At 37.4% G+C, this 129,014-nt stretch overlaps 1 protein-coding gene across 1 annotated transcript; it reads right to left on the reverse strand.

Annotated features, from left to right (window-relative positions):
* Nucleotides 1–676: 676 nt before the first annotated feature.
* On the reverse strand, nucleotides 677–104,959 carry VCAN (versican). Its single transcript, XM_070935777.1, has 15 exons — nucleotides 104,867–104,959; nucleotides 89,068–89,134; nucleotides 76,523–76,900; nucleotides 70,059–70,233; nucleotides 69,831–69,958; nucleotides 63,238–63,531; nucleotides 53,204–55,390; nucleotides 40,406–45,532; nucleotides 38,699–38,812; nucleotides 37,216–37,329; nucleotides 26,887–27,045; nucleotides 25,198–25,280; nucleotides 3,584–3,728; nucleotides 2,044–2,226; nucleotides 677–1,650 (listed from the first exon to the last, which is right to left on the reverse strand). The coding sequence occupies exons 1-15, from the start codon at nucleotides 104,957–104,959 to the stop codon at nucleotides 1,520–1,522; spliced, it is 9,378 nt and encodes a 3,125-aa protein (XP_070791878.1). The 3' UTR covers nucleotides 677–1,519.
* Between the last annotated feature and the right edge of the window lie 24,055 nt (nucleotides 104,960–129,014).

Raw genomic sequence — 129,014 nt, forward strand, 5'->3', positions numbered from 1 at the left:
AGGAAATATTTCCTACATAAAACTAATGAATAAAGTTGATCCAAGTCCAGTTTCTTGAATACCTATGGAATCTACTCTTAACCTTTATGACCATTTTGGAAGCTGCAAAGGCAAACTAGATGAGTAAATGTGCAGTCTTATATTGAATAGATTTAACAATAAATATCATCACAGACTTTAAAATTATCCTCTTCTATAGCTAATTTTTCTAGTAGATTGTGTGAGGTTGAGTACTGAAGAAAAGATAATTCCTGTGTTCCACATTTGAAGAAAAACATACAATATATTTATGGGCATATAACATATTTTTCAGAGGCAAATATTGTGATTGTCACACAACTATCATTCATTTTACCATAAATAAATGATCTGATTTATTAGATTTTATTTTCCCTTTAAGCAGAAAAACATTTGAAACCAACTCTTGCTCTTCCTAATGCATCAGTTGAGTTTTGACAGATGTCAGGATAGAAAGAACATCCAATAAATTATATCTGTATGGCTTACTTCATTTATTTATGTACGCTTCACAGCTGCAGCATTCATACACAAACATTCATTACTTTATAAAAAGATTAAAAATGGTTATATATATTTTATATACAAAATTATTTACTTTTTTAAATTTTATTTTACAAAAAAGTAGGTCTATATATCTCCATCTTAAAATGCAGAGAGCTGTAAAATAGACCCATGATTAGTGTTGGAAAAGTTGATATTTTTAAAAAATGGCCCTGGTTGAAAATTAAACTATTAGCCTTTATTACTATTATTATTATTGTTGTTATTGATCCTACAGGCCCTCCTTGTCAATTTTTTTAAAGAGTCCTCAAGTCCTTTGTGATCAGTGCCAAGGTTGGAAAGGACAAAAGTCAAGTTCCATATTGGAGTCACTTCTTCCAAGTTGCTCTTATTTTCATATTCCTTGTGAAAGCTTTTCATTCCATTAATTGTACAGCTCTTCATTAGAAAATAGCTGTTTCTTGACCGAGAAACTACTTTCACAGTTCATCTTCAGCTTGTAATAGCTGCGTCTCCCATGTTTACAAAATGATTGCTGATAACAATTTAAAATTATTTCCAGCCTAGTAAAGTACCTCCAAGACAAGCAACATAAATGATTAAAGATCTCTGAGGCCAAATGGTCATAAATAAGCCTGAACTTAGTTTGACATCTTATTGTATATACAGGTTTTTTTTAAAAATACAACACACTTAAACACTATTAAATCATCTTATTTACATTATCATTGGTGCTAAAATGGAAGAGTTTAATTACTACAGGTACTGGGGTAAAGAATCAAATAATCCCTCACCAATGACATATAGAAATTAACATACTAGATAGGCTGGAAATTGTTCCCTTTTCAATATTTTCATTTGTAGCCATCATTGATATGTGTTGTAAGTACTCAGGTCCATATGTATTCCAAAATGCTGGGTAATCCTTTATTTTTTTAAGGCACCATAAGTTAGGGCATTCTGGCACAGCAAATGTCCCACTTTTACCAGAGTGGGTTCAACGCTTTGAATCTTGCCATGTCCTGATCCAACGATGAAAATGTTTTGATGAATTAAATGAGTTTACCTTTCCTGGTGAAGAATTTTTATAATAATATTTTTTAGAATAAGTCCTTTGGAATGAAGATGCTGAAAATAAAAGAAAAAAGAAGGAAAGATTTACAACTGTGCTAACAGAAATATAAGTAGGATCGATGAATGCAATGTGTAATATATACAGTATAATCAGATTCAGACATTGGCTAGTGTGCTATAGTCTCTTTCACGAGTCATCATTTTTCCATTCTTCTGGTAAACATCAAATCACTCCATTGCCCTATTCACCCAATTCTTTCAATTCATAGAACAAAGAGATTGAATAAAGTAAATTCAGTGGTCAGATAGATATGTAGAGTAATGACTGAAGATACATTAAGTGAAAGAAAAGTTGTTTTTCTTTCATCTTGTAGAAGTTTTCACCAGGATGGCAAATGTCTGATTTAAGCATAAGCAATCATATTTTCCTCCACATAATCTACTCACGATTCATGCAGGTAATTTTAGGTAAATCCCATCGGCCATTTCCTTGGCATCTGATTATTGGAACATGCCGCTGGATGAAGCCATCTTTACAATGATATCTGATCAATGAGTTAATTTCATAACGGGGCTTCATCTTTCCAAAGGTATTTGCATTTTCTACCACCGGTGGCTGACCACAAGCAACTGAAAGTACAAATTAAAATTTTTATAAACTGTAATTTTTTATGTATCAGTCAATCTCAACCTTCACTACAACACCATCTACTCATCCATCCATGGATTTTCAGACCACAGATTCTAATGAGCCTAATCACACACACACACAAATCTATAAAACTTAAACCAGTCAAAATAAAAAATAGAAAACATGGGAAAATATATTATCAGATTTAAGAGCATTCTTTTGAACAATTCCTGTATATATTATTTGAAAAAGTTTTTGTCCATTTTTCCAGTAAAAAACTACAAGTTTATAAAAAGCTGTGTTGTGTTATTATACTGCATCATATTACCTACTTGGTTATAGCACTTCCTTGTGCTATAAAAATGGTTGTTTGCCACATTATACAAATGACTAATCAGTCATACAACTCTATACTCCACTATGAATGAAGATTCCACTATTAGCCCAATGATACCATTAATTCATGAATAAAACAACATTTTACTTAATGGTGGTAATATTGCATCTAAGTGGCCAGAATATATGAATATTGTATTGGTTCCAAGTTTTGTTAGGGAGCCTAAAATAATTTGCTCAATATGTATCACATATCCTTATATCAAACTTCACATATCATTTCAATTAATATTCCTTCAAGTTATAAAAATAATATTAGAGTCTTTGATATTTCTTTATGTTGTAAGCACACTAAATAATTTGGTGTCATCAGCAAATCCAGCTATCAGCTTGTCAGCTTTAAATGATTTATAAAGACATAGCATTCATTGATCAGACTTGAATTCTCTTATATAACTCAGTTGCAAACATGGACCACTCCCTTTCTGTTTTTTGTTCTTTAAGCATAAGAGTCATAAAATATTCCCATGATTACTATGGCACAGATTGGTAAATAACTTTGTTTAAAATCTTTTGAAATTTCAATGTTCACAAAAACTTACATGTTCACATGCTTACTCAACTCTAAGAATTTGAAAAGTCTTAGTTTTATAGTACCCAGACTGATTCTTTAGATCTTCTAAAGATCTTTTTATCTTTAATCATGCTTTTCATTAATTTAATTAGAATGAAAATTTACCTAGCTATTAATTTCTTTGTTCCTTCTTAGCTACATTCTAATCTTCTGGTACAGAAACCAACTACATTCCTTTCTTTAAGACAAGCAAGTAACTTCATATTTATATTATTTAAGAGCTCCTAAGTGTATAATTTCTTATATCCATTTTTTTTTTGCCCTAGCTCAACTTGTAATGAGGTGCCCACTTTTCAAAGCACCAAATCTTGCACGCACAAGTTTGTTGAAGTTTTAAAAGCGACAGTACAGTGTTTATTGCATAGGTCTAAATTGGACTTATTTACCCGTTCCTTTCTTGCATGTGTAAGTGAGGTGATAATTGCATGGAACATCATTCCATTGACCATTTTCATGCCAAATTATAACAACACAATCTTCTCCAGAAGAAAAGAAACTATCTGGTTGTTTTGGTCTCCAGTTTTCATATTGCTGCAGAAGACAAAACACAAATAATCAGAATGTGAAACCTGCCAAAGTTGTATTTGAATAAAATAAACTGAGCACAAAATGACAAATTGCAAATGTTGTCATCAGAAGAAAAAAAAATCAGAATAGAATATTTTGGTCCACTACAGATATAAAGTTTACCATTTAAAAATGTCCCTAATAGGAGAGGCTGAAAAATCACTTTTACCACAGCAGGAGAATGCAAATCTTTCTATTCCTATGAAATCAAAATTGTGGTAGCATCATCTAACCAAACACTGCTGCTACTGCAAAGGACATGCAAAGAAATTCAGCAGGTTCTGACAGGTTCTGGAGAGCAGGTAGCAGAAATTTTGAGTAATTCGGAGAACCGGCAAATACCACCTCTGGCTAGCCCAAGAGTGGGATGGGAATGGAGATTTGGCAATATCCTTCCCCCAAGAGTGGGGAGGGAATGGGGGTTTTGCAGTATCCTTCCCCTGGAGTTGGGTGGGAATGGAGATTTTGCAGTATCTTTCCTCTGCCATGCCCACCAAGCCATGCCCACAGAACCGGTAGTAAAAGAATTTGAATTCCACCACTGGATTATTCCCATTTGCTATGAATCCATATGATGACACTTTTCCTAAAATAGGTAGTAGCTATCCACCTATTTTAAAAAGTTCTTAAAGTTAAATACAAATATTATGTCTTTAAGTTAAGGAAGTTTTCAAATCAGCACTTTTTAGATTTTATTTATTAGATTTCTAATTTTTAAGTGTTTGACTTTTTTGCCTTCACCTTTTCAGATCTTTTCTATAAAATAATAATAAACTGAATAAAATAATTCAGTTACTATGAAGTATATTTAGATGCTTTGGAGGTTCTTCTCAAGATAAATCTGCTATGGATGTCTACAACGTTATCTTGTTTATAATACTAAAATATTGAATCCAGTCTTACCCTACTCTGTCCACAAAAAAGAGTTTGCCTTTCAAAAGTAATCCCGGTTGGGTGTGTATTTCCTGAAAACGTTCTTGACTTACTCTAAAGGTTATCAAGCGTCTTTCTTAATGGCACAGTGAGAACTGCAGTACAGATAGTCCTTGACTTACAACCACAACAGAGCCCAAAATTTCTGTTGCTAAGCAAGACATTTGTTAAGAAAATGTTGTTGCATTTACAACCTGCTACACTTGGTTAAGTGAAGTCAAGCCATTCAGTTAGTAACCTGGTTGTTAATGAATCTGACTTCCCCATTGACTTTCTTTGTCAGAAGATCGCAACAGGTGATTATACCCTAGGACTTTGCAACCGTCATAAATATGAGTCAGTTGCCAAGTATCTGAATTTTGCCCACATGACCATGGGGATGCTGCAAGGGTCATAAGTGTGAAAAATGGTCATATGTTACTTTTTTCAGTCCTGTTGTAACTTTGAATGGTCACTAAATGAACCGTTATTAGTCAAGGACTATCTGTATATTATTTTTGCCTTGGTTGTTCTTTTAAGAAAAATAATAAGGAAAGGGAATAAAGAAAAGGAATGCTACAAGAAATCTACCTCGCTGTTCTTTAGGATGTTATTTCTTTTTCTTTACTGCTAGAAATTAATGGAGATAAAAAAAATAACCATGTCTATAAATGCTATGCACTTAGCAACCAATCCATCCCATAAATGGGTAAAAGACAGGGATTTCAAGTGCTTTTTTTTTCTTTTTCATTTCAGCACTTGGAGTTGTTCCATATGCGCACTTGTAAAAGGTTCGAATTGTTTTGTTTTAACCTTTATAAAGTAATCCAAACACAGTATTTTAAGTATCTTTTTAATAACGTTAATGAACTAAATGTGTTGTTTACTTACTGGAACCATTAAATATCTTTATAGATATATAATACATATTTTTACCTTTTTTCCAACACTAAATTTGCTTATCAATTACGACGTTTTAATTATTTAAGTAAGTTTATTGCAAGATTCTAATTTGGGACACGTTAAGCCTCTTGCCAATGCCAGGTAATAAAACATGTTTTTGTTGTAAAAAGATGAAGTGGTTTTCTCCAAGACTTGATCAAACCACAGCATGCCTGGACTTTGAAGTTGCAGCTGTCAATTGATTTGGAAAGGCTGGTTTACAGTTGTATCTGTTTCTTACTTATGTGGTTCTTTGAGTACATAGCATTTAATGACACATTATTTCATATTGCCAATTGTTCAAGATTTAGTTCTAGTTGTTTCTTTTAAATGAAAGTACTCATTTAATTTTCAGATTCATTGTTTGACTTGCATTCTCTATAATTTAGAGCCTCAACCTCAGGTTTGGTTCAAGAGAGCTAAATAATTGTCTCCTGCAGAGTATTTTAGAATAACAGAGTTGGAAAGGACTTTGGAGGTCTTTTACTTCTGCTATGCTCGAGCAGGAGACCCTATACTATTCCAGACAAATAATTGCCCAATCTCTTTTTGAAAACTTCCAATGATGAACCACCCACAACTTCTGGAGACAAGTCCTTCCACAGATTAATTGTTCTCACTGTTAGAAATTTCTTGACATTTTGTGTCAGTAAGTAGGGGCATTTGCATCATTTTTTCATTTTCTTTCTGCTTTCCTAATATAATATCAATAACAATTTAGTGGCATGAGTAATTATATGTATCAATATAATACAATTACTTCACAAGCTACCCTCACTTCCTACAGGCATCCAAGTTCAATTCACGTGCTTATGATCACATATACAGGAAGGAAAATATCAACTTATTTATTTATTTGTCAACAAGTACAAGGAAACAACACATGAAAAAATACAACAAATAAAACAAATAAAAGGAAACAAATAAGCAAAACATAGCCATAAACACATAAAATGAGTACATATAAATGGGAACAGTAGGGCAGGGACGGTAGGCACGCTGGTGCGCTTATGCACGCCCCCTTAGGGACCTCTTAAAAAACATGAAGGGTCCACGGTAGACAGTTAAGGTAAAAGGTATGGAGATTAGAGAGACTAACTTGGGTTTGGCTAGAGTAGACGAGAGGTCCAATTGCTCTTGTCTATTGTTTTGTTTGACTGCCAATTCCATATTTTCAGAATGCAGCATTTTGTAGTTTACTACCAATAGGAACAATACCAGCAGATGTTAGTGCACAAATTGCTTTCATTGTGAAGCTGTTGACTGTATTTATGAAGTGGGGTTGGTACAAAAGCCAGAAATGTAGCATTTAAGTTCTAGGCAAGTCTTGGAAATTTGCAGTCTTGCTACAGAACAACAAGTATAATGAAACTGGCAAATTTTTGCAAAAAAAAAAAAAAAAAAGTCTCATACTGGACACCATCACTATGCACATTTGCTTTGGCATTATAATTCTCACACTGCTTTTACCAATGCCAGACTCACTTAATACAGACCCTTTAACTGCTTTCTTAACTCTTCATACAAACCAATTTTTTATTACCTTATTTGGGCATATTAGCTTCAGGAATATTTATTTCAGCTTTAATTAGAGCATGGTGTAACACAAATTCATTCAACATTTTAACATAGGAGCCAAGTCTTTGTGAGACAATTAGATTTTGTTTTCTTTTTCTAAGTAAAAAATGAAAACCAAATTTGGTGGCAGATGCCGATTTGTTGAGGAAACTGAGCATACCAGGTGGGAAGATTGTAAGCAATAGTAACAATCCATATACAGCTCATGTGGAAACACAGCCTTTAAATTCTCCCACTGTCTGAGAAATAGATCACACAAATTAATGTGAAGTGTAATGTAATGTGAAGACAATGAAGAAAGGTGAATGGCCTTCTTTCATGACAAGATATCATTTAAACTCCAGAGCTGTAATCTTGCCCCATGCAAATCTGGATTTGATTAAAGAAAAAAAAAATACAAGTGCAATATAAAGCTTATGGAGTAGTCCTCATGGAGCTGTTAGAAGACAGCTTGCATTTAATTAGGGTTGTTCCAAGCAACGTAAGAAGCAAAAATCCTATATTCATAACTCTGTTCTTTCTGCTCTTAAGTATTTCTGAAGTCATAGATATTATGATAAGAGTTGGCACAGTAGAAACTGATTAAGAGTTTCCAGGAACTGTTCAAAACAAAGTAACAATGAATGCCCCACAATCTGTTAAGTAATTACTTCATTCAAATAGTCAGAATATCTATAGATACAGTAGTGGCCAAAATTGTGGAAACCTTTTGAGAAAAATGTATTTTTGAGGTTTCATGGCTAATAATACCACTTTTTTGGGAGGGGGGAGTTTCAAAATAATCACTGCTGGAATGGCTTGGGAATAGCCCAAATTTTAACCCAATTGAAAATCTATGGAGCCGACTAAAGATACTTGTTAGTTGGAAGTGACCCAGCAATAAAACCCAGTTAATAGAAATAATCATTCAATCTTGGTTTCACATTATAACAGCTGCAGAACTAAAGACTTGGTTCACTCCATGGGAAGACGTTGTAAGGCTGTAATTCATGCTAAAGGTTACCCAGCTAAATATTAACTGACGTGATAATTTTTGTATATCTCATTTTTTCTATGGTGATAATTTTTGTATATCTCGTTTTTTCTACATTTCACTTTTCTTCTTTATACTGTAACTGCTATTCTAATAGTAAATCCTTCATAAAAGTTATTGCATTACATTCTTGATTAAATTTTCTTTCCATTGATATATAATTTTATGGTACTACTACAAAAAAAAGTGGTGCTAATAGCTAGTTTTAGAAAATACGTTTTTCTCAAAAGGTTTCCACAATTTTGGCCACTACTGTATGTGGAAGCTGAAATCAGCTACATTTGGATTCAGTGTTTCTGAACCCTGACATTCTGATTCCTATCACTGATCTTTTTCTTTTCTTACTGCATGGTAACAGCCCCAATTAAATGACAAAAGATATAGGCCAGGGAAGCCTAGAGGCTGGAGAAGGGTTGGGCATTCTTTCAGAAGAGAGTGTAAATAATTTCCTTTTCATGTTTCAAATACAGGAAAATATGCCCCACAAAGAACAAATAATAAACGGAAATTGGAAATGTTTAGGGTTAATTATATTTTCCCAGATTACTCCTTTTCAATGGTGTGCATGTTTCTTTCCCCATTTCATCAACCCCAAATGATAAATTATGCTGAGAAACCTTGACTAGTTTAAGATACTCGATAAATTATATGCTTTAGTAGAGTTAATTATATGACTGCAGTCCTATTTTTATCCATTTGCATTCAGTTAACACACATTTCATGCCAAAAGAGGTAAGCTTGCCTTCTTAACAGCTTAGTGATTTGATAATTAATAAGTAATCCTCATACTTCTTCAAACTTTGAATATTGCTCAAGTCACAATTGGTATCTAAACAATTATCTGCTGCGTAAATTAAAACTAAGCAATTGTTAAATAGAGTTTATTTGTAACAAGTTTAAAACATGGCACCGAAACCTTAATTATATGGTGCCACTAACTAGTGTTTCCTTTTCCATAATCCTCTCTATATCCTGAAAAACATTCTTCCATTGTAACAGAAAATTGTCTGGAACTGGTTATCTAAACAGTGTATTTCCTATGCTAATCAATGTGCTCTATATTTTAGTAACAATTTCTTTCCATGCCCATATTCCATCTATTAGACAAGTGACCTGCTGGGATTATCACAAACAAATTCAACCTAAGATCTTTCTTAAGTTTGTTCTCTTGTTGAAATAATTCATTTGAATGTATACTTTTAAAAATGAATAGGTGTTTCAATATCAAACTGCATAGGTTACAGTGATGCTTGAATATTCAGCAGCTGAATTTGCTAATAAAACTGCAAAATTCAATACATCCAGTGGTGGGCTGCTGCCAATTCGGGCGAACCGGTAGTTCCGATGATTAGATGGCCCTGCCCACCCACTCCCACCCTATCTTGTCCTATATTTCCTTCTTTCTGGCTCAGCTGATTTGCACAGCAGAGCTGATTTCCATGCCTCCGCTGTTCTACTTACCAGGGCTGCCTTAGAAGATAAGCAGCTGAGCTTCAAATTGCTGTATTTTGAATGGTGCATGCAAGTGCATTAGGCACACACATGTGAAGTCCGCATGTGCACGTAAAGAACTGGTTGTTAAACCGGTTGCAGCCCACCACTGAATACATCCTGCTCTATTGCTGCATAATGCATTAAGTCATGATATTCTAATTTTTTTAAGTAATTGCTTTCAAAATTCTTCAAGCTCAGGAATTGTGTAATAAAAACACTGCAAGGGTTCTAGTTACATGTTTTATTAACTCAATATCAGATCCAGAAAAGCATGTCCATTTAAATCTAGTGTTTTACCTTTATTCCACTTTTAAATTTCCCATAATGCCCTGGATTTAGCTTCATGTACCTGCCGTAGTCAAGAAGATCACTAGAGCCACCTGAATATGGACATTTACAAAAATTGCCTGAATACCTTGGGGAACAGTTTCTCTGAACCTAAATCTCTATTACCATTCATATTTTTCTCTTTCCACTCTACAGTCTTCCTTGCAGTGCCCTACTTGGTCTGTTATGTGGATGTTTGGGTGGTTTGGGGGTGGGGAATTGTGGTGGGTGGGAGTGAGTTTGTTATGTGTGTTGGACCTGATCTTTGGGTGTTAAGTGAATTTCGTTGTATGGGTATACTGTGTATACACGTACAATGACAATAAAGTTATTATTATTATAGCATGGTGTCATTGAAGCATCCTAGGTTTCTTCTCTGATATACTCATTTTAATCAATATTATTATTTTTTTATTTATTAAATTTATTAAATTTTATTAAATATATGAAGCTGGTGCAGAGATACAGATTTGTAAAGCAGAACTGAGTCAAAGAGTATTCTGACTAAACACATAATGCTTGTTCAGAAAACTATGCAGTAGCTTTTTCTTTTTCTTGGGCTTGTGTGGCTGCTGTCAACAGCTGAAGCACAATCTCAGGAAAAAAAAACATCTTTGTTTGATTAGTTGCTGATGGACAGCAGAATCTTTAAACATCCTCCAATACCTTTCTGAGAATTTTTATTGTTATGCTGTATTGAAAATATAATATGTAGGGCGTGGTGTGGATACTTTGTTGGTGGGGCACGTAACCTATCCAGATATGGAAACCATTACTTACAAGACTTGAATACAATACAATTACTTACAAGACTTGAATACAGAGACAATGTCTCTGTGCTATTCCTTAAAATAACAAGTCCTCTCTACTAAATTTCACTGGGTTGACAGATTCAATTTTGGAAATATAAAGGCCCTAGCCATTTAAGCATTCCCAACAGAAGCTATATGCATGCCCTTGTACCCCCAAATCCTATATTAGGCTTTCCAACTGTATCTTTGTATAACATACATCTTGGCCTTCTCTTCTCTTGGATCAATATGTCTTTCATTATCTTTAAATATTTTTGCACTACTTAGGCCTTCCACTTCTATTTTATTCTTTATTCTCTTCAATGACTGTCCATCCAAATATATATGCTATATATATTTTAAGGGCCACTTACACACTGCACAGTAGCCAATACAGGTTTACACCAAAAGTATTACTTGCTTTAGCTTGCTTTAGTCTCTAATGGAAAATCGTCTTCTCTGAAACTAGAGCCATTACTTTTAGGTAAGTGCATATTGTATACATCTTCAACCTTTTGAGAGCAGCTGTCTATAGAAACAGGAAGGGGCATTATGTAAAAAGGTTAAGCAGACTTAGTATTGTGCATCTGAAAATCAGTTTGAAAATTAAAGAATCCTCTTCAATGCAATGGATATTTAATCAGGACCACTAAAATTAGCCAGTAGATGGTGCTGTCTAATCATTACTCTTGTAGGCTAATCAATGTCCTTGATTAAATTGTTAAAAACTTCATTATACTGAAAATATACCATTCCTTTGCTGCTCAATATAAAAGTCCATAGAAATTAACTCTATGATACTTTGTGCCTTAGGTGAATGTTTTTATCTTAATGGTAAATTTTGCTACATTTGCTGATAGTTAATAAGCAAACAAAGATTTGACTAGCAAATTGTACAAGTTTTAACAATTTTTCATTGTTGGACTAATGGTTCGACCAAAATATTTAGAACATAGTCTTAGAATTCTCACTTCCATTATTTCCCACCTTATAAGTGTGAAGAACAAATGGAGACTTCATTTTTCTGTATAATGTAATAATAAAGATGCTCATATGTCAAGCTCGAATTCTGGAGACTACATGGGCACACTCATACAACTTTCTTGGCAACTATACAAAACGTGGTTGCCATTGCCTTCTATATTTTTTCCCCACTTAGATTCTAAATCCAGATGTCAGCAAATTGCAGAAGCAGTTCATGCTATTTGAGACTCCTAACAAGAATACCAGAATATTTTGCCACCTTTCCAAACAAGTTTTTCCAGTAGAAAAAAAAAAAAAAAGGCAACCGGCTACATAATTGACGTAAAGGCTAGGTTCACACAACATGTTAACCTTATATCTGAGCTAGCAAAACCCAGTCACTATCCTCAACCACTGTTTCTAAAACAAAGAAACCCTGGAGATTTTCAAGAAGAGATTGGACGGCCATATGTCCGGAACGGTATAGGGGGTCTCCTGCTTGAGCACAGGGGGTTGGACTAGAAGACCTTCAAGGTACCTTCCAACTCTGTTATTCTGCCTAACCAAAAGCAATTTGCAAAGTAGAAGAAAGTATATTACTCCAAACATGAAAAACCAAGCCCATAAAATTAATTAAAAGGAACACCATTAAAACATTACGTAATATATATATATTTAAAGAGAATAGTAAATAGAATATTTTCATTGTCAAAATACAACCAAGGTAGTATTAAGCCAACAGGAATTTCATTGGTTATTTTTACTGAGAAAATCTGTGTGTCTCTGTCTGTTTTACATTTAGATTTTGCAAAAACCAAAAATGCTTATAGATTATATTTTTCTCCATGCAATCTTTAAACTTCTGTCTGTGGCATAATATGCCCTATGTGTAATATTAATAGTAATATGAATAAATAGTATTGATAAATAAATAGTATAAATAGTAATATGAATAAAAGCAATGGTAATTATTAATACAAGCACAATAAATAAAAATTCTAGTCCCAGCATAACTAATCAATTCAAATATAAAATACACAGGAAAAGAGAAATGAGATATACTTTTGCATAGCATGGCTTGATTTGGCAGTCAATTTAAAATAGGAACTCAGAAATAATGAAAAAATGTAATTGGTATGTATCAGGCAAAAGGTGTCTATGCTACCCATTATTAATTAAGAGGCATACAGTACCACTTTCTATGATTTCTGAATTAAATTCAATCCAGTATGACATGGAATACAGTATAAAAATCAAGAAAAATGTATAAAAACATGGATCAAAATGGCACACTCAGAATCTTGATGGATTTGAAGTATTAATTTATTAATCTATTCTTTATTGTCCATGCAAACAGCTGAAATATAGTTAATATATATTTTAGATCACTGTTAGGCAACAAAATATCCTAATTTAGGAATTATAGAACTATAGCTATATGATTTTAGATTTTGATTTCTAAAACTAAGCCCAAGCCATGTTCCATGCTAGGGAAAAATACTGATTTCCTTTATAGTATTATGGGGGATTACAACTGTATAATACTACAATCTACAAATATTTATTTATTTATTTATTTATTATTATTTCAATTTGTATACCGCCCTACTTCCGAAGGACTCAGGGCGGTGAACAGCCATAGAATAAAACATATGAATACAAAATTTAAAATAAAATAAAACGAATTAAATAATTTGGCTGAAAATTTAAAACCCCAATAATTTAAGACTGAATTTAAAATTCCCATTTAAAAAGGAGAGAAACTTAGGTCAGGCCAGCTTGGTGAAATAAAAACGTCTTGAGCGCGCGATGGAAGGTACGCAGATCCGGGATCCTCCGTATCTCCGGGGGGAGCTCATTCCAGAGAGTAGGTGCTCCCACAGAGAAGGCTCTCCCCCTGGGGGCCGCCAGTCAACATTGTTTGGCCGACGGCACCCGGAGGAGCCCCTCTCTATGGGAGCGTACTGGTCGGTGGGAGGCTATTGGTGGTAGCAGGCAGTCCCGCAAATAACCAGGTCCTAAGCCATGGAGCGCTCTAAAGGTGATAACCAAAACCTTGAAGCGCACTCGGAAGACCACCGGGAGCCAGTGCAGCTCGCGCAGGAGAGGTGTTACATGGGACCGCCACGTCGCTCCCATTACCACCCGCGCGGCCGCATTCTGCGCCAGTTGGAGCCTCCGAGTGCTCCTCAAGGGGAGCCCCATGTAGAGAGTGTTACAATAGTCCAGACGGGAGGTGACGAGGGCATGAGTGACCGTGCGTAGGGAGTCCTGATCTAGACGCAACTGGCGGATCAGGCGAACCTGATGAAAAATCCTCCCGGTCACGGCCGTCAAGTGCTCTTCTAAAGACAGCCGTGAATCCAGGAGGACACCCAAGTTGCGAGCCCTTTCCGTGGGGGCCAATGATTCGCCCCCAATAGTCAGCGATGGCACCAGCTGACTATATCGGGACGTCGGAAACCACAGCCACTCGGTCTTGGATGGGTTGAGTCTGAGCCTGTTTCTCCCCATCCAGATCCATACGGCCTCCAGGCACCGGGACATCACTTCAAGGGCATCGTTGGCGTGGTCTGGGGTGGAGATGTACAGCTGGGTGTCGTCAGCGTACTGATGGTACTCTACCCCAAAACCACGGATGATCTCGCCCAGCGGTTTTACATAAATGTTGAACAAAAGGGGCGAGAGGACCGATCCTTGTGGCACCCCACATACAAGGGGCCTCGGGGTCGACCTCTGCCCCCCTGTCAACACAGACTGCGACTGGTCGGAGAGAAAGGAGGAGAACCACCGTAGTACGGTGCCTCCCACCCCCAACTCTTCCAACCGGTGCAGCATGATACCATGGTCGATGGTATCAAAAGCCGCTGAGAGATCTAACAGGACCAGGACAGAGGAGCACCCCCTGTCCCGAGCCCTCCAGAGATCATCCACCAACGCGACCAATGCCATTTCCGTGCTGTACCCAGGCCTGAAACCCGACTGGAACGGATCTAGATACGTCGTTTCATCCAGGTTCTGGGGAAGCTGTCGCGCAACCACGCTCTCAACAACCTTCGCCACAAAGCGAAGGTTGGAGACTGGACGATAATTAGCCAATACTGCCGGGTCCAGGGAAGGCTTCTTGAGGAGAGGTCTCACCACCGCTTCTTTCAAGGCAGCGGGAAAGACACCCTCACCCAATGAAGCATTTATAATCCCCTGGAGCCAGGCTCGCGTCACCTCCCGGGAAGCCAGCACTAACCAGGAGGGGCACGGGTCCAACAAACATGTGGTTGCGTTCAGTCTACCCAGAGTCCTGTCCACGTCCTCAGGGGTCACAGGATCAAACTCATCCCAGATAACATTCACAGGACCTGCCTCCGTCATCTCCACTGGATCTATCCAGTCGGAGTCCAAATCTTCCCGAATCTGAGTGATTTTGTCATACAGATACTGAACAAAATCCTCGGCTCTTCCCTCCAAGGGGTCCTCCCGCGCTTCCTGATGGAGCAGGGAGCGGGTCACCCTAAATAGGGCGGCTGGGCGATTATCTGATGACGCAATAAGAGCAGCGAAATGAGTACATTTTGCTGCTTTTATCGCCACTAGGTAATTCTTAATATGAGATCTTACCAGTGTCCGGTCAGATTCAGCACGACTGGCCCTCCAACTACTCTCTAGGCGTCTTTTCCGGCGCTTCATCTCCCTCAGCTCCTTGGTGAACCAAGGAGCCAGGTGAGATCGGCGCCGGGTCAGAGGCCGCAAAGGCACAACTCGATCCAGAGCTCCAGCAGGCGCCCTATCACAGGCGGCCACTAGGTCTCCAGTCGAGGCGTGAGCCAGAACCTCAGGGATTGGCCCCAGCTCCACCCGGAACCTATCAGGTTCCATCAGGCACCTGGGGCGGTACCATCTTATCGGTTCCGCCTCCCTGCGGCGGGGTGCAGCGGTTCGAAGGTCAAGGCGAAGGAGAGAGTGATCCGACCATGACAAGGGCTCGATGACTATATCCCCTATCTCAAGATCACTCAACCACTGTCCAGAGACAAAAACCAAGTCCAGTGTGTTTCCCCCCCATGTGCGTAGGGCCATGAATTAGCTGGGTCAGGTCCATAGCCGTCATGGAAGCCATGAACTCCCGAGCCACCTCAGACGCCTCACCCAAGGACGGCAGGTTAAAATCCCCCATGACCATAAGTCTGGGGGTATCAACCGCCACCGCGGCGATAACGTTGAGTAGCTCGGGCAGGGCCGCTGCCACGTGGCAGGGAGCCAGGTACGTGATCAGCAAACCCATCTGAACCCCATGACCCCACTTCACAAGGAGGGTCTCACAACCGGCCGTCTGAGGAACAGTGGCCTCCCTCGGCCTAAAACCTTCTCTAATAATAATCCTTTGCATTAACATGCATTTCAGCCTTCACTATAAAACTACATTGTATGTTTAAAATCAATACTAGTCAATATCTAGATATGCCCTCCAAAAGTCTCCAGCCAGCATAACAATTGTGGAGAATTCTGGGAGTTACTGTAAGAACACAGGTTGGGAAATATTGTTTTACACAAATTCTTGGATCCCACACATTGCTTTCTCCTTGCATCTTCCTCATTTTTTGCACTGTTGCAGAAAACAAAGCTCAGGGAACCAGCAGACAAAATGCACCTTTCTTGATTCTCATTCCTAATTCTCATTATTCTATCCCACTTCTATTTTTTTCTCATTGGTGCAAGATAAAGATTTGGCACTGTTGGAATTCTTTTTATTTTTGCTGCCCTGCCTTGAGATTCCTTTGAGATTAAGATGGGAGCCTGAAAACATTGGATCATCTAAAAGACAGAAATCCTGGCCCCTCTTACCAAATCATTCTAAAGAGTAAATAAATATCAACATTACATCATTTCAAATTGTTAAGGTATTATATTACATATTTGAAAAGTATTGGTCATACATAATAAAACTCATAAATGAATCTGTTTTCTGTAGAGGATAATATTGAGATGGTTGTCAAAACAACAGATGTAATATGAGAATTTCATTTAAAAGGTTGGTAAAAAAACCCCTGCTGTTTAAAAATAATAAAGTGAAATCCCTGATACGGGTGATCTTTGCTTAATAGCCACACATTCAGAAACTCTTGTAAATTATGATGGTGCTGAATAAGGAGTCCTAATTATGGTTCCTTGTATTTGCAGCCACCAGAGAATCCCTGCACCCATATGATCACAACCCAGGTGCTTGGCAAGGAGCTCACAATCACAATATTGCAGCATCCCATAGGGATTTGCATTTGTGACCTTCACTGCCAGCATCCAAAAGCAACATCAATGGAGAAGACAGCAGGAGGTAGCAAATGGCAACCATGTGACATCCTGCTTAATGGCAGCGTAAGATTTGTTTAACAATGACAACAGGAAGTGCTGGAACTGCTATTGCTAAGGGTTACAGTCACATGATATCACGCTTTGCAACTGCATTGCTTAGCAATGGAAATTCCAGTCCCAACTACAACAGTTTGTTTAATGAGAGTTCTAAGTTACAACGGCACTGAAAAAAAGTAATTTATGACCATTTTTCACACTTATGACTGTTGCAGTATCCCCACAGGGACATGATTTACATTTGGATGCTTGGCAACTAACTCATATTTATGATGGTTGCAGTATCCCAGGATCACATGGTCCCCTTTTGCAACTTTCTGACAAGTCCATGGGGAAGCCAGATTCACTTAACAACCGCGTTGGTGATTCACTTAACAACTGTGGCAAGAAAAGTTGTAAAATGGGATAAAACCTACTTAACAAATTTCTCACTGAACAACCTAAATTTTGGGCTCAACTGTGGTCGGAAGTTGAGGACTACTTGAACACACATAAATATATTTTTAAAATTGCTCAAAATTGCTCATTTTTTAAATTTCTTCTCATAGCTATAGCAGTTTTTTTTTAAATAATGATCTCCAGGCCAAATCTACATTTAATGTATCTTGGAGATAAGAGCTTACTTTGTCAAACTAAGCAAAAATACAGACCAAAGCCTATCTGAAAGGCCTTTATACTAGTCTGAGGCAGGATATGATTTTTGATATTAAGTAATATATTTTAAGTAACTAGAGCAACAGTCTTTCTCCCTCTTTAGATGAAACCAAATGTGTTATTTTAAATACCTCTATATTTTGAAGACCAAACTTTCTGTTCAGTTTTCAAAATCCCTTTATTACAGGATTCCAAGAATCTCTGGCACAAAAGGCCTTTTGTGTGCAATCTGTCCACAGTTCTCTCAAGCTCGTTTATTTGTTTTATTTAATTCTCATGGGCAACTTTCCTCTACAGCAAGCTTAAAGGATTTTCTCAACTCCTCCTTTATGCTCTCTCTAAAAGAAACCCAGGCACTGATTTGCAGAGAGGGAGGGAGGGAGGGAGGGAGGGAGGGAGGGAAGGAAGGAAGGAAGGAAGGAAGGAAGGAAGGAAGGAAGGAAGGAAGGAAGGAAGGAAGGAAGGAAGGAAGGTAGGTAGGTAGGTCTTAAAAAAATTTTTTGGTTTCACATTGCCTTTTTCCCCTGACACACTGGAGTCCCATGCTACAAATATGTGAAATGTGTCTATATTGAAAAGGAAGTCAAATGAGCAGAGGTCTCTGGGCAGCTTTAAGGTGGAACTCGCCTGTTTAGACGCTGCCAGCAAGCCAGAAGCGAGACACAATCTGGCTGCAGAAGCCGCCCTGTTCAGTTAATAAAGCCCTAATCTTGTGTAATGGGAATGAGCTCACCACCATACAAAGTACTAATTATCAGCAGTATTTTCCAGAGGATGTGAATAACTCCCCCTTGTGAGAAAGAGGCCCAAAGCACCACTCTGGGTCACTCTGCTTAATCTGAAACACGAATGGCTCCATAAGACTGCCATGCTTGTTTGCAAAGGTCCTGAATAGTGAAACAAGTTCAGTAGGAAATGAGTCAAAAACAATACCTGTGGTTGGGGGGAAAGTTCCCCCTCTTTATACATAGTTAGGCTTTGATGGTATCAAAGTTGGCAATCAGGAATCCTATTGCATTATTTGAAATTCAGTTTCTCAACAAAGTGTTTGAATACATTCTAATGATGACTGAAGGACTGCATTGATTCATGGCATACATATATCATTTTGCTTTTTATGAGGCCTGAGCCACTGGAAACCAACTGCAGGAAAACTATAGGATACTTTAGGCTGTCTTTAATCATCACTTCCCTACCTCCACCCTCACCCTTGTATGCTCATGTATAGGTGGAATTCTCCTGGTTTTGGCATAAATCCAAGTTTCTCAACCTTTGAAGCATAGTTTTTTTCCTACACTTCTAATGAAGCAGTAAGAAACTCAGCAAAAAAAAAGGTAGCAGCTCATTAGGTTGCTCGTAAATCTGAAGAGATTTTATGTATTTAGATGTAATAGAAACTCATAACAGCATTTCTAATGGCCTGTTTTTGAATTAGAATTTAGACTACATCCATAATCTCAGATGAGCCGTCTGAAATATTAATATTTTCTTCTCACTGTCTGGAATCCTAAGGTTTCTATTGAACTTAGTTTCAGTTTTCAGGAAAGTTTCCGTTGTTATCTTAAAATCAAATATAGTTGTCTAAATTAAACAGTAAACAAATGGACCAAAAAGGTAACTTCCCAATCTGAGAATTTAAATATAACAAGCTGGCTTGGGTTAAAATCAAAATCAGTTTGGATGTTTCTTTTATTCAGAAGCATGACTTGATTTTATTTCAAATAGTTTCCTCCGAATATTAGAGACTCCTCTTTACAAACCTCAAGAGGTGGTTCATGCGTGTTTTCTTTATCTGGATAAATTTAAATATTTGCCTGACCTGCCCTTTGGGCGGCTTACTCAATTAAAAAAAATATTGAGACATTATTGGACAGATAGATATAAATAATCTTGTTTCACTCACAAAAAATCAGTGTGATGGCTTGTGGTTAGCTCTGGAATAACCTAATTTTTTATTTTTTAACTTCCAAAGCTTTGCTTGCCAAGTAGTCTTTACTGTACTTGCTGGGACTATTTTTGGTATGGTGCAGCATATTAAAAATGCATTGCAAACCACTATTTTTATTTTAATTCTGTTACCTTTACAGCAGCTGATTAATATCCCTGAGAAAATGTAACCAGTAAATTCTAAAAATGAAGAGTTACATTCTTAAATGTTATCTAACACATTGTTTTATGGGCCATTACTTTGAACATACTCTAGTCTTATATGTACAAAAGCATTTCAGATTGAATTTAATTGTGAGAGAAACGGATACTGTGTTAGTCAACCCTACTTTGGAGCATTCCAATGTGTCAGAGCTGTAACCTCTAGAATTCTCTGAAGAGTCACCAGCAATTATCAACAGTTTATTTAAGTAAAAGAATTGTAATGATTTGTTGTACAAATATATGTTGTTCAACATTTTACATTTTATTTAATTAAAATTTAATGACACTAGATATTATTTCCAGAAACAAATGATAAGATGAGGGGTCTTCCAATCAGTTAGAGTTACTGTTAGGCAGGGCCGGATTTTCATATAGGCTAACTAGGCATCAGCCTAGGGCCTCAAGATCAAGAGGGGCCTACACAGTGGTGGGATTCTGGGGGTTCTAGGGAGTTCAGCGGAACCCTTTGTTAAATTGCTGGCTCGCTCGCCCCCCGCCTCCCACCCGCACGGCGCCAGCCTACCGTAGCCAGGGGTAGGCAATTGTGGCTCTTTTACAACCTGTGGACTTCAACTTCCAGAATTCCTGAGACAGCTTGGCTGTCTCAGGAATTCTGGGAGTTGAAGGCCACAGGTTGTAAAAGAGCCACAATTGCCCACCCCTTCCCTAGCCTGAGTTCCGCTGCCTGGGATCCACGTGGGCTCCGGACGCAAGAGAGCAGGATGGAGAAAGCAGCTTCCACGCCTTCACTCACCCTCACTCTCTGCTCTGTTGGATCGCCGGCCGTTCGCTTACCCCGCCCACTCCCCATCTATTGCTGCCTCCGATGGCTAGAGGAAAAAAAACTTCAAATTCTTGCCGCGGGGCTTCAAAGGGCCGCCCTAGAGCCAGTGGTGCAGCCGAACCCTTTGTTAAATTGCTGGCTTGCCCCGCCCCTCCGCACCACTATTTATTGCCAATAAATAGTGGTGGGCGAGGGGCGGGGGAGCCAGCAATTTAACAAAGGGTTCTGTGTTTTTTTGTAATTTTATTGGCCCACGGAGCTTCAGCATAGGCTAATTGGCCTCCGGCTCTCAGCTGATTTGTCTCAGCTGTTTTGCTCAGGGCTCTTCTGCTTCCTTGCAAAGAGTGCTGATTTTTTTTCCCCTAGCTACGCTGAGAAACAAAACTGAAACTGCTTTGCTGTTGCTGCAAGGTTGGAAAATTAGGCAGGCAGAATTCTTTTCTTTTTCTTCACCAAAAAAGGTAGGTGCAAACAATGGGAAATTTAGGGAAAAAGAGGAGAGTTCAGGATTTTAAAACACAAAAGAAAAAAAGCTCTATTTAACTAGGGAATTGTAATAATTGAGATACTGTTAATTGTATATTTCTGAAAGCAGAAATGGTTAAGTTGTGGTTTGGAGGAATATATGGGGGAAATTATTTGGTTTATTATTATTGGTAAATATAATTAATGGATTTGTAACAAATTGGATTGCATGGAAATAATTGGAATATTCATGTTCATATTGATTAATATACAAAAAAGGTAGTTATATAACTAATTGATTTATATTAAAATGTTGAATTTATATTAAACAACTAATATTACATAATTAACCAATGTGAGGATGGATATAAAAATAGATGACAATGGGAAGGGGTATAATATAGAATAGAAGGGAAAAATTGAATTTGATTAAGATTAGAGATGAGGATGAAGGGTAATGTTAGTTTTTTACAAAAATAGATGAGGAATAAATATGGCAAAAAGGAAATATAGAAATTGTAAATTTAATTGAAATGACTAAACACTGTTTAAACTTGTGAACCGGCCAAATACTCTGTTCAAAGAAAATACATTGTATGTTTGTATGTGTGTTTCTAATTATTGTTATTTATTCATATTTGTTCTCTTTTATTCTTTAAAGTTTAACAATTCATTCTTTATCTTAATATCTTTATATTTGTTTGGGGTTGGCTTTCTTCCCTTTCATCTTTTTTATTGTACAGCAATCTTTCTCCTCAAACCTACCACCTCTCTCTTTTCTTTCCTTCTTACTTTCTCTTCCTCCCCCTCTTCTTCTCCTCCCTACTTCGTCTTCCTTTCTCCTTCTCCTCCTCTCTTCCTACCTCTCTTACCCTCACTCCTACTCTAATTTCCCTTCCCTTCCTTCATCCCTCTCTATTGCTGTATCCTTTTATGCATATGGACTATTCAGAGGGCTGAAAAAGTTATTTCTGACTGGTCCTCACACTTTTGACCAGTCCTCGAACTTACGACTGTCCTCACATTTTACGTTTTTGCCCTATCTTGTCACCATGATGAAGAGAAGCAGTTGTGAAATGAGTGACGTGGTTGTTAAGAAAGCTGCACAGGCATAAATGGGAGGATGGTCATAAGTGTGAGGACTGGTCAAAAGTGTGAGGCCCAGTCAGAAATGACTTTTTTCAGCCCTCTGAGTAGTCCCTATGCACATAGCCACGCCCACCCGGTCACATGACGAGCTACCCACGCCTACACAGTCACGTGACCAGCTAGCCACGCCCATGATTGCCAAGCCACACCCCCAACTAAGCCACGCCCACAGAACCTGTTGTTAAAAAAATTGAATCCCACCACTGGTGAAAGGGCCTCATAAGTGGAATAGCCTAGGGCCTCTTTTCATCTAAATCCGGCCCTGCTGTTAGGCTAGAATTTCCTAAGTGTAAATATTTTTGGTTTTCCCATTTTCCTTCCCTTTTTAAATAGGAATAAAAGCTTTAACTCAGGTTTAGAATATCTGACTTCTTAAGGTATTAATGAATTTACTAATACTGTAGTTTTTTTTTCTTTTTTAAAAAAGCCCTATGTAATAAAAAAGAAAAGAAAATGGTTTCTAATTACATCAGGAAAAAAAAATAATGCACTGAGCCCTCAGTGCTTATTGTTTAACTTGCTATTGTGATTTTCTAAGATCAAATTAAGCTTTTCTGAATATCTGAAAAACAGATAGAACAAGATCCATAAAGATCAACCACTTTCACACTGTAAAACTGAAAAAAAAAGATTATTCTGGATATAAACCTAATATATCAATGTTTTTCAATAATTAATTAAGATCTAGTAATAGTAGTAATAGTTCATTTTGATGCATATGGATACAAAGGATTGTCAAAAGACTGGAAAGAACTATTTACCATATGAAACGATTGAAAAATCATTACAAATGAAAATAGAAAGAAATTATTTAAAAAGCATGAAAAAGCGGGATTGAAATCAATCAGAAAAGTGTTAGTTGGCAGATAGCCATATCCTTTTGACAAAATGTTTTTTCTTCTTCATCTCAAGCTTAAACTAAAATTTAACACCCGAAATTTGCTACAAGCTTGAACTAACATTTCATTTCCTGGGGTCTGGAAGTTATTGTCATGTGGTTCTTGGCTGCCTAACACTGGGATTTATCACATGTTTAACACTGACTAGTCTAAAGACTAAATGATCTTCTGAATAAAATACTAAAGTGTGGCAAAGTACAGTATATTTGACCACGAAGGGGTGGGGAACAGCATGGGTGGAAAACAAGGTTAATTGAGTCCACAAGGATAGCGATAGAATGATGGAAGGGTATACTGGTTAGTAACAAACCTCCCTCTGCCACACTTCAAAAAAAACTGTGTCTGAGACATAATAAAGCATATTAGTTCCGGCCATAAAATATCCCAGCACATGCGAGAGTAAGCCAGACTTGCCTTTTTCATTTTCCACAGTCATCTACAACAAGTAGCAGCTCTTCAAAAAACATGAATAAAAGAACTTTTCCCATGAAAAAAAAGCCAACACAAATCAGCCCAAACTAAAATACATTACTCTTAGATTAATTCAGTGTTTCTTAAACTTGGTAATTTTAAGATGTGTGGATTTCAACTGGCTGGGGAATTCTGGAGCTGAAATCTACACATCTTAAACCTGTGGAAATCAATCAAACCAGATTTTTTTATAGTAACTTCTTTCTAATGCTGCTATATGTGATATGTGGAAGGGAGCCATTCTTATATGCCTGAAACACAAGAACCAGATGTTTCCTTCGATTCTTAATGAGAGAAGGGCAAATATCAAGCACAGTCTTGCAACAATACACATTCAGCTCCTATAAAGCATCTGTTTTATGTATGGAAGGGCGTATCCTAAATGGGATAAAAATGAGCCTATATATTAAAATAAAAAAGAACTGCTGAATGCATTGAAGTCTTGTTTTCTTTACTTTTATATTTTGTTTTATGTTCTGTAAAGCAAAGTAATGTTTTATTTCAAAGTCTTTGCATTTAAAGTAGTGGTGCATTTATTCAGTTCAAACAATGTATGCCATATACCACCTGAGCTGAACTAGAATTTTCTAAAGGAGAATCTGTGCAATACAGCTGTGATTGGATTACACAATAAATTCCTGTCCCTAGAACTACAGGCAGACAATTTTTATACAATGCAGTTTAATCCATGGCTGGATTTGTTCAAGACTGTCTACTGCTTCATCAGTGATCTCTTGCCCTGGAAAGCAACTTTTATTAAAAGCCCAGAATGTTGCAAAATAGCGCCCATCTAGAACCTGATTTCATCAGACTGCAAAAGAATGCGTTCAGGCTAGTTTTTGTGATAGAAAAATGTTGGATTAAGGTTTTTATTGAAATTGGAACGGATTGTGATATCTTAAATTCATTTACAGAAGACAAGACTGAAGTACATGACTATTTTAAAAAGGTGTACGGAAGACATCAATGAAACCATTTTAAATATTTTTAAAGAGTTCAAAAAAGATCTATTGTAATTATTCTTATTTGACATTATCATGTAAGTCAAAATTGTCCCTCGGGGCTACAGCATCAAGTTTTGGTTGGTAGGACTAGAGACAAGCAAGGTAAAAGAATGTGAAAAAGAGATGGATTTACCAGGACAGTTTTACATGTTCTTGCCATTTCATTTAACACAGGAATTATATTCCTATTTTAGGAAGGGGGAGCAAACTCCATTTAAATCAACAGAACTTGCACAGTTTAAGAGAAATATGTTCAGCTAGAATTTAAAGATGCAAAAATTTGAAATAACAGAATGAGGAAGGTTTTGCACAAACCCCTCAAACCCAAAATGATCTCTGTATTATTATTTGACATCATCAATTATAGTAAGAAGAAACAATAAAGTTATATCAGACTTCTACTACAGTCAGCAGTATCACAATCATTACAATATTTGCCAGAAGTGGTCTCTTACCAGCACGCTGCCATCTGTCCAGCGGAAGTCATTCTCATACATCTTATCATTTAGGCCAATCCACTGATAGTCATGTCCTATGCCTACAGTGAAAATATATATTTTAGTAAATTTTTACCATTAAAGTGAATTTTCTGAAAATGAAAGTGAAATGAAATCAGCCCTCTCATGATATCTGTAAAATCTATTTCTATTGTTTCTTGTATAAGAGTTCATTCTTTCTTCTAAGAGCTGTGAATATTTAGAAAAGATATTCTTACTAACAATACTTTAGCTGATCTTCTATTTTTTCTTGTTGACTGCTCTGAATGGCAAGATTGTTTCAAAGCGCAATACACTCCCTTGAAATGGAAGGGGGTAGCAATTACTAGGAAAAAAAGCTTGCTTTGGAAATATGTTATATTTAAATCTGCATCTTCAGCTGATAAACAAATGCATTAATATTTACAGTCTTGCTTTATATCTTTGCATATATGTATGATAAAAATTCCTTCTAAAAATAAAGCATCCACTAGCACAAATAAAAACACATGGATATCTAGGTTGATTTGCATGTTCAGCAAAAAAGTAGACTTCATAATGCTCCTAGTTTTACTGGTAGTTTTCCACTTACAGCAATTAATTTAGTGACCATTTGAAATTGCAATGGCACTGACAAATAGTCACTTATGATCGGTCCTCATATTTATGACCAACAGAGCTACCCCATGGTCCAATGATCAGAATTTAGGTGCTTAGTAACCTGCATGTATTTATGATGATTGCAGAATCCTAAAGTCATGTGATTGCCAATTGTGATTTTTCCACCTGGCTTCTAATAAGTAAGTCACTAGGAGAAACTACATGATTTGCTTAACAGCCATAAGATTGACTTAAAAACTGCAGTGGTTTGCTTAACAAAAATGTCCTAAAATTGGGTATGACTCACTTAACGACCACCTTGCTTAGCAGTAGAAATTCTTGTACCATGTGGTTGTAAGTCAAGGACTACCTATATTTCCTAATTAATTGCTGTTCTGCTATGGCGTGTACACTGCTCTTTTCAAGCACGTATTTTTCTTGCTAACATCAAGCACTTTCCAGGGATATGGATATGCCAAATGGCTTGGCAGAAAATCAGCAATTCATAGCTTCTCAAAAGAGAAGTCAAATTTGATATTGAGAACAAATACATCTTTTCTTTTAAGAAATATTTAGACTGAATATCATACCCAAACATTAACCCAGCTAATGTATTTGCAAACAAAACTGATGTGCTTTAGGTTTTCAAGCAGGATTGCAACTGCTGTAAATGCCAGCTATTTGTAACAGGATATAAAGAGCTTATTTGGCCTCTGAGGGTCAGTATTTTTTAAGTGTCTGATAATGAAACAGTCTAAGTGGCAAGATCAAAATAAACGTTTCATAATGAATTGTGTCAGTCTAATTGTATACTATTCTTCCCCCCACCCCGCCAAACTAAATTATTCAGTATTCAGAGTATTATTCATAATAAAGAATATCTCTCCAATACCAGCAAATATTGCAACCTCAGCTATTATAGAGCTGGAAATGAAAAGAGCAGATTAGCAATGAAGGATAAAATGAATATCTCAAGAATGAAAATGATAATGAAAATGTTTAGTGTCCTATGAGTTACTTATTTTACAGTAATTTACTCCTAGTTGCACTCCAACAGAAAGCACCTACGGTTTACAAACAGCTGTTCTTCATGAGACAAGATGCTTGTTAGATGGGCGCCCTGCAAGCGGCACTCTCTCTCAGCTGCATCCCACGTCCTGCGATGGGCAAAGTATTTGTAGCATTGCCCTTGAAACTTATGCCATCCATAATCACAGGTCTCAGTGTCTGCAATGAACGAACATAAAAATGTACACTGAACATGCATAGTCAATGACCAGGATTGCCCACTAACCATGTAAAATTGAAATAAATCAAACAGAAATATCCAATGACAAGTTCCATTTCAAGAAATATGAAAACGAATGGTAGCACATACTAATTTTGTAAGGCATGTGTGTCATTTATGTGTTTTATTTAACATCAGCGTGTACTATTTGATGCCTGGCTTTCAACAAGACATAACATGATGGAAAGAAGAGCATTCTGGAAAAGAAACTTTGATTCTGGCCTGGAAATTAAAAGGTACATTGTAGGAGATCATTGTGGTCTGGCAAATCATCTTACCATCTAGAACAGCCTTCTTCAACCTGATGCCCTCCAGATGTATTGGAATAATGGCAATTGAAATTCAGTATATATCTGCAGCTCACCAGGTTGAGGAAAACTGGCTTAGAAACTTCAAGTGATATATACAAAAGCATGTGGAGAACAAGATGTTTTTAGACAAGGAACTGCTATTTCTGGAGCCAAAACTATAAGCTCTCATTTTAGAAGCAGAAAGTTTTCCAGATGGAACAGGAAATGGATTGCCTTTTTAACAGAGGCTGGTGTTGCAATGAAACCTGTAAAAAAAAGCAGAAATCATGTATAGCTTTTTCCCTTTATATCTTCCAAGAGTGTATCCCTTAATCCCCTGTAATATAAATTTTTACACAGGTGCAATTTTATTTTGTGTATTATTGTTGGGTAGAGTAGAGGGGTACATAATCTAACCCAGCAAAATTTAAAAATAGGATCATGCAGGGATTTAAATTTTCATTGGTGGGCAGGAACGGAAATAAAACTGCAAACCTAAATTGTAGAGTGCTACTTTTAATTCCAATTAAACATATTTTTTCCATTAAGCATCATAAATTATTCTGTTTTAAGCACAGAAGATGGAATTAAACTCTCTGAATCAAATCTAGCAATAAGGCATCTAATATACTACCAGATTTAATGCCAGCAATGACCACAGAATGACATATTTTGTGAGAACATTAAAAAAAAAACCCTGATAAAAGCAACATGCATACAGATGGAAAAATATTACAATATACAATACATGTGGTTTGCTTAGGTGTGGTTTGTTTAATGAATGTTGCTGACTGCATCCTTACAGGACAATTGGAAGATTACTATTCTGCTGCCTTATTTTTTTTAAAAAAAGGAAAGTAGCAAGAATAACCCTAAACAACGAATTAATTGCTAAGAAGAAATAGAATTAATTGCACACCAGAAAGGTGTGACAAGTGAAAAAGAAATGAGCAAATATGTAGTGCAATTTTATGTTGAGTAAGGGACACCCAGACCAGCTTTTGTTCTTCAGCAAATCCCGAGGATGCACAAATAAATGTGCAAAAGAAAATCTGTTATGCTATATGCCACTGTTCATTGATTTAGGATAAATATATGGAATAGAGAATAGGTTTTATGTAAATATGTATGGAAAGTTAATTCTTAAATTCAGTAATATTAGTATATCCTAGAAGTAATGCATGCATGAGAATGGAATATTTATGGAATGATTCAACACTACAAGAAATAGGACAATGTTGTTAATATTGTTTCTTGTATTCATAAGTATAAGATGCAAATATATAAGAAATGTTTAGAAGTGTTTCAGTCAAGGATGTGAATATGTATGTACTTTTGTATGCAGATCGTGCTGTGTTGCTTCCAAGAACCCAAATGATTCTAAGTGATTGCTACTAGATACTATGAATGAGGAACAAGCAGCATCACTGTGAAAATAAGGTTCCTTTGACGGGGAAACTGATTCAACTATTCCAAATTACAAACAAATGGAGAAAAATTAGACCAAGTAAATTAATTTGTGTAACTTGACAGAATGTTTACTAAAGAGAAGAAGATAAATTAAGGCATGTTACGGAATTTAAACTAGGTCGGACATCAATATCAAAAAGAGCCTTGGTAGTACAGTGGTCTAAAGCATCCTGTTATTAAGAACAGCTGCCTGCAATTACTGCAGGTTCGAATCTCGCCAAGGCTCAAGGTTGACTCAGCCTTCCATCCTTTCTAAGGTAGGTAAAATGAGGACCCAGTTTGTGGGGGCAATAAACTGACTTTGTATAAATATACAAAAGAATGAAGGCTATTGCTTAACGCATTGTAAACCGCCCTGAGTCTCTGGAGAAGGGCAGCATATAAATCAAATTAAATATAAATATAAATATAAATATAAATATACATATACATATACATATATACATACATACATACATATATATATATATATATATGTGTGTGTGTGTGTGTGTGTGTGTGTGTGTGTGTATAGTTAATATTTCGGGTTTCTTCCCGTGTAATTGTGGATATATCCCTAAAAGGGTAGAAGCGACGTTTCGGCAGAATCCCATCTGCCATCATCAGGCTTATGCCAATAGTCATTTATATATATATGGGCTGCTCTATGTGTTCATAGACAATATGGATAGAGCAGCCCAAAGCACACATTCTGGTAGAAAGAAGTTCCCTGAGGATGGGCTCCAATACAAGTCCAAAAGTTCAGAAGACTAAACTTCTGGTGCCGGAGTCTGACCCAGATTATATCCTGCAACATTATCTTGGGACGTGTATATTTGCCTTCATTCATAAGATATTTTAATATATATAAATACTGATAGAAAGATACTGTATGGTACGAAGTCTGGTGAGTTTTGAGTACTGTATTTTTCGGAGTATAAGATGCACCAGAGTAAAAGACACAGCTTAGTTTTTGGGGAGGAAAATGGGGGGGAATTTGCCTATCAGGTATTCATCTGGCTAATGCCCTTAGTCTTGTCAGCTTCAGCACATTAGTTTTGTGCTGGTTTTGAGTGTGCACACACACTTTTTATCCCCTGCTTGGAGATAAAAAACAGCTTCTAAAGCACAGCTGAGAAGGCGCAGCAATGAGAAAAGCAGACAAAGCACGGAGATTGTTTCACTTGCTAGCTCCTCATTAGGACTGAAAAAAAGCTTCTAAAGCATATCTGAGAGTCGGAGGAAGCAGGCAAAGCTCAGAAGATGCTTCACTCACTAGTGCCTCGTTAGGGCTGAAAAAAGCTTCAAAAAAGCTACATTCAGCATATAAGATGCACCCAAATTTTCAGTCTCTTTTGGGCGGGGGGGCAAGTGCATCTTATACTCCCAAAAAAGTCAAGAAAGTGTTTATCTCTCCTATCGACGTGCTAGAGTCACAGAACTATTCAGATCAATTCACTGGTACATAATCAAAAAATGTTGCATTAAACACAGGAGGCATCCAGCTAGAGGAGGGGGCGGCTGTGGTCCAGGAACAATTCAAGGTCAGAGTTTTATATGTGAAGATGCAAAGTGGGATGAAAAGAACATTGACTCATAAAAATATCTCAGTCTCTAATACTACGTTACAAGGTATACAATAGGCAATCCTCTCAGGCTTGGTTGGCACTTATTTTGATTCTATTTTGAGGAGTGCATAGAACACAGATTGAAAACCACTGCTCTAATACTTTATTATACAGATAGTCCTTAACTTACAACTGGACGTTTAACAATAGTTCACAGTCATGAAGTCATCATAACAGATGCTTTACAGTCCTTAGAAAATGTCACACCAGCCCCCTTGGTCACATGAGTGCAGTTTAGTGACCTGTTTACATTTACGACCAGTTGCCAAGTGCACTGGAAACATTTTATTGCCATTTGAAACCTTCTCTGCTGGCTCCTAAGAAAGTCAATGGGAAGGTTGCTAGCAGAGGGGATGTTGGCTTTGAAGTTTAGCATGCCAAGGGATTTCTGCACACCATTGTTCTCAAGATTATAATGACCCACACTATCGCTTAATGACTGCCACTAAGAGAACCAGGATTGTAATCATTGAGCAAAGAAATCATGTGGCAACTGACTTTTTTTTTTTTTTTTTTGCTTTAATTTATATGCTGCCCTTCTCCGGAGACTCAGGGCAGCTTACAATGCGTTAAGCAATAGCCTTCATACTTTTGTATATTTGTATACAAAAGTCAGCTTATTGCCCCCACAATCTGGGTCCTCATTTTACCTACCTTTGAAAGGATGGAAGGCTAAGTCAACCTTGAGCCTGGTGAGATTTGAACTTGCAGTAATTGCAAGCAGCAGATGTTAATAACAGTGCTTTAGTCCACTGTACTACAGGCTCCTGTAAATGACTTAATGGCCATTTCTCTCAACAACCAAGATTCTGGGCTCAATAATGGCCATAGATGGATGGCCATATATACCATGCTGGCTTAAAAATTATTCATTTGTTTTAAATAGTAAAGAAGTGTCATCCTAGTTTTTTTCAATGGTGTGTATTCTGGAACTTTAAAAATTACTACACTCATTAGTGTATAGATATTTCAGGAGTACCTAGCTGACAACGAACAGTTAAATAGTATTGAATCTGGTTTGTACTTGGATAGGAGGCTACCAGGAATTTTAAGGATTTTACACACCAGCCTGAAAAGTTGAAAATCATCACAGGGAAAAACATTGGTAAAAGTTCTTCTTGACCTTCCCTCTCTGTTTGCCATAGGCAAACAAACAAACAAACAAACAAACAAACAAACAAACAGGAATCTCTCCATGAAGTCACTGGGAGTTGACCTTGACTTTGTGGAGGTGGATTTCACTTTCAGGCATTTAGAATTAAGAGGTGCAGTATAAGAAGTCAAGTTCTTCTTTATATATTTATAATGTTTTTAAAATGTTACACTAAACCTAGAAGTTATTCCAATGCAGAGGTTCGTTCTTATTTTTGGAAGTTTATTTATTTATTTATTAGTTCAATTTATATGCCGCTCTTCTCTGAAGACTCAGAGCGGCTTACAATGCACTTATAGCAATAGCCTTCATTCCTTTGTATATACCTGCTTATTCATTCCTTTGTATATACCTGCTTATTAGGGCTTATTAGGGCTCCCCCATAAGTGGTTTTTCTACAAAGTCAGTTTATTGCCCCCACAATCTGGGTCCTCAATTTACCTACCTCGGAAGGATGGAAGGCTGAGTCAACTTTGAACCTGGTGAGATTTGAACTCGCACTAATTGCAGGCAGCTGGCAGCTAAGTGCTACATAACAGCACTTAGTCCGCTGCACCACCAAGGCTCTAAATAGTTGAGTACAGTATATAAGCATCTTGACACAGATAGCATATTTTATACCTGCAGCATGATTAAATGGCTTTGCGAACCGGACTGCAGTTGAATGGCAGACAGAATTGTTGTTCTAACGCAGCTATTAGAGAAATGAAGCAGCTGTAATCATTGCAGCATGTCTTCAATAAAACTTTATCAGCAGCCAAAAATCGTAGCAACATTTATTGCAACATTTATGCTGTAAGTTCTTATAGCTCCTTTAAGAATCAGCATGGCTATCCCCCAACTTTCAAAATTAAACCTACAGGCAGAGACAGTACTTGCAAATATTTCAAAAGGTAACTCCTTAGATAAAAAATATTTTTAAATGAAGAACAGAAAAAGAAAAAATGAAATTAAATACATTATGCTTAGCTACACTGTAAGATTTGTCTTCTTGCAATTTCATCTGTGTAGTTGAACATAGCAGCTTCAGCTCCATATCTGTAGTCAATAAACACTATAAACTACGGTAAGCCCAGTTTTCTTAGACTGCCAGGAAAAAGTGACACATACAGAAAAATCAAACTATAGAAGCAAAGTGAAAAGAATGAAAAGAGAGAGAAAGAGACAGAGAGATTCTAAATTAAACTACATTTTCTGTTCTGGTTAAAAAATTCTTGAATAATTATACAGGGCATACTGCTTTCTTCAGAGTATGAAGTTACTTTTCCCAAAAAATACTATCTAAAGTTGAGCCCATACATTTAAAGCAGTAAAGAAGTAACAGTTGTAAACCAGATTATATGTTCCTTCATTTCTTATACTATTGGGGAAACTTAGTGACATTATCACTCTTGCCCTGGAGTTCTTGCTAGTTTGCACATGTTACAACAATTACACACAATGGAAGTATATGCAGAATAAAGACACTTATTAAAGTGTCTACTATACCTTTACTAGTAATATCTTTCTTTTTATTCCTTTGAAGAATATACTAGGGAAGGGCAAAATTCTAAGAGAAATTTAATCTCTTGACAAGAATGCTCTTAAAATTTTCCTAACACAAATAAGAATAATTTAATACATAATAAAACCATTATTGGTGCTCCAATAACTCTCCTTGATACAGAACTCAGTGCCTGCTAAGAAGCTGGAGCTACCACAATACATTGTAGCTGTCTTTCTCTGTGGAGCTTACTACACAAAAGGCCATAGTCATTCTAACACTTTTCAAGGGATTTAAGCAAAGCTATTATAGACACCACTCCCAATAGCTATAATTACTGTACTGCCAGGATTGGGGTAATTTCATTTTTAGAATTAGCTGCTGAAGAAAAAGAGGAAAATATTGGTGTGTATTATATCCTGCCTGAGAGTTTCTATGGTCCACAGGCTGATCACTATGGGATTGCAAGTGTGAGCAGCAACTCTGGACAGGCCTCTGATCTGATTGAATAATACCCTCAGCATGTTTTTAAGAGAAAGACAGCTGTTATTTCAGTGAGGTGATTTAATATGTGTCAATAGCATCAGCTACAAATGTCATTCTGACACATTCACATTCTGCCATGTGGAACTATTGGAAGCATTTAATGTTAATGTCTTATACTGACTGGAGATAATGAAAATGAGGAAAATGTGACACAATCCACATTAAAAAGGCACCTTTGGTAAAACTAATATAAGCATCAGCAAATATCTTAAAGATATCCATTGCATAGCCACTGACACTGAGGAGTAACTAAAGACTTAAAAGATCAAGTGGGATGGAATTGGACAAACAGCAAAAATTGCCATATAGTATTACAAATTGGAACACAAACAGGTTTAGGCACCACCAACTACTAATCACGAAGTTTACTTTCACAAATCTACTCTGCCAATACAATAATAATTCCTTTTACTAACTTAACTATGGATTTGGTCAGTTTCTATACCATGCTACCACCTGCTTGTAAAATTTGATACTTTGTGTGTGTGTCAAATCTGGCAAACGTGTGGAATTCAATTCCCAGAATTCCCCAGCTAGATGATGTCCACATATCTTAAAGGTACCAAGTTTGAGAAACATTGCTCTAAATGATAGGGACTAAATACAAAATTCTATTTTTTATTTTTTATTTTTATTTTTTGCACTTAACAACTCATTTTGCTGTATGGAAAGTACAGGGGTCATGATCCAGAAGATATGGGCAGGACTGGGATTTTAATTTTTATAAAGTTGTGGTTGCAAAAGTTTTCTGGAGTGTATAAAACTAGTCTTAAGCCTATTTTTGAGATAACACTGTTTACTGTTTTTCATTTCAGAATTATAGAAAAATATTAAATTTGAAGGCATAGCAATAGAAGCTAGAGGTCTGATTGGCCAAGTGTGAATATAGAGAATCCAGTGTTATTCATACTTAATATCCAATATTGCTTACTGCAATCGATGGGAAAAGTAAGTTTTGAAAAATACAATAAAGCGTAGAGTGTGAAATTACTTTGGGTCAGTTCTTTCCAACAGGGAAATGAGGATTAATTAAGGTGCTTTACATAGCATGAATTCTGGATAACATAGCAGTTCAAGTTGCAAAAAAAATTCACAGCAAGCTTCACTGTGCCCTTTCTCTAAAACAAGAGTTATATGTTCCGCCCTTTTTAATTTTAGATAATATGATACTAGGTTGAATGACATGACACTGGGACTGCTTGGTAAACAATGTATCCTTTAAATTCTTTTACGGAATGGAAAAGTTGAAAAATGTCCTCCAAAGCTTCCAGCCCACAGAGGAAAAACTAGATGAAGGAAAATATCCTAATATAGATCGCATAAATATACTTTCTAGATAACAAACAAGGAAATATGCTAAGTATCTCACTTGAATCCTTCAGTCGGTCATTATGAATGGAGTTCTTTGCCATCTAGTAGAACTCAGACATCACTAAAATGCACTCTCTTAGACAAATATCTCAACACACATCTACACAAGGGTTCCATGCTCTGAATCATAACAAAGACAGATTACCCAATTCTTCTATTTCTGCTAATTAGGAAAAGTTATTTTTAGTAACATCTTGCCTCGGCCTCAGATTTAAGCAGGAATTTACAGGTAAGAAACTGTATTCCAGGTGTCATCTAGTTTCTAGAAAAATGGGAAAACTTTATCTAAGATTTGTACTAAATTTGATTTCTAAGTTTGTTAGTCAATGCTTTATCATCTCCAGCTTCTTTTATCTTATACAAGTTTAGCCATTGCATTGGGGTGGAGGGGTGCCAACTTTTTTTTGTCCAAGTTGGAATCTCTTTGCATCAGACCTGCTTGTGGTCTGTCCCATCTTTATCTTTCCCTATATATTTTTCCATTGGCTGTTCTAAGATGCTTTCTATTATTTTTGAGCCTGATTCTGGGTGATTCAAAAACAAGACTGTGTAGGTTCCTTGGCAGCATTTTTCAAAGTGACCTGCCAGCATCTTTTTCATAGGGCTGAAGACAGCAACTAGCTTTCATGTCTAAGGCAGTAATCAAACTCACAGATTCCTGGGCTCTAAATCAGCATGTTAACCACCATACCAAACTGCCTTTTGTCTATAATTTTAGAAGCTCTATATTTTTACTTCCTCACCGCAGAATGTCTTGCATGTGACTATTTAAATATATATTTTTACCTTCTTTCTTTTCAGTTTTTGTTCTAGAACAAAGCTTTATTCTATGTATATCTTATGACACTGACTTAATTCCTAAAGTAGAGAAGGATGATCTCCCTAATCATGCACCTAATATCCCCAGGCCAAACTTTCAACTGTATGACACTGTAGTCATAAAGTAGAATTTAAAGCTATAGTGATTTGAAAACTTTTTGGAATTTATTAGGAGATGTATTTTCAAATTAACTGCTAAAAAAACATTTGTCATCTTATGCTCTTATGTTAAAGAGCTGAATTCTGAATTTTTTCCATTATTAATGAGACTATTAAAATTTAATTGCAATGAATCTAATATTTTGCCTTAGGTTTAAAAAATAATGCATCACAAAAGTACTTTTAGCCTCATGGATTTTTTTTCTCCAAAAGCACTTTTAAATTCAGAGCCTTTCACCCAGTAGGCTTAGGATAAAAAGACAAGCCTAGAACCTGCCAGTATTTCTGAAATTATATATTTTGTTCTAGTCAGAATAAATCTAGTCACAGTGAGATTCAAAACATTTTCCTACATCTGCTGTTATGACCAAAGAAATACAATTTACAGAAGAATAATTTTCACTCCCTTCTGTTCTTTTTGAACTTTCTTTATTACCTTTGGACAGGACTTCAACCTACGCTGAGAAACTTGTATTTATTCTTAATGCTGTTTTGCCAAAAGTAAATCAGAGATATTTCTTACAATTGAAGGAGTTCAGATTTAGAAAGAAAAGAAACATTGTATTAGCTCAGAAATGTTTTTGCTTTGTTCAGGATTCAATTCAGTGATAAATTTGCAGAGTAGAATTATTATACCATATGTATAGCATAGAAACATCACATAGTGTAACACTATCAAAATTTCACAAAGACTTTTATCGACTTCTTCTGAAAATTTAACATGGCATTTGGGTCAAAAAGGCACGATTATTTTGATCATGCTTTTTATGTTTAAATTTACATCAGCATTCTGTAAAAATTCCCCAAAGATACAAAAAACTTTCCAAATTCTCATTAAGACTTATTACTGTTCTTAACAAAATACAGTATCTTACAGCATTTAGTTTAGTTTTTGTAGCTGATTAAACTAAATGCTATAACTAAATTATTCTCTTCCTCTCTAATTATCAGCAACAATAAAAGCTTGAAGACAGGAAGAAAAAATAAAGCCTATATAAAGCATGAGTTACTTTTATTTATCCTGTTTTATGTAGGTGTGAAATATGATTCAAGAAAGGCACTATTAAATATTTAGAATAAATAATATAATACACAAAGAAATAAAATGCATTCATCCCATCCCCGTGGCAGATGATTCTTTTTGCCACTTTTCATAGATTATTTTAAAAGTAGGATTGAGTTAACTACTCATTTCAAAACTGGTCTCTCACCTTTTTCACAAAGTGCTCCAACATAGCTTGGAAGACAAAGACAAGTAAATGTACTGACACCATCAATGCATGTGGCACCATTTCTGCAAGGACTGGATTGACATTCATCTATATCTATTCAAGAAAATCACAAACAAATAATAATGTTTTACAACAACTATTCTCACTTTTACATTGTGTGTGTGTGTGTGTGTGTGTGTGTGTGTGTTTTATATCAAGTAGAAGAACTTATTAATCAGGCATCCCAATGTATAAACTTAACATTTTTTTCAACATTTGAATATACTTCCCACAGAGAGAACTTTTCTAAATGCAGCATATCAACCTGCCCTTGTTAAAAATCATCCTAGATCTCTAACCTGCACCTTCAGTTTACCTGTCACTACTTGAACTGCTAGGGGGGAATATATTGCAGCAATTCCTTTTTCAAAAGGAAAATCTGGGTAATTATTGCTGCCAAGTGTCCAACTTGTTCTAACCTGTCAACATGAAACACTGAACTTCTGTATCTCTTAATGGCTGTAGGCATTATCATTCATGCTGTTTATTTTATCTTTATCTTGCTGCCCATTCAAAATAAATAATGTATGAAGTAATACGTTACAATTCTTCAAAAAGTAGAAATCCAGGTCGTATGGAATAATTAAATAACAGGATATGAGCTACATACCCCATCAGTATAAGGAAATCTATTATTACTAAAATTGCTTCATGCCTTTGGCTGAACGAATCCAGCAAACAAAAAGACCCTTTCTTTCATTAATTTAATAAGCATTTTCATGTCTTCAAAAACTCTTTGAGTTTTTAATAGATTTTATTAAATAAGGATGACATAGAATATTTCTAATTAGATGTGGGAAGGTATGGGCATTTTTGAAATATGCTTTCTCCTTTGGTACCCTTTAAATATATTTGATTAAAAATTCAGACTATCTACCTAGTATATATTCCAATATATGTGCAGAGCACCAGCTGGAGAAGATTATTTTTAAAAACATGTCTTCCTGTTTCCAAGGCCCTGCTAAACTGATGCTATGTCTGGAAGCAAATTGGATGCAGCTATTAATGGACACATACATTTGAAATAGGTCAGTATTTTTTCCTTATAGCACCCATTTATCAAAACCAGATATTAATATTATCGTTTGCTTTTCTATTATTATTTACACCTGGTATAGTCTTTTATTTATTGAAGGAAAAAGGAAAACAGCAACATATAGATAAAATGTCTTACTAGGCAACACCATTATGTAGAACATGAATAGAGAAGTATAGCCAATAATGCATGTTTCATAACCCTCATGATACCTATTTTTAGATATTCCATTTGTATGAACATGGATTGCATTTGCTGAATAGCTAGGTAAGTCTCCATCAAGTTGATGATATAAATCTCAGTATTGCCTGAACTTTAATGTTCATTACTGAATTTCTTCTCCATATTGAAAAAAAAAAGTTAGACAGTCAAAAATTTGTTTCTTACCTACTTCACACCGATCACCACTGAAACCTGGCATACAAGTGCAGATATAGAAAGAGTCACGTGGGTAACAAGTGCCCCCATGCAAGCATGGATTACTTTTACATAGATCTTGGCCTGTAAAAATGAGTTCATTGAAAATAGCTGTATTTTTAAAAACAACAACATTCGTTTGTTTCTATGCAGAAAACTTTTCTGAATTTATCCCAAGTGTCACAATCTGCTACATTACCAGATTAAACACTGTAAACATGCAAGCAAATAATTAAGCACACTATGTGGCAGTAACAATAAATCATGCTTTCATAATAGAAACAAAACTATACTACATCAGGAAAAAAATATTTTTAACAATATTTTGTTTACTTCAATGATGCCTTGTTTTGATTTTGGCAGTCTTAATATTTTGTTGAGGATTTAGCTGATATGATATGACAATTAATTATAGCCAAAATAGTTAAACATGTACACAGTGAATGAAACATGTATTATCTGAACAAAGTTAGTTTATGTGCAATGACTGGGTAGACAGAACAACAATTCTTACAGCATACATTTTGTTTGTTATCTTCTCAGTGTGACTTGTGAACTTGGATAAACACAACCTTTCAATTCACATTATATTTAATCAATTTATAAGACATTCTATTTTAAAAAAATATCACTCAGACGTCAAATCATTTTTTGAATCTATTGTCTTGTCAAATAAAAAACTTCTAAGGTTTAATTCAGGTTGCTTTTGTATTTTTAAGTGAAGGTTACATATATGTAAAACTATCACTTATTACTAGAATGACACCCACATATTAAGTAATTATGTGAATCTGTTGTGTCCGAAAGAAGTACATCAGGCCCAAATTGCATGTTTTTAAATATAATTACTGAGCAGATATTCTATGCCTTGACTACTTATTTTGTGCAAAACCTTCAATAGAAAACTATGAGAAACCTTCTCAAATCCTTACCACTGGGAAAAATAATCTAAACTAAATATGATGGATGTCCACAGATACAAAGCTAAATAAATAAATAAATAAATTTCACATAGTTTAAATGTCTTACATAGCTAGCTATCCAATTCATGAACCCCTTATCTATAGGAATACCTTATCCATAGTAATACTGATTTCACATATTGAATCACACTGCACGTGAAATAATAAAGCTATTGCAAATTCCAGGGAAGAAAGCAGACAAGGGAGAAATGGTATTCAGTCTGCTGTCCGGTATGAATAGCTTTCATTTCAAGATCTGGATACAAAAGTGAATTCCACTTTTTCCCACCAAAACAACTATTTCTCTTTCATATTTAGCCACATATGTATTGCTGCATCTCTCAATAACATTACAATTCAGTGAATTCAAAAAGTGTGCTAACATTATTGTATTAGTAATATTTTTTCTATTCCAAACTATTGACAAATCACATTCACATTTAAATCATGCAATATCTTTTTTTCCCCTTCATGCAACCAGTTTTCGGGGTACACATTTGAATGCACAAATGTACCAGGTGAACTAGTTCTAGCTATCATAATAGAAACTGCTGTCACTATTCCAATGATCGTCCAGTTCACATACTACAGTTGTTCATATAATGTGTGACATATGTTATATTCAGTTTATCTTCAGGCAAGCATTTTCTGATAAATGATAAAAATAAATAATTGTGGCAGAGGAAAGGATGCACTTAAATAGCTTCTCCCTTACCTGGGATCTGAATTGCTGAGCCTTCAACTGACCCTTCACCTTGACCAATCAGGAAATCTGATCCATTGGTAACATCCAGAAGTAAAAATGGTGGAGTTACAAGTTCATTTGCATTTACATCCTCTGTATTTATTGTTTGTTTGTTATAATCAGAAATGCTTTCAGGACCTGAATATTCATTTACAAGGTTAGAAGAAATAGTTGTTGACTCTGGTTGGGCTGTTTGAAGTTTCACAATTGTATCTGCAGGTGGTGGTGGCGAAATTGGCCAAACACTGGCTTCCCCATCAGCACCAAAAACTCCACCTGTTTTACTTTCATGTGGAATTGAAGAAGGTATGCTATGTATCCATAACAAACTTCCATCAGCACTATTTCCATCTAACTGATTTAGTTCCTTTAGCTTCTCAGGAGTTTCTTCTTCTAACAGGTCTTCAGTGTCAGAATGAACAAAGCTTGATGGTACCACACCTTTTGAAAGAAATTCTTCAAAAACAGTTGTTTTTTCTGTAGCATCTTTTGGCATTTCTTTTGTTTCCTGTACATGCCCATCAGATGTAGTTATATTTTCAAGGAAACTGTTCTCCAGTTCCACATTAGGAAATGCTGTATTATTGGACAAATCTTTCAGAACAGGTTTGTAAGTTACTGCTGTGTCAGCACTTACTTCTCTAAAAGTTTCTCGTGCTGGCAAACCATGTTTGCTAGAATCAGTTGATGATGAAGAACTTCGCATGATTTCTTCTGGGTGTTCAGAAACACCATTGAGTAAATGCACGGTCACAGGCAGTTTGGGTATTTGCGTTGTGAGAACCAAGTTCTTCATAACTGTTTCTATTGAATTTGTGAGTTCAGTTTTCATTCCTTCATACACCTTGTAGCTCGTTTCTTTAGATTTTGTTACATTTTGTGAAACAAGCTGATTTGAAGCAGTATTTTCTTCGGGTTGATGTGTGGTCAAAGTTTGTCCTGTTTTTAGGGGCATGTATGCTAGAGTTGAAGGAAGAACCACAGGTTTCTGTTTATCCAACTGTACTTGTCCCTCTCCTGACATGGTGATAATTTCACTTTCATCAGCAACTACTTGATTGTCTGATGGTGTTGGTGGTTCAGATTTGGACTGTATCATTTCTTCAGATTCTTTATGTTCAATGCCATATCCTACATCAGTGGTATTTTCGTTAGAACTAATTGGAGATGATATGGTAGAACTGACAAGAAGAGGTAGTGTTGGAAGCAGAATGGATGTTTTAAGTGGATCCTGAGAAATTGCACTTTCTGTTGTGAAAAACGCAATATCTCCTGAACCCGCCTCTAATGTTGGGGTATGAGCAGATAACATAGATTCACTGTGTATGAACTTATTACCTACAGAACTTCTTTGATTATCTGTAATTTTATCATCAATTAACATTTCAGGTGTTGTATTTTGAATTTTCATTGCTGATGTATAAATATTATATGTTGAGTGTCTTCCAGGCCTTTCAGTTGTATGATCTATAATGTCTTCAATATTTGCATTTGTTTTCAAATTATCAACATCAATAATTGTTGTTTCATCAAGTATTACTCCATGCCCTGTTCCAATAATATCAATGAAGCTAGAAATATCATCAGAATAATTTCTTTTGAAACCAGCTACAGGGATAAGATCTTCATAGTCTTTTATGTTGTTTGTGGAGCTCTCATATGAAAAACTCTCTGAGATGTCACTATCAGATGTTGCTGTCTTTTCATGCTTCTCTGTATAAGTGTGTGGTCCTTTTTTGGATGCATCCATTGTGGCGCCTGTACTCTCAATGTCTGAATAATGAGGAAGATGAGTTAGAAGTGGTAGTTCCCAGTTTGGCAACTGGGTAAATGATTCAGGTTTTTTCTCTATTACGCCTTGCCAGCCAGATCCTTCCCCAGAACCATCACTCAACACTTTGGATAATAAAGTGGTATCTGGTGTTTCTATTGTTCCAGTAGTAGGGGGTTCGATAAATAATTTTGAAGCAGAAGTTTTATTTTCATGCTTTACAAACATCCAGGCTTTCCCTTGAGAAGTTCCATCTGTTACAGCTAGTACATTTTGTTCTCCCTGGTAAGATTTTTCTTTATTCTGATCATCTTCAGAAATGAACCAATTTATAGTAGATGCCTCAGTATGTACAACAGGTAACACAGGAAAGGTTTCATCACTGGCTGAAGACAAATCGTCTTCTAGCATGGATTTGGAATCATCAGTATGCTTCTCAAATTCTTCATGTTGTTCCTCTGAAAAAAGTTCTTCTGAACTTTTAGGAAGAAGAGTGTCAAGTTTTAATGCATTAGAACTTTCTTTTAATGTAGCAGAATTCCCAGGTGCAGTAGTATGAACCATAAAGAATTCATTTTCTGAGCCTTGTTTTGACACAAATGGAACATTAGTTGCTGTGGTTATCGGTCTATACATTGTAGATGGGGGTGGAAGTGTGTGACTGTCTTTGGCAGGATTAGTCTTTTCTTCCAACCATTCTTCTTTCTCTGCATTTATTAATAAAGTGCTTGCAGTTTTATCATATGAAGTGGGATATTTCTGTAATGAGTCAGTAACAGAATTAATATCAAATTGTAGTTCTTTTGCATGTGGATTAAATTTAGAAGTACCAGAAATTCCTGACTGTTGTGTTACGGATTCTGTTTCTATAATTTTTCTGTTTTCTTCATAATACATTTCTGCTTCCAAATGGGGGGTTTTATCAGAAGCTCTCGTTTCCAATACATTTGGCATTTCCTGTTCCATTTTTGATTTATTAACAAACTCTCCTGTAATACTTTGGTTCACTAATGTTACTATAGTGGTACTACTTATGTTTAATGTTGTAACCAGTGGATGCTGAAATATCATGCTAGGTTCTTCACTTTTGTTTTTTATTTGATTTTTAGATCCTTGTTCCAAAACTTCAGATGAAACTGGTTTTTTTGTAGAAGAGTATGTAATAGAATCTACCTCTCCAGAACCTAGTTCAATCAATGGTAATTTACTATTAATTTCTTTTTCTGTGGGAGTATAATTTTCTTGCATCATACTACTTGTGTCATTAACTGATTCCTCTCCAGATCCTATATCCACAAGATCAATTGTTTTGGGAAAGGTAGTTGGAGAAATGTTTTTTCTATCTTCTAACTGAAGAGAGTCCATTCCTTCATTTACTATGAATTCAGAACTTTCTTTCTGCAGAGTTATGTTATTTGTCACTACTATAGAATCCTCTGCGGTACTGCTGGAATGTTGTGCAGTCCTATCAGTTTCTCTTGATTCTGGTATTAACTTCATTCCTACACTGATGTCAGGAGAAATGTTTGTCATACTAGATGTTTCAAAGAAATTTGTTTGCTCTTGTACTGTTATAGTTGTTATCACTTCTTTATTTGTCTCCACAACAGACTTGTCACTAAATGGCAATAGCACACTTGCCTCTGATTTATCTGATCCTCTCATTTCATTTTCTGATACTTGATTTTCTATTCTAGTGTCTGTAGCCTCCCCATACAATTCAGCATCCAACACATCCATTGTATGATTACTGGTAGTATGAATTGCATGATTCAATGGTGGTTCACTTGAATTACTACCTATTTCTTTTCCTTTACTGCTTCCATATTCAGACCTCACTGGAAATGAAGTCTGTGTAGTGGCTTGAGTTATACTATCAATTCCTCCAAAACCTGCATCTAGAAATTGGGAGTCAATACTTACCATTTGGCTGGTAGGACCCCCCAAAAGTATTTCTCTATTAGGTTTGCTCCAAAATTCTCCATCACCAGATTCTTCATTAATGGACAATCTATTTTCTGTGATTTCTTTGGTTTTGAGAGGAGAGATTGTTTGAGTGACAGCTATGGATCCTTCACTCACAACTCTGATATTATCACTTAAGTATTCATTGTTATTAAACAGGTTTTCTGTGTTGACAGCAGTTGAATTCTCCATATTTAAAGACACAGAGCTTGTACTGTCTTCCTTATCCTCCTCCATATTAATTTGATTTTTAGTAGTGCTCAAAATTATTTTGGTAACAGAGTCAGTAGTAAAAGATTCTACAAGACTATGTTCAGAAATAAACATGGTCTCTTTATACAAAGAAGCAGAAGATTGTGAAGCAGAAGGCATAGGTTTAGGTGGAATAGGATTTCCATCACTTGAGAAAATATCCTGACTAGGATGTTTTTCTTGTCTTCCTGGTTTTATTAATACACTAGTTGATTTATAACCATCTTCTTGAACAGCTCCAGACCCTTCTGATATATTCAACAAATTAGTACTGGAAGTGGTTGTCAATAAATTTATATAAGAATTAAGTATATTATGTCCAACGTTTGTATTATAATTTCCTTGCAGAACAGAAGTGTCATGTTGAGCTATTATGTCATCTCCAGGGTCTAAGGATACAGTGGTAGTATGAGGTAACCAATCTTGAGTAGAAGCTGTTAGAATTAACTGTTCAGAGTCTTCTTTTAGCTCCATGTTTGTTGTGTGGGGAGAAGCAGAACTTATTGATTCAGGCTGGGCCATTAAATCTTCTAAGTGTTCTGTTTCAGACTGTATCAATTTCTCATTATTGTCTGATAAGGACTGGCCATGGAGATATATTATCTCATGAACTTTATGTGTAGTTTCTGAGTCTCCACTAAAGACTTCTTCCATCATATCATATTCTACTCTTAGCTTTTGTGTAGCAGTAGTATCACCAGTTGATTCATTTGGCTGTATTGTGGCCAAGAACTCATTATCAGACACCATATTAGTTTCATTGATATGCAAAAAATTTACGTTTTTGGAATGTGCTAAAATTTGATCACTTCTTGCTTCTTCAGCTTTTATATCTTTAGGTGCAGTGGTCACTTGCTGCTTTCCATTAATAAACTGCAGTGGTGGAGGGGTTGTGATAGCAGTAGTATTCTCACAGTCAACTTCTTCGCTCTCATCTTCATCCAGATGATATATTTCAGGATAGAAAGGGTCAATAATGAGGATATCTTCACCAACATCTTTGGGACTTGCTGTACAGGGTTCCTCAGTGGTTGATTCATCTAGTGGGTGTTCATCTAGTTCATGAGGGATGTGGTAACCAAACAAATCCCAAAGTCCAGGCAATGAATCTGTAAAACAAAGAGCCTTTAATAATAATTTTAGCATTTCAATTTGTTATAAGGTAGTAATTAATATCATATAAACAACAATACTATGAAATACATTAAAAGGAAAAATGTATCAAATATTCCACGTTCATTCAATAAAATGTTATTGGCATCAGGAAGGGTCAATTACTACCTCTTAAGTTTTCATAGACATTTCACTTCTGAAAGACACACCACTGAGCACCTCTAGGCCTTGCAAATACTGCCAGCTGCAATGCTGCCATCATACTCCTAACCGTTGAACATACCACAATTATTTTAAATTTGGTTCTCTATCAGTTTTGCAGACCTGGCCTAAACATTAATAGAGGACAATAAAAACTTTTGTTTTAGACATATGTAGAAGATGAAAAAATTTCAGTAGGTATCAAAGAGCTATCTACATCAAGTTGGCATTCATTTTTCTTAATCTTTATAATACTGAAATGAATTTTTCTGGGGTCACATTCCTTCTATTTTACACAAACTTGCAACCATGGTTTTTTTTTTTTTTTTTTTGTAATATTCAAACAATTCTTCTCCACAGCTCCCTTATAAAGAAATGTTGGCATGATTATAGTAACACCCTGGACACTTTTCACTCTGGAGCTTGCACATAAAAAAAGCCCCATAAATCTTTAGAATTCTAGTTGACATTACTAATGACTATCTGCTTCACAGTGCATTAGGTATTCTCAAACTTGAAATACCATGGTCCCTAAACTGATAAATATACTGGTATCTATGACCTTACTTGATGAAATATGATTTCTTACACTGCTGCTAACCAAAGAATTTTGTTGGTGAAGGGAAGGGACAAAACTGGTAATGAGATTTATATCCAGGCACTGTATGTAGATATAGTGTATTTTGACAGTGGCTATAAAATAAGGAAGTCAGGGTTCAGCATATTTTATATGGCATTAAGTCTTGACCTAAAATGTTCAGCAGAATTTCCAAAATACTATATTATAGCTGGTGAGTGAGATAAATATAGGACTGCATTATCCATGGAAGCAGTAGTGCTATATAACAATAACACTTTAAGGATCAGTGAATTCAATAGCAAATCTGAATCTTTCAAAGCATGTTTTACTAAAGTCTATGAAATCTTTTACATTTAGCAATTTTAGTAAAAGTTTTTAAATATTTTCCTCTCTTACTGTAATTAATCATCTATCAAAGATATTTATGGTTTAAATAAAAATGACATTTAGGAATGTCAAACATCTAAGAAAGAAAGCAATGAATCAGTGAACACCTAGAAGCAAACAAAGTAATAACCAAAAGCCAACATGGATTTGTCAAAAACAAATCATGCCAGATTAATTTTATTGCATTCTTTGACAAAGTGATAAAATTAGTGGGCCAGAGGAATACTGTCGATATAATTTACTTGGACTTCAGTAAGCCATTTGATAAAGTAGACCATAACCTAGTACTAGATAAAGTAGAAAAATGTGGTTAGACAGCATCACGACCAGATGGATTCATAACTGGCTGACCAATCGCACTCAACGTGTAGTCTTCAATGGAATTGCATCTACATGGAGGGAAGTATGCAGTGGAATACTGGCCCAGTACTCTTCAACATCTTCATCACTGACTTGGATGAGGGGATAGATGGGGAACTCATCAAATTTGCAGATGACACCAAGCTGGCAGGAATAGCCAACACTCCAGAAGATAGACTTAAGATATAGAAGAATCTTGACAGACTCAAACATTGGGCGCTATCTAACAAAATGAAACTCAGTGATGAAAAAAGTAAGGTTCTACATTTAGGCAAGAAAAACAAAATGCACAGGTACAGTATATGTGGCGCCTCGCTCAATAGTAGTAATTGTGAGAGGGATCTTGGGAGCCCTAGTGGACAACCATTTAAATATGAGCCAGCAATGTGCAGCAGCTGCCAAAAAAGCCAACACAGTTCTAGGCTGCATAAACAGAGGGATAGAATCAAGATCACGTAAAGTGTTAGTACCACTTTATAATGCCTGATAAGGCCACACTTGGAATACCGCATTCAGTTTTGGTCACCATGATTTAAAAAAGATGTTGAGACTCTAGAAAGAGTGCAGAGAAGAGCAACAAAGATGATTAGGAGAGTGGAGGCTAAAACATATGAAGAACGGTTGCAAGAACTGGGTATGTCTAGTTTAATGAAAAGAAGGACTAGGGGAGACATGATAGCAGTGTTCCAATATCTCAGGGGCTGCCACAAAGAGGAGGGAGTCAAGCTATTCTCCAAAGCACCTGAGGGCAGGACAAGAAGCAATGAGTGGAAACTAATCAAGGATAGAAGCAATTTAGAACTAAGGAGAAATTTCCTGACAGTTAAAACAATTAATCAGTGGAACAACTTGCCTCCAGAAGTTGCAAAAACTGGAAGTTTTTAAGATATTGGATAACCATTTGTCTGAAGTGGTGTAGGGTTTCCTGCTTAGGCAGGGGATTGAACTAGAAGATTTCCAAGATCCCTTCCAACTCTGTTATTCTAATATCTAAGCATTTTTTATGCTTAGAATCACTAGTAGGATCAGTGTTCTTTCAATCTAAAGTAAAGTATATTTACTTTAGATTGAAAGTGGAAGGTCATTTAAAATTCTCAATGCTGGAAAATAAAAAAACTTAATGAGCTAGTCAGGTTAATAAAGAATCCTGAGCAGCCGGTTATCAGTTAATGTCACAGGAAAGAAATCCAAAACACATCTTTTCTTCAAAGAAGCTGATGTTCATGTATCACTGAAGTCAAGAATCTGGAAAATATTGATGAAAAAAAGTGTCTTCATCTCAAAAGCTGCAAATCTGGATCTGGATTTGTTTGGAAGTAACTCACTGAAATCAGTGGGACTTCCGTCTAAGAACACATACACCGAATTAAGTGATAGCTAATCTGGTAGTTTAAAATGATATAAAATATTGATTTACATTCTAATAATATAATAGTTATAACTTAATTTATGGTGGTCCAATAGTTATAACTTAACTTATGGTGGTCCTAGGGAATAGCACTGGGTCAAAATAAAGTATGAGGTGTTCTGTAGTGCTTCAGAACATAATGTAGCTCACCTCTGTAATTCTTTAAACTAAACTTTAAACTATTAATTATCCACAGATTAATATTTTATATGATTACAAGCAAGTCAGGTTTTACCCAAATCTTGTAACATTTGAATAAAAATAATCATGACACTTAAAATTAAAAATAATCGTGACACTTGGCAAACATATGAGAGTTTTGTCCTTAAGATAAAAATAAAAGTCAAGTTTTGGACTTCTACTTTAGGGGGTCCACTGCTTTACCTTAAGTTCTTAAAACCTTTCAGTGACTGTGTATTGCTTTATATAAGGAAAAGTTTTGAAACTGTTGATATGATGCAAAATTAAAAGTACAAAAACTAACTAGAACCATGAATATGGGAAATATATTTCTTATTTCGAACTATTGGCACAGTAATAACTTCAAAGAAAAACTAATGTTGGAAACCGTTCAGTGGCAAGTAAGAACATGTAACACATGCAATTAATAATAAATATGCACATTACAGGGTCCTATTTATTACTTAAGTTGAGTAAAAAATATTTGTTTACTGAGCATTACTTGTTGTTTAGTCAGGCTCAGCTTTTGTCTCAATTTCATCAAGTTATATCAAAGAAAAAATTGAGAAACAAATTCCTTCTGAATGGGATTTAAGAAGATTACTATATTATAATGAAATGATTCCTTCCACTATGAAAATTAGGAGGCATAGGCAACATTTCATATACTAAGACATTGCTGTAATGATCCTCATATTTTATCAGTAAAATAGCTTATCAATCTTAAACATCACATTGTAAAATTGTAAATTGAGAATACTAGTAAATTAAAAAGAAAAAAACAAATACAGATGTTGTGCCATATATAGTTCCTCTGTTCATCAATGATTTTGATTGCTCACTGTAAAGCCAGAAGTTTGCAAAGTTAATTATTTAATAAATGACTCTAAACTTTAAAATTAGCTCATTCAAATATGTTTGAAAAGTGTCATTGTTTAATAATCATTTAAATATTTCTATTGCATAAACCTATTTACATTTATAGTAGCACGCAAAACATTTGCTCTGACTTTAGTTTAATGTGCAATGACCCATATCTGTGCTGCCTCAGGATATTTCTTCAGAAATAATGATTAGTTTGCATTGTCTATGTCAGACTTCTTTTGGCTCACAAGACAAAATGCTGTAAGAATGCAGTCCCCGGACACAACAGTTCAGGTAGCAAGACTATGAACTCATCACAAAAGAATTCCAGGGACTGCTATTATTAAATGTTACAACTATTTATAATCATGTTCCTATTTCTTCTGCCTCCTTCTCTTTCAGATAAGGTTGGAAGATAGAGTTTGATAAATTCTTTGATTTGGTAACATCCTGTTCTAGTATCAGCTTGTTCACCTTTGACCATTGTGATCCAAATTTCACAATGTTTAAGAGCAACAAAACGTTTGTGTTTTAATAAAGTCTGAAAAGAGAAATGATTCGTTCCAGTTACATTTTTTTTTCTAACAGTGGAAATCTGTATTAAGAGTTTCATCCATGTGAAAGGCATGATTCTAAAAGTTGGTATGAATTGTTTTTTTAAAAAATAGAAGTGTGTTATACCACTAATTATATGTTTATGGTTTTGTAAGCTACCCACAATTATTTAGGTGGGGTACATCAAGTTGTAAAATAATCATAATGACTTATTGGGTTTGTAATACCTTAAAAACTACAAGGAAACCACTGGTATTTCTATGTAATAACCATGTTTTCTTGGCAACACTGCAAAATACAACACACATACACACGTCCCATTTTGGAATAGGCTGTTGCTCTATGTCTGTTATGGCCATTAGGGAAAAAATCCAATCAGATTCTTTAATATAGCTTTTTAAATCTCCCATATGCACTTCTAACACTCTTTCAGCCTCTAATTAGAACTGGGTTACCCAAAATTAAAGCAAACGTTTGGTTATTTTGACAGCTTGACTAAGACTTAGCCTGATACCAATTGGATAGCTTTTGTTAATATAATCTGACAAGTTTAGATTCCCGTGGTGAAGACCATCACAAGCAAATTACCTTCTGACAACTATCAGAAAAGCTTATGGAGGTTATTGAACAGAAGATTTAACACATAGAATTCAAAAATGATTTAAATTCTTTAGGTGTTTTTGATTGGCACTCTAATGTACTGTGTGTGTGTACAATCTTTTTCTTTTCTCAAGAAATATAATAAATATTAATTTTAATTGTTTTAGAATTTTGTTCATGATACCTAACAAGTATTTGAAAAACAAACAGTATTTGAAAATCTTTCTCATTAAATATGAACGAAACACAATACTCAACTGAATGTTAGATGAAATTCGATCTTTATAATAGTAATGAACTATCCAGGGATAGTTCTCAAAAGTAAATGAGGGCTCTTTCTTATTAAAAATGACTAAGAGGGTCTCTACTGATAACTAATGAAATTCTCCATATGCTTCTCACTATCTTTTTTAAAGAATTAGATAGTTCTGCATATAAGATTCACTACTTTTGTCTCAGTGAATAACTAAACAATTAATACTCTGACAAGAGAGAAAGATTTAACAATAAGTCACTGATCCAAATGTACTATCTTAAAATATATGCCCCAATCTTGCTACAAGACACCTTCCTACTTAAGTTATCCTTGATTTAGAAGACTATTGTCCACATTTTCTAGCTTCTGGAGTCTTCAAGTGATCTTTGAACATCCCGTGGCTGGATTTTCAAAAACACAATACTGTGAAAATCTGTGACATATAACTAAGTTGTTCACCACCTAGTCCTTGGATCAAAGGGCTTAATTTATTCAAATCAACAAAATGCCCAGTTTTAACCCACACATGCAGGTAATATCCAAAGTACAATAACACTCCAAAAAATAGGAAACTCTTTTCATAAAATAGTTTGTTAGTTTAAGATTGTTTGAAAGCATATATTTTAAAACAAAATTAAGACACAGCTGGTGTGAAATCAATCATTTATGTAAAGATGCTGACTTGTAAATTATTTGTAATACAACAAAAGTCATAGTCTCAGTACCTTCTAAACTGCTGTTAAATGACAGCCTCACTTTAAAAGCAATAGCACTTAGACTTATATACCGATTCATAGTGCTTTTACAGCCCTCTCTAAGTGGTTTACAGAGTCAGCCTATTGCCCCCAACAATCTGGGTCCTCATTTTACCCACCTCGGAAGGATGGAAGGCTGAGTCAACCTTGAGCCGCTGAGATTTGAACTATCGAACTGCAGTTAGCATTCAGCTAAAGTAGCCTGCAGTGATGCACTCTAACCACTGTACCACCTCGGCTCTTCTAATTCATGAACCTGTCATTTAATAGTTCTTAAATAGAAAATTTGCTAGGAAGGGGGGGTTGTTTCCTTGTGTACTCCCCAGATCTCCAATCCTTAACTTGAATTACTATTTCTTTTAAATCTAATGTTGTAGAGGTGCCGTGTCATTTACCATCTTCCAGGGTATTTTAAGTTCCTAGTATAGTTTACAACTACTGATAAAATTAGTACAATGCTAACTAGTGTACAAACCACTATAATTATATCATCTGCAAACTGGATACATTTTATATCATTGGGAAGAGATAAGAAAAGATTCATTTAACAATGGAAAGACACTTAAGGATTCCAGGGACAAGAAACTAATCCAATCAGTTGAGACTTTCAGATACAAACTTCCATGTTATACATCACCCAGAGTCACATTCTTGTGAGTAAGGCAGCTATGCAAATGTAGTAAATAAATAAATAGCACTTAAAGTAATTCTTGGTTAAGCCAATCTATTCATGTTCACTATGAAGATCAACAGATACAGGCAACAACATATATTCTATTTATGGAATAATCAAAAAGGAATATTCAGTGAAGTTTACAAGGGTAATGGGCTGCTTGGGGGAGGAAACTGAAAAGGGGATAATATATTATAATTCTACAAACAACACTATTAAGATTTTTTTTCTAGTATGATATATTCACCTTTCAGAAGAAATCATCATAATAATTCAGAATCTGATGACATCTCTGTTCTGAATACCCAGATTAAAGCTGCACAAACAGTGCCTTCAGCTAAAACTGAATAAATAAAAGGCTTGATTATAACCTTCCAATTTACATATTATTTTCTTTCCCCAAATTTCATAATGATTTGGATGTAAACAAACAAAATGAGCATATATTTTGTTTAGCTGATAGCACTGCAAATGCCATTGTTAATAGCTACATACTATGGAATGTTAATGCAATGCTACACTCAAGTAATAATGCATGGTGTGGAAGCCATGAAAAGTATAATGTCTTGTTCCGTAGGTAATGAATGTCAATCAAATGATATGGTAATATTAAGCAGTAAGCTCAATTAATATTGTATCAATGTCTAAATGGTAATAATTTCTATATCCACATAACCAGCAACTATTAGTAATATCCTATTACGAAGCATTTTCAATATCCAGATATAAAAGATGCATACAATAATTGAGGACTACTTTATATATATATATATATAAAATTTGTCATATATCTCTGAGCCAAATATCCTCATTAGTTTGAACATCCAGTCTCAGTATTAAAATCTTACCTGTATCATTTTCTGGAATAGCAACAACATATACATGTATGTTAGATTGGTTTTCTGTAGCAACCTCTGAAGTAGCTGGGGGCTCTTCTTGAGATTCTAAAACCTCTGTGGGTGGTCCTGTGGGCTGGGAAACTGCAGTGATAGTTGATGAGGTAAAATATTCAGTATCAATTTCTGGCTCTACCGTTTTGCCTGTAAAATCATCATCAGTAGTACTTTTAATGGGAGAAATAGATTCATCAATTATCAGCACATCTTTACTTGTATCCTCATCAGGCTCCCTATCAATCAGAGGTGGCTGTGTTTTGATAATTAAAGGTTTGGATGCTGAAGTTGTTGGGATTTTATCTACTGCAGTACCGACAGTGGTGGCAATGCCAGTTACCACCATTGGTTTACTTGTTGCACTAACTGAAAATGAAATGGGCTCCATTCCTACGTCCTCTTCTTTTATTCCTGATCCTTCTGGGCTATGAGTTGAAGTATCTACTTCCCCCATATCAAACTTTTTAGTGACAGGAGCAGCTTCTTCTCTAGAAAGGGGAACTACCAATTTGTCCAAGGAAGACCTATGTTCACTTTTGGTAGTGGATTCTATGGGAGGAACACCTGTTGCTATCAGCTTGGGATCAATGATTCCAGGAGACAATTCAGACTGTGTGACTGTGTCGTGATCTCTTATTTTTATACCAGGACTTGTATCTGTAGTAGTATAATTTATTTCATATGCAGATCCTTCAGCAGCTACGTCATGTTCAGGTAATGAATATAATACTGGAACAGTGGGGGAAGCTGGGTCAGTGACCAATGTTTGCATAATTAGGTCTCTGGTAACAGATTCCTGTTGAATCACTGGAATGACTTCTGTTATGGTTTCTTTGAGTGCTGAACGAGTAGTAACTATACCCGAACCTTTAGAAATCTCATTTTCTACGGTATCTGAAATCAAAGAACTGCTATAGTCTTTCTCTGAAATTGCAACAGGAGTTGCGGTCTTTGTGGTATCTCTAAAAATAAAAGGTTGTTTTATTTCAATACCTTCAGTGACCATTGCTGGGTCATCTTCTCTTGAAATATCGAAGATTGGTTGCTGTTCAGTTGTATTCTCCTCATTAGTCCAATCATATTTTACATCTGTTTCAATTGTTTCTTGTTGCAAATCTGGTGTTGGTGTTATTAGGTGATAACTTGACACTTCAGGTCCATAGCTGGTAAAGAACCCTTCTATTTCATTTACATTTGTGGCAACAGGCATGTGTCTTGTGGCAGACTCGGACCCAAACAGGTTTCCTTTACCTGTTGATACTTCTGATCCTGAAAATACATCTGAAGCTATGGGTGTTGGAATAAAAGTCACAGTATCTTTCATCTTCTCTGAAACCACAGGTGCTGCTGTGTGCTCTTCCTTCTCTACTAAATCTGTTGAGTGTACCACTCTAATTTTATCAGCTGTTGTAAGCACTGGTATTTCAAAGCTCGTTGAATAAGCTGGGGTAGATATTGTTTTGCTTTCAAATGAAGTTGCTACTGAATCTGGTGTATCTGTGGCATTTTCATCTAAGATCGCCGTAGAAGATGCAATTTTATCTATCTTAGAAATTGTACTAGATGTTATTAGCTTCTGATCTGGCAAAAGAACCTCTTTATCTTCTTTTTCTACAGATTCATAAATACTAGTGAGCAATTCTTTTGGAATGACAACAGTAGTGAGTTTATTATCACTTTTTGTTTCTACTGATATTTTGGTGGGTTGAGTGCCAATATGTGTTTCTTCCTTTGTTTCTAAAGGTACACTCAGGTTATTCCTTGCTACAACATCCACAGAAGTTCTTATTGGACTTACTTCTATTTGTTCAATTGGACTTTCAGAACTTGCCTCATGGAGATCAGAAATATCTTGGGTAGGTGTAATCTCCGCTAAGTCACTTAATACAGTTTCTGTTTGGGTCATTTTTGACAAATCAGAAATGTCTGTAACAGTTTGAGGTAGAAGGGTAGATAAATTAATGGTCCGAGGTGCCTTCTTTTCTTGTTTTACCATAACCATTTCTGAAGTGAGTGATGATACATAAGGATGAAGTGTAGTTTTTGGAGGAATTACATTTAGTTCATTTAACGATTTGGCAGATCCACTTTCCAAAGGAATATTCAGTTCAACCATTGAAGAATCTGTTACATTCTCTTTATCTAGCAAAACATAACGATAAACTAATTAGAAATATTTACACTACAGTTTTGTATTTTATCATTACAATAGCTTGAATCCAAAATGAATTTTAGATATACTGAATACACATTCTTTATCTTAGCCCATGACCATAAAACATTATTTGTTGAGCATGCTTTGAAAAGGGTAATTATAATTAAATGAATCAATTTACCCCAGATATAAATCAATAAAGTGACCTGTATCCTATTTAGTTAAAAGTTATGGAACCCTCTTAGGATCACAAAATCAGACTTGTATTAGTAATACTTTGTATCATCATCATCAACAATCATCCCTTCTTGTGGAAATTCAATGAAGCTTTTTTTATATTGCCTTAAATAGTATTTAATTGATATACGTTTTTTTAAAACTGGGTAAAAATGGGTCACAGGTTTCAGCAGAATTTATGAAACTTAAATTCAGTCATTTCAGCCATGAAACTCTTTGAGATGTTGATTTCATCTACACAACTGTTCTGAGAACAAAATTAAATTCACAATCATTGTCCTTTATTCTTTGGATGCAAATCTTATACAAAACTGATAAAATGGCTGCCCTTAAGTTCTCTGAACTGGTGATTACTTTAATCATCTGAAGTCACGAATTCTGCATTAATGAATAATTTGTGTTTTATACACAGAACAGTAACACTGTTATTTATAGGTACCACATTAAGAACTTGAAGGAAGGTTTGAAAGTTTCATGCTTTGCTGAATAAACAGTTTTGCTTCAAGGTTTTGGAAATTAATGTAATAAACCATTCTGCAATTGGTAGAAGCAGTTTACACAAGTTTATTATATTAGTAGTTCACTTTATTTCAAAGGAATGGCTCTCTTAACAATATCTTCCGTTATAAGGATCCACATAAGCAAGAACTTCATTGACTTTGGAGAATGTTCAGTTTCAGTGCAACAATAGGATCTTGTAACCAGCAGTAATTCTAATGGACAGTGCACCTTGCGCTGTCTTAATCATGATTTACAGAATAATTTCATGCAACAGCTATATAAAAACCATATAAACTATAGCATGTTGTATATAGGCAGTGCCCTCAAACCAAAGAAAGGAGCAAAGGTTATAAAGAAATAGGGTCAAATAATTTTCTTCCCTGACTACTTTGCAATTGTCTAAAGAAGGATCTTTACACAATTTCTCTGTGAAAAGGTAACAGATACAGTGTTATAATCCAAGTCCCACTCCTTTGTACATGGCACACCATATTAATGGAGCTTGGATTGCAACACTGAATCCACCATCTTGTCTATTTTGAACACTCTCCACATGGATGCTATAGACAATAAGAATATATAAAATGGATAATGCCCTATTCCAATATTTTTTCAATCTTGGTGGCTACAGAATTGTGGCATTTAAAATCCACATATATCTTAAAGTTGATAAGGTTGAGAAATACTGTCCTATTCTGTCAATAGCTTGTACTTTTTTCTTTATTTTTTTTCCTGCTAAATTTCTCACTACAGTACACTTATGTACACACCCCACAGGGACTTCATATTCTTGTTTATACTTAATATTCATGAAAAGGTTTAACAAAATCCAAAATTTCACATTACATGTCCATTAAGAAAAAAAGTTATTCCAGTTTAGCCAGATGCTTTGGTAGATTTCAGCTGATTTTTGCCAATTTGCAAAAATCAGGTTTATTTGACTATCATTACTGAGTACCAAATGATCATTACCAGCATCATTCAGGAAGCAGAATTTTATTTGTAAGCTAAAAAAAGGGGGGGGATTTAGGTTGAAGCTGTTTCTTCTCAAAGTAGACATTCACTACAATTAATCTGCCTTTTGTCTAAAAAAATGATTTAGACAGAGGCTTTTCTTTTTTAAGGCTTTACACTGGCTTTAACTAACTTGCTGTTGTGCAGATGTTTTGCATTACTGAATTCCTTAATTCAAGTGTTCTGGGGGATATCTTTTTGTGCTTCTTCTGATGCAATACATGAGACACTTGTTCCTAATAAAAAAAATCCAGATTGTTTAGAGCAAGAAATCAGATTATCTTACTAACCATTTGTTACATCAAAGACTGTCCTAATTTATGTACTTTTTTTTAACAACCTGAAAAAAAGCTGCTTTGAGATTCTGTAGAACTGGAAAAAGTGGTCCTGCATTTCCTTTAGGAACTTAATGTAGTACACAAAATGTGATATCTTCTCATTTTTCCCACAACAGAAACTTGATGATGTGGAAAGAGGATAATTGACCGAAAGCCACCTAGTAAGCTTCTATGGCTAAAGTTGGCCCTGAATTTGAGTCCTGCTAATATAATCCGATATCCTAAACATTCTGTCACACATGCTCTCTTTTACATTATATATTTTATGGAACTGGAGACCAGAACTCTTGAATATTTCCTAAGTTGACATTCTAAAAAAACTTTAATCAAAAGAAAGCAAGACCTCTTGTAGCAAAATAAAACATTGGATCGTTCCTAAATTTAACTTTATGAGCATCCTTACAAAACAAAAATAATGGATTGCTACAATCAGTGTCTGAAAAAGTGTTCCTTTCTCCACCAAAAACACAAAAATAAACTGTGATGGGTAGGAAGATTCCATGTGATATAAAGAGAACAGACATGTAGTAATCTTATCAGTTTGTCCTTTTATAAATATATATTTTGGGACTAGACAAGCCCACAATGGCAACCATTTTCTATACCAGCCAGTTCTACACCAAGATAATTATTTTGTGGGAACATCCACAACATATTCTTAAATTCTAAATGTGCTCCAGTCCCAAATGATTGCCTATTCTAATACCAACTAATCTGTTCTGGCACATATCCTATGCGACAGCTTCCAGATTTCACGATTCTTTTCCAATTGTCCTGTAAGTCATTGTGAAGTCAACCTGAGACCTTTCACATGTCAAACATGTATTTTGCCATTAGATCATGGCTTTTTCCTTGAATATTCTGAATGAGAAGCTAGAACTGTTTGTTATAATATGAAAAAGATTCATCTAAGGTACGCCTATTGTAGTCTGTTTTTAAAAGTTTTTATGATGTTTTATTATGTTTCCTCTAACACAGACAGTAAATCTCATAGCTGGATGATTAAGATTTAAAACACACACACACACACACACTAAATAATCCACATTTTAAAACTTTGTTTTAGTAAAGGTCAGGGAAATTTTGCAAACTCAATGAAAAGACTGGTTAATTTCACTGAATTACTCTTAAGAAAGAAAAAGGGAAATGTTTAAAGCAGGGCCCCTTAAAAATGTATTTTGTTCTAAAGTAGTATCTTGTTTTACAGTATTACAAATTAATGAGTAGCTCTGATAAGTTCTTATACAATTATTTCATTAATGCTTCATATTCACACATACACACAAAAACTTTTTAGGGATGCATATACATGTGAGATATTTTAAACTGCATAGGTTCAGCACAGCTTCAGAGCAGTTTGTTTTCAGTTAGGATGAGCTTAGCCTCATATATAACTTTTTTTCTGAAAATGGATATAGTTTTTATTGCAAGCCATAAATGGGTCAAGAGATGAACACAAGTTCATAGTTACCAATGCACGTTTCAAGATATTCTCATTATAATATTTTTATATATTATAATATTTTATAATATATTTGTCAGTGTGTGTATTTGTACATATGTGTACTCTTACTCCTTATTCCTATAACTCCAGCTAAGCTCATACCTTTCAAGAGGAAAGTAGGGCTATTGTTAACAGCCATTCTAATGTACTCTATAACTGATAGGGAGTCAAGCTATTCTCCAAAGCACTTGAAGGTAGGACAAGAAGCAATGGATGGAAACTAATCAAGGAGAGGAGCAACCTAGAACTAAGGAGAAATTTCCTGACAGTTAGAACAATCAATTAGTGGAACAACTTGTCCCCAGAAATTGTAGATGCTCCAACACTGGAAATGTTAAAGAAGAAATTGAACAACCATTTGTCTGAAATGGAATAGGGCAGTGGCCCCCAACCTTTTGGGCACCAGGGACCGGTTCCATGGAGAGGTTTTTCTGCAAACCGGAGGAGGCATGGTTTCATATGCTGCTTGCATTCCTTGGATGGGGCTTTGCTTGTTTGGGTGGCCCGGTTGCTGGCATGCCACGGACTGGTGCTGGTCCACAGATGGGGGTTTGGGGACCCCTGGTATAGGGTTTCTTGCCTGAACAGGGGGTTGGACTAAAAGACTTTCAAGGTCCTTTCCAACTCTGATCTTCTGTTACTCTGATCATAAACTCTCTCAGACAAAAACTAATAGCCACAACTACTGAATATGGCATGTATGGGCATTTGTGAGACTGTAGTGATTATGAAACATTTAATTGGTTGGATTGGGATAGACATGTGTAAAGGAAAACATAGACAGCAGAAAAGAGAAGAGACATGAACAAGCAAATGGGAAAGGATAGAGACAGTGGGAAGATGATGATGGCAACACTGATGTCTGGCAGCTAAATAATATCTTGCCAAAAAATTAATGGGGATCACTGACGACAGCTCTGAAAATGACTAGTACCTATATATTTCATTGTACCATATAGTATTCAGAAATCCTTCTTCTGGAACCATGCTGTTGGCTGGCCATCAAAAACAAAAATTTCCTCTAAACTTTAATAATCCAGTGAGTGGGATTTATGAAGTGAGTCAATAACCAACAATGAACATGAAATAAATACATTATTTAGAAACGATGTCGGTGGTTCTCAATCTCTTCCCCCCCCCCTTAAATACCTTTTGTGGCCACAGACAATGGCCCCAAGACTTAATTCAAGATTTAAATCGTAACATTTCTTCAAGACTTTGTGGTTATCTGTGACATCACAGTTCCCCAGGGGTCTGCGGACCACAGTTTGACAACTGTTGAACTATGTTATTTCAGTAGGAATAAATTCATTATCAAAATGATTATGGTCAGTGTTGTGGGCTTCTGTTTTAAATACGTGGGGTATTAAATAGCCAGAAAACCAAGTAATACCAACACATGTACTTGGACTTAATTGGCACAGCAGGTCTCAACTCACTATGTAAAATATATTTGTTTATTTGTTGATTAGTTTGGTTGGATACTAAATATTAGTTGAGTAATTTGGCCTGTCCATGAATTGGGATATTATTTTTGTCTGTATGCTCTGTACCATCTAGTCTTGTACAATTAGAACAGTATGCAAACATTATAAAATAAACTGCTTTCTATCAAAAATACTAAAGCAGATTTAGAGCCCTAAAAAATTAATCGAGAACCTTTACTGGTGAAGGTCTGCAAGGAAAACAAATGAGAGAAATAATATCACATATGACATGATTATGTAAATGATGTCATTATGCAAATTTTGATTTTAAGAAATTGCATCATTTGCACAATTATGACACTGGCAACATCATTGTTGCTATCAGGCAATAAATAAAAGCATAATCTAAGGGAAAAAGCTATCTGTTTATTAAAAAAAATCATTGGGATCATTAACTAACTACAAGCATCAATTAGGGGGAACATCGAAATTTTAGGATCTTTTACATGACAATTATTTTTATTGTCCAAAGCTTTCTTTTTCTATAAATAGAATCTATAGACTTCCTAAAAAGTTTCCTGATTTAACAGAAAGGGGGTCTTCTTTGCTGACATTGTATGTGTATCTTTATTTTAAAAAGATACCTTTCTGCTAAAGATTTGTTGCATGTCTCAGAGACATCACTATAATCTAGATCAGGGGTGTCAAACTCAATTTCATTGAGGGCCGCATCAGGGTTGACCTCGGGGGTGGGGTGGGTGGCCAGGGGGCGTAGTCAGCTCGACGTCACTTGTGGGGCGGTGCCTGTGGTGGCACAAATGCTTCGCCAGTGAAAATGGGCTCCTGAGCTCTGTTTTTGGCTGCCACAGCCTCCTGCAACCTCTGCCAGTGATAATGGAGCTCAGGAGGGCCACACACCCTCCCAAGCTCCGTTTTCACTGGCAGAGGGTTGTAGGAGGCCATGGCAGTCGAAATAGAGCTCAGGAGCCCATTTTCGCTGGCAGAAGCACCATAGTCAGACCTTCACTGTTTCCAGGGTGGCTCCACCGGGAAGTACCCTGATCTAAGTACCCTGTGGGCCAGATCCAGCCCATCCCCCCCGGCCTTGAGTTTGACACTCCTGATCTAGATAATTTCTTGGAGGTCTAATTCATTCCTGCTGCATCATCACTCTTCATCATTTCCTAACTCTGCTGATAGTGACACACATTCTATGAGTGAGGTGATTCCTGGTGTACTGAGTTAAAACTTGAGCTTTTCACATCATGCTACTTATGTAACACAAGTAGCTCAAGGGTTGAGTAAATAAAAATTTCTACTTCAAGATAACTGTTAAAGGGGGCCCAGTAAAAGGTTGATTTTTACTGTACAAACATGCACCCCTCATACTCCAGGCATTGCTTCTAGCAAGTTTTCTTAGCTAGATTTTCCCTTTCCTGCCACTGGAAGTACATCTCTGATCCCACCCTCACCCCACAATTAACCATTTCTAAATTACTATAATTATAAACTGTACTTTGTTTTGTACCCTAAATATATTCTTTACAACAGAAGAATCCAAATTTATTCTTTATAATAAGGAGTTTCTTTTTAAAAAATACTTGATGGGAACAAAGGTAACAGCAGCAACAAGAAAAGCTCTCTTAACCCATTTTCAAAGCCCCACTTCAGATGTCAAATACCATGCTGTCTTTGGATATTAGACCTTTGATCAAGCTGCTTCCTAACAATGTTTTATTCAGGTTCATGCACTCAAAATTATGACCCCACACCTCAAAAAGTCAAAAGATAGAAGGGTTGAAGTTGAATCAAGAACACAATTATACTATCCATATTTTAAATAGATGAGACATTGATGGCAGGTGCCAGTCCTGATGGTTTTGGCTATTCGCCATATGGCAGATAAGAAAAGAAGCAACAGAATAGGAAAACAAGATAGCAAAAAGTGGATTTAAATTCAAAATCACCATCAGTATAACTAGGTCTATTTCTGTGTTGACAAGAGAAAGTAATTAAGTTTGGACGATAAAATTGAATTTTTTGATTTAAGCTACCTTAATAGAATCTTGCTGATTGGGATGAAATGATGTGTTTTTGTAATGTGACTATTGATAAGGGAAGAGGTATGGGAAGAAGAGCTCTTTTTAATTGAAGTACTAGGGAAGGTGCTAAATTAACCCTTTTTTCCCCCCACTTGTCTGGAGGGAGAGGGAATCATATTTTATTTACCTTCTTTTTCATTTCTGATTTCTTTTCTTTTTTCCATTTCTTTTCACTTCTTTTTTTATTGGCTTTTTGTATCTTTGCTTGTATTAATTTTTTTTTTAATCTTTGTATTTGTAAGCTCTAATAAAATTATTGAAAAAACAGGAACAATTTGTATCCTTCTAAATGAACTCTCCCTTATCCATGGCCAAGTTCTGCTACACTTCAGTGAGAATTGTGTGGTTGAAATCCAACACATTTGGAGCATATTAGATTGGACAAGGCTATACAGTCATTGGAAACAGTTAAGATTTTTTTTGGATATGCAAAGACACAAGGTTCAGCTAAGCTACTATTCTGTAGTCTAATCATAGAAATTGTACATAATTTGTGGGGAAATGATGTTAAAAGTTTTTCCTAGAAATCAGGGAAGTAGAGATGAGCTTCCCCAAAGTTAGACAAAAAGTACAACAGTTCTTTTCCTTTGCATGCAACAATTCACGAGCTGCTTTTATTACAAGACAGAAAACTCAGTAAATTAGAATAAATATGACAATTAAAATGTGTTGTAGAAATGCATTCTTAAAATAAATATCAAATATGCTTACGTTTAAAACAATATGCATCAAATTTGCTATCTGGGTAAGGAAAGCCAGTTTGATTCTCAAAGCGATAAAGTGTTCGCACGCCAAGTAAACCTCCGCCACACTGGATTCTTGCCACAGAAGCAGGATAGCGCACACTGCCATCTGCCAGCCAACCGTAATCACATTGGTCAAAACCATTTCTCCAGGCAGCATGCAGATCACCAACTGAAGCAAGAACTGCCCCTTGTTCCTCACACAAAGTTTGGGCTTCTTCAAAGGTAACCTTGTTGGGAGAAGTTACATGAAAGACATCACCTATAAAAATAAAAACAGATTACGCTTTTCAAAGAGGAATGCAGTCCACAAATGATTTAAATGGGAAACTTATTTTTAACATTCTTGCTATAATAAAATGAAGCTATTTTTCTACTACTGCTCTGATTTGTTGGTTTTGATGAAATTTACCTTGAACAAAATGTGGCATAGTGGTATATAAACAGAAATCGAGTTTGAAGGAACAAATGCAGTATTAGAATGAGCTTCTGATTTGCTTCTGTATATAACAATTCTTGTTGAAATGGCACCAATAGACAAATCTAGATTTGGAACGGGCTCATTTAGATCACTGAGTCCAGTGACTGTAGAAATAAATATGAGCACTTTCCTAAGAAATTTTTAATTGATCCTTCTCCCTGAAAACCACTTCATTCCTTTACTATTTATTTATAAAAATGTCTGTATGGTTGCTCATCTTGTACAATTCTGGGCAGCTCACAACAAAAATAAAACCAAGAAATAATAAATGCCATAAAACACAAAAAAAATCTAAGAGACTTAGGGATCCTCTTTGGATGCCTCCAGCAAACCATCCCCCCTTATCCCAGGATGTGGTTTCCCCCTCACTCTAGCCCAGCCCCTGGGAGGAAAACTGAAGCTGAAGCTGAAGGCTGAAAGAATGAGAGCCTTCCAGATTCCAAGGACAAGGGTCCTCCACAGGAATTTAGATTCTTAGATGTAATCATATATAAAAGATGTTGGGATATGAAGCGAAAAGATGCTGTCCAGAGATTGGTCAGATATAAGACAGTATAGATTGTAACTGAATACTGGGCAGGGCAAGAGGTCAGAAGAGACCTTCTCTGGGTTTTTGGGTTGTAAAGGAGATGGTGGGAAAAACTGTACTTTCAAATACGTAAAATTCTGCTGATGTAGCTTCACATAAAGTAGAAATAGCTTATTTGGCCATGTTTCCCGTCTGGTCTAGTTGATGAGGTTGACACTAGATCCCATTAGATGTCAAAGTTTAAGGGAAGGAACCTGGAGCATGCCATTCTATGTGACCTGGTAGGGTGGGCAGATGTCCTCACTCCTGCAATCATCTTGAGTCATGCCATGTAGGATAAAAGTGATAACGAACATCTTGAAATGTATCTGGAAAGAATTGAAAACCAGTGCAGGTTGCACAAAGAGCAGTGTGATGTGAATAAACACTGTGTATATTGCTGCTGAATGAATTGAAACTTCTGGGTAGTGTTCAAGAGCAGCCCCAAAAAGAGCACATTATAATACTCTAATTGAGACATAACCAAGGCATAAGTAACCATGAGCAAGACTTCCCTGTCCCATGGAATAAAAGGGCACAATTGGCCCAAAGGATCTAGGCAAATCCCCCTCTGGTCATGGCTGCCACTCTGCTCCTTGAGCAGGCATTGACAGTCCTGGAATACTCCCAAATTATGCACTGTCTCTGTCTTGGGAAATGGGACACATTGAGGATCAAAGATAACATATTATGAGACCTTGGTGGGTCACAAAAATCTAAAGACACTCTGTCTTGCTTGGATTGAGTTGGAGCTGGTTCTTCCTATCTAGACTCTCATAGTTTCCAGGCATTGAGTCAGCACCTCAGTAAGTATCACTCATTCATCTTTCCTATGTCAAACTTCAAATACTGTATGCTTCTTGGTTTAGCAGTCTTTCATTTTTGCAAACCATGTTCTAATTCAGGCAACAGCATAAATCAGCAAAGGAACTCTATAAATATGATCATCATGTCCCTTGTTGTATTTAAAGGACAGGAAGAATTCCTAATAGTTCAGGATTATTAGGGATGAGTGTGCAAATTTAATGTTTAATGGTCCCTCATATAATATCTTCCATATAAAATAATTTCTATCATTTCCTGCTAGAGGGGGGAAATAAAACAATCTAGTTGAGATTCACAGTGAGATAAGTCTCAATCCTCAACACTGAGGTATTCAGTCTTCCCTAAAGACATCATTTCAAGGGAACACAATATTCCTCAGAGTCCTTGCAATTTAGAGTCTCTTCCTCTGAAAAATCTATTCATCGTGATGAATATTTTTCTATAATTGGAGATGAGTAAATGACTGGAGACATCTACTTCTTGTTAGAATGGCTGAATTTGGGGGATATACAATGCTTTCAAAAGGCATTGCATAGAACAGAGTTTATGTACTGTGAAGACAGAAGTGCTGGCTTTCCTCCCAGAACACCTGAGTATAAACTCAACATCTATGATAACAGGATACTATTTATGCAGATCACTAAACCACAGCAGAACCTTTCAATAAAACAATAAAAATGCCATGAACTTCAACACTATATTTAGTGTCGAGTATTTTGTGCTCATAAAGATTCTCCTGGGCACCTAATATGACCCACTAGTTCTCTCTTCGTTGTACTTTGGTTTTTTTAAAAAAAAAGTTAAATGTGAAGCTAGCATTCTACAAAGCAAAATGATCACTGTCAAGCTTTCTATTTCCAGAAATAAGAATGATGACAACAGGCTCTTCAAAATTCCAAATACAACCTGATTTGGAAAAGTTGGGAACTTTTACATCTATTCCATTGAATTCATCAAATTATAACAAATGTTATCAAAAATCAACCAAGGCATTCAGAGGATAAGCTTTCAGCTTAGATCTGTAAGTATTGCAATCCATAATGAGGTGGGGATTTGTTCTCTTTGTAGAATTGGAGATGCTGAATAATGTATCTGCAAGAGCCAAGGAAAGTTTCCCAAACAAAACAGCTTAGATGTGTTTTTCCCACATGTTCCAGGAAAACACAGAGAAAATCCATCTGGCAAACTTGTGAATGACACGGCCACAAACATTAGAGCAATGAAAAGTAGATAGAAAGAAGGGAGTGGGATTTGAGAGTTAAGTGTGATTCTCCAATGTTTTGATAGCTGGGATCCATGCTGAGAGTAACTCAGCAAAATTTTCAAGGCAAACAACAGCCAAGAGCAAGACAGTTTAGCTTTCCCTATGCCTTGCAATAACAACACTGACATGGAAACCAAGATACTCTTTGGAATATACATAGCAATGTGATTTCTGTTGGCTTGGCTCCTAATCAAGGTTAACTGCCTGTTCCCCAAAGTCAAAGCATTGTTAAGAAACTTCAAATTTTCTCGTTTGCATATTTGGACTATTCAACTTAAAAGGGCATCTGATTATTTTTTTTAATCAATAGCAGCTGCATGCGCCATCACCAAAACCATTGCCACTATTATTGTTCCTGTTCCAAAAAAAGCAGCAGACTGGCTAACAGTTTGCTTAAAGAACAACAAAGCAAAAAATTATGTTCCCAGTCATGCCAAAAAACCTGAACTCTAAATAGATGATTCATTAATTATTCTTTTTGTGACATACAATTCAATTATTCTGGTGTATGCAGAAAAACATGTTTATTTTATTAATAATAAAATGATTTGTAAATCTCTACTCAGACTAAACATAGTCCCAAAGTTGATATTAAAAATTAAAATACATAAATCATAAACAAATTAGCATAGTAAATGAAAAGAAGAGATTTAAGAACTAGACAACCTGTGACCCATTGTGTGATCATTTCAATTGTGCTATCATTTCATAGATATTTCCTTGCCTAAATAGATCGACAGAATGATCATAGGCAAGCAAAAAGCAATGGGCGTGGGAATGATTTCCAACTTCCTGATGACTTCCCTACTGATTGTTTGTGGGAAGCTTGCAGGGAGAAAGTCAATGGGGAAGCCAGCAGGGAAGGTCACAAGTTGCTTGGGTAGGTCTTCCTCAAATCCTTTTGTGCTTGCACTGCATCAGCCACTCATACACCCTGTGAACCCTCCCTGACCCCTGCAACATTCTCACACATCTTCCCTAATTTGCACTGCATCTTCAAGCATCTTCCATGACCACCACACCACTTGAGCACCCCTTCACACTCTTCTGCATCCTTCCTGACCCCACCATGCTTCTCACCCTGTCAACCCTCATTGCACTTCTTGCACACCTCCTTGCTCCCTGCCCATCCTAGGACCAGCTTACCTGCCCACTGGCTTGGCCTTGCAATTTCATGCTGGCTTCCCCACTGACTGCTTGGGCAAACCAGCAGAGAACAGAGTTTCCTGCTGGTTTTATCATCAACATGTGGGAAGCTGCCAATTGCATTGGAAATTACAGCACAGCAGCACAGCAGCACAGCAGCACAGCAGCGAAGTGGTTGCAACTTTTCCAAATTTCAATCAGAAAGGAGCAATGGGTTCTGGATTTGGGATGCATTCTGAGTTAATACATTTGAAGTACCTTTATTTAAAAATTGTTGCCCAATGATGTACTGTTTTGCTCAACTGAATGTTACCAAAGACATGAGATTTTTAAAAGTACATAGATAATTTAAGATTACTCATGTGTTAAGCCATGTCTAATTTTAAACAAGGAAAGAGACAACCTTTGAGAAGGAAATAGCACAAATGAAGTGCTGTCACAGACAAGCCCCTGTCACATGTCTCTTCCATGATGATCTCTTTTCTGGGTGGGACAAATTATAGAAATTCCAAAGTACACCTTAAGCTTATATGGGAGGAGGCAGCTCTTCAATAGCTATACTCTTATCTCAAAAAAACTTTAATGTGCCTTTTGCCACAGTGACTGAACATGATTAAACTTGAACCATATGGAACAGTGGTGGGTTCCTCCCGGTTCCGCTGAGCCAGTAGCGGTGATGATATGACATCACTGAACTGGTTCTGCCCCGCCGCCCCCTCACCCACCCCCCGCGTTATTCTTCCCTTTTATTTGGCCCCACCCCCAATCCATTGCTGCCTCTTGAGTCCCAGCTGATGGCTAGAGGAGAAAAAACTGTTTAAACTCTTGCCGCGGGGCTTCAAAGGGCCGCCCTACAGCTGATCAGTGTTAAAAGAAAACAAATGAGTAGACCGGTACCTGCAAAAATAAATGGGTAGACCAGTCCCTGCAAAAATAAATTGATAGACCAGTGCCTGCAAAAATACATGAGTAGACCAGTGCCTGCAAAAAAAAATGGGTAGTCCAGTGCCTGCAAAAATAAATGGGTAGATTGGTACAGCTCTGCAAGCAGTTAAAAGCCTGGTAGACCAGTACCTCTGCTAAATCCTAAATAATTGTCACATGACCATCAAGCCACACCCACAAAATAAGCCACGCCCACAGAACCAGTAGTAAAAAAATTTAGAAGCCACCCCTGATATGGAGGCATCAGTCAAAGGCATTCTGCTGCAGAGGCAGATCAGAATTATTTTAACACGTACACTTGAAACTTAATAGTACCCAATGCTGCCCAATTTACTGGGATCTAAAGCAGAAAATCCCAATAGCAGCTGTCTGCTCCAAGGAAAAACACAGTAGATAAAATATAACAAAAGCCTAAATTGGTTCCTGGGGCATTGTTCTCACTTTACTCAATGGATATGAACATTTTTTTCATTCCTGATTGATCATTTTTGCCAATATCAAGTATTCTATTTAATTTTAATATTCATGTAATAATACTCATCATCAACGTGAGTATTGTTGTAATGTAATTATTTGCAATGTAACATTCATTATCACTAGAGGGATTTATTCAATCTTTCTTGAGTGGTTTTTGTTATGAAGCAGTCTTATGGGACACTCATGTTATATTTATGTGTAGAAAGATGGCACTTATCCCCTAATGCAGAGGTCTTCAAACTTGGCAGCTTTAAGACTTGTGGACTTCAACTCCCAGAATTCTCCAGCCAGCAAAGCATAGCATAGCTGGCTGGAGAATTCTGGGAGTTGAAGTCCACAAGTCTTAAAGCTGCCAAGTTTGAAGACCTCTGCCCTAATGTTTGGAACAGCGTTTGGTATAATTCTTTTTACAAAGAGAAAGGTAACAAGAATTCATTCAAAAATTACCAAAGTTTATTAAGTATGCCTGGAAAGGTGGCTAGCAGAAACCTGACTGAAACGCCCAATATGAAAGGTAACCACTAATAATATCTATGAAAGGCAGTGCAACTTTGTGTCAGGCAGGGGGCACCCAGGCCACAGGCTAGGATTCCTGCCATGCAATTTCCAACATTGGTCACTTCAACTAGTAGGCTGAAACCCTTACTTAAATATCCTTAAGGGGAAGTGCAGCCCCATTCAACACAAGTTGTACGCCATTTCCTGGTCTTGGGAATCATCAACAGACAGTACTATCAAGGTTAATTTCAATTTAATTGTCCTTTAATGTATTCAGATAGTAATTCAGCACTTCCACAACTTGTTAGCCACAATGCACAGTGCTAAAAAGAAAAAAGAGATCAATGTGTTGCTTACCATTTATGCTTCCAACATAGCAATAGACATCATAAGTTTCATTAGAAAGGCGATATCCATAAGATCTAACACCTTCTTTTCCCATCATATCTCCATAACAGCCAACTCTAGGTTGCCTAATAGGATATCTGCAATACAGTAAATGAAATAAAGTGAAGTGAATGAAAGATACCATAAATGTAACCAAGCTATTAGATGCACCATCAAAAAGCCACTTGATCATCTCACCTAACAGATTGATCAGACAACCAGCCAGCATCACATTGCTCAAATCCATCTTCATACGCAGCTTTCAGTTGTTCAGGGTTTGCAATTACAGCACCATTCTTCAAACAGATCTCCTGCGCCTGTTTAAAATTCAGAGTGTACCTACTGGTAGACGAACGATAGTGAAACACAACACCTGCAAAGATAATAAACTTATATCACATCAACTTTTATTTAGCACTAAATTATTCTAGGCAGTAAGGTCAGAAAGAACATTTAAGGAAGGTTCTCAAATTGTATTCTATGCCCCTATTAACATTATAAAGATTTTTTTTATAGCTATCTTTTGCTCAGTTTACAAATCTGCAAGCTACAGAATCCATCATTGTTCATTTTTTGCATTGTACTTCTGTACTTTTCCAATAGCCTCTGGCAAATATGGAAATAAAACTGAACCAAATTAAAATATCTTCCTGAGATTTCATGAAAAATAAATTGTCAATCCTTTGCCTTCTATTCTATACTTGTAGATAAAAAGTCTTCAAAAGAAATGCATTAGTCATATAGAATTATAGAGATATATAAAAGTTTGACAACAACTATTTGGGTCCTTCGCCTGAAGGACAGTGAAGAGTAGACTGAATATTTTTCAGACCTATTTCTATTCTTGTTTTTTTTTTTTTAATATTACAAAAGGAACAGAAGTGGCTAAATTGCTTATATAGAGATTGTGGTTTTATTCAGAATTTTAAAATACGATCAGGCGTCCTAGTCTTTTCTTCTGCGTTTTTCATTATTATTTTGTGTGTCTTTTTAATGTATGAAGCATCAAGAGTTCTAAATCAAACATTTTCAACATCATTATGGTTATAACCCAAATCATATTGAAATCAACAGAACAAAAATGTTAATGGGAAGTTTAGCTCATGACATTTCATTTGTAATGAAAGAGGGTATCAAAAATGTTTGCAGAGGTGTATAATTAATCTACATTGCTATTAAGTCACCTAAGATTTTTAACAGCTTTTGGAGGAAGTCTAGATTCTGCCATGTTAATATTATGAGAAAAAGGCAAATATATTAGAAATGTATGTACTGCTATGAAATTTCCCACATATTATATAATGTAAACAGTTTTATTGTTTATTTTGTTGTTAACACAGTAACTCCTACACTTGCAAGAACAGAAGGTCACTGTTGATTTTGTATTGAAATATATATATATACACCTGCAACCATGTCATAACTCTTTCAAGGGACTTCTATGTAAGACTTCTTTGTAAGACCCAAACTTTGTGTCACTAAAGTTTGAAGGTTTAAGACTCAGTAGGTCCCAGATTCAATTGACTACCTCCAGCAATAAAAGAGCTTGATCCATTCTCACCAAGCCTAGCGTCAGTTACTTGGGCACAACAGACCATAACATTCCCTGTCTCAGTTAATGAACTGGAAAATAGTTTCAGATGTGCTTTAGTCATAAATAGATGAAGCTATTGATCTGCCCAGCATACTTCTTTATTTTTGTTAAAATGTAATAGCCTGATTTAGTTTCATGACTTATTTCTTCTCACAGATTCACAGGTTATTGCAATCTAATTTCAGAGATCTTCACAGCTGTATGGACAGAGTAATTAGAACAAACAATGCAGTGTTTTTCCTTCCTCAGTCATCACAACACAAGGTCATTTCAAAGGATCTATCTAGCATCTTTTTAAAATCAAAAACAAAGTTTAAAGCATCGCAGCAGGAAAATACATCAGAATTAATTATAAAAAATGGGAACAGTTTATCATGATAAATCATAAACAAATTTATTTAAGTATACACTTTTCTCATTTTAGAAATCTGATGAGTTTACTTTTAAATAACTGACAATCTACTGTTGAAATAGTCTTCTATGACTAGGAGGAATAAATGTGATGCTTTAAGCTATTCATATATCTATACCATTTAACAGGGTTTTTTTGATTAAGTAATAACATTCTGCAATAATTACTGAACTAATTCTATCACATTCAGTGGCTGAAGTGGTTAGAAAATTCTGCTTGAAGCTATAATGAGACTAAAGTCAAAGACTTCTATTATTTATAAGTGATGTGATTTAAAAAATAACATTTTCTTGTCCTCTTGTTTGTTGTTGTGATTTCAGAAGAGGTTATACTGATAAGAAAAACAAAAGCAAACAAGCAGTATAAGAGTTTTGCTATATTTTGGGCAAATAAAATATTTGAGAAAACTAAAAACAATTTTAAGGCAAATAGGCCTCAGAGTGCTAAATGTTTCAATAATGTATGGGGTTGCTTTATATTACATCAATGTGCAAATATAAAAAAACCTGAATCTTTGGGATATAACTGAAATTTGTATTATCTGATCTGAAAAGGGGCCCTCATTCTTTGATATGTGCCAGTGATAATTTATTTTGCTCTTTATGAAAGCTTTATAAACAAAGAAAGAGGCTCAGTAGAGAATTCACTGAACTGCTTTCCAACATCAAATAGTTATTTACAATAGCTTTTAAGTTGTGTACTGTGTTTTCCCGAAAATAAGACCCTGTCTTATATTATTTTGAACCCTGAAATAAGCGCATGGCCTTATTTTCGGGGAGGTCTTATTATTTTGGGGCACGTGGAACAAGATGGGGCTCCTCTTGCTGTCTTACCTGATTTCCAGCTCTGGGTTTAAATATTTTTGGGGAGGATTTATTTTCAGGGGGAGACTTATTTTAGCGCATGTGCTCAAAAGCCCAATTGGGCTTATTATTAGGAGATGTCTTATTTTTGGGAAAACAGGGTATGTAAAAATGGCTGGAGATAACTAGATAATAATAAGCTGTTACTCTATTATTTTAAGTGGTACATATTCTTTCTTTAATCATTTTAACTTATTTATTAAACTTTTGTGCTGCTCATCTCGCCACGGGTGACTCTAGGCGTCTTACAGAATGTGTTTAACTAGCTTAATGCCCAAAATGGCCTTCACTCTTTTTTTCCACTTAAATGCCCCCCAATAAACCACAATGAGAGATATTCAGCAACTTGATTTTGTGATAACAGAAGACAGTGATTTTAAAAAAGTCTTCAAGTTTGATTAAAACAACTGTCTTTATTCTATTGTCCAAGAATCCCTTGTGAAGGTACTTCAAGTAAATGGTGTCACCAAATGTTTTTAAAAACATTTGTTGAAACTTTATGAGGCTACTGAATCTTACTTTTAAATCTTCTTGCTCAAACTCTTGAAAGGAAGGCTTCAGAAAAAAAAATGCCTTCATATTTTTAGATTTGGCAATGTTGCCAAATATTAGAGTGCTACAGTCATCATTAACAGTGCCCAGTGCCACATCACCAGCATCTAGCTTATGTAGCAGTCCTCAAAACTTGCAATGATAATGTGGAGCAATCCAAAGTATGCTAATCACATTTAAAAGTGATTCAGCCTATTCCTGTCTTAATCCTATTAGATTTAGAACAGCCAAAGTACATTAAACTTATTTAGGTTAGATGTACAGTAGGTTAAATCCCATATGGATATAGGAAGAATTGTTGAAACAGTAACTAACAGTAACTAACTAACTAGTACTAGTTGTTATGGCCTAAAATTCCCTATTGGGTCAGGTGATTTAAAGACTTTATGATAGCCACTACCATGGGACAAGAGATTTAACATAAATACAAGAACGTGTGTCTTGGACTGTTTCCAGCTTTTGGAATTTCTGGACAAGTCATGCCAGCTTTTTCTTAGTTTCTCTTCATTATAAAGGGAGAAAAAATCCGGCAATCTTTTGATTGGTACACAAGTTAGTAACCTGAGTTTGGTTTTAATTGGTTGGAGGTCTCTTTTAATTATGCATTTTTAGCTTACAAATTTATAGCTCACAGGATAGCAAATATAATTTTCTGGTATGCAGTAATCAGATATTTGATTTCTCACTCACTATGGACTCACCTTAATCTTTTGCACTTTATGCTGAAGGCATAAAGTCTTAAACTGAATGCAATGGAAATTTGAGAATGGAATCCCAAATACAAAGCATATTTACAGCAGCACTAAAAGTTGGCAGATCTATAAAATCAAACAATTCTAATCTCTATATTGATGTCATTAAAGGACATAAATGTGAAAACATTCAAAAAACTTCTCTGTATTTATCCTTTCATAAGACCTCCCTTCCCCAAAGTTCAAAGTCTCCACCAAAAGTTGGCTTCACATGAAGTACAAGTATATCAAATTGGCACCATGAGTGCATAGAGCTTTTTCAGCTGTATTGCATTATTGGCTATTCATTTGATGTCTAAATGGCTTAGATCCTTTACACATCTTCCAAGCTCGATTTATAGTGTATACACATCTTTAATTTATTAATGAAAAGATAAAAAGGAGCGAGAGATGGGATGGATGTTTCACAGCAGAGAAAGTAGAGAATGCAAAGAACTCTGTGTGCTTGGGAAGCAATGAACTCTCTTCATTGTACAAAAATTCAATGTGTGAATCTTTTGCACTTATACAATAATGTGGTTCCAAAAGAAACATGATATGAATGCAGAAAAATCTAAGATAGTTCAAAGTGCAAAGAAGCGCTTAAAGAGAGATAAAATGAGACAGGAAAGCATGAAATAAAATAAATAGATGACTGCAACATATGCAAGAGATGGTCAGTACAGAGACGCGTATCATGGAATAATGAGATTCAAGTTTAGCAGACTTGGAATAAGAATGAAAAATGTAGTCTATTGAGAAAGGAAAGATAAAGTAAACATGGAATAAAGAAAATAAGAGATTAATTAGCAACAATAATTTGAATACAGTCTTCAGCACTATGCAGGTCTAAATTAAATTGTTCTCTGCATAAAAGTAGTTAAGAAATACACACTTCAAACTTTTGTCAGTAGCTTTAAAATGACACAGAATTTCTACATATTTGATCACATTTTAAAAATTCCCGTGGGCTAATTGCCCCTATTTTTAGCAGCACATAAAGAAAATAAACAAACTGCAACAAAGGAACTTTTTCCAAATTGAAAAAATGGAAGATGTTTGCTTTTTATCTTCTGTCTCCCTTTTCCAATATCCATTTTCTCTTTTTGCTACTTAATCCTTCCCATGTGCTGCTAATTCAAATACAAGAGGGAGGCAGATTTCCATGAAAACAGCCCATCTCCTTACATTTGTCAGGGAGACACGGAAAGGTTGATATATTGCTGACACTCTGACTTAATGAGGTTGTAAAAAAGAAAAGAAAAGCTACACATAAAGATGTCACCTGCCACCCCCTGGCAGTCTAGACCTGCACAAATCTTTTGAAGTTGTCCTGAAAGTCTTGACTTTCCAAAGGACAGTTATTTTAATGTTGTATTCTACTTGGCTTGAAGGACAGATTAACTGTTGGAACTCATGGGAGGGCATGGTTGATCTAACAAAAGCAACTGAAATTGACTCGGAAGCTGCTCTGCCAACTGGTGGTGATGGGAAAGAAACTACCTTTGAGATTCAATGCATCTAAACAGGAAACATAACAAGGGACAGACCTCATTTCAGGGAGGGAAGGCAGGATTTAGTGAATTTCCTAGTTCGGTAATATCTAAGTGAAACTGCACCAATGTTTCTCAACTAGGAATACTGGTATTGCTGGGGAGATGCTACATTCATCACAATTATTAAAGAACTTCTTTCTACAAGTCCCTCGTCAACCTATAAATGTGAAACCTGGAGAAGGTTCTTGGATGAGGAGGGAAAGGAAAACAAAGAAAGTCCAGTTGCCTTTTGAAAACCACCTTTGAGACAACCATGACATGGATGACTGAGAATTTTTCATAGACATCAACAATTTCTGGTTTCTCCATATGCTATACTTAAGATTCAGAAACTGAATGATGCAAGTATAAAATCTGTTATACCTCACTAACAATTGAACGCTACCTGTCTGATATGGATATCCTATCCTGTGCAATAAAGCTACCCTACTTAGGAAAGTGTTCCTTGTCTCAGGAGATCTGCCAGGTCTTTTGAATTCAGGGCGGGGGGGGATTATCAAAGTGAATACAAAGAGATAGAAAGAAAAAGCAAGACTACATAATCTGAAGAGTCTCTATGGCATTTACAATCAGTTGGAGATATTACAGTCATTCTTAATCCAATTATAAACTTCAGGTGCCTTCTCATTCGCTTGCCAGGCTAGAGAAATATCTTGTGAAGCCTTCTTCAGTCTGTTGCTTTCTACTTGCATTAGACTGATTTACATCCTGCAGGATGTCAGGTTGGGCAAGGCTGAACTACTGACTATGCCAGTTGAACTTAATGGGAGCCCTCAAAGACAACAGAGGAAAAGGTCTGATAAATCATATTCTTACTGACCCTAAGTAAAACCACAAGAAAGAAAGATGGCATAAAATATTGCTGCCAAATTAGTATTTGTCTGCGAAGAATATTAAAGACTGTAATTTAAATTTCACAAAGAAATGTAAGAGCATGGTAAATGGAATTCTCACCATCAACCGCCAGTGAAACAATATCTTGGGTATCTTCAATGCCATACATTACATCACAGCGATAAATCCCAGCATCACTTGCACGTAACTTCACCATAGTCAATGATGCATCGCCAATGTCTTCTGGATGGCTTGGAACCGACACTCTTCCTTTGTAGCCTTGTCCAATCTTGATATTCCCATTCTGGGCCACCAACACTGTGGTTTCTTTGAGATCTTTTCCACCTATGTCCTGTTCAATCTTTGACCACTTAATCCGGAGAAACTCACTTACGTTGTGATAGCTTGGAGGCAAAGTTGGCAAAGTTGAAAAAAAGCATGGGAGAGTGGCTCTTCCAGAGAGTGAGCCCTTCACTGGTGGACTTTTCTCCACTTTCACTGAAAGAAACAACAGTGTATGAGTGAAGTAGTAAAAGTTGATCTACATTCAATCCATAAGGCAGGGATAGTAGGATTTTCCCTTCTCTTTGCAACTCAAGCAGCAGCCAAAGTGAGAGGAAAATGATAGACAAAGAGGCATACTGATTTTACCATTGTAAACTTAAAATCATAAACAAATGCAAGATGATGAACATTTAAAGAAAATACAGATTTGACCCTAAGCACTGGCTCAAATCACGTTTCAAAATTTCTAGGACCTGGTGAAGTCAACATTCAACAAAGAATAATCAAACTGATAATGGAGATGACAAACAGAATATGTGCAGGTAGTCCTTGACTTGTAATTATTTAACGATAGCCTTGGAAAAAGTGACTTATGACCTGTAAAACACCTATAATCATCACACCACCCCTATAGTCACCTGATCACAGTTCAGGCACTTGGCACCTGGCTTGCATGTAGGACTGGTTGCATATGCCTGCAGTCACATGACTGTGATTTGCTACCCTCTTTTGCTGATTTCCAATTGAGAAAGTTGGCTGTGCTTAACAGCCGCTGTAAAAATTGTCATAAAATTGAATCTGACTTGGTTTACAACACAATAACTTATGACAGAAATTCTGGCCCTAATTGTAGTTGAGAATCTTGTACACCATACCGTTTTCTCTTTAAAAGCTGTACTGTGAGAAGAACCAACATTTAATTTAATATACGGGCTTCTAATGGAAAGTTTAGGTGTACACTTGGAACTAATCTGTGCAGGAGTCTAGTTCATACTTTAAACATGGCAAGATACTTTATCTGGATCTCCTTCAGGATTTCAACGGAAGAGAAGACCATTGAAATTCAATGATCCCAATAAAAATTTATGATCTGGCTTTTTCTCCACTCTGAACAGCTGGCTTGGTAAAAACAAATCCATTCCTTGCTTGTGTCCTGCTGATATCACATAAATCCAATATTTAAATGTAAGGCATGAAGGACATTTGCCAAAAGCAAGTGAAAAAAATTAGCCAGTAAGGTCTGTGGACCAAGGATATTATTGAGTTGGTTTACGTTACAGCAAAATAAATGATGGAGTAATTCTATGCAAGAGTTAATTCATATTTACCATATATCCTAAGAAAAAAGGAACATTTTCTTTCTTTTCAGAAAAATATTTCAGACAGCCAGTTGTTCCTGTTTAATTATTTCCTTTCCAACCTCAGGGCTTAACAGATCACTCAAATAAAATATTCCTCAGTAGTTTGGAGGGAGGGAGGGAGGGGAAAAATAAGAACTATGGGTGGTTCCTACATGATTAAAGAACTTTTACCATCATTTTATATCTCTCCAGCTGCAAACATTTTACAGCAGACTGTTTCCATCCAATATTAGTATATGGCTAAGGATAGCATTGGCTACTGTTCATACAACCTGCCTACTGTGCATCTGGAACAGGAACTACATATTTGCTACTTCTACCAATCCTTAACCCCTCATGAATTTATTCAATGTGGTTTGACAGATTAAGATATAAAAGCAGGCTCTGCCCTTATTTTCTTTTAATTTATTAAGAGTAATTGAGAAACAGACATATCTATAAATAAATAATGCCTATCTCTAGCACAAAATGAGCACTGCTTATTTGCAAAAATAACTTCTTTTCTTTTTTAAAATCTGTATGCTTAGAAATGCAGGATACACAAGGAGGGTGTGAGATTAATTATATATAGGTGAGAATTTAAAAAAAAAATAAGTTGAGAGAAGGAATTAAAGAAAAGTTACCATGAATCCTGCACACAATGAAAGAGCAAAGATACTGCTAAGGTTGTGCACATGACATCTACTGTTGGAGGGTGTCAAAAAATAATAATCAGAGTGATGGCTATGATCATGCAGTAGTAGTCACCTTTTTTTACTTTTTTGATATCCTGTCCCCCTATAGACATGCTAGCTTATGCTGTCCCAAAATACTTTGTTTAAGTGAACATACTGTCTTCTCCAAAAATAAGCAAAACATTAAAAACTGAGTCATACTTTAACACTGGCAACAGAACAGTACTCTCCACTGCATTTGAAAGTTGCAGGGTCATGTATGACTCATAACCTCTAATGATAACTGACATGATTAAACATAATGTGTCATAATAGTGAAATATTATTGCCTGTTACATAACATGGAGCTCTGACCCTTCTATTCTTCTTAGCAGCTGCCTCCTTCTGCCAAGGTACAATCTGCAAAAACAGCCCCATCACTTAGCAGCCAATGTTTTGTTGCAATGGCTGTCCAGTTTTGTAGTCCAGATCTATTAGCCCTAATATGACCAGTCTGTAATGTTAGTAATACGCACTATTCTAACATTGTAAGAGATGTTGGTCTGAGAAAAATGGAAGATCAATTCTGTAGAGCACTGGCAGAACAGGCATGGATGGATGAAAAGGGAGGGAGGGAGGGAGGGAGGAAGGATGGATGGATGGAAGGAAGGAAGGAAGGAAACAGGTTCTACTTCTCCCATCTTAGGTGACCATGATTATCCTGAGGTCTGATCTTAAAAACTTAAAAACTTAAGAACACTGTTACTAAATGTAACTCTTTGGAACAAAGGGGAACAATAGGAGCATAGTGTACAGACTATATGATTAAAAAAAGTATGTGGGAATCCAGAAGAGCTTCTCCTCATGATCATGGCCAAATTGTAATCTTAAATTATATCAGATTCTTAATTAAAGCCATTAAGCTCAAAATGAATCTGTATTAACTGTAAATGATATCTCTCCAAATGAAAGTGTCTTGAGGCAGCAAGGCAACATCAGAATAGTCCCTTTTTACCCAGAAAATGGTTGCATATCAGCATCACACCAAGACAGATGCCAAAGGAGATTCCCTGGCAGGCCATAGAGGAGAAAAGACAAAACTAAAGCTTGCAAAGTTACATTATGGGGAATCTAGAGGATATAAATTGTCCTCAAGTTATGACCACAATTGGAACTAGAATTTCAGTCACTACATGATAGTGTTATTAAACAAGTCATCACCAGATGACTGCAGCCAATGTATATCACCACAGTCTTAAAGAATCAAATGGCTGTTAAATGAATCATACAGTCTTTAAATGAATCCAATTGACTTTGCTTTTTTGGAAACCAGCTAGGAAGGTCACAAATCACAATTATGTCACCACAATATGCTGCAACCATGTGAACCGGTCACCAAGTACCAAAATCGCAATCACTGATTGTGGTGGCTAATGCATCTAAGAATGTCCTTTTTTCCTAAATCACTTTTTCTAAGACCATTGCAAAATTGAACTGCCATTAAACAACTGGTTGTAAGTCGAGGACTACTAGAGTAGGAAGTAAGAATATATGGAACAGAGTTCACTGAACCGCTTCTGTTCAACAGGAGCTGCTGACAGGTTAAGTGAATTGCTTTCTGATAGCCAGATTAAATGCATGCAGGCTACTATTTCAGTTATTTGCAATCATGCTAAAACAATAGCCAAGGCAAGTGAGAATACTGATAACAAAAGACTAAAAGCTGAAGAAGCAAAATCACCCTGACTGGTCTTAAAGATAACCTTGGAAAGCCAAACCACTTCAGAAAGCTCATTTAGCAGCAGGTCTGCAAGGAAATTGGTTCATCAGAGTGTGAATTAATAACTGAGGTTACTGAAAATGACTGTATGAGAGACAAGAGTTAGGTGCCTCAGTAGATTTTCCCTTGGATTATAAGGAGCATTTTTATAATATGTGAGTTTACTTATATCTGGACCACTGACATATAATCAATAGTTACAGGATCTGACTTTTTAACTTAGAAAGAGAACAAGAGAAAATACCAAATGAGGAAAAAAAAGGAAGGAAGAACAGCCCAGAAATCATTAGTGATGAAGATAAAGAAAAAAAATATTCATTGATTGTTGCTCAATATGATTCAGAATTAAAGAACTATCTGTCATCAGCATAATTTGGGTTGCTTGATCTGATTAACAACAAGGTCAAACAATCTTTCTTATTCAGCTACTCTGAGCAACATGCATTGATCTGAATTTTAAATAATCTAGCATTTCTAGTTTCAAATAATCTATTTGTGAGATTATGGAGTTCTACATTTTGAGACAACTGATACTGGGGAAAAATTGTGTTTTTTTTTAAAAAAGTAAGCAGAAAAGCATTGATAGGGGTTTTACAAAATAAGCAATGAAGGAGCAGCTTAATAGAAAGGTTTTTCTCTGTACTAGGAGTAGATGCTAGGATCAACCACAGATCTGAAAGGTTGCAGGTTCTGTTCATATAAAATTAAGCAACTTCTTTCCATGTAGATAAACTATAGAAACTATTGCCATGAAAAGAGCCTTGGTGGCGCAGCAGACTAAAATGCTGTTAAATAGCACCAGCTGCCTGCAATTACTGCAAGTTCAAATCTCACCAGGCTCAAGATTGACTCAGCCTTCCATCCTTTTGAGGTAGATAAAATGAGGACCCGGATTGTGGGAGCAATAAGCTGACTTTGTATAAAAAAGAATACCGCTTGAGGGAGGGCCCAAAGCCCTACTAAGCAGGTATATACAAAAGTATGAAGGCTACTGTTTAACACATTGTAAGACGTCCTGAGTCGGCATATAAAGGAGAAGGGCGGCATATAAATCGAACCAATAAATAAATCAAACCAATAAAAGATGACAACCAGACTGAATGGGCATTAGTTAAATTAATCCTTTCAGGCCATGGTAGCTATGAACTAATGTCAAGTCTAGAATCAGTAATATTTGTAAACTATTAGTTATTGGATCTGAAAGCAGAAAAATGATACTTCTCTTAAACCCTTTTGTGATCTAATATAGGAACAAGATGCTGAACCAAACAGATTGCTAAACTAATACAGCACTGTCAGCAGCAAGACCATAACATAAACATAGGGACAAATCCCATAAATGGAACAATTACATAATGATGTCTAATGCAACTATCTAAATCACATAATCTGCAGGCTAATGACATAATGCAGGGACACCATTTGCCCTGGTTGCCTTCCTATGGCTGACTCTGAACAGCGTCCTTTGTTTTAGTGCTCCATAGATTTTACATATAAACAGAGAGAAAAAAATTGTGTGTGTGTGTGTGTGTGTGTGTAATATAATCTTAGGAAGTCCCCACAATATTTATGAATGAACCTTATGGGAATCGTGATTAATTTTTCATCATGAATGACAGTCACTAAATAATAGCTGCTAGTAGTGTCTGATAGCTATCCACACTACTACTACAATTGTAATCTGTCAAACCACATTGAATAAATTCATCAGGAGTTAAAGATTGGTAGAACTAGCAAATATCCTATTTTTCAGACTATAAGACACAGCTTTTTCTCCCCCTAAAAGGGGGTGAAAATTTAGGTGCGTCTTATACACCGAATGTAGCCTCAGCTACAGCAAAGCCTAATTAGCACAAGTTGATTGGATCGGCCTCCAGACTCTCAGCTGATTTGCTCTCAGCTGTTTTGCGCAGGGCTCTGCTGCTTGCTGCAAAGAGGTATATTCCTGGAGCAGATTTTTTTTTCCTTGTGCTAATCAAACTATGCTGAAAACAAAAATGAAAGTAAAGCAGGCTGTTTGCTGTAAGAGGCAAAATTGCTCAGAGGCAAAAGGAGATTTCTTTTTCTTCTTTTCCTCACCAAAAAAGATAGGTCTGTCTTATACTCCGGTGCGTCTTATATTCCGAAAAATACGGTATGTCCTGAAAATCAGGAACAGAATTTTTATCACCATATTCCTTCTGATCTTAATCAGAATTCCAGCTTCCTTTTATAGGCAGTCTCAATCTCCTCCAAGACTGAGTGGCTGTGGCTTCCGGCGTCCCGGTATAGTCAGCTGGTACCATCACTGACAATAGGGGATGAGATCTTGCTCCCCACAGAGAGGGCCCGCAACTTGGGTGTCCTCCTGGATTCACGGTTATCTTTAGAAGATCATTTGACAGCCGTGGCCAGGGGTGCCTTTTATCAGGTTCGCCTGATCCGCCAGTTGCGTCCCTTTCTGGATTGGGACGCCTTGCGCACGGTCACTCATGCCCTAATTACCTCCCGTATGGACTACTGTAATGCTCTCTACATGGGGCTCCCCTTGAAAAGCACCCGGAGGCTCCAACTGGTCCAGAACGTAGCCGCGTGGGTGATTATGGGCGCAGCTCGTTACGCCCATGTAACACCTCTCCTACGCGAGCTGCACTGGCTCCCGGTGGTCTTCCGGGTGCGATTCAAGGTGTTAGTTATCACCTTTAAAGCGCTCCATGACTTAGGACCTGGGTACCTACGAGACCGTCTTTTGCCACCAATAGCCTCCCACCGACCAGTTCGTTCTCACAGGGAGGGACTACTCAGGGTACCGTCAGTCAAATTATGTCGACTGGCGACTCCCAGGGGGAGGGCCTTCTCTGTGGGGGCTCCAACCCTTTGGCATGAACTGCCCCCAGAGATACGGAATATCCCTGATCTCCGTGCTTTCCGCCGTGCCCTCAAGACCCTGATGTTCCAACAGGCGGGGCTAAACATACGAACATGTGAATGATTTTTTAAATGTTATCTAATTCTGGGTTTTATTTAATTGACCAAACTAAGTAATAATTTTAATTAGCAATTTTATGATGTTTGTGTGTCTATATTTTTCTTGACTGTACACCGCCTTGAGTCCTACGGGAGAAAGGGGGTATAGAAATATAATAAATAAATAAATAAATAAATAAATAAATAAATAAATAAATAAATAAATAAATAAATCTCTAGCCTTTATTATGCAAAATTTATCCTTTTAAGCATTGTATCTTCATTTCTAAAAACATGATATTTCTTTTTGAATTTTATACCAACACATTTTCTAAGGATTGAAAGGGGAAAAAAGAGCTTTCCCTAGAAAGTCTACCTTACGCTAAATTGTGACCTTAGTGTAGAAACAATCTATTGAATTCAGATGGAACAGGTGTCAGGTATGACCAACAGAGTGTTTATCATTACTTTGTTTAATCAGCCCACTATAGCAACATCAGATCTGACCATTAATTACATCAAATTGTATTAGTATAGCAATGCATGTTGCACGTAAGTCTATCTGTACTCAAAATTCAATTGTTTTAGATAACAGTTTAGGCAACTATGGCTCCTTTACAACCTATGGAATGAAATGTATGACAATTGAGAGGCACTTGTATTGTACGTCCTATGTAAGTACTATCTAAGCAGCCATACCATCAACACCATTATATAATTCTGGGAAAGATATACTAACACTATTCATATGATTTACAATTACAAAACCTCAACTTGTAATCCAACAGCCCCACATCTAAGGAAAGATAGGTCTTTCCTTGAGATTTCCTTTTATCTTCTTAAAGACAGTTTGCACATAACTACGAATCTTCTCTAACTAAAACAACTCCAATTCCCAAACCAAAGCTTTGTGAGTTGACAAAATGTGTTAAACATCCAGTAGAGGTGCATTAAAATAAAGGCCATTGACCTTAAAATAAACTGAAATGTTACTAACCAAAGTTAGCTACCTCAAATTTTTAAGAATCTTATTTCAAGATTACTATGGAGGCACAGTGGTTAGAATGCAGTATTGCAGACTAATTCTGCCGACTGCCAGCAGTTCAAATGTCATTGGCTCAAAGTTGACTCAATCTTCCATCCTTCCGAGGTCAGTAAAATGAGGACCCAGATTATTGAGGGCAATATGCTGACTCTGTAAACCGCTTAGAGTGTGAAGCGGTATATAAATCTACTGTATTTTTAGGAGTATAAGATGTATCTTTTTCCCCCAAAAGATAATGAAAATCTGGGTGCATCTTATACTCTGAATGTAGCCCAGCCCAGCCTCTCAAATGGAGGTTTCAGAGGCTGAAAAAAGCCTCAGAAATGAAGCTTCAGAAAAAAAACCTCCAAACAGAGCTTCAGAAAAAAAAGCCTCTGAAAGAAAGCTTCAGAAAAAAAGTCTCCAACAGAGCTTCAGGAAAAAAAGCCCTTTTTTTTGAAGCTCTGTTTTGGAGGCTTTCAGAGGCAGAAAAAAAGTTTTTTCTGAAACAGAGTTTCAGAGATTTCAGAGGCTAGAAAAAAAGCAAGGCACAGAGCTCACAACCAATGAATCTATTGCTAAAATTCACCTCTGGAAACAGCTGATTGCGGGTATCCCGGGAGGCCTATCCACTCCCAATCAGCTTTTTTTCTTATTTTCCTCCCCCAAAACTGAAGTGTGTCTTATACTCCGGTGCATCTTATACTCCGAAAAATACAGTAAGTGCTATTCCTATTGCTAATACACTTATAAAACAATTTTCTAGAATGATATACCAAGCCTTGGACTTTGTTTTCTACCCGCCTCTCAAAGACAAAACTGTTTTTTCTCAAAGAGAAACTTCAAAATGGAAGGAATAATTTCCAAGGTGGGATATTCAAACCAATCCATCAAAGTCTTAAATATCCTGTCAGGTAACTTCCAGATGATTCTTATGCTAATATTGCTTGTTTAGTTTAAAGCTATGTCATTTAAAAAAAAACAACCCATCATGGAATGTGGATTCAGTCTGCCTGTGTTTAGGCATGTCCCTTAACTAAAGGAATGATCTACCAAATGGTAGAGGAGGCCAGATCTGTCGTTGATTGTCCAAAAAACTTTAAAATAAATCAATCAGCAGGTCTTGTACTACCTCTTTGAAGTGCTGAATTGTTATCAAAATTCTCAATCCAATCTCAAAATATCTGCTATAAAAAACCCAAACTTAAAGTAGAAAAATATAAGAAGCACAAGGCATAGATAAGGTTCAAAATCTTCAAAATCAGCAGACCTTTTGGTGTCTACACAAATAGTTCTTTCTTGGCAAATACTGAAATGATACACGACCACTTCTTCCCAGATTTCTTTTTAAAAAAAACTGATTTATTTTACCAAGCTAGTCTACAGTTCTGGAATTTCATTGTGGTCACCCATCTGAGTGTTCCCCTGCTTAATTTTTTAAGATCAGCAATGCTGCCAATTTATGGCATATAAAAAATACACAACCTTTCAGCCTCTTTCTTATTTTGACATTCTGCCCAGTAAGCAATGCCAAATTATAATGAATAGCTTTAAAAAAAAAATCTTGGATTTTAAGGACTTGCTGCATGAATCTTTGTGAGTTATTAATATCATATATATATATATATATATATATATATATATATATATATATATATATATATATATATATATATATATGTTTTTCTTCTAGCCAGGTTTTCCCTACGTAACCTGGCTAGAAGAAAAACACACATAAACCCTACGAAGAAGTAAGAATATATATATATATATATATATATATATATATATATCAGCCAAATTTGACAATAGCAACCTAATGTGTATTGCGTGAACTGAAAATACAAACAAACTTCAAAGTTCTATGCTACTTTATTTTATTTACAAGGATCTAATAAAGTTCCAGCAATAATATTGATTGTAAATATATTGTTCAGAAAGGGCAAAGGGCATTTATTCACTTCAGCCCATTTATTGTTTATGAAATACCATTATTATTAAAAGCACCTACGTATATTATATTTCAACAGCCTGATAACACATGTTCCTAAAATAGTTGAGTTTTTAAAATATCATCTCATATATATTCAAATCCATTCAACTTTTTTGTGAATCATATTCTACCTTACACAGTGCAAAGAAATGCTCCCTACAAATGCACCCTGAAACATTGGGCACACCTCAAATGATACTATACTATCTAAATAGCCTGTATGGAATTCCCTTTATATGAAGTTGTAAGAATATTCTATTTGAGATCAACCTGTTTCTGTACAAATTGATAAAGTAGATATTCCATGTACTTGCAAAAACTTGCTCAGAGCTTGTCAGAGAAGGCAATAAATTTAATCTTAACAAAAACCTCTTTGTTCTAACAGATGGCTTACAATCTGAGTTACTGTATAAGAAAGGAGGGGAGGGTAAATCAGGCATAGTGATGGATCAGTTACTCTTTAAATTCTCACTGTAAATTATGGAAAGCTAGCCAAATGTACATTCCATCTGCAGCGATAGCATTTACAATAGCATATACGTCTAAATGTAGATGCATGAAATTACCCATTTACACACATACATGACTTGGAAAGCATTTCATTGCATTCTTTGGTTATTCATTAAAACTCACCAATCTTCTACAAACACACTTCAAAGAGCTACACAGTCTACAATTAAGACTTCTAGGATTCATCTAAAACTACTTTCCTTAAGTATGTACAGAAAAGGAAATAAAATTTCACCTAGTAGTTCTATCAACTCATCAATCAAACTAATTATGCACATAGATCTATTTACACAAAAGCTGATGTGTGTAGAATAAACATGGTATTTATATTGCTGAGTATCTCAATGTATTATTAAGAAACAATCAAACCCAATACTATTGAATGATTCGACTATATAAAGACATTATCCATCACAGCTTTGCCAATTCATAGGGCTGCTTAAATAATACAAATACTGTCATTTAAATATCAAGGTGGGTACATCTCCCAAAAATTCCTTTCAGCCAATCCAAGGGCCTTTTCAGACTGCCTATCTATGCATGGCATGCTCATACATAGAAGATGCTTCTGCAGTGAGTTGCCACAACACTTTGACAAGCAGAACTTGTGGTACTGAAAGAAATGAAGAATCTAAAGAAAACGATGTGTACAGCCTTATTATCAATAGACTTCCCTTTGGGTTATTGTCTTACATAATTCTTACCTTTCTATAGTTAACTATGTTGAGTCCATATAATCAGCTACACTTTGCTGTTAAAGCTTGGGAGTCAACTAAAAACTGCTCATAAACCTTAATAGCAAAACTCAGATGCAATAAGAAATTTTAAAAAGTTTAACTACAGCAAGCCTCAGAAAAGGAACCATCCACAGGGAAGGTCAAAAAAGTCAAGATAGTGAGTATAATTGCATGGCTGAAGCTCCACTCATTTGTACATGCATTTATAGATTTTACATGTATATGCAAAAGGAAAGGACTTTGATAATCAGTTGGTGATTACCATTATATCTTTCCTTTACCACATAGGCTCTGTTGTCTATAGAGTTTTTCAACTCTATCCTAGATACAAGTTTCTCTAAGTTTGATGATATTAAATCACAACAAATTGTTCTTTGTTGAGAACAATTGAAAATTGTTCAAGTGGGATTAAATCACTTAACTTTATGCTTTTATACAAAATTAGATTAAAATAAATAGCATGCCTTTTACTGATTTGGGCAAGTGGGCACATTTAGACTTTTGAGTGGGTCACATACAGCCAATGTTTATCATGGTTGCAAAATACTTTTTTCCTAGAAGCAAAAAAGCACTGAACTTTGAGGTCTGTTTTATTCTAAGGCACTGTTGGAAATAAAAGATTTTCTTGAAAGTAGTGCTTTAATGCACACTAAATTCCCAGTCATTTTTTCCCAGTCTTAAACTTGGGAGATACCAAAAATACTCCATTAAGCATATTGTCTCTCTGGGATACTTTGTGACTCTGGCTTTATTTAACCATGGAATAGACAAAGTATTCAAAAGTATCTGGAGATCAGCAAATGAATTAAATGGAATTTGAATTATAACTAGACCTTCTCACAAGTAAAACCAACCATTACCATAAACCTTCTATCAATCAATTCAGAGGGGGGGTAGCTCCAAACTATAATACATCAAGTAGAAATACTAGTAATATAAAATGGTAATAATAGTCATACAAGTACTGAAAAACAATCACACATTCACATCACTAAAGTTGTAACAATAGGCCTTCTACATGAGAAAACCTTCTGTAAAATAAGAATAAATTATGATTATAATTTTTTTTAAAAAGTTTTATTTTTACATTTCAGTAATTAAAGCAGACCTTTAGTGGTTAAGGCAACAGGCTAGAAACCAGGAGACAATGAGTTCTAGTCTCACTTTCACCATAAAGTTGACTAGGTGATGGATGGCATATAAATTTAACTAATAAATAAAATATATTGTTATATCTCTCCAATTAATAACTGCAGAATAACTGATACATTTTCACTACCAAAAATTATCAATTCTTTTTCAGAAGTCAGTTTCAATATGACAGCAATCTCTCTCTCTCCCTCCCTCCCTCCCTCCTCCTCTCTTTCTCTCCTTACCTTTGCGGAGAGCACATGTTATGGATAAGGTCCAATATATCCACAAGAAATGTTTAAACATTTTGACCTAAAAAATAGAACAGAAAATAATCACAATGTATATTTTCATAATCTTATAAAACAATCACAGTAAATATCTTGATAATGGTTAAAGAACCTGGCTAAAAATTAGGAGACTGAGAGTTCTAATTCTGCTTTACGCATGGAAGCCAGCTAGGTGATTTTGGGTCAGTCGTTTTCGGTCCTCCTAACACACTTCACAGATTTGTAAAATAAAATTTTAAAAAATCTAAAGATTAAAATAGAACTATTGTCTTCATTTTACACCAACTGTTACTGTCTAACAGATAATAAAGTTTGACTTTTTTTGGCAAAATGAATTCATTAGTCCCTTAATTATGACCCATGCTATGAAATATCTCAACATTTTAGAAGCTGGCAACATTTATACAAAAGCGAGAATAACAAAATTAGCTTAAGGCCTCAATTGGTCTCTAGACATGGAAGGCTGGATGAACCATCCAGGAGACGAGTTCAAGAGATGGGACTATCCCAGCTCAGAAATGTCTTTCTCGGGCCATCTCTTTGCCTATCTCTCCCATGCTCTGTGCTAAAAAAAGCAGATCCTTCTTCAGGAAGAAGAAAGCAATGAGTATGAGTTGGAGAGAAATTGATAAACTAATTGCCAGGAATGTTATATTTCTTAGTCTTAGACATTGGATTCTCTCTGTGTGCAAAAAAAAAAAAAAGATTTGAGAAAGAAGAGTTGTTGAGGCCTAGGAAGAGGGAAAAGAAGTTGACAGGCCAAAATGAAATCTGTGTGTCTTAAATGGTGAACTGAATATTCCTCAAAGTCCCTCAGTATAGCAGGGATTTTATTGACCAGATTATATATACGCATTCACAGATGTGTGTGCCTACACACGTATATGATTAGGCAACCTGAGACATGTTTTTTTTCAAAACCACATTTTAACTTGCTTTTATCCATTATGATAGAAGTGCCATAGAAGTTTGCTGGAAATGTTTTGAGCATAAAGGGACTACGTATAAGCATGTCTCAAAATCTACTCTATAACAAACAATCTGGACTTCATTCCCCTCTGGAAAAATGATTCACAAAGAAATGTAACAACCCAAATTAGGCCTTTTTGAGATGACTGGAAATTATAACTGTGCCACAAAACCTCCATTTAAAGAAGCCAGAAAATGACTTAATCTATTCAAGTCAATGGGATTTCATAATTGACTTCAACATGACATGGCAACTATATTTACTTTTTTCCATCATTTGTAAAAAAAAAAAAAGAAAAGGAATAAATTATAGAAATACTGAACAAGCTGCCAAACCATATTTGGATAAAATTGTGCTGACACATTTATATATGGCTAAGTTCCTTTCCCTTAAGAATCCTGAAGCTCAACATCAAAGCTTAGTTTCAAAATATTTTTCAGTGCAGTCATACGTCAGATATAATTGATATGGGCAATTACTCATGCTGACTAGTCAACTGCCATTGGGAATGATTGGAATGATCAACTAAAGATAACTTAATTATTAGTGAGTTTGAGTCAATTAATGAATTAATTTATAATTAAGGTTCCATACATTTCCATCAGGATAAAAATAATAGTAAGGAAGCATACTTATTTTTGCTCTAAGCTGTTTGCCAGCAAGTATAATTTTAAGAGAGACTCAAGGATGAAAGGATCTAAGCCTCTTTTAAGATGCTCTTTGCTATCTACCATTCTTACATTAACATTTTTAGGTTTTTAAAAATAAATAAGCTGTCCTGTTAATTAGTGGCATATATTTGGATGTTTGAAAGATTATAATCATCTAAATATGTAACCAGCAATGATACACTTGATTCAACTTTGTGGATTGATAGTCCCACAAAGGATTTTTCAATAAAAATCCAAAGAAATTATAGTTGAATGGCTATTTCAGGTAATTGTAAGCATGTAGGACAAGTCAGTGTTTTCAATGAAAAGTCCATGTAAAGATCTTGTGAAAAAGACTAAATCCACACTAAGAACAGAAAGGAAATAAGAAATAGCATTGCTTATAGAAAGGACTCAAGATTCTAGTGAATAATATTGTATAGCTGGGAAATGGCAAAAAAGGATTACAAAAATATTCAGTGGGTTCTCTAAGAAAAGATTACAATATGGGTAGAAGCTGCCTTAGGGTGTGGGGAAGGCAAACAAAGGTAATTATAGGTAGTCCTCAACTTAAAACCATTTATTTAATAACCATTAGCAATTACATCAGCACTGAAAAGACCTGTCCTCACACTTATGACCATTGCCACATCCTTATGATCACTTGATCAAAATTTGGACAATTGGCAACCAACATATATTTACAATTGATACAGCGGTCATGTGATCACTGTTTAGGATGCTTCCTGACATCTTTCAATAAGCAAAGTTAATGCAGGAAAACTTGTTTAACGACCATGCAATTCATTTAACAACTGCAGTGATTTGCTTCATAACCATGAAAAAAAGGTTATAAAATCATTTAACAGCCACCTTCCTTAGCAACAGAAATTCTGATTTCTATTGTGATTGTAAATTGAAGAGGTAATCAGCTACCTATATTTATAATCAGGTTTTTTTTTTAACTGCTATCTCCTAATACTGTGGCTTTAAAACTTAAATCAGTTGGCTATTTTTTCTGCTCATTTCACTCTCCTATAAATCAATCCTTGCTATTTCCAGAAAATTATAATGCTGGGAAAGATGAAAGGGAACAAAAGAGGACAACAAGCACTAAGGTGGACAGACTCAATTACAGTAGTGATGGGTAAACTGCATTAAGACTTGAAGGGCCAGGTTGGGATCAGATCATTCTGGAGAAAATCTATCTATGTCAGGGGTGTCAAACTGACAGCCTCCCACAGGCCAAATGCGTCATGTGCAGGCCACGCCCACCCCAGCTCCACGAAAAATGTTGTGAAACATCACGTGAGGGCAACGTGATGGCGTGAGTTTGTGATCTATATGGTCACTAAGAACTGACAACAACTTGATGGCACATAATTATGAATCAACCCAAATATAATCCATTCTGGTAAATTGAGACTAGAATTATCCCTAAACTTTATATAGATAGTCCTCACCTTACAAACATTTGTTTAGTGACTGTTTGAAGTTACAGCAGCAGCAAAAAAAAGGGACTTGTCCATTGTAGACCCGTGGTCATGTGATCAAAATTCAGGCACTTGGTAACTACAATGTATTTATGGCAGCTGAGTTCATATAATCACCATTTATAACCTTCCTAACCAGCTTCGGACAAGCTAAGTCAATGGGGGAAAGCCAGATTTACTTAATAACCCCATGAGTCACTAAATTGCAGTGATTCAATTAATAACAGTGGCAAAAAAAAGGTTGTAAAATGGGCCATAACTCACATAACCTCTGCCTTGCTTAGCAATGGAAATGTTGGGCTGAGTTGTGGCAGTAGGTCAAGAACTACCTGTATAGATTTCATAACTTCAGATACTTAATTCTGAATTTATGAAGTGCTGTAACTTCTTGAAGACTGAATTATTTCTGTATTATGTTCAAAATACAAAGCAAACTTCTCTCTTGATTATCGATTTTTTGTATGAATATTTACCGTATATCACTGCTGCTGTAACTTCAAACAGTCACTAAACAAATGTTTGTAAGGTGAGGACTATCTATATAAAGTTTAGGGATAATTCTAGTCTCAATTTACCAGAATGGATTACATTTGGGTTGATTCATGAATATGTGCCATCAAGTTGGTGTCAGTTCTTAGTGACCATATAGATCACAAAATTTCTGGATGTGAAATTTGAACCTAAAAGTAGAGAAATAAATGGTATGGACCTACCCTGGTTTGCCACTTTATAAGCATATAAAAACCTAACAGATTCTTTAGGCAGAGATAAGATCAGCTAAGAAAGCTAGAACTCTGCTTGAAGCTAATTTAGTCCAATTACTACATTCTTGCCAAAAATATGTCAGATTTTCACCACTTCAGAATTGCCCAGTATTTTCTTATTCCACATCATTGATCTTGGCAAGAATAGGACAAAACACAAATAGTTAAATGTTCACAATGGGATTGGGGAAAGTACCCCAAAACTGAAGTTTCTGTAATTAATTTCACATTAAGTATTCATCCTTAGAATTCTACTGCTTTAAAGTAAATATGAGAATCAATGAAGAAAATTATTATATACGCTATATTTTATGATGGAGTCATGGTATTTACAGTTTAAATGACACTGACTCCTACTAAAGTGGCTTTCAATGTACTGTAAATGCTGGAATAACCAATATTCCTTTTAATTCAAAACAGGAAAGTGCCTTCTAAGACCATTCTTATATTTATCTTAAAGCAACGCATACTTTGCAAATCAGAAGGCCACTAGTTAGCTACAGCTTTCTTCCTTTTCTCCATCATACTGCTGGCTGGATCCAAACCCAAAGGTCATTTATCACATTTCCTAAAATATTCCTTATTTCAGGGAGCATTAAGGCAATACAATTGTATACTAATTTCAATATAAGAATAATTTTCACTCCCTGTAATAAGTGTAAAATATAACAGATGTTTCCAGACTTGATTTAAGGTGTTTTGTTTCTTCTAGTTTAAACAAAGAAATATGAAATCTGGATTATGTCTAAGGGCGACAAAAGAGCATACAGTTTTCTAATTAACTAAACAGCAACATGTTAAGTCTCTAAGGCTGTGTTTGCTGAGCAAGCTGTAACCAAATATTTTCCAGGTATATCATTTTCTAATATTTTATTTTATTATGCTAAACAAGTCAATGAAAGAAAATATGCACAAGAGCATTAAAGAATCAACACCTCAAAATTGATAAGCACAGAAATGAAAAAGGGAAAAGAAAAAAAGCCAGCACATTATTTTATAAAGAATCACCAAAAATATAGCTTTTTTTAAAAAAATCAACCATTATCAAGCAATATATATCAATGTTCAAATGATGCAAATCAAAAGTATATTTCTACTTCCATCATTGCAGAATAATTCTTTTATCCACCTTTATTCCTGAAGAATCCACAATTCTTGATAGCTGGATATTTACAAAATACTGATATACATTCAACAAAAATATATGGATTTTCAACATGCAATGATTGAGCCAGAATTGTTAACCACCCTGCTGACATCAGCCCCAAATGGATTAATAGCTCAAAACCAAATCAATAATTAGTCCCTTAGTTACATCTCCAGCAGCATGAAGATTGCAATCTAACTAACCTTGCTAAAATTTCCTGTAGGAAATACAGAAAGCAACATTCTTGTTGCTTATTAAACCTATTTTAGTATCACAATTTCACATTGTTTACTGCAATTTTCTTTTTGTTCGCCAAGACAAGACATTCACATTTCTATTTCCCAAGATTATATAATCAATACCGTCAGTTAATAGCAGTTATATCTGGATGATGTCATTCTAGATAAAAAGTTCTAGACTGAGTGCCTTTGCTCAGTCTCCCCTGTTTGTTCCCTCTAGATCTTTTGTTCTTCAAACTGTTGAACTCTAAATCCCAGGGCCTCCAGCTGTTGGTTGTATTAACTGAGAAGTAATCCAATGCAGCTGGAAGACCTTAGGGTAATAAGAGTTTCTTAGATGATGACCGCCACTAGGCAAAAACAGAAAAAACCTTTTTTTACTTGGATCTTAGGCTGCAATATATTTACTGTTCTTCTCACATGCATACATGAATGCAGCTGTTTCTGATTTACAACCTGGAGAAAACAGAATAAGGTTTGACAGAGCCACCAGTGCGTGAATGAGCAAGCAGTCTCTATTGTACTTCACTGAAGATCAAACAGGTTCATGAAAGCATATAAGTTTATGCTGTGAGTATCTCAGAAGAAAGTTTTCTCTGAGCCTTACTCCTTCTCCTACTTTTTTTTTAAAGACTTCTTGAGAAACATACACTTAATGGCTTCTTGCTTCCTGAACAAGTTGATCAGTCAACAGCTGGCCTCCTTGTTTTCAACTATCATGGCTGTCATAAGAAAAGTACTAAAGATCTCCTTTCAACTGGAAAAGTCTTGTTAGATACTTGCCAAAATATAACAAATGTATTTGCTAATGCCTAAATATTGTTTTACCCAAACTGAAGAGAAAAAAGAAGTAGAAAAGATAATTGGCAGTTGCTTTCATTATTGCTAGCAAAAGGAAACAATCATATAGCTTACTGCATTAAGAAAAGGGGAAGATTGTAACATGCTTTGCCACCTTGGGCCCTCATATATTTTGATTCCTTGTTCCACACATATTTAATACCCTCAGGATTTATTTTGCAATGCTAATTGCTGTTGTATCTTCTGAAGATTTAGCTCCCATAAATTTGGCATGGTGTAGTTCAAAGCATATTTAACCAGTTCCATTAAACTTGGTCCCAAGTAAATACACTTAAAATTGCAATCCAAGTTGCTGAAATTGCTTCTCTGATTTCATGCTTTCAGAGAAGCTGAAGGAAAAAAACAATAGACTCTATACTTCATGGGAACAGACACCAAGGCAGTACTTCCCAACTGTATTCAACTAATAAGCTCCTTGGAGTACTACACCATGTAATGTACTCATACACTCTAATTCATCATCACATCATCTTCACTCCTTTTAGATTATTGATAGATCGTTAATTGCCTAACACTGATTAGGCACATTATAAATTATACTGTTTAAATATTCTGTCTTCCATTTAATTAACTTTGCCAGTTTCACCATATTACTGCCAGTTGATTAATTGTTCTGCTGTTCACAGTTGGTTAATTTGGGCTATATTCAATTAATCACTGTCTCTTGATTAACTCATTATCAGTTGTAGTGATCCAAGTACTACATGGCAGTCTCCAAATGATTACACAGCCACTCCCCACAAAAGCATCATTTTGTTCCTCGCTTGGTTTTCCCCCCATCAAATTTACATTATTTATATTCTGTAGATTTAAAAAAAAATGTTGTCCCACATCAAAAAGCCCATGAGTGCTATACAGATGTAGTTTATTTATTTATTGAATTTATATCACCACCCATTCGCACATAGCGACTCAAGGCGGCTTTAAACCTCATTTAAAACAATAAAACTAATAAAAAAGAACCAAATAAATTAATATAATAAAATCACACACCCCGCCCCAGATCACATGACCCAGGTATAAAGCAGATCACATTTTTTTAACTTGATAGTACAGTGGTTTAGTGCACCCTGTTATTAACACAGCTGCCTGCAATTTCTGCTGGTTCGAATCTCTCCAAGGCTCAAGGTTGACTCAGCCTTCCATCCTTTCTAAGGTAGGTGAAATGAGGACCCAGTTTGTGGGGGCAATAAGCTGACTTTGTATAAAATATACAAAAGAATGAAGGCTATTGCTTAACGCATTGTAAGCCGCCCTGAGTCTCCGGAGAAGGGCGGCATATAAATCAAATTTAAAAAAAAAAAAAAACTCAGTAAGTCAAAAACAGCCCACCAGCCAGGTTGCTGTCCATTACAATAGTTTCGCTTATTTAAATCTGCAGAAATGAAATGTGTTTTTAATAAGCTGCTATTAGTGGTCCATGGTAGATCATATATTGGCATAAGCTGGGCTTATGTCCTGCACTAAAATCAAATCAAAGTATGATTCAGTGCAAAATATAAAATCGCTCTTAGAATGTACTTTAGATATAATTATATGTAATTAATTAGATAATGTTTGTGGAAGAGAAACTTGGCTCGGAGTAAGAAAAAAACGTTAAAGTTGGTATTTTCAGAATGATGTAAATTTGATGTGGTTTTCACACTATACAGGGACCAGAACTTAATGTCATACTTCCTGTTAATACAGCAATGTTTGGGCATTCTCCAAGTAACATCAGAAAAATAAAATTGGTGACATAGCAGAACACAAGCACAATTCCCTTTCACTCCAGTTTCACACCTTTTTTTCAACTAGCAGTTCAGTCTCCATCAATTTTGGTTTTTAAAAAAATAATTTCAAGGAAAACCAGACACTTGGAAATACATTAGCAAAGAGAATGTAAGTGGGACATTGCATAATCTTAATCTCAACAATTGCAAATTTAGAAAGAATTGCTGCAATTTAAGTAGAAAAAGGCCACATGGTTCATGATATTGGGAAAAAACATTGACCACATGAACTCTGTGAGTTGCTTTGACTGCTGGCTAAGAGGTAAACAGGTAATGTATCACTTCAAGGTTTTCTGGTCTCTTGATTCTTGAGTTTTACAGAGATTTGAACAGTATCATGAATACAAGACTGCTTTTTGTAAAATAGGACATCTATAAGACCTATTTGTAAGGAAGTTCTTTTCTTAATAGCAATGCCCATTGGTCCTGGATATGAATCTCAATACTTCTATGATCCTTTTCTTGTTTGGTTGGATGATACTGTAAGTACAGTGTAGTACTGGCGGTGTAGTACTGGCGGTGTCAAACTGGCGGCCCACAAGCCAGATGCATCACATGCAGGCCATGCCCACCACACCTCCGCAAAGGAAAAAAATGTCACAATATGTCATGATATGTTGCGTGAAGCGATCGAGTTTGACACCCTTGGTGTAGTACCATACCAAAGCCATCATACAGGTAGTCCTCGACTTACCAGTTAGTTTAGTGACCAAAGTTACAACAGCACTGAAAAAGTGGCTTATGACTGTTTTTCACAGTTACTACTATTGCAGCATCCCCATGGTCACATGATCAAAATTCAAATGCTTGGCAACTGACTCATATTTATGACAGTTGCAGTATCCTGGGGTCATGTGATCACCTTTTGCTACCTTCTGACAAGCAAAATCAATGGGGAAGCCAGATTTACTTAACAGTTGTGTTGCTAACTTAACAACTTTAGTGATTCACAACTATGGCAAGAAAGGTTGTAAAATTGGGCAAAATGCACTTTAAAAATGTCTCAAAAAACAACAGAAATTTTAGGCTCTATTCTAAATACTATTTTAATAAGGCTAACATGAAGAAGCATGTTACAGGGAAACTCAGTGTTGTAAAAGAATAATATGATGACATCACTGTGTAACCCTATCCATTGAGAGAAACCCACAAAAATTAGAATCAGGGATGCTCTTGTGTCAAGGAAATGAAACAGGAAAAAGGAAGCTAGTGTTTATCAATCTCTGCAATGTCCATTAACATCAAACAATAAGCCATTGTTTCCATGCAATTCAAAATGGCTGAGTTATGAATTATGCAACATTAAAATCACAATAGCCGATCACAATATAGAAGCAAAGCCCTACATAAGAGACAATATGGTGCAAAGTTAAAAGTGTTAGACAAGGATCAGAGGTTTCATCTTCTCCTGGTCATGGAAGCTCCTTAGTTGACTTTGGTCTAGTCCACAGATGTCCAACTCACAGCATCATGTTGCCATCATGTGACATGACGATTTCCCCTTTGCGGAGCTGGGGTGGGGATGCATCCAGCCCTTGGGCCACCAATTTGACACCTCTGGACTAGTCAATCATGAAGGAACATCCCCATATAATCTGCCTGAAGCTATTGGAGGAAAGGCTCCAATAGGTAGCCATCAAGTCTAAATCAGCTACTCACTAGTAGCAGACCATGTATCAAGAGAAACAAATACATCATACCTGTAGCAATAGTCCAGACCCTAATTCTGTCCCCATATTCACTCAGACAACAAATATTGTATCAATAGAGGAAAATATTTGTAGCTCAGGACTGAAATGAAGGATCCTTGGTGCTCTCTGAGCCTGGTTGTTTTCTTGCAGATGTTTCATTAGCCAAATTAATTTAATTTAATTTAATTTAATTATTTCAATTTATATGCCACCTTTCTCCGAAGACTCAGGGCAGCTGATTATGTTATCTAGTTTGGGTAATGAAATGTCTGCAAGAACAAAAAAGAAGCTAAGAGACCACCACCAACCCCTCAACAAATGTCTATGTACGTGTTCATCTTCCATAATACCAGGAGTCATGTATTTTGTCTATCTTCTTATGTGAAATAAGTTATTGTATTGTTCAAACTCTGACAACCAAAGTAGTACTTAAAAAAAAAAAAACAGGGAAACTAGTGACATGTCCTCAACTCTGATGGAATGTACTCCTGCAGAAGCAGTGGGGAGAGTTTTGGCAACTGTGCAGCCCACAACTGGAGGAAGGAGGAGGACAAGGTTCAGGATTGCCACGCTCTAGAATTCCTTGGGATATATCTAGGTAACAAAATTGTATCTTTATCTTGGCAAAAATCTGTCCATTAAGTATAAGCAAATAAGGACTGAACTTAATTGGATCTCGCTCTCTCATCTCTGGGTTCGGGCCTGACATCAACATTTATGAATAAGGTGTTCTTGAATTAAACTTAAAAGGTCTGGTTATAATTTTTGTTTTTTCTATATTTCAACTGAACTCCACTCTGTACAGCTCCAGTCATGTGTCTGTCTTATCTATTACATAACACATTTTATAGATGTTAAAAATAGTAACAACATGAAAGTTATACAACAATGTACTAATCTTTAAGATGCTATAAATGAGCAAAGAACGTCTCTGTTTTCTGTTGGTCTACATACTAATCACTCATTGTGGAACAGCTATGAAAGTATACCAATACTTATATTCAACAGTGAAAAAATGACCTCATAGAGCAGAGAAATATTTTGCCATACTTCACTTAATAGTCCAGGGAAAGGCAAATGAGGTCCAGGCAAAAGAACATCATGGCTTCAAAATCTAAGGGACTGGTTTGGACAAAATTCAACAGCACTTTTTCGTGCAGCTGTTGATAAAAATAGGATCACCAACATGATCGCCAACGTCCAATGACGGATATGGCACAAGAAGACGAAGAATAAGACATGAACATGTGATGCAACAAATTATTTACTGTTATCACCTTTTTCTGCTACAGCAGCTTCCCTAATCTGTTAGTACTGGTTGGAGATGAAGAAAATTCTAATGCAACTTGTTTGAAGATCATGAAGTTGGATAAATATGACATTGCAAGATATAATCAAGGTAGAACCTAGTCGGAACTGCAAGGCATATACTGGACGCATATACTTTTAAAAGCCAGGTAGTGTTGAAAGTATAGATATGATCTCCCAAATCCAATCCCAACTTGACCATGAGTTCAGTGAGTTACTTTGAGGCAAAATCAATCTCTCAACCCACTTTAGATAATTTAATAATGGGAAAGCTATCTTCCCCCTCCCCTCTTGGCTGATCTCTGTAACAGTTTGCCATGCCAGACAGATGCTTACTCTGTGCTGACTCAGCAGCGTTTGACTTGCCTCTGTATTCAGTAATTCTGAATGCTGATAGTCTGAGGAGGTTGAGCTCTTATGAAACCATTGATGTCCCATGGTCTCTTTGAGACAGGCCAGTTCATTGTTGAAGGTCACTAAAGCCCAGAATATACCTTTTCATCTTAGAAATGTCTTGCCAGAGTTCCCTGCTAATCTTCATGCAGCATGATAGCAGTGTTCCAATTTCTAAGGGGTTGCCATAAAGGGAGCCAGGCAGCCAACCTATTCTCCAAAGCACTTGAAGGCAAGACAAGAAGCAATGGATGGAAAGTAACCAAGGAGGGAAGCAACCTACAACTAAGGAGAAATTTCCTGAAAGTTAGAACAATGGAACAGTGGAACAACTTGTCTCCAGAAATTGTAGATGCTCCAACACTGGAACTTTTAAAGATGAGATTGAACCACCATTTGTCTGAAATGGTATAGGATTTCCTCCTTGAGGGAGTTGGACAGAGGATCTCCAAAAGTCCCTTCCAACTCTGTTATTCATCCTTTTCCTTCTTGGTTTACTGAAGAAGGTGCTGGCTAATAAAGCAGACACTAGAACACCCCTCCCTACACCGTTCCACCGCCTTCCATTCCCCGTGGCCACTGCTAGCACCATCTTAATGTATTCCTTAAGTTGTCGGAATGGCAAACCCCAGAACTTTGCCCCCCCCCCGCACACACACCCCTCCCTTTCAAATCTCTCTCCCACCACCTTTTTTTCTCGCGCGCGCTCACACTTGGTCTCCGTCAAACAAAAGACGCCAGGCCAATGGCTCGGGACTTCCCAACTTCACACACCAGAACGAGAAGGAAGGACAAAGGATCCAGGCTCCCTCCCAGATGAAATGATCCGTCCACGTGGCTGCCGGAGGACCAGACCTCCCAAGCTCCCTTTCTCAGCCCGGGGGATGCGCCTGTTGGGAGCGCCCTGCGCCCGGCTTTGGCTGCGAGCGCGCTGGGCAAAGTTGGGGGGGGGGAGGGGGCTGCGCGTTTCCGAAGGACTGGCGGGAATATGAGTTCCGAAAGCCAACGCCTCCTAAAGCCGCGCTGGGGAGTCTTTTTTTTTTGGGGGGGGCAGCAACTTTGGCAAATTTATACTCCTGCTGTGTCGCCGGGGGCGGGAGCCTCGTTTCACCAGCCAAACGATATTTTCACACAGAGCTAGACGTGGAATGGGCACGCTCCTCCGTCCCGTTCCCGTCTCCCTCCCCCCCCCACTTCCTTTCCCCCGCGACGGGCGAAAATGGGAACAGGCTTTTCTTTCTCCAGGAAAGAGGAAAACGTGGCTGTTGGAACATAATCTTCCCCATCACTCACTGCAGAGGCAGCTGAAGGAGCCATTCCGCCTAACCCTTTATTTGAGGAGAACCATGCATGACTTTCCCACTTTTTATATATATATATATATAAAAAAGAAAGATCGAGGAGTTCGTTGAGGACACCGGCCCGTAACGTGGGAGGTCAGGGAACTTAAAATGCCAGTCGGTTGGGTGTTAAAATGGCAAGAAAACCAGGGCAGATAAAGGAGTCGGCGCGGAAGTTCTGCGTCTCCTTTAGATTAATAACCGCGGGGCTGCTGCTGCTGCTGCTACGGACCTGTGCTAGGTTTTCTGTGCAACTTGAATATCCTGTGGACGGGCAAAGTGCCCAAAGTTTGCTAGAAAGAGAAGCCTGTCTTTAGGAATGGGCTGCTTCCGAGACGGAAGGGAAGGGAAGGGAAGGGAAGCAGAGGGCAAATTCCTAGCCCTGTTTGCACAGAATCGTTTCCTTACATGCGTGTACCTCTTTTCCCGCCAACACTGGCGCTGTAGCCCAAGGAGAGAACAGAGCACTTCAAAAACAGTTTGGTGGCCCAAGTAAATCCCAAACTGACGGCATATTAAGGCAAAACTGCAACGCATCTTTCATGTCGCTGTAGCAGAAATTTTCAGTAGTTCAGAGAACCGGTAGTAAAAATTCTGACTGGCCCCCTCCCCATCTATTCTCTGCCTTCAGAGTCCCAGCTGATCGGGAGGAAATGGGGATTTTGCAGTAACCAATTCCCTGGAGTGGGATGGGAATGGAGATTTTACAGTATCCTTCCCCTGCCACGCCCCCCAAGCCATGTCACGCCCCCCAAGTCACACCCACAGAACCCGTAGTAAAAAATTTGAAACCCACCATCGGTTTGAAGTTAGTATATAGATCCTGGGAATCGGAGCTTTTTCTTTGCGTTCAAAATATACCTGCTCATAAGGCGACTGAACGATGCTAATTTGATGAATTAATCCCTAACTGGGATGAGGTAGTACCCGAAATCACAAGCCCATCAAAGATCTGTCCGCACAATAGGCTAAGAAAGGCTAAGGTTAAACTAACCCAAGCCTAATCTGTTGTGCGAATGCTACAGCTAAATTATTCACTGAAATTAAACGGATTGTGTGAATACAGCCTTTTTTAAGTTTACCGCGAAACTCCCTTTTCTCAAAAAAGAAACAGCCGGGAAAGAGAAAGAAACAAATGTCGGGGAGGAAGCAGAAGAAATATCTGCAAGGGAATCGTTAGCCATTCGTGGTTGATACCATTGACATTCAGTAACCTAGAGTAGTAACAAAAACTTTGTGTCAGCTAGAATAGCACAGACACAAACTTTTCCTCCTTGTGAGAAATTTCCCAAGATGCTGTCTATGTCAGGGATCTCCAACCTTGGCAACTTTAAGCCTGGAGAACTTCAACTCCCAGAAGCCCCCAAAGCCCCCCAAAGCTGGCTGGGGAATTCTAGGAGTTGAAGTCCTCCAGGCTTAAAGTTACCAAGGTTGAAGACCCCTGGTCTATGTGACTGAATCTCCTTCATGCCTTCGACCTTCAGAGTTTCTCCAGCAGAGGGAGCAGCGGAACTGCGCAAAGACGCGCCCGTCCCTTCCAACTTCTCAAGACTCGGGAGTTTTAGGTTTTTTGTTTTTTTTTTAAGACGCGCGAACGCCTCTCCTTCCCGGCTCCCCCGTTTTTGAAGCACAAGCGACGGGAAAGCGCCGGAGCTCCTTGACCTGGGAAGGCTTTTGCACGCGCCGCCTGCCTCCGAGCGGCCAGTTCATTCATTTGCTCAACAGAAAAGAAGGTTTCCCGCGGATCTCTTTTGGGGTGGCAGGGATTGCTTCCGCCTGTTTGCAAGGAAAGAGGGTGTGTCGCAGCCGCTGGGCGGGGCAGGATGGGGGGCTTATTCTCCAGCTTGCTTTAAAGCGGGGAGGAAGCAAAAAGAGAGAGAGAGAGAGAGAGAGAGAGAGACCCAACCCCAGGGTTTCTCAGCGTTTGGGGAAAGGGGGAAGAGTCTACCTAGAAGAAAGCAGCTGGGATGGAAGAAGACGATTAGTTGACGATGACATAGACTTTTCCTGTAGAAAAACCCTGACACTCCCCCCTGCACCGCCCCCGTAACATTTGGAGCCCGCCAAAGAGATGGAGCCAGAACTCCTTGGCTGCCGCCACGCACAGGAAGACTGAGATAAACGCTCCGAAAGAAAAGGCGAGAAAGGGAGATTTTCCTCACTTCCCGCCCGCCCCCCGCCCCGACTCGCCAGCAACATGCCGAGACAGACAAAACAATGCTCCCATCTCCCAACACATTTAGATTCACAAGAAACGCAGTCCTCCTTTTTTCCCCCGTTCCCACCCCGCCCGCCAAACACCACACCCACCCCCGATTTTTCCATGTTGCATCCATTGCTAGCTAGCCAAGTCTTACTCATTTTGGGGTGAAGCGTCTTGCTCTCTCCCGGGATGTTGCCTTTTGCAATCTGGATCAGTAGGTCAGTTAAACAACACTAGCTTTTGTAACCTAGGCAAATGATTAGATAGATAGATAGATAGATAGATAGATAGATAGATAGATAGATAGATAGATAGATAGATAGATAGATAGATAGATAGATAGATAGATAGATTTTCCCTTCTCGCAACTTATTTCAAAGAACAATTTCGAACTTCTGCCTTGGAGCCTAAAATCACATAAAATTGGCGAGGGGGGAGATGGGTTACCCAAGCCTCGCAGAAAAGCCTTGCAGGGACCTAGCGTTAGAGCTAAAGTTTGTCACAACAGCGATTTACTTCCCAAACGCTTTTTTCCCTCTTGATTTCATGGGTTGCTTTCCCAGCAAGTTTTTTTTTAAAAAAACGCCCCCACTCTTAAAACAAAGCCCAAAAGTGATCGATGGAAACGATCCCAGTAAGACCGGCAGGACTTCTCCGGGAGGCGAAGGAAGCAAGGGAGGGAATTGGGAAAGTTGAGCATCCGCGACGCCTTTTCTTCTCTGACCTTTGTGATCTTCCCCACCACCTCCGGTCCCGCTGGCCACTATGGTCAGAGGATACCCGACCCCCCCCCCTCCGCCCCAGGTTTTTCTGCCAGAAAATCTCCGCAGCCAAGACTGGGAAAAGAGAACCAAGTGTTCTCCAGGAATCCCCCAAACCAACTCCACGGCTTCCACCGCCCGGCTCAGCCCCCGCATCCAAACCTGCTCGCCAAATCCGCCGCTTCCCAGCACCTCCTTCCCTCCAGAGCCGCTTTGTGTCTTCCAGACCCTAAAAGACGCTTCCTCCCCAGCCATTAACCGTTTCCGAGCCGCCGGACTCCCCTACCTTGCCTCCCATTCAAAAACTCTTGTCTGGCCCCACACACACACACACACTCTTCCCCCATTCTTTCCACTTTTCTTTGTTCTCTTCCCCCCATCAATATTGTGCATTACACTCTGCCTCTCCGCGAAAAGCGTTGCCCTTCTCCAAAGGTATGAATGAAAGCAAGCATGAAAGAGCCGGCGCCTTCAAAATCACCCTCATCAGGTCTTTTTTCTTCTTTTCCCCCAACCCCTTAGCTTTTACCAAACTCTTTTGTCTTACAGGTAACCCCCCCCCCTTAGGTGTTCCTTCTCGCCCCCCTCACTTGACCAGCAGAAAATAGAAAGGGAAGGTGGTATAGTTACCTTTCAGAGCAGTTTATTGCAGAGGCTACCAAAAAGAAAAAAAGGGGGGGCAAGGAAAGGGGAGGGAGAGAGAGAGAGAGAAAAGAGGAGCCCCAATCAGAGATGGCTGGTAATCCAGAGGCTCCCTCGGGCGCGAAGTCCCCTATCTAGTAGCCACTTGGGAAACGGGTCCTTCGGGGGCTTCTCCTGGCGCCCTCTCTCCTGCGGCGGCGAGCACCTGATCCCGCGAGAAGCGCTGCAGCTCCCGGCAGAACGAGGCACCCAGCGCGCTTTGCCTGCAAGTTCAAATGCGGACTTCACCACCCATCATGATTATATCGGGTCCCGTCAGCGTTTCGAGAGGAGGGGCCCTGCCTTGCCTCGCCGAGAGGAGGGCTCTTCTGGTTGCACACCCGCCGAGGTTCGCCAAGACCGAGCCCAGAGCCAACGAGGGGCAGCAGCAGGAGAGCGGCGGCGGCGACGGCTTCTTCCTCCTCTCCCACCCCTCCTCGCTCCCCTGAGCCCCAAAATCTCCCGAGAGGCTCTGCAGACCCCCGTCGCCGCCGCGGCACCACATGAGGTAGGGAGGGGGGGTAATAGGCGGCTCTCGACGCTCCCCTCCCCTTCCCTCCCCAGGGACAACAAGAGGCTTCAGACGGCAAAATTGGGACGGGAGGAAATCGGGGCGTACGCTATGAATGGGGGGGGCTTCCCCCTTGTGACTGTCGACGAAAATAAAATTTTAAAAAATGTGTGAGGTGAGAAGGACCGCGAGGTGTGCCGAGGGTCCCGTTTGAACCGCCCCACCAAAGATGGTTGAAAGCCAGCCAACGTTTAGCTAAGGCCGGGCTAGTAGGGCTGAAACCAGTAGTCTGGCAAGCCGGTAGCCCACGGACAAATGATGGTCGCCTACCCGGTTATTTTTGAAACAAATAATAACAATGTGGGAACCGCGGGCAGGGTGAAAGTGGAAGCAGCCAAAACAAAAGAGCATTTTGGCCAAAGACTTCCTCCAAGTCTGAAGTCTCTTGTTAGAAAACCTTGCCTGGCTTCCTCTCAGTATTGTAACTTGACTCCCAATATTTCTCTATCCCGTGTTGGAGCCTTTTGCTCTCTCTACAACATGGTCCTTCAGGAGCGATGCTTTCTTTCTTTCATTTCAGTTGTATGTGCCCTGGAAGCAAGGAGCAGTGGTTCTACAAAGAAGAGGAAGGCATGGCCCTGAGGATCACATTTGAGGGTGGTTTCCTTTTGTTCCAAAATTGAGTTAAAAGCAGGCGTGGGGCCAGCAAAGGAGGGCTCCCTGTCTTTGGGGTGGCTGCAAAACGTGATCGAAGAAGCAAGACCATCCATATGGTTAGGCAGGGTGAGGCAGGAGATGCAAAGGAATAAGGGACAGAAGCAAGGCATAGAGGACAAGAGCTAGACTGCTTCACTGTGGTCTGGAAAAAGCTGCAATCTTTAATTGCCACCATAGATGAGTTGCAGTGCAAGCCAGCGAGGGGGACCAAATTGACTTCTTAGAATAGGATACATCAGCAGCAGCCCATGAGGCAATATAATATCTTGAGCCATCTCATTTAGAAAGTGGAGAAGGTGAATTGGTTCCTCAGTTGCAAAATGGGATTTACAGACTAAAATACTTCTCTATCCCTTCCCCTCTGCATTTGTTTTATATTCTTCTTCTAAAGACCATAAGATTATCCTCTGACCCTTACTTCAACTCTGTTTCATCATTTGGAGACAATTAAATTTCATAGAGATTTGAATTCAAGACAGCTCCAGTCCCAGCTGAGCTGTATAAAGTCAAACAAAGCACAATATTCAATTGTCCTCTTTAATTTTGACCCAGATTATAGTTCATTTACCATATATTTCAACTCTCTCCTTTTGAGCATAAAAGTCCCCCTTGAATATTTTTATATGAACACAGAATACCATTCCCTACTGTCTGTCTTCCAAGTAGATGGGATGGTTATTCCATCATCATCAGAACTAGAATGATTGGCCCTCTAAAAGTGAATGGCGACTATCACAGATTGAAAGATATCTATCATCAACTCTTCATCCATCCATATAGCCATCTGCCTGCTTGCCTCACATAGTAATCCTGTTGGCACACACATTTCCTTTTTTTTTTCCTTTATCCACACTGTACCAATTTTGCACAATTCCTTCATTAACTACATGACACAGGTAATGATTGGTAGCATGATTGAGTTATGGGAATAAAGTTATAAATTTAGTTACAGTCAGATGATTGAACTGACAAGGGCTCCAATTGTGGTAGAAGCTCATATTATATAGGTAGTCTTAGTTTAGTGATCGTCTCATTTAACAACCATTCACAGTTATGATAGTGATGAAAAAGTAACTTTGTTACCAAGCCTCACATTTATGGCTTTTGCAGAACTGTAAAGCAAAGGAAAGTATTATAAGCATAGTTGTGGTTTCACTTAGTAACGGCTTCACTGATCATCCAAGTTGCCAATCTCAACTGCGGTTGCTAAACAAGGTCTCCCTATACACATAATCAATACAACAATGTAATTAAAAAAAATCAGTATAATACAAAATGCAAATGTTCATTGAACAATTTAAATAATTGCAAGTATAAATATTACCCAAATAATAAAAATAAAAATTTCAAAGCCAGACCATGCATATTGTGAGGAAATGTGCAATGATTAATACGCTCAATCTAGAATTCATAGTGCTTCCAGGATTTATTTATCTCTTTTGCCCACTGCCTCTCAAGAAAACAGTTAATAAGAAAAAAAAAATCAATTTTCCAGTATATGTTGAATGTATCTACTGCTCATCCCAAGGTATTGTTTAAGTTAAACAGGCAGGAGCTTTATGTACTCCTTATTGGCCCCAGGATAGAAACTATGTATAAAGTGCTATATAAATGATCCAGTGTTTTCATAGTAAACTAAAATCTTTTATTATTATCTCTTTTATTCATTAAACATGAAACTCAGTCAACTGAACATTTAAAAATGTGTCATAAATACGATTGACTGGTGCTAATGGTTGATAGGGTTGCTGCCAGTGTCCTAGGTATCAACCAAGTATCTTCTTAAAATATATGATGTTATGAGTAGTGCATTTTTTTGCAGTTCCGCTGGTGTTATTGCAGGAAGCTACAATTTCTTGATGTATTTTGTAAAATTCTTGGACATGGTACCAAGTGCCCAGATGACAATGGGTATCACTGTTACATGTTTCATCCATAGCCATGTAGTTTCGATGGCCAGGTCGTGATATTTCATGATTTTTTTCCAGTTCTTTTTCTTCGACTCTGGCATCTCCTGGTGCATCAATACCAATAAACTGTACACTTCGGCCCTCAACAACCATGATATCTGGCATGTTGTGTTCCAAATTACTACTACTACTACTATTAATTATTATTATTGTTATCATCATAATCATCACCATCTTTTCATTATTGCCTTTTAGTCAGAGCTGACTCCTGGTAACTAATCTCTGTAGTTTTCATGGGAAGATTTTAGAAGTGGTTTGCCATTGCCCACTTCTTAGGGCTGACTGGAAATGACTGGCCCAAGGTTACCCAACTGGCTTTATGCCTAAGGCAGGACTGGAAATCACAATCTCTCAGTTTCTATCCTGATACCTTAACCACTATACTAAACTGGCTCTTGCAATGGGAATTCTAAAACTGCCCATTTTACAAATTAAACATTTAGAAATTAGTCTAATATCATTCAGTAAATTAGTTCCTTTAAAGAAGAGATTTTCCAGGCTAAAATCTGAAGGCTCCTTTTACAATCACAGGCATATTTGCTGTATTTACAATACAAGGCTTTACTTGCACAATTTATATAAAAGGAAGGTGAACATTTTCCAGTCTTTGAGCACTGTCTGGTAAATCCACCACTTTTGGCTGCAGTCCTCTGTTGCAAGTTTACCACATATTGGAAGTGTATTCTTCCTAATTGACGTCCACATATCTGGCAAAGGCAGTGCAATTGCGACAAACACATGTTTGATGTAAGTTTTTGTGCTTTGCAATATTTTTTGTTTGTCCTTTTTCAGACTTATATTGCTGAAATGTGTACTTTTGGTTTTTTAAAAGTATATATTTTCTATTTTGCCTTAATAAAAGGTATATGTAATAGTACAGAAATATTTAATAAAGCTATGTGTAAGAATTCAGCTATGCTAAGCTATTCATCTTTGTCATATGTACTCAAGCATCATACTTGAGATTTTTCTATGAGCAATGTTAAAGTTTTCTCTATGACACTGGAGAAGAAGAATTAAAATTTCAATATATTTGGCTTAATATAGCGATTTGTTTATTAGTAGTAAAATGTAATGTCACAAAGACGTTTTAAAAGTAGTGATTTGTTATGCCAACTGCTTTAAAATTTGTGAGAATATTAAATAATCATTTACCTAAAGACATATTCTACCCATGTAGATAAGTATGCAAAATTGTAAACTAGTTAGGCCTATCTATATATTCACCTATCAAAATCAGTATGTCAAAATCCATCACATACCAATGGAGGATCATGGAAGAATGGGCAGTATCAGAAATATTTTTTTAATTCATTCCTTCTCAAACCTGGTGACCATGGGTAAGACTACTACCCAAATCAACGTAAGGATTAAGAGAATTATAATAAAACATAAAGATAATAACTTGAAAAGGTGAATATATCTGCATGTGTGCAGTCAGTATTTCTAAATATAAAACTGCTTACTGAGGCCATAAGTGAATGCCTATTCATTTATAATAACATGCTTATATTATAAATGTGGAGATGGAGTACCCTAATCAGCTCCATTTCAATAGGTACTGTCCATTTGCTCTCAATAGTATACAATCAGCAGATCAGAATAAAAAGGGTAATTTGCTACTATTTGTAATAAGACTTAATACAAGCAGGTACTAAAAAGTGGACTTTAGCCCTTCCAAGGAATACATTTACATCTATCTGTATACACAATACACAATTAAAAATTTATGAAATAATACTAGCCACCACAAATCCTTGCATATAAGGTTTAGACTCTTTTTATAAAGTAGCATTTAGTTGTTTCCAAATGGAATCTATTCTAATATTGTGGACACGGATAGGCTTGGGAGCTTATCATTTTCTGAAAAGTCCGTTTTAGCCTGCTTAATGCACAAAACTTATGATTAACTGGTGGGTGAATAAATGACCTCCTGAGTTTCCATAGAATGTTTACCTGTCAGTAAACAGGACAAGGGGCAGAAGGTAGGAAAGAAACCTCACTAATCCGTCTCCTGCTTACAGAGGATTCTACAAAAGGATACATTTGTAATTGTTAACTTCCTTCCTTTCTCTGCCAGACTCATCTGTAGCTTTTCTAGCCAGGGGTGTTATCCCCTGAGATTTAGGAATTTTCAGTCCTTAAACAGTAAGATACAGGAAGTGCAGTTATTAACTGAAATGCAAGCTTTTCCCAGCAAATTTCTATCACCTTTATGAATCTCTATGAAATCAAGCCATTGAACAGGAACTCAGCTCTCTCGAAATATCCTAATCTTCTATCTCATACCCCATAGTGATGTTTATTATCGGAGCTGGCAATCGATCTTTCTTTGCCAATATGCCATCCTACTCTTGTCTATCTCCAAGCACACTATGCTCCTTAATTTTTCCACTGATTCATTTGGCCTTGTGTTTGGATTAGGTTTTGTTTGTTTTTGTTTAATTGTAGTTGGAAGGTCTCACTTGTTTCTTGGCTAGGGTGACTTTGTTTACAGCAAAGGTTGAAGACTTCTGTTTTAAATCATTCTGCTCTGCCCTTTTAGGTTTTGAGATAAATGCTAGTTCTTCTTGAAAAAAGAACCACCATGTGGGAATGTTGCCCTGCGCTTGCTATCTTTGTAACTACAGCAGAATTAGAATGGCAAATCTTTCCAGATGGGCTAATAAAGAGGAGATACCTCAGTGATGAAATCCATTTTTTTTTACTACCGGTTCTGTGGGTGTGGCTTGGTGGGCATGGCAGGGGAAGGATACTGCAAAATCTCCATTCCCTCCCCACTCCAGGGGAAGGATTTATTTATTTATTTATTTATTTATTTATTTATTTATTTATTTATTTATTATTTATTTATTTATTTATTTATTTATTTCGATTTATATGCCGCCTTTCTCCCTAGGGACTCAAGGCGGCTTACAAAATGACAACTTCAATACAAATCACAATACAATACCAAATTAAAATCAGTAACCCAATTAAAAAATGATTTAAAATTATACCAGTGTACCCCCAAACGGATCAGTTTAATTGGCGGAAGGATACTGCAAAATCAGCGAGGAAATCAGCGCTCCCCCCCTTTTCTGGCTAGGGATGGCGGAGGGCGTGGATACAGCCACTGCTTCACCAGCCCTGGAGGAGGAGGGGCCACCACCCGACGGTTCCGGTTAGCCAGTCCCAAGTTGCGGGTGGGCCCTTCCCTAGGTGGTGGTTCCCAGCCGCATGCCGCAGTTCCATAGCAAACAAGACGAGATAGTTCAGGCTATGGTGCCCAACAGCAACACAGGTAGTGAGGCTGTCGTAGCGACAACAACTAAGAAACAAATGGAATGGAAGGAGTTGTTACAAACGGCCTTGAAATCCGACACATGGTTCAAAGAAAACAATCATTTGCTTACACATAGGGACGGCCTACCGTGGAAGGGGGATAGGTTGTATGTTCCGGAGGAGGTCCAGGGACTGGTATTACAAAGATGTCATGAGAACAAGTCGGCTGGGCATTACGGTTTCCTTAAAACACTACACCTAATCCGGCATCAATTCTGGTGGCCACACATGAGGAAAGATGTGGAGACATACACACAAAACTGCTCTATTTGTGCGAAAGCCAAATCCCGACCTGGTAAACCTTTAGGGTTATTACAGACAGTAGCTAGGCCTACCCATCCTTGGGAGGAGATAGGAATGGATTTTATAGTCGACCTACCGGAGAGCAATGGGAACACGGTAATCTGGACGGTTATCGACCTGTTTTCTAAACAGGCTCACTTCATTCCTTGCCGAGGGTTACCCTCAGCACGTAAGCTGGCTAAACTGTTTATAATCCATATTTACAGGTTACATGGGGTACCCCGTCGCATCATTTCCGATAGTGGGGTACAATTCACAGCTCGGTTTTGGAGAAACTTTCTGTCTGCTATCGGATCGACACAAGGTCTTAGTTCCGCATTTCATCCCAGTACCAACGGAGCCGCTGAAAGGACAAATGCAATGCTAGAACACTATCTCCGTTGTTATGTGTCATATCAACAGACCGATTGGTCCTCCCTCCTACCATTTGCGGAGGTGGCCTATAACAATGCGGTCCATAGTAGTATGGGCCTCACTCCCTTTCGTGTAGCGATGGGACAGGACTTTGTAGCTATACCAGAATTAGACCAGTCACCGACAACCTCACACATGCCCTATGAATGGGCTGATACATTGAATACGGTATGGCCCCAAGTCAGGGAGGTGTTGGATAAGGCAGCTCTTGCATACAAATCTCAGGCTGACAAGCACCGAGATCCTGCTCCACCTTTACGGATAGGGGACATGGTATATCTTTCTACAAAATACATCAACTTAAGGCTCCCCAGTAAGAAACTAGGACCAAAATACCTGGGCCCCTTCCCCATTGTCAGGGTTATCAATCCAGTTACTGTAATGCTGAAACTCCTTCCGTTACTGGGGAAAATTCACCCTGTATTTCATAGTAGCCTGCTTAAACCAGCTAAACAAACCCAGAAAGACTGTGATCGTCCTGGTCCAATCACAGAAGGACATTATGAAGTAGACGAAATATTAGACCCTAAGCTACAAAGAGGGAAGTTGTATTACCTGGTTAAATGGACAGGATATCAATTAGAGGAGGCGTCCTGGATACCATGCACTGATGTACACGCCAAACAGCTACTGCGACGGTTTCATAAAGTAAATCCACAGAAACCACGGTTCAGCACTAATGGTGTACATTTGTCTCTTACAGGGGGATCCTTGGTGAAAGGGGAGCCGCCTGTCGAGCCTCGCAGCACGCTCGACAATGCTACCATGCAATAACAGCAGCAAGGAACATACATACGATATACATACACACGGGGTGATGGTGGCACTGGGTACAGGCGGTCGTGTGCGGGGTGTGGGGTGGAGGTGTCGTGTGCGACGGGTGTAGGGTGGTTCATGAACGTTGCTGCGGAAGAATGCTCCAGATCACACTGAAGCCCGATACGCTGATGAGGGAGGGTGTGGTACTAATAACAAGGGCGTGGTATTAAGGAGGAAATTGAGGTAATGAACGGGCGGGCTATTTAAACACTCACCGTCAGGGATCCATAGCGCTGATTTCATTCATTTTTGCAAATCACAGCATGTGTCTGGAAGCCAACGTGAATAAACCAACATTTTGCAAAGAGCTGAACTGTGTTTGCTGAGTTTTGCTTGCGTCTTGCACGGAACTACTGAGACTCCATCCTTCCCCACTCCAGGGGAAGGATACTGCAAAATTCCCATTCCCTCCCCACTCCTCAGGAAAGCATATTGCAAAATCTCCATTCCCACTCCACTCTGGGGCCAGCCAGAGGTGGAATTCTCCAAACTACTCAAAATTTCCGCTACCGGTTCTCTGAACTGCTCAAAATTTCTGCTATCGGTTCTCCAGAACCTGTCAGAATCTGCTGGATTTCACCCCTGAGATAGCTCATGCAAAGAAGTCAGCTTTGTATGACTGAAGGGAGACTGATAAGGAATGACCATCCCCACAATCTCAATAGGTTAATATTAGAATACATTGTAGGAAAATGTAGGAAAATTAGTCTCTGGTGGTTCATCTGTATCAGTGGTGGGTTCCTCCCGGTTCTGCCCAGTTCCGCCGAGCTGGTAGTGGTGATGATATGATGTCACCAAACCGGTTCTGCCCCCCCTGCCCCCCTGCATTATTCTTACCTTTTATTTGGCCCCAACCCCAATCTATTGCTGCCTCTTGAGTCCCAGCTGATCGACTAGAGGGAAAAAAACTGTTTAAACTCTTGCTGTGGGGCTTCAAAGGACCGCCCTACAGCTGATCAGTGTTAAAAAAAACAAATGAGTAGACCGGTGCCTGCAAAAATAAATGGGTAGACCAATGCCTCCAAACACAAATGAATAGACCAGTACAGCTCTGCAAGCAGTTAAAAGCCTGGTAGACCAGTACCTCTGCTAAATCCTAAAGAATTGTCACATGACCATCAAGCCACACCCATAAAATAAGCCACGCCCACAGTACCGATAATAAAAAAATTTAGAACCCACCCCTGATCTGTATGGTGTGAATGATTAGGTGTACTATATAGATTACGTTACATTGCCATTGTTCAAGATGGAATGTTATATTCCCTCTTTAAAGAAATAAACAGAGATTAGGCTGAAGAGATGGAATTTTCTTTTGTCTTTTCACTGCCCTCTAGTTGGTTCTGCAGGTAGACCAGTGAAAAATGGCAATCAATTAGTAGAAATTGCTACAGTATGGAAGTGATTAAGCTTCTTGAGGGCATCTGGCCAAACATTGTCTCTATTAAATATCTGAAGCAGTCTATGCTATTCTTGAACTTTGGTATTCCAGCAAGAGTCCCAATAATGAAAAAGTAACATTTTGACATTGAACCACCAAAAAAGTATAAACCAAAGGACAGATTCATATGAAAACATTTTGAATAGAAAGTACTGTATCTACTTTCAAGTACTATATCTACTAGTTTTCAAGCCATAATGGCAAGTTCTGTATAATGAGCTAAGCCAAAATCAAACGTTTTAACATATATGATGTGTGACCATGGTATCTACCCACTATTTCTTCCACCTATAGTACATCTGCCTTAGAAATATTTTTTTCTTAAAGCTATGCATCATAGAGTACAAAAATCTGGATAAACAATAAACAGCAGAAAAGTTATATGTATCATTTGGTACTATGTTGTGGTTGCCTAGATTTTTGCAGATCCAGAAATAGCAATCTTACTCTTCCTAATATTTTATCTCCTTTTGTCTAACCTATTGTCATGATTTCAAAGATTGCTGCAGGTAACCCATACTTGTCATTTGGAGAACCACTTTGGGGTAACATTTAATAGTCGCCAAGAGTAGGCAAACCAAATTCCTAGCTGTCATCACACAAGACTGTTTAAAATTCCCACCTCTGACCTCAGGCAGATGAGATCCAGACCTTAGGAGTAAAACTGACAACATTCTATCTACCCATCTCCTTAATTTAATTTAGATGGCTTCTAAACTATTTTTCTTTTTCCTTTGTACTTTATCAAAAATACCATGGTTTAGGCATTACACCACAAAGTAGTCACTTAGGAAACCATATCAGCAATAACTCTCAGTTGTTCGAATATGTGGGTCACCAAGCCAACATCACAGAGACCCTTCTTGCAAATTAAGCCTAAAAGATTGTCCAGATGCTTATGATAATTGCAGAACAAAAGACGTCCAATTGTCACAAGAACAAGTATCCTGTAGTTTCTCCTTTTAACTTAAAGTTAACATGGGAGGGAAAGAGTAATTAAGTAGCTTCATTAATTCAAGGCTTGAAGTAGCAAGCGGTATGGTAAGTCAAAGCTCTGCTTTTTCTATTCTGGTGTGAAATAATGATGATCAGCAAAAGACAAAACCAGACAGATTTACTATACAAAATAGAAGTGGTTGCATGTAATCTTCTCTGAATTATTATTTACACTTCACTCAACTAAATTATGGATGGATTTAAGACACTTTATGGAAATTTCTTAGAGAATTAAGCTCCACAAAAGGAACATGATGAGGGGAACATGATGCTATCCATCTTATCATCCGCAATAACCCTAATTGTTGGAATATATGTGCCATCATACCAACATCATAGAGACTGTTGCAAAATAAACCTAAAGGATGTTCCAGGTTGCTTATAATTGCAGAATGAAAGATGAGTAATGTATGTACTCTCTTCTTCATCTTTCTGTATCTCTGTGTGTGTGTGTGTGTGAGAGAGAGAGAGAGAGAGAGAAAGAGAAAGAGAGAGAGAGAGAGAATATCTCTGGGGGTGTGTGTGTGTGAGAGAGAGAGAGAGAGGGAGAGAGAGAGAGAGAGAGAGAGAGAGAGAGAGAGAGAGAAATGTAAGTTTGGTGCCATGTTCAACACAATGAATGGCATTTAAATTTAATTTATTCAGTTTGTAATTAGATTATACAAAGAATGCCTTTAATTTGAAGCCACAGACAGACAGATAAATAGATGAGAGAGAGAGAGAGAAAGAGAGAGATAATATAGATAGGCAGATGATGGAGAGAGGGAGGGAGAGACAGACAAGCAGACAGATATAAAAACTAGAAGATGGTGATATTGCCTTCATTGTCAAAATCTAAGTAATAGCTATATTTGCCTATTTAATTAAATAGAGTCTTAAATACACATTAGAACCTATGGCTATATATTTATGTACTGCATATAAAGAATGTTCAAATGTGTTGCTAAATTTGGTGGAAGAGTTAATAAATATGATTTTATAATCCATCCCCATGCATTCAGTGAATGTTGAAGGATTATATAAATAAGCATAACAAAAATAATGCATATTGATATGCAAATTTACCATAATAGATTAATTATCCCCAGCTCTAGTTTGAGATTTCACAAAATATTTTTTTCTCGGTAATGTGACATTTGGACTCCTTACTATGCCCTTGATCTTTTGACCAACAATTTACTACCTCTTCAGTATCTTGGCCTTCCTGTTCTCTTCCTAGGAAAATAGATAGCTTCTCAATAGCTCCAAAGTTTCCCTCTCTCATCAAATCTTATCTTTTGCCTTTCTTCACATCAACTGCACTTGTGTGTCAGCATTGCATGACTGATCTTCTCCTTTAGCAATCGTATTGGCTATTACCATACCATGGTCTCATAGCAGCTCCATTAACATTCAGCATGGAGATGATAAATAGAAAGCTCCCATTTCCTATAAATGACAGCTTTCCCTCTCTAGAAGATGTTGTATAGAAAAAAATAGGTCCCTTAGAAAACTCTTATTTAAGGGATATTTGCCTCTGCATCCCTAATATAATTGAAAAAAGGATCTTTTTAGAAAAGCAAAATTTTGTTTTAATGTTTTGGGAAGCCAATTCGATTTAATTCTGCTTTTAAATTATTTTAAATTTTGTATTGTATGTATTTTAATTTTGGCTGTGCACCGCCCTAAGTCCTTCGGGAGAAGGGCGGTATACAAATTTAAATAATAAATAAATAAATAAATAAATAAATAAATAAATAAATAAATAAATAAATAAATAAAAATTTACTACAAAAACTGTCATTTTATCAAACACAGGTCTGTTTTATTAAATGTAGTCTGAAAGTATAAATATAAAAGTCAGCATTGTGTGGTAGGTGCTTGCATGATATCTGCTTGATGAACTTAAATTATTTCAATTTAATTTCTTTCACGAGATTGGATTGTCTCATGCAATTAATGGAGTTCTATAAATAGAGAGGATCCTCAATTTACAGCTAGTAACTCAGTAATTGTTCTAAATTATGATAGACCACAAAAGAGATATTTAAACTTGGAATTGAAGTTCTGATCACCACCTCCCTACCACAGTCACGTGCTCACATTTTGGGAGCTTGGCAAGTAGCCCACATTTATGGCCATTTGAGTGTCCTGTGGTCATGTAACTGTGATTTATAATATTTTTGCTGTAAACCAGTATTTACTTCTAGTTTCCAGGAAAACAAAAACAAAAAAACCAGCCATTGTGGACAATGGATTCACTCAATGATCACCTCCAAAACTGTTATAAAATTGGGTCAATTGTGTGATGACTTACTTAGCAAGTGGCATGACTTATTTTTTTATTTCAGTTCTAAGTCAAGGACTACCTCTATGAAAATAAAATAGCAGGTGGAACCTGCAGAATACCATGGAAGATAATAATGGAGGCTTGCAAAAATTGCCACCTTTCTCTCACCTGGAGTGTTCCACTGAATCCTATTTCCTCTGCAGATGGAACAAGATTGCTTGGATTCCACTCCTTCTATGTGGACTATTGTAACCTGAGCATAAAGTAAGAAAGCTATACCATTCTATAAATCTGAGTAAAACAATTATTGTACAAAACATTAACCTAGTGATTAGAGTATATAAAAGGAAATCGAGGACAAGTGAAGAGAAAATATGAGGGTTTTCCTTCAGTATGGGAGTTGCACTGGAACTCAAGTACTCAGGGTAGAAATGTCAATTATTTCAATAGTCAACTGCCACTTATCCACAAGCCTGATAAACACAAGACAGAAGCAGTGGTGAAATCCAATTTTTTTTTACTACCGGTTCTGTGGGCGTGGCTTGGTGGGCATGGTGTGGCTTGGTGGGCATAGCAGGGGAAGGATACTGCAAAATCTCCATTCCCACCCCACTCCAGGGGAAGGATACTGCAAAATCTCCATTCCCATCCTACTCTGGGGCCAGCCAGAGGTGGTATTTGCCAGTTCTCCAAACTATTCAAAATTTCCACTACTGGTTCTCCGAACTGCTCAAAATTTCTGCTACCGGTTCTCCAGAACCTGTCAGAACCTGCTGGATTTTACCCCTGGGCAGGAGGTCTGTTAAGGCATGGTGAAGGTGTCAAAAACAGGAGTTACATTTAAACACCAATAGATATTTATTTACAGCACTTACAGACTTCTCAAATTAATGGACTCTAAGCAGCACATAACTCTAATTTAAATGAATACTAAAAACGTACAATATAAACAAAGTGGGTGTGAAACTAACTAACATTCTAAAAATCCAATTAAATGTCTATTTATCTAGGTTTTAGATAGCATTTAGATAGCATTCCATGTTGACTGAGGTGATCAAGCGCTTTAAATTGCTTCATTTTAGAGGATGCAGTAAAGATTCTTATCTAGCCATGCCATGTGAAGTTTCTGGTAGCATCTGATGAGATCAAGCTTAGGAGCCTGACATGGAGAGCTCCATTTTGTCTCCAACAAGTTTTCAATAGTTTAATAAAACCATTCAGAGAAATCATCAGGAGATTTGGCGGCAGATGCTATTAGTATGGTGATAATGCCCAAACCATTTTCTCTGTGACATCTCCAGAAAAGTAATATGGCTCTGCGGAATTCCTAACCACAGTCAGTAATGCTCTGGGTGAGACATATTAAATTAAAATTGAATCCAGACAAAGGTAGATAGAACTAAAATCATATATTACAAAGTTGTCTAAAACCCTGCACTCATTGGTACAATTTCTGGGTATTCATTTAAAACCCTGCTCACCTAAGTCTCTACTATTTGAGAAAACGTATCTGTTTAAATAGATCTCTATTCTTACTGAGATCATCCAACAAAGCTTACCTATATTTGCTGTGATTTCATTTGGTCACGATTTGAATTTGAGAATTTTCTGTACCTGTCCCAGCTCTTCAGAATGAATTATCTGCAGATTTGAGAGACACTCACTTAAAATACATCTTTTTAAACAGCTTTTTAAGTGTTGATAGAGTCAATAAAACATTTTGAAAACATATATTAAAGGCAAAATAGAGAATCAAATAAAAGTACAACTAGCAGTTAATTAACGCTTAACAATTATAACAACTCTGACATGCACAAAACCTCTTTTTATCATAATTACATATACACATCCATTACAGATGATTTTACATAAATGGCAAAAACTTGCAGCAAGTAGATTAATTTATATATTGGTGGGCTATTTACTAAATATGGGGAAATAGATTTAAAACATGCAAACACTGACAAAACTTGTGGCATTATATGGCCTCTGGTGAAGAATGTCAAGAGGAAGCAAAAATAGTTTTGCATATGTGCCTGTTCTGAGTTTGGTATATCAGAAGAAACCTAAGAGTAAATTGGATGCCTAGTTAACTGAAATACTCATGTAACTGAAATAATGCTTATTTTGAGATAGATATGTTTGTGTGTGTGTGTGAGAGAGAGAGAGAGAGAGGGAGAGAGAAAGAGAGAGAGAGAATAGCTACTTTGATTGATTATAATTTTTGCAATAGTCATTTCTGTTTTGATTCACATAATAGCAGCATATCTAGGGAAAGATAGGGTTAAGAATGAATAGGTGCTGAATAAATGTGGCTAAATGCAAATGTGAAAAGTATGTTGAGGCATGTATGTAGATTGTTCATATTGAGAGAAAGAACGGGAATCAAGGGATCATATTTGTAAAATAAACATAAAGGAAGAGTGAATGGACTGAGAGGAATGTCTAGACTGGCTGGACTGAGTTGATGAAATAAGAAAGAACAAAAGATAACATATAAAGTTGTGTATAAAGTCCTCGACTTTCAACCACAATGGAGCCCAAAATTTCTGTTGCTAAGTGAGACATTTGTTAAGTGAATTTTGCCCCAGTTTATGACCTTTCTTGCCACAGTTGTTAAGTGAATCCTTTCAATTGTTAAATTAATAACATAGATGTTGGGATAATCTGACTTCCCCATTGATTTTGCTTGTCAGAAGGTCGCAGAAGGTGATCACATGGCCCCAGGACACTGCAACCGTCATAAATATGTGTCACTTGCCAAGCATCTTTAATTTTAATCATGTGACCGTGGGGATGCTGCAATGGTTTTAAGTGTGAAAAATGGTCATAAGTCACTTTTTTCAATACCACTGTAACTTTGAATAGTCACCAAACAAACTATTGTAAGTTGAGGACTATCTGGATGGGTATAGTGGAGACATATTGGTTTGTAATGTAGGATTGAAAGATATGGAGAGGCTGAGTGGAAGGTATTGATGTAAATTAGTTTTAAGTTTTTGCTTTTTTAAAATACTCATCTGATGTCTTTGATTTCTTTGCCTTACTATTTTTAAATCTGTGCTTTACAAAATATTGGTATTTCTCAAAAAGAAATAGCATGAAGTATGTGAAGTTTAAAATTTCAGCTTTTAAAAACTAATTACTTTTTCCAGTAAAATTGCTGCAAATGATTTCTGTGTTCATTCATTGATACAAATATCACATTATTTCAAAATTAATCAATAATCCATAAGTGTTTTTCTTAAATGTAGTAAATTATTATTTATCTTGAGACAAAAGTGTGTATGTGTGTGTGTGGGGGGGGGGGGTTGTATCACAACCATATAACTTAAATAACATTCATCTTATTACAGGGAAGGGGGAAAAAAAAGAAAAGAAAATTCTATTGTGAAGAATATAATTCTTGTAATCTTCCTTTCAACCGTGGTTTTTACATACCGGCAGTATATCGGAAAATATTGACACAAAGTTACCAATTTATTAACAATTGAAAGTCAATGTGCAACAAATGGTATGTTGGGGTTATTTCTCTTAGATGACCTGAAAACGTTTCTAGTAATAAGTCTCACTGTCTCACTGATTGTTTATAGTAGGTTAAAAGCAAGACACAAGCCATCTCAAAATAAATGGTTGACAGCCTCCCCATCTGTAGAAATCGGAATAGTCAAGTCCCGTTAACATGTGCTTGTTTACTTTATTTTCCTCCCAAACCATTCCAGACATGAACTTTTTTGAAGGCTTCATCAACTACTGTGGCCAAGCACAGTGTAGCGATTAAAGGAGAAACTTTCAGCCTTCACTTTGAATTTCCTTGCAGATGTTGCCTTAAGCCAACCCTTTAACCTTTGTGCAACGTAGTTTTTGTGTATGCATTTATGAAACCTCTCTCCCTGCTACCACCACCTCACTCTTCCCACTCCCCCACACTCTCCAATGTAGATCAAACAGTTCGTGACATATGGGTAAAATATTTGCCAGGACATGACTGTTCTCACCATGGGAAACTGCAGCTCAATTTCACCATTCTACAGCTTTTTCCCCCCTCTTCTTGTTTTCCTCTTTTCTTTTCTGTAGTTTCCTATTGCCACCAATAGTTTCCTATTGCCACCTTTCAGCATTTGTTTTTGCAAGAGATAACTCTCAATTGCCTGCATAATAAGACAGTCATCTTTAACCTTAGTTAAAGGGAAAAGAGGGGGAGAAGTCATGAAAAGGATATTCATTATCTTTACAGCTTTGTTAATAGCTAGTCCCTAGGGCCTGCTCCAAATATCATTAACAATGAGCTCAACAGAGGTATAAATGTCACAAGCTGACCTGTTCAGACTGCATTACTTTATAGACTTATGGCTTCCTTATCATTTTCGTGTGTCTTTTAAATCTGTCCTTTCTACTGTTGCTTTTTACGTATCAGGTCTGCCATTTGACAATGTAAGCAGAGTGAAAAGAAAGCATATTTATTTGTAGCAAATGGGTAATGTAAATAAATCTAAGATAATAACATTAGCTTCAACCATTTCCTTTGTGAAGTAAAAAAGAGATGTAAATATTTATTAAACTATTCACAAATGCAGGGAAGTATGTGCCACACTCTATCAATATTTTATGAATGGGCACTATTACACAAGTAATTATAACTATCTTTACCTCCTGCATTTCATTTTATTCCTGATTTACTATTTAAAGGTTTGCTTTTTTTATACCACTAAAATTTGAGTAAAATTTACTAGTTAATTTATTAGGTTTATTAGTTAACTTTTACACAAGCACACTGGGTTTTGTGTGTGTGTGTGTGTTTGTGTGTGTGTTTCTTGGTTGAAATATAATGCATCTTATTTAATGCACATTTGATCTCTTCAGTTATTACTTATTATTCTATTTATTCACTTTTATCAAATGTATATTGCCCATCTTTCCAAGGCAACTAGGCAGCTACAGATATTGAATAAAATACATTATACAACATTATACAACATTTTAAACAACATTAAAACAATATACAAAGATATTAAATTTAAAAATTCAATTAAAACAAAATGAAGTGGATGGAGAGGGAGAAAATGGTGAAAGTGGGGGAGGTGGGATCTTCTCTACTCCATCATCCACCTGCACCCTTTGGGGCCCCATCCTATTTGGCATAGCCATATCTTCAAGGCCATTCAGAAGGCCAAAATGATGGGAGCGGATATCACTTCAAGGCAGCAAGATGTTCCAGAGGGCAGAAGCAGGGGTGAAATCCAGCAGGTTGTGACAGGTTCTGGAGAACCAGTAGCGGAAATTTTCAGCAGTTCGGAGAACCGGTAGCAGAAATTTTGAGTAATTTGGAAAACAGGTAATTTGGAGTAATTTGGAGAACACTCTGGGGCCACCTTTGGCTGGCCCCAGAGTGGGGTGGGAATGGGGATTTTGCAGTAACCTGCCCCTGGAGTGGTTTGGGAATAGAGATTTTGCAGTATCCTTCCCCCTGGAGTGGGGTGGGAATGGAGATTTTGCAGTATCCTTCCTCTGCCACGCCCACCAAGCCACACCACGCCCACCAAGCCATACTATGCCCACCAAGCCATGCCCACCAAGCCACGCCCACAGAACCGGTAGTAAAAAAAATTGGATTTCATCACTGGGCAGGAGCATAACCCAAGCATAAGCAGCTTTAGTCATGTTCTGAATAGAACTGTCCATAATGGACAGCCCTGATAAGTGTGAATTAGAATGCCTGAATTACAAGTTAATGATACGTTTTAATTGTTGGAGATATTTTAATACTGGCATACTTCTTACCAGCTGGTTTATAACCTATTGTTTTTATTTCTTTCATCACCACAGATTCATAGCAGTTTTAAAAACAAATACTTTTCTTTTATAGTTTTCTCACTATTTAAAAATGCAATGGAAGCTTTGTTAATATGCAGGAACATTAAATCAAGTAATTAAAAAGCAGAGTAACCGGCAGATAACAATTCTTTTAATCAGCTAAAAGCATTAATTAGATCTATTCATTAAACTTGTAGGAAAAATAAGCATATTTGTTATAACAAATTGTGTTGACATAAACTTTATTGTTCAAAATGGAGAACATATCTAGGGAACCTGGAGTTCCAGTTGCAAATCATAGATACTAAGGATCTTCCAACTCCTAAAATTCCCAATATTAGCAAGTGTGGCATTGCAAAGCTCCTGAAAGTGGGTTAGCATATCCAGACCTTAATGAGTGCTGAAACTCATTCCAGATAGACTCCTTCATCCTTCAATCAGCTGGACGGCAAGAAACCAATGGAATGCCTGGTAAACCCATTCATAGGAATAAAATAAAACAGAGCATACTGGACAAGCATCAGAAATTTGTCCTGTAATAAATAAATACACTATGTGAATTGGCTGTCAGTGATGTTGATGGGATCTAAAAAACAAAAAGAAACAAAATAAAAGCAGGATTACTCCTTGAGATGATAGAAAAAACTTGAGAAAGAACAAAGATCAAGCCTGGTATTTGATTGAAGGTCTGAACTGACTTTGAGTGCTAGGAATAATGGCACATGGATATCATTTCTAAAATGTGCCATTGGCCATAGGAGGAGTGATACCTTTCATTACCCTTTCACATTAATCTAAGTAGTTCATTGTCCAGGTTACAGGATGCCCTTTAGGAGGCTTTCTTAATGAAAGTTGGAGGTTCTTGACATTCTTGTAGTTTCAGTGTCTGACCAAAGGCTTGGCCTGAACTATGGAAATGCAGGTATCAAGAAGTGATATTCTTGATATAGCCTTGAAATGAATCAGATACAATCCCCAGGTGATAGTGACTCAAATATTTATTTATTTATTTATTTATTTATTTATTTATTTATTTATTATTAAAATTTATATGCCACCCTTCTCCCGAAGGACTCGGGGCGGCTCATATAAATGAAAAACAATAACAATAAAATCTAAAACCAATCCAAAATTAAAATCCCCAAATTTAAAACCTCATAGAATGATCAGGGAGTTTGCTGGAACAGCCATGTCTTCAGGCTAGCGCGGAAAGTGCGGAGATCGGGAGCCATCCGGAGCTCGATGGGTAACCCATTCCAAAGCGTCGGTGCAGCCACAGAGAACGCCCTCATCCTGGGAGCCGCCAGCCAACACTGTCTGGCCGACGGCACCCGGAGGAAGGCAGCTCTATGTGAACGTACAGGGCGGTGGGAGGCCAGTAGGAGGTGGTCCTGCAAGTACCCCGGGCCCATGCCATGTAGGGCTTTATAGGTCAATACCAGCACCTTGAAGCGGATCTGGAAGGCCACCGGCAGCCAGTGCAGCTCACGCAGGAAAGGTGTCATACGAGAGTAACAAGAAGCTCCCGTAACAACCTGTGCAGCCGCATTCTGGACTAGCTGGAGCCTCTGGGTGCACCACAAGGGCAGCCCCATGTAGAGGGCATTGCAGTAATGTAGAGGGCAATCCAACCGAGAGACAATGAAAGCTTGAGTGACTGTACGGAGGGCATCCCTGTCTAGGAAAGGCTGCAACTGGCACACTAGGCAAACCTGTGCAAAGGCCCCCCTTGTCACAGCTGAAAGATGGTCCACCAAGGACAGCCGTGAATCAAGGAGGATGTCAAGATTGCGAACCTTTTCAGAGGGAATAAGTAGCTCCCCTCCCATCAAAAGTGATGGGGTAGCTAGATCAGGCGATGCCGGTATCCACAGCCACTCAGTCTTGGAGGGGTTGAGTCTGAGCCTGTTTCTACCCATCCAGACCCGTACCGCCTCTTAGACATCACCTGAGGCTTTTTTTTTGTAGGCTAGAGATACCATGTTTTTCCAAAAATAAGACCCTGTCTTATATTTTTTTGAACCCCAAAATAAGCACTTGGACTTATTTTCAGGGAGGTCTTATTATTTTGGGGCGCGTGGAGCAAGATTTATTTTATTTTATTTTATTTATTAGATTTTTATACCGCCCCCTCTCCCGAAGGACTCGGGGCGGTGCACAGCCAAAGTTAAAAAACATACAATATAAACAATTAAAATACGTTTAAAACAGAATTAAATCTAAAATGGCTCCCCAATTTAAAATGCCTTACCCATACCCCTATAAAAAGACGAATTTAAAATTTAAAAATTTAAAATTTCCACATTTAAAAAGGGGGAAGATTTAGGCCAGGCCAGCTTGATAAAATAGAAAAGTCTTAAGCGCGCGGCGGAAGGTGCGCAGATCCGGGATCCTACGTATCTCCGGGGGGAGCTCGTTCCAAATCGTAGGTGCCCCCACAGAGAAGGCTCTCCCCCTAGGGGCCGACAGCCGACATTGTTTGGCCGACGGCACCCGGAGGAGCCCCTCTCTATGGGAGCGTACTGGCCGGTGGGAGGCTATTGGTGGTAGCAGGCGGTCCCGTAAATAACCAGGTCCTAAGCCATGGAGCGCTTTAAAGGTGATAACCAGAACCTTGAAGCGCACTCGGAAGACCACCGGGAGCCAGTGCAGCTCGCGCAGGAGAGGTGTCACATGGGAACTCCATGTCGCTCCCATCACCACCCGCGCGGCCGCACTCTGCGCCAGTTGGAGCCTCCGAGTGCACCTCAAGGGGAGCCCCATGTAGAGAGCGTTGCAGTAATCCAGACGAGAAGTAACGAGGGCATGGGTGACTGTGTGTAGGGAGTCCCGATCTAGATAGGGACGCAACTGGCGGATCAGGCGAACCTGATGAAAAATCCTCCCGGACACGGCCGTCACATGCTCTTCTAACGACAGCCGTGAATCCAGGAGGACACCCAAGTTGCGAGCCCTATCCGTGGGGGCCAATGATTCGCCCCCAATAGTCAGCGATGGCATTAGCTGACTATATCGGGACGTCGGAAACCACAGCCACTCGGTCTTGGATGGGTTGAGCCTGAGCCTGTTCCTCCCCATCCAGATCCGTACGGCCTCCAGGCACTGGGACATCACTTCAAGGGCATCGTTGGGGTGATCCGGGGTGGAGATGTACAGCTGGGTGTCGTCAGCGTACTGATGGTACTCCACCCCAAAACCACGGATGATCTCGCCCAGCGGCTTTACATAAATGTTGAACAGAAGGGGCGAGAGGACCGATCCCTGCGGCACCCCACATATGAGGGGCCTCGGGGTCGACCTCTGCCCCCCTGTCAACACAGACTGCGACCGGTCGGAGAGAAAGGAGGAGAACCACCTTAGTACGGTGCCTCCCACCCCCAACTCTTCCAACCGGTGCAGCATGATACCATGGTCGATGGTATCAAAAGCCGCTGAGAGATCTAACAGGACCAGGACAGAGGAGCAGCCCCTGTCCCGAGCCCTCCAGAGATCATCAACCAACGCGACCAATGCCGTTTCCGTGCTGTACCCAGGCCTGAAACCCGACTGGAACGGATCCAGATACGACGCTTCATCCAGGTACTGGGGAAGCCGTCCCGCAACCACACTCTCAACAACCTTCGCCACAAAACGAAGGTTGGAGACTGGACGATAATTAGCCAATATTGCCGGGTCCAGGGAAGGCTTCTTGAGGAGGGGCCTCACCACCGCCTCCTTAAGGGCGGCGGGGAAGACACCCTCACCCAATGAAGCATTTATAATCCCCTGGAGCCAGCCTCGCGTCACCTCCCGGGAAGCCAGCACTAACCAGGAGGGACACGGGTCCAACAAACATGTGGTCGCGTTCAATCTACCCAGAATCCTGTCCACGTCATCTGGGGTCACAGGATCAAACTCATCCCAGATAACAGTCTCAAGACCTGCCTCCGTCACTCTCGGTGGATCTACCCAGTCAGAGTCCAGACCTTCCCGAATCTGAGTGATTTTGTCATACAGATACTGAACAAAGTCCTCGGCTCTTCCCTCCAAGGGGTCCTCCCGCGCTTCCTGGTGGAGCAGGGAGCGGGTCACCCTAAACAGGGCGGCCGGGCAATTATCTGATGACGCAATAAGAGCAGCAAAATGCGTACATTTTGCTGCTTTTATCGCCACTAGGTAAGTCCTAATATGGGATCTAACCAGTGTCCGGTCCGATTCAGAAAGACTAGCTCTCCAACTACTCTCTAGGCGTCTTTTCCGGCGCTTCATCTCCCTCAGCTCCTCGGTAAACCAAGGAGCAAGGCGAGATCCGCGCCGGGTCAGAGGCCGCAAAGGCACGACTCGATCCAGGGCCCCAGCGGCCGCCCTATCCCAGGCGGCCACTAGGTCTCCAGTCGAGGCGTGAGCCAGAACCTCAGGAATTGGCCCAAGCTCCGTCTGGAACCTATCGGGTTCCATCAGGCGCCTGGGGCGGTACCATCTTATCGGTTCCGCCTCCCTGCAGCGGGGTGCCGCGGTACGAAGGTCAAGGCGAAGGAGAGAGTGATCCGACCATGACAAGGGCTCGATGACTACATCCCCTATCTCAAGATCACTCAACCACTGTCCAGAGACAAAAAGCAAGTCCAGTGTGTTTCCCCCAGTGTGCGTAGGGCCATGAATTAGTTGGGTCAGATCCATGGCCGTCATGGAAGCCATGAACTCCCGAGCCACCTCAGACGTCTCGCCCACGGACGGCTCCGCTTGCCATCTTACCTGATTTCCAGCTCTGTGTTTAAATATTTTCGGGGAGGGCTTATTTTGGGGGGAAGGCTTATTTTAGCACATGCGCTCAAAAGCCTGATTGGGCTTATTATCAGGGGATGTCTTATTTTGGGGAAAACAGGGTACATACTTGGATTCCTGCTGGATCAGGATGAGTGTGACTATCGTTGATGTTTAGATGGAAATATAGTAGGGCTACTCAAGATTAATTTGAAATTTGATGAAATGGGAGCTTGTATCTAACAGTGTGAACGAACATAACTACTGTTTAAATCTAATAGTTTAATTATCACCTTACTTTCTAAAGA

This window comes from Pituophis catenifer, unplaced genomic scaffold (genome assembly GCF_029215685.1).
Source record: "Pituophis catenifer annectens isolate HBS135680 unplaced genomic scaffold, rPitCat1.0.hap2 SCAF_2, whole genome shotgun sequence".
Lineage (NCBI taxonomy): Eukaryota > Metazoa > Chordata > Lepidosauria > Squamata > Colubridae > Pituophis > Pituophis catenifer.

What these genes read in the sequence shown, in the direction of transcription:
- VCAN (XM_070935777.1), bottom strand. Translation starts at nt 104,959, where the DNA reads ATGGCTGGGGAGGAAGCGTCTTTTAGGGTCTGGAAGACACAAAGCGGC. An exon ending in GCGGCGGATTTGGCGAGCAG is followed by an intron (nt 89,135 to 104,866) that starts GTTTGGATGCGG and finishes TCTATTTTTTAG; the next exon opens with GTCAAAATGTTTAAACATTT. An exon ending in TAAAATTACCTGCATGAATC is followed by an intron (nt 1,651 to 2,043) that starts GTGAGTAGATTA and finishes TTTTATTTTCAG; the next exon opens with CATCTTCATTCCAAAGGACT.